The sequence below is a fragment of the Stegostoma tigrinum genome, chromosome 29, assembly GCF_030684315.1.
Source record: "Stegostoma tigrinum isolate sSteTig4 chromosome 29, sSteTig4.hap1, whole genome shotgun sequence".
Classification (NCBI taxonomy): Eukaryota; Metazoa; Chordata; class Chondrichthyes; order Orectolobiformes; family Stegostomatidae; genus Stegostoma; species Stegostoma tigrinum.
The window spans coordinates 10,079,307-10,223,485 of NC_081382.1; positions in this window are offsets into that span (position 1 = coordinate 10,079,307).

Consider the following 144,179-nt stretch of genomic DNA (forward strand, 5'->3'; position numbering starts at 1 on the left):
TCTTTAACATCTCTCCCTAACACCTTCCTTATAGTAAAATCAGTAACCAGAATGGAAAAGAACAGGAACAGTTTGGAGCCTTCCTGTGGTCCAATAACGATAGTGTGGCATATGTGATGTTGTGCTGGTTTGTAATGTTTTGAAGATGTTAACATGCCATTCTGAATTGTTGTTTTGTCTTGCAATGATGAATGCTGTTAAAAATCTTCTAGAAGTCAATGATGTTGATAACAAGAGCATTCTGATATTTGAGGCTTGGTTTTATGATGTTTATAAGTATAAAGAATTGTTCTCAGTATGATCTGCCACCTGGAAACATGCCTGCTCTTCACCAAGTTATGCAACGTATGTTGGTGTTGTACTGTTGCTGTGCAAACAAATGTGGTAAACATTTGGTTCAGAGCAATAGAATTGGGATGTAGATGTGCTTTTGTTTTGCTGATGGGAATGGGGAGCTATTTGGCCAGAACACTGGGAGAATTCTCACATCTTCAACATTAGGTTATCATCATTCACCCAGATATCAGCAGCTGCCATAGTCCTAGATTAACATTTTGTTTGAAGAATGGCATCTCCATTACTGGAACAGCCTAATTAAACTCCCAGAGACTATGAATGTAAGTTGCAATATAATAGGTCAGTTGTCATGTGTCCTGAATCATGTCATTTTTCAGATGACTAAAATATTATGTGCTGAAGTCTTGAACTTTTGGCAGAAGTAAAAAAGAAGAGAAAATATAAAAAGAAACAGATGAGATAATTCAGCATGATACAAATTTATATGGTTCAGAGCGGAGAATTTTTTTAACATGATAAATGAGCAGTAAGTGGAATAATTTATTTAATGAAAAACACAGCGTGAAAGAAATTGTGCTGGTGCATCCTAAAATTCTCAGCTAGTGCCACCATTAAAAAATAAGAGATCATCTAACTTCATGCCAAAATCCTGCTTCATCTATTTCCAACTGTCCAATGCACAGAGGTATCATTGCTCACAATTATGAGTGCCTGTAGTAACAGAAAGTTTATTCTTTGAGCACTTCTGTTACAATGCTGTTGAATAGCTATGACATAGGAAAAATTTTGTGATTACTGGGCATAATGTAGGGTTTATCACGCCATGTATTGGAATTAGCTGTGAGCAGAATCATAGCTTCAATTAAAAAAACAGCATGAAAAAAAAGGCACAACATTTTGATGGTCTTGATAAGAATCCATCATTAAAGAAAACATTTGATCTCTGAACAATGATGCTGAGTTGAAATAATAAAAATGAGTTAACCAAAATAATCCTGTTTTTGTTCAGCATTTACAAGCCTGTTTTTTTTCAAAATAAAATCTGGATGATTAAATTTCAATGCACTATGCTTTATAAGCTGTGACATGTCTTTTCTGACTGATATCTCAGCAATCAAACTAATTGATCATTGTTCTCATTCTGTGCCAACGTGCTTGTTTATTGTGTCACTGACCTTCACCTTCTGTCACACAGCTGCTGATTGCTGGTGACTAGTCATTCTGTAATGTTTCCATTGCGTTGTCACTATAAAACGTGTGCACTGATAAACCTCTTTTGCTTTTTCTCTCTTAAAAAAGTTAGTTAGGCATGGGTCTCACACACACTCAGCCTTCAGCATTTCTGGTACTTACTGTTTGACTTTGGTACAAAAGTGACATTTGCATTTACTTCTGAACTCTGTCTGCACACTGGCTAAACAACATCACAAAGCCAATACTTCAGCCTCACTTTCCAATAAGATTGGAAGATCAGGTATTAGCTGCAGGCTGGTGTTAAACTAAAGGCAGAGACTTATCCTCAATCAAGGTATTGCAATATCGCTGCTTGAATGTTGTTGAATAAAGAGGTGGTAAGTGTTTACTCAGCTTCTAGGATGTAAGGCATTGAAATAGGCCCCATTTTTTGGAGCAACTGATGATGAGAAACAAAAGAAAATCTCAAAATTACTGGAAATTAGAAGTTAAAACTGAAAGTGATGGAAATTACTGCATCTTAGTCAGCCTTAGAAAAGTGATCTGAATGGTGGACTCAATCCCAATGGTTGGCAAAATCAGTATTTTTGGTATATCTATACCAATCTGATCAGCCATGTTATGACGCATGCATCTGGAGCTGATGGGACTTGAACCCAGGATTTCCAGTTGAGGTCACTCCTACTCTACTCCTAATGTAAGAGTAGAGTGTGTTTTATTCAAGTCTGGTAGTTTGACCAATGAAATTGCATCTGGTACACAACGTATTACATTTTGTCTTAAAAAATAAGAAAAGGTTGGGATCTAGGCTATCTTCTCAATATATTTGGTGGGGGGGGGGGGGGGGGCGGGATTGGTCTGGTCCATAACAACAGGCCTTGCACCACCTGAAACATTCACTCCTTCCATCACCAAAGGAAGTTCAACTCCAAGCCACACACAATCTGAACTATATTGCTGTTTCTTCGCTATTGCAAGTTCAATATCATTGAACTCCCTTCCTACCAGTACTGACAGGAGAGAGATTGAAATGACTCATCATCACATTCTCAAGGGCAATTAGAGTTGAACACAAATTCTAGCCTTGCGAAAGATACTCAGATCCTTTAAGAAAATGAAACTTTTCATCAAAATGATACCATTTAATCTATGTTGCCTCGCTATGTTTCACTCAAAGCCCATCCTTTCACATGTATCTACATCAAGGTTCATTTACCCAATGTATCTGACATCCTCTGATAGCCTGTTCATGATTTATCACACAGGTTTTGTTTAGCATCTGCCAAATTCAAAAGCATTCTCATTTACTCAAGTCTGGGTCATTTATATCTAATTAGAAAAGTAATGATCTTAAGACTGACTCCAGGGGATCTCACGGTATCCTCCTCTGAAATCAGAAAAAGAAACATTCAATATCTATTGTTTCTGCCTTCTAGCTCTATGCCAGTTACATGGATAAGTTGCTGGCAACTATTTAATACAATATATATCTATTTTTCAATTAAATTTTGTGTGCAAAGCTTGAGCAAATGACTTCTGAAATTCCATATATACAACTTTTACTGCAATATCTTAATCAGCTTTATCTCTTACCTCAACAAAAACTAACTAGTAATATTTTATCATTATAAAATTCATGCTGGTAGTCCTCCATTAATCCATGAGTCTCTAAGGGACAAATAACTTTAACAATGGTCTCTAGTAGTTTTCCCACTATCAATTGTATATAGCTTAACTTGTAGTAAAACTGTTCAAACTCTCTCCTTTTACTGATCAGGGTTGTGGCCAGGGTTAGAGTTAGGGAACATTGACAATCATCCACTCCTCCATGATCATACCCAAGAAGACTTAACATATTGTGGTCAGAGCTTCAACTGAACATTATTTTTATCCTCACCATACGTATGGTCCATTTTCTCTATTGTAGCATCAATTGCAACTTCTTGGTTTGTGAAGTTGTAAGAAAAATATTTATTCAAAATTTTAATAATTTTCTCAGCTTCCTCAAGTATATTAGCAGTCCTATTCCTAATAAGATCACCATTCCTTAACTATAATGTTACTTTTACGTACTTACAATAATTTTGAGGTTCAATTTTATGTTCCTGGCTAATCTTTTATCTTTTCTGTTCTTCTAAAATCTATTACCAATATCCCCCTGCATTTGGTGCATGCTGACTTTTGAGTTATCATATTCTGAAAATAAAAATTTTCAACAAAAAGTTTTTGCTGAAATTATTTAAACAACCTGCCAACCTAGCGAGATTTAGATTTAGATGCTTCATCTTTCCTCCTTCCTGGAATTGTTTGGACAGTACCTGAACCTTTTCTCATTTGAAAAGCCAATCATTGCTCATTTGTCATTTCCATGGACTATCTTTATTCCCAGAGGACCTCCTGGGACAAAGCCCAGCGTATCCCTCAAATTAACGAATCGTGTAACTTCTATTTTAGTATTTTAAATCTTTGATTTTACTTTGTCCATTTCATTACTAACTGAAACATAATTATATTATGATCACCATTATCCAGATATTCTCCCATTGTAACATAATCCACTTTCCTGACTTCATCAACAGAACTCGATTTAACATTGCTTTGTTCCTCCATAGGGCAGAGTCATACTGTAAAGAGAAGCTTTCATTTGCAATCCTTCTAAAATTGCACACTGCTCCTTATTCTGTTTTCTCCCTGGTATATGTTGGGGTAACTAAAATAATTTAATCATATTTCATAAATATTTTTCCTTAATTTTCCTAGAGTTGACGTTGTATTTCCTTCTTGCAGTTAAGAGAACATTAGGTAACAACTAGTCAATGTAAGAGCTCATTTTCTGATCCTAAATTCTGACCAAATAAAGTTAGCCATTGAACCTTCCTTACTGCATCCATGAGCCATTTTTGAATCCATTCCATATTCCTCTTGGATATGTTTTATTACAGAATGTTTAGTTTCCATTCATGCTGATGGTTAAATAAAATCTTCAGCATTGACACACTATAGTTACTCCATGTGGCACACTGTACCTGAAGCTTGGAAACCTTATGGTAGATGAGGTGGTGGATGTGAGTACAATTAGAACATTTAAAAGATATCTGGATGGGTACAAGAGTTTAGAGGGATTTGGGCCAAATGCTGGCAAATGGGGCTTGGCTAATTTAGGATATCTGGTTGGCATGGACAAGTTGGACCGAAGGATCTGCATGGGACCAAACCATAATGACATCTCTATGACTCTATCACTTCTTGCAGTAGCACACAAACATTTCAAGTTTCTATTCGGCTGTGTTTGTTTATGCCGTTGAATTCCTGATGTTTCTATATGACACCCTATATTTTCCTCTCAATTTCTGATGTATTTTGTCTTTCCACTCGCCTCCTGAGTCCTATGCCCTTCCTATCAAATTACCTATGTTTTTCTTCACGTTATGCTTGACGAAAGGTGATGGGCAGGAACACTGTTCAGTGAAGACTATTCCTTTTAGATTGTCCAAGTCCTTCCTGCTTGAACTGTCCTCAATGTTAATGCTTGTACTATCATTAACCCCAAGCAAGGTAAATTCATTCAGGTGTCCTTACTATCAGTCTAAAAACAGCAAGGAGAATTTTAAATCATTACAGGTGCTTAGTCGGTATTCCTAATTATAGAAACAAATGCAGAGAATACTGGAGGAACTGTGCATGTTTGACAGCATCTGTTGAGAGAGAAAAAGAGCTAACATTTCAAGTCCAGTATAACTCTTCTGCAGAACCCAAATGATGCAGCCAGACCTACTGGCCTTCTCCAGTGTTTATTGTGTACAGTTCTGGTCACCACACTACCAGAAGGATGTGGATGTAACATAAAAGGTTTACCAAGATGTTGCCTGGTATGGGGGTTTTTTAGCTATGAAGAAAGGTTGGATAGACTGGATTTGTTCTCCCTGGCTTTATCCCAGTGTGAAGGGGCCACTTACTGGGGGCCACAGGTTCAAGGTGTTAGAGGGGAAATTTAAAAGAGATGCGCAAAGCACATTTTTCATACAAAGGATAGTGAGTGCCTGGAACACGCTGCCAGAGGAGATGGTGGAAGCTGACACAGTAGCACCATTCAAGAAGCACTGGACGAATACATGAATAAGAAGGGGATAGTGGGATATGGATCCTGTAAGTGAAGACAGTTTTGGTAGGGAACAGCAAAATGTGTTGGCGCAGGCTTGGAAGGCCGAAGGGCCTGTTCCTGTGTAGTTTTGGTCTTTGTTCTGACTTTGCTTTTATTGCTAGCTGGAGACAGGGACCTAAAATAAAATACCTTTCCCTAAGATTTCGGCCTACCACGTTTTCCTCAAGTTAAAATGTGCCAATACTGGCACATTATCACAGAAAAACAAAATTGACTAGAATTTACTTATTTCATAATTTTAGAATATTTATTTTATTTGTTTTGTGGCTGGATTTTGCAAGCATTAAATGTGAGGCTATAAATTTTTAAATTATTGCTTTCTAACATTGTATTGTTGGAACCAATCCTGCATTAAGTCGTAACAATGGCTGATATATTGTACAGTATAGGTAATTAAAACAGGCAATTAATCTAAAGATGAATGAGAACTGACTAAATAAGTCCAAATAACTATAAGAAAATCCTATTTAAATTGACTATATGATAATAAATTCACTTAAATTCAGCACATTCATGCCAATATATCATGAAAATTACAATTATAATTGAATATAAATTCTTTGGGTTTTTTTTATATCTTGTCCCTGACTCGTCGGGAAAAGTTCTCTTAATGAAAGATCTCAAATCTGATTTGAGTTCAACAGTTGCCAATGGACTTCTGACTCATTGGAATATCATAGAATCATAGAATCCCTTCAGTGTGGAAACAGGCCCTTCAGCCAAATAAGTCCACACCCAAACATCAAAACATCCCATCCAGAACCACCCCCCTATAACCCACTTAATCTACACATCACTGAACACTACGGGCAATTTAACATGGCCAATCCACCTAGCCTGCACATTTTTGAACTGTGGGAGGAAACCAGACCACCCGGAGGAAACCCACACAGGCACGGGGAGAATGTACAAACTCCACACAGAAATCGAGGCTGGAATCAAACCCAGTCCCTGGCGCTGTGAGGCAGCAGTGCTAACCACTGAGCCACTGAAGGATTGGGACTCTTCTTCAGTTTTCATGCTTCTGAAGAAATCTGAAGAAGGGTCCCGACCCGAAATGTCAGCTTTCCTGCTCCTCTGATGCTGCCTGGCCTGCTGTGTTCATCCAGCTCCACACTGTTTTATCTTTAATTTGGGTAAACTTTGCTGCTTATATCTTAGCTTGCTTTGTTAAATTCTTTGAGGGTCAATATGTTAATTTATCTGGAGATCTTGCCACTGTTTGGCTACTTGCATACATCTTAATGGTTTCCCAAACTTTTTTTGTGCTTTCTTGTTCATGAGCATTAGCTCAGGCAAAGGTTCAAATTTGAGTTCAGTGTTTTAAATTAGTAACTGCATGTTCTATTAATAAATTACATTCTTCATAAAATAAGATTGTTTCTTTAACATCAACAAATCAAGTCATGCTTCCCCATTATTCAATTCTTTCACAATTGAGTACAAAAATTAATACAAAAAATTGTTTGCTTTTATGAGTTTGCAAATTATTAGTTTGTGCCAGATCTTATGCTGTATCATCGCATGTACTGGTAACTAAACTCAAATCGGAATTAGCTTCCTGTGCTCCATCCCAGCATGAATTGAAAGCATTGGTTAACACTGCTGCCTCACAGCGCCAGGGACCTGAGTTCAATTCCGGCCTTGGGTGACTGTCTGTGTGGAGTTTGCACATTCTCCCTGTGTCTCTGTGGGTTTTCTTTGAGTTCTCTGGTTTCCTCCCACAATCCAAAGATGCGCAGGTTAGGTGGATTGGCCATGTTAAATTGTCCATAGTTTCCAGGGATGTCTAAGCTAGATGGATAAGCCATGATAAATATAGTGTTGGGGGCTAGGTCTGGGTGGGATGCTCTTTGGGGTTTGGTGCAGACCTGATGGGTTGAATGGTCTCTTTCCACACTGCAGGGATTTAATGATTCAATGACCCTTTCAACCTTAATGGACGGAAAATCATGTGCATTATGTTGGGAGCACAGAAGGGAAATTACTTCACTTCATGGCAAATGCTATTCATGGAAAATTAATTTTTAATTTATAAAAGCAAAGTTTGGTATGGGGATTTTATATTGAATTCAACAACTTATGAACTGTGCAATGCTATTGTTTTATTCATTTCTCTTTCTGTCAAGGCAAGTCCCAATCTTATTTGACTACCTTTTACAGTTTTCACTTGTCCAAATAATTTCTTCCCATCTTTTGAAATCAAATGTTATGTATTCACTCCTCTATTCTTCATTTGTTCCTTTTTTTTAGTTCTGTAACAATGCTGCTCAATTGATGCAACAGTGGAAAGAGGACAGGATCGGGGATACATAGTGACATGAATTTCTGATGAATTCCATGCAGAGTTATTAGGATTGCTTCGCTTGACGTAGAAAACTACATGGATTTTATAATTGAGTGCACATAACTTTCCACAGCGAAGACCAGAACAGACATACAGCCTGCATAAAAATAAAGCAAAAAGTGAAGTGTGACACCTTATTTCACCTTAAAATCAAAGGTACTATAAAATCAAAACAGAACATTGCTTGCTCAATTTGAAGAAATTATCACCTTTTTATATTATAATCTAATGAAGATTCAGGAAAATGATCCAGAAAATAAAGCTAAAGAATTAAAACAAAGGAATAATTCATTAGAAATATTGATTACATCAGGGTGTTGTCTAATTAATGCCACGTCTGTTTCTTGAGATGTACGTAACAAAAACATATCATATTTGTATTTGCTGCTTCCTTCAGCATGTATTTCTTGCATTTTGTGCTAAGCTTTATTTTTAATATATTGATCACTTAATGGAGCATTTTCAGAAGCTTAACAGCTTAGTTTTGAACCTTAGGTAAATTCATTATTCTTATAGAATCGTAGAATCATAGAACCCCTATGGTGAGAAATAAGCTATTTAGCCCGCTGGGGCTGCACCAACCCTCCAAACAGCATCCTATCCAGACTCAGACGCTTTCCCTATCCCCTTAACCCCTTATTTCCCATGGTAATCCACCTAGCCTGCTTATGCCTGGACACTACAGGGCAATTTAGCATGGCCAATACATCAAACCTGCACACCTTTGACTGAATAGGTTTAAACCTGATGGCAATAAATTTGCTTTCAAGCTGCAGCTAAACAAGCTCTCTCTAAATCCCTTGGTGGCAAAAATAATGGCTGACCAGTTTTGATTAGTCAGGCTTTATCTTCCTCAGTAGGAAGGTGATAAAGACTGACCCCACAATTTTCTTTCCTGGATCTGGTATGCAACAGTGGAAGAATTGCCAATACTTCCAATCTTTAGAAAAGACTCTTGCATATCGCATTGTCAGTATGGGGGATTGAGTTAGGGAAGAGGCCCAGCCAGGTGATCCAATAGGAGTTGAGGACATTGCAGTTGCTGATGCATGCTGGGCCAAACATCTACCTTGGAATCTAACATTATGGCCAAAATGTAAAAGAATGGCATATTAAATATATCATCAGCTCTTAACCCCATATTTTGTACTTCTCATGCCCCAGGTGACTCAGTGGTTAGGCTCTGCTGCTTCAGAAGAACACAAGAACATAATAACTAGAAGCAGGAGTTAGCCAAACAGCCCCTTGAGCCTGCCCCGCCATTCAAAAGATCATGGCTGATCTTTTTGAGACTCAACACCACTTACGCGCCCACTCACTATAACCCTTAATTCCTTTACTGTTCAAAAATTTATCTAGCCTTGCCTGAAAAACATTCAGCGAGGTAGCTTCAACCGCTTCACTAGGCAGGACATTCCACAGATTCACAACCCTTTGGGTGAAGAAGTGCCTCCTGATTTCAGTCCAACATTTGCTCCCCTTTAATTTGAGTCTATGCTCCCTCATCCTAGTTTCACCTGCTAACGGAAACAACGTCACTGCCACCACCTTATCTATTCCCTTCATAATCTTATTTGTTTCTACAAGATCTCCCCTCATTTTTCTGAATTCCAATGAGTATAATCCCAGTCTACTCAGTCTCTCCTCATAATCCAACCCTCTCAACTCTGAATCAAGCGAGTGAATCTCCTCTGTACCCCCTCCAGTGCTAATATACCCCTTCTCAAGTAAGGAGACCAAAACTGCACACAGTACTCCAGGTGTGGCCTCACCAGACCCCATACAGTGACAGTATAGCCTCCCTGTTTTTAAACTCCATCCCCCCAGCAAAGACAGACAAAATTCCATTTTCCTTTTTAATTACCTGCTGCACGTGCAACCCTACTTTTTGTGATTCATGGACAAGGGCAGCCAAGTCCCCCTGCATGGCAGCATGCTGCATTTTTTTTACCGTTTAAAATATAGTCCATTTTGCTGTTATTCCCACCAGAATGGATGGCCTCACACTTATCAATATTGTACTTCATCTGCCACACATTTGCCCACTCATTTAGACCATCTATATCCCTCTGCAGACTTTCAGTGTCTTCTGCACACTTTGCTCTACCACTCACCTTAGTGTCATTTGCAAATTTTGACACATCACACTTAGTCCCCGACTGCAAATCATCTATGTAAATTGTAAACAATTGCAGTCCCAACAGTGATCCCTGAGGCACACCACTAGCCACTGACCACCAACCAGAAAAACACCCATTTACCCCTATTCTTTGTATTCTACTTGTCAACCAATCCTTGATCCATTCCAACACATTACCTGTAATACTGTGCATCTTTATCTTATGTAGTAGACTTTGGTGTGGCATCTTATGAAATGCCTTCTGGAAATCCAGATACACTATACCCACAGGTTCCCCATGTCCACCATGCAAGTAATGTCCTCAAAGAATTCCACCAAATTAGTTAAACATGACCTACCCTTCAGGAACCCATGCTGGGTGTTCCCAATGGGACAATTTATATCCAGATGTCTTGCTACTTCTTCCTTAATGATAGATTCAAACATTTTCACCACGACTGAAGTTAAACTAACTGGCCTAAAGTTATCTGCTTCTTGCCTACTTCTTTTTTTAAACAGTAACGTCACATTGGCTGTTTTCTAATCTGCGAGAACCACCCCAGCGTCCAAAGAATTTTGGCAAATAATGACTAGCTTATTTGCTATTTGCCCCATCACCTCTTTTAGTACCCTAGGATGCATTTCATCAGGGCCAGGAGACTTGTCTACCTTTAGCCCCCATTAGCTTGCCCAGCACTGCCTCCTTAGTGATAGTTTCTGGGTCCTCACCCGCTAAAACCTTCTTGCCATCAGTTTTCGGCATGTTATTTGTGTCTTCCACTATGAAGACCGAGACAAAATAACTGTTTAATGTCTCAGCTATTTCCTCATTCCCAGTTATTAAATTGGCCTTCTCATACTCTAAAGGACCAATGTTTACCTTTGCCATTGTTTTACGATTTACATATTTATAGAAGTGTTTGCTGCCTGTTTTTGTATTCCAAGCTAGTTTACTGTCATAATCTATCTTACTTTTCTTTATAACTTTTTTTGTGGCTTTCTGTTGGCCTTCAAAGATTTCCCAGTCTACTAGTTTCCCACTACTCTTTGCTTTTTTAGATGTGTTCTTTTTCAATCTGATACTTTATTTCCTTAGATATCCATGGTTGGCTGTCTCTTTTACTGCAGTTCTTCCTTATCACTGGGATATACTTCTGCTGAGCACTGTGAAAAATCGTTTTGAAAGTCCTCCACTGTTCCTCAATTGACCCACCATAAAGTTTTGCTCCCATTCTACCTCAACTAACTCCTCCCTCATCCCATCATAGTCTCCTTTGTTTAGGCATAGGATGATGGTATTGGATTTAAACTTCTCACGCTCCATCTGTATTTTAAATTTACCCATCCTGTGATTGCTCCTTCTGAGAGGATTCTTAACTGTGAGATCATTAATTATTCCTCTCATTACACAGGACTAGATCTAGGATAGCTTGCTCCCTCGTAGGTTCCATTACATATTGTTCAAGGAAATTATCGCAGATGCATTCTATGAGTCCCTCCTCAAGGCTATCATGACCGATCTGGTTTTGGCCAATCGATACGTAGATTAAAATCCCCCATGATAATTGCTCTACCATTTTTACATGCATTAACTATTTCTATGTTTATTGCCTGCCCCACCACGATGTCATTATTCGGTGGCCGACATACTACACTTATCAGTGACTCCTTCTCCCTGTTACTCCTAATTTCCACTCAAATGGTTTCATCCTTTCATTCAGTAGAACCTATATCATCTCTCACTACCGCCCTGATATCATCGTTAAAAATCAGAGCAACACCATTTCCCTTACCTTCCTGCCTGTCCTTCCAAACAGTTTGATATCCCTAGATATTTACCTCCCAGTCATGACCATCCTGAAACCATGTCTCTGTAATAGCCACTAAATCATACCCATTTGCCATGATTTATACCATCAGCTCATCCATCTTGTTTTGAATGCTCCAAGCATTCAGATAAAGCACCCTTATGCCAGTTTTTGCAGCTTCTTTTTAAGTCCTATCACCTTCATTACTATCAGCTGTTGAGTCTCCTTCCCTTTAACTTTTTTCCTAATTTTCAATGGAGTTGAAGCTTCCTTGCCACCTGCTAACCTGCTGCTTTACCTTCCATTAATTGTTATCCTCCCTGTACGCTCACTCCTCCCTTCCCTGCTATTTACTCATTTAAAGTCATATTGACCACCCTATTTACCCTTTTCGCCAGAACACTGGGCCTGGCCCTGTTCAGGTCAGTCCATCCCAGCGGTATGGACACCTCCTGTCCCAGAACTGATGCCAGTGCCCCATGAAAAGGAAACCCTCTTTTCCACACCACTCTTTCAGCCATGTGTTTACTTCCCTGATCCTCGCCACCCTCTGCCAATCTGCACACGGCTCGGGCAGCAATCCAGAGATTATGACCCTTGAAGACCTGTTTTTCAATGTTGTTCCTAGCTTTTCATAATCTCCAAACAGGTCTTTTTTCCTAGTCCTGCCCATGTTGTTGGTACCTACGTGGACCACAACAACTAGATCCTCCCCCTCCCTCTTGAGTATCCTCTCAAGCCGTTCAGAGATGTCTCACACCCTGGCACCGGGCAGGCAACACACCATGTAGGACTCTCTATCCTGCTCACAAAGGATACTGTCTATCCCCCTGATGATGGAATCCCCTACAACTACAATCTGTCTTTTAGCTCTCACCCCTGGAATGACTTCCTGAACCATGGTGCCATGGTCAGTTGACTCATCCTTCCTGCAGCCCTGTTCCTCATACACGCAGGGAGCAAGTACCTCATACCTGTGGGACACTGTCAAGGGCTGCAGCTCCTGTGTTCCTGTCTGCAGGGTCCCTCTACGTGCCTCACTCTCAGCCACACACTGCTGTCTCTGCCAGCTGATCGAATTAACATTGGTTAATCTATGAGGTGTGGCTGCCTCCTGGAACACAACATCCAGGTATCCCTCCCTCTCCCGGATGTGCCGCAGTGTTTGGAGTGCAGATTCCAGCTCATCAGTTTTGAGCCGGAGCTCCTCAAGCAGCCAACACTTGCTGCAAATGTGGTCACTGCCTTTCTCAATGGGATCAGCTCACTCCCACATTATACAGCTGCAGCACATCACCTGCCTGCCATCTCTACATAGTTAGTTATTTAAAATTAATTAGTTTTTGTTAGTTTTACAGTGTTCTCTCTGTAAGCGCTCTCTGCACCAGTAAGTTTACTCCGTTGTATACTCAAACAGAGCCCGGTTTTCCCTTCTGAACCGCTCCCAAAGGATTTGGTGTCTAGGTGACCTCCCTGAAAGATAACAAAGAGATGAGAAAAACAAAAATAATGCAAATAGCTTACCTGCTGTGTAGTTTCTAGGGTATTAGTTACTTGCCAAATTTTTTGGGTGAAAGATAACTGTTACCCAGCTGACCACTCGCGCCCGCTCTGGGACCCCTCCTCCGCTGAAGAACTGAAGGTCGCTGCAGCACAAGGTAAGTGTTTATCCAGGGCAGATAACAACTCTACCTTCCCATCGGCACTCTGGCTTGTACTGCTGCTGCTGAAAACAAAGAACAACATAGCACCAGGGAACTGGGTTCGATTCTACCCTTGGGTGGTTTGTGTGTGTGGGGTTAGCACACTCTCCCCGGTTCTGTGTGGATTTCATCCCAAAGTCCAAGAGATGTGCAGGCTCGGTGGATTGGCCATGCTAAATTGCCCGTAGTGGCCAGGAATGTGCAAGCTCGATGCATTAGTTATTGGAAGTGCAGAGTTATGGGTTACAGGGGAAGGGGTTGGGTCTGGGTATGGGTATGATACGCTTCAGAGGGTGGATGGGCTGAATGGCATGCCTCTGCACTGCAGGGATTTGTTCCCCTTTATCCATGACTCCTCAGACTCTCCAACCACCCTGCCCCGAACCCCCAAGCTTCTCAATCAATCTCCTTGGCTCTTCAGAGTCACTATGCCAACTTAGTGCAACCATTAGTTTAAAATTTTCCTTTTCAATTACCATGCACACTTGCTGTATATTCACCAATACCCAAAAGTACAAAACAAATAATGTTCTATTGTTTAATTCTGTGTACTATAGACCAAATTCTATTTAGAAAAGAACTCTAATTTAGAAAAATAAGCATATTTTGAGACTCCTTGGCAAGTTGACCCTTGGAAATAGCTTGACAGTTCTCATTACATTTAATACTTACTCGAATGTTTTATAATTCAAGGGATTTATGTATCGTTTTGGCATAATCTCACCTGTTGTTAACAACCCACAAAGATAACTAATGCCTCAACAAGGTACCTGTGCCCTCTCAAATATACCAATTTGGATGAAGAGTTACTGGGCTCAAAATGTTAATTTTGTTTCCTCCCTACAGATTCTACCAGATCTCCTGAGTGTTCCCAGCAACTTCTGTTTTTGCTCTGCAAATTGCAGCCATGCTTTTGGTAGGTCTAATGTGTACACACCAGGTTCCATACTACAGGGATTCCAAAATTCCACTTTAGTTGATTACTCAAATGCCTCTATTAAAAGAACATGCACACCATACAGTCTCGGTCCATTATCATCCTTGGAAAAATGTGATTGGGTACAGGAACTGCAATTTTGAGCCACTTAGACAAGGATTGTCACCATTGTGCTGAAAACTCAGCTTTGAGGTACATATTATGGCCATCTGCAGATAAGTTGATTGTTTAAGATCAGTAATTTGTTGAAGATGGCAGTGACAATGGAATAGAGGTCTGTACCCTTATCTCTTTCAACTGATCATAATAAATATTTTTAATTTCTTTATGTCATGTAATTATCAAACGTCAGTTAAAACATAGAAACTAGAAAATGAAGGTGCGAAATCAAGTTATCGTAGATTGAAAGAACGCGGAATTTTATTGCCTACTAACACCACAAATTAATAATAAAAATATGACATCAAACACAGGTAGTAAAATTGAAAGTGTCTGGTACAGATTGCAAGAAATAAAGCCGCACAGTTTAGAAGTTCTTTGGATATTTGGGGTGTCAGGTTTTAAAATCAAGGATACTGTTGACTTTTTTTTTATTCATACTTAGGTATGGGCATCACTGGTTGGCGAGCATTTCTTGCCTATCCCCGTTAGCCTTGAAAATGTGGTGGAAAGCTGTCTCCTTGAATTGTTTCAGTCCATGTGCTGTACATAGATCCACAATGCCCTTAGGGAGAGAACTCCAGGGTCTTGACCCAGTGATAGTGAAGGAACAGCAATATGTTTTCAAGTTAAGAGAGTGAGTGGCTTGGAAGGGAAATTGAAGGTGGTTGTGTTCCCATATATTTGCTAGCTTATTCTTTGAGATGGAAGTGGTCGTAGGTTTGGAAGGTGCTGTCTGAGGATCTTAGGTGAATTTTTGCAGTGCATCTTGTAGATGGTACACATGACTGCTACTGAGCATTGGTGGTGGAGGGAGTGGGTGTTTGTAGATATGGTGCAAAACAGGCAGGCTGCTTTGTCTTGGATGGTGTCAAGCTTCTTGAGAGTTGTTGGGGCTGCACTCATCCAGGTAAGTGGGGACTATTCCATCACACTCCTGACTTGTGCCTTGTAGATGGTGGACAGGCTTTGGGGAATCAGGAGATGAGATATTCGCCACTGGATGGGCCTGGCATCTGACTTGTTCCTGTTGCCATTGTGTTTATATGGTGGGTCCAATTAATTTTCTCATTTATGGTAACCCCCGAATGTTCAAAGTTAGGAAATCGGTTCTCGTAATACCTGGCGATAAACAGGCAGAGATATTTGAACACAGCAGGACAAAATGATTAGGCTGTTGAAAAAATGTTTGAGATACATGGCTTTTTATAAAAGCATTAATATTGATTGAACAAGAAAAGAAGTCATTGGCAAATCTCTTGCTTGGCTCTGCTTGAAATATTATGTACAATTCTGGTATCAGTGATGGTTAAATTGTCTCTGATTGGAGAGTAATTGTTGACTTATAACAGCAGTATTGTTATTATCTGGAGACACCTTGAATTCTCTGTGAATGATTGTTTTCTAAAAATGGTTGTTTTCTCACTTTTCACATTTTTTCTGAGATGATGAATAAACCAGGCAGGAAAACAGAGAAACAGCAATTCTTTTCTATTCTGCTGTTATAAACCCATGTTATTGTGTCTGCTCTGCTACTCAAAATTGAACCTGGGTTCCTGGCGCAGTGAGGCAGCAGTGCTAACAATTGAGCCACATAGTACCAAATACCAATTGCCTGCACTGTTTCTATTACCTCGTGCTAAACTTTATCCCTTTCCACAGATCCCTGCACACCATTTGTTTACAAATAACCATCTAATACCCCCTTGTTGCCTCAAGTGAATTCTGTTGAAATACGGTTCAGTGTGTATTCTGGAGTCTAGTTCCATTGTCTTTCTAAGCTGGTTAACTGGCAAACAAGTTTTTCATCTCCTAATGTTTGAAATGATTTCACATATGCGAACAAACAGAACACGGAATTATTTGACGCTAATTTTGGTGCTTGGTTTCACTGTATGTACAATACTAATCTTAGTGCAGACAGTTTCTTCTACATGCATCTCATGAATTCAATTTTTGCTCGGATGACCAAGTCAACCATTTTGAGTCCATGTTTCTTGTTTTATAAAAATTGTTTTAGTCCATGGAAAACGTGGCACACAGTAATCTGTTGATGCAGGTTAATACTCAGTAATCTATTTTTACCACTTCACAACAAATTGCATGGTGTGATTGTTACTTAACTCTTGTCGTTCCAAGCTTAAATGTTGCCCAGGTTGTTCTGTACTTGGAGATGGACTGCTTCAGTACTTGATGAACTGAAAATGGCACTCAACATTGAGAAGGCCTCATGTAATGACCTCATGTTGATGCTGGGTGGAAAATAACTGTTGAAACAACCAATAGAGGTAGGGCCGAGGAGACTGTTGTGAGGAACTTATCCTATAATGCCCTGTGGCTGACTTACCTCCAACAATTATAATGTAAGAAAATGGTGCCCTGTGGATGAACAGGCAGAGATGTTTGAACACAGCAGGACAAAATGATAAGACTGTTGAGAAAATGTTTGAGATACATGGCTTTTCATAAAAGCTTTAGCATTGATTGAACAAGTAAAGAAGTCACCGGCAAATCTCTTACACAATAAAATGTGAGGCTGGATGAACACAGCAGGCCAAGCAGCATCTCAGGAGCACAAAAGCTGACATTTCGGGCCTGGACCCTTCATCAGAGAGGGGGATGGGGAGAGGGTTCTGGAATAAATAGGGAGAGAGGGGGAGGCGGACCGAAGATGGAGAGAAAAGAAGATAGGTGAAGAGGAGAGTATAGGTGGAGAGGTAGGGAGGGGATAGGTCAGTCCAGGGAAGACAGACCTGTCCGTCTTCCCTGGACTGACCTATCCCCTCCCTACCTCCCCACCTATACTCTCTCCACCTATCTTCTTTACTCTCCATCTTCGGTCCGCCTCCCCCTCTCTCCCTATTTATTCCAGTTCCCTCCCCCCATCCCCCTCTCTGATGAAGGGTCTAGGCCCGAAATGTCAGCTTTTGTGCTCCTGAGATGCTGCTGGGCCTGCTGTGTTCATCCAGCCTCACATTTTATTGTCTTGGATTCTCCAGCATCTGCAGTTCCCATTATCACATCGGCAAATCTCTTGCTTGGGTCTGCTTGAAGTAGTATGTACAATTCTGGGATCACTTATTAAGAATGATTAGCCTTGGAGAGAAGGTCAAGAAGATCATCAGTGATAGCAGGGGTGTTGAACTTGAATGCATATAACAGAGAATCTGGCATTGCTCTCCTTCAAGCTGAAGGGATTAAGAGCAAAGCTTATTTAGATACTCATTTTTTTAGGTTTTATGGATCAAATGGATCAGAAAACAAAGATCGTCACTTTAAAATAATTAACAAAGTAAATAAAGGAATAATTAAGATGATTTTCTTTTCACACAGTGAGACTAGAAAATCAGGGAGGACTTCACTTCCTGTGCCTTCCCGGAATAGCCCTGTTGGATCTTTCATACCCTTCCGGGAGAGCAGATAGGAGCTCGAGTTAACAGATCAGCTGAAAGTGGCATATCCAACAGTCCAGCAGATCCTCAGAACTGGTATGACAGTCTAGATCAAAAACAAAGTTGCTGGAAAAGCTCAGCAGGTCTGTCAGCATCTGTGGAGGAGAAAACAGAGTTAGTGTTTCGGGTCTGGTGACCCTCCCTCAGAACTGATGGTGGCTGGGAAACATCAGTTTATATGCAGAAAATAGGGAGTTGGGTGGGGCAGGGAGTAAACGATAGGATAGAGCCCAAAGAGAGAGAAAAACAGTTGAACAGTTTCGTCGCATATTACTCTGAAGAACTGACCTAAAACAGAAAACTGAACTTTCTGACCTGAGTGACTCAATCCTACAATTTTCCTGTTGAACAATCAGCACAGCCCATTTTAATAGATACATATGTTGAAGATGAAAATAAGGGCATTTGCAATATAATACAGGCATAATCATACTGAAATCAATCAAAACAAAAAAAAGTGAAGCAAAATCTACAGAATCCAGCTCAGGAAAATGGAAATGTAATTGGCACTTTAGATCTACAAGAAATACACTCTGTTTGATTCAGGAATAATCACTGAAAAGAAATGGATTATAACTCATCTAAATTGAATTGATATTAAGTACAAGTGCGATTTCTGACATATTTAAGTGAAACAAGACATTCAGTGCAGTAAGGAATCGAGTGATTGATTGGCATTCTTCTATTTAGCTAAACTGTTGTCTCCCTCCAATGTATGACAAGCCAATTTGGACAACTTGTGATGATGTTAGACTTTCCATGTGGAAGTGTAAATTAAGAAATATTTTGTTGCTGCTCTAAACACTGAGAAACACCTGGGAACTACTTAGAACTAAATTACTTGAACAATAAAGGCAGTTTAAAGATAATTATGACTTTAAAATGAAACAATGCAATAATTGTTTGAATTGGCAGTTATTTCGCTTTGTAATCAAATCTTACCAATAACAAAGTATTGTGCTCTTAGATGCAATGTAGAAAGATATTTAAAGTACACCACTGTTTATTATCCCCACATTCTCTTTCACTTTAATGCAGACAGTGAAGATATTTGTTGGAAGTTTCAGAGAACTGGGGTGGTTCGGTGGCTCAACGGTTGGCTACCTCACAGCACCAGGGACTTGGGCTTAATCCCACCCTCGGGTGACTGTCTGTGTGGGGTTTGTACATTCTCCCTGTCTGTGTAGGTTTCTCCTGGGTGCTCTGGTTTCATCCCACCATTCAAACATTCGCATAGTAGGTGGATTGGTCATGCTAAATTTCCCATAGAGTTCAGGCTAGGTGGGTTAGCCTTGGGAAATGTAGGGTTGATACAGGGTCTGGATGGAATGATCTTTGGTGGGTCAGTGTGGACAACTTGATGGGATGAATCGTCTGCTTCCATGCTGCAAGGATTCTATGAGAACATTATTGATCTTTGGTGTCACCTTTATTTTTTCTGGTCCCAACGGTGACAACCTACAAACTGTTTAATCACATGATCGAAGTGATCCTGATCTCAATAGTATGTGACCAAAATACCCATAAATGTTCCTGGAGAGGATCTGATGCTTTTCCATTAACCCCACTGTCCTGAACTCACCGCATTGTCATGATGGGCAACGATAATGTTATCTGTGTACAGAATAGTTAATTCAACATAGGCTACATGTTGAAACAAGGACATTAGTTTGGAAGGCAAGAACTATGCTACCAGACGACTATAGAGAGTGGGACAATTTATGGTTGCAAGTATGTGCATTGCCCCAAATGTTGGGATGATGGTGTTAGCTAGAGCAATAAATTTGAAAATGGTAGTGCTGGTAGCAAATCAACATTACATAGGTTTTTTTCTTGGGATGGGAGAGTTCCAAACTAAAGGAATAGGTTTAAGGTGAGAGGGGAAAAGATTTAAAAGGACCTGAGGGGTAACTTTTTCATGAAGGGAATGGTGTGTGTATGGAGGGGGCTACCAGAGGAAGTGATGAAGATCAGTACAATTATAACATTTTTAAAAAAAATCTGTATGGGTAGCTGAATAGGAAGAGTTTCGAAGGATATGGGCCAAATGTTGGCAAAGGAGACTAGATCAGATTGGGATATCAGGTCAGAGCAGACCATCTGGAACAAAAGGTCTGTTTCTGTGCTGTATGACTCTCTAACTCTATAACTCTCACTTTAAAGAATAGGAGCAAACAAGATCAACATGATTATATAGTCTTAAAGAAGAAATTTACATTTCACCCCACAAAATATCATAGAAACCTCCACAACAGGATCAAGTATCTTTCAAAATATAGCCGTTGTAGGGAGTATGGCAGTTAATTTATCCACTGCAGGATCCCACAAAGTCCAATGAAATTTTGAACCAGACCCTGTTTTAGTGGCATTTACTTAGGGATGAATGTTGGCCAAGACAGAAGACGAGCTCTTTCCCTCTTATTTGTGTGTTTTTACAGGATATTTTATCTCCACTAGTACAAGCATTGCTTTTTTGAGTGTGTGTGTGTATTCCAAACCAAAACAAATCTACCTGAGCACTGCACTCAATTGTAAACCTGGATTAAGTGCTCAGATCTCTACAGGAGGGTCTTGAACCAATAATCGTCTGAGTTTGACACAAGTCAGCAGTGTCGAGGAGTTAAGACTAACATCGGGACCCAATGAAGTATGCTGTAATTGATGAATGTCTGATGAAGAGTCGCCAGGCTCGATAAATTAACTCTGTTTTCTCTCCACAGTTGCTGCCAGACCTGCTGAGGTTCTCCAGCAATTTCTGTTCTTGTTTTAGATCTCCAGCATCTGCAGTTCTTTGTTTTATATTATTAGGTTGTCATTGATGCTAGTTGGAGCACCTCTAAACAGTTAAAATGGTTGCCGTTAATTTTGTTTTATAAGTAATTGTTTTATTCATTACCCATAACTTGTGGCTGGCTAACACGATTTTCCATCAGAGATAACTGATTGCATTTTGTGAGTTGAATGTATGCATTTTTGAAAAGCAGGGAATCCTAAAGCAACATATACTTTCAAAGAAAACTCTAAATAGTTCTAGTTTTATCATATTCCCACTGTTAAGTTCATTCAACACACTCTAATGGAAAAAGATTGTGTCTTTTAAAATGATTTTATTCAATGTGGCATTGATTTAGCAACTGACTATTGTTATTTTTCAGCAGTCAACCAGAAAGCGGCATTTTTTTTGTGTGAATGTTAAAAGAGTAGCCTGAGGCATTTTGGCTGAGTTGAAGCCATTTATAATGTTGATTTACAAGATTGACTATTCATTCTTTCGCTTAAAATGTGAGCCAAGTGAGCAAATAGGAAATTGCCCTCTATTTTGCTATCTTGTAAAGGCATACAGCATCTGGTAAAGCCTGTTAGAATTGATGTTATTAACATTATAAATATGGTGCAGACAATGATGTGCGACTGGCATACCAAGCAATTATCATTGGTTCAAATGAATTACAATTGAGGTTTGGCTGATGTTTTCTCCCAGCTTGTCCTCATGGTGTGGGCAATGTCGCAAAGACAAATTTATTGCCCTTTTCTAGTTGCCCTGAAAAGTATTTGCTGGCCTCGTTAATCAATTGCAACTTATTGACTTCCCCATGCCACTTCAAAGAACATTATTGGAGGAGGCAGAAAGAACCCAATCTAGAACTGAGTGTTGGTTTTCTGAAGAAGGGTCTAGGCCCAAAACGTCAGCTTTCCTGCTCCTCTGATACTGCGCTGCCTGCTGTGTTCATCCAGCTCTACACCTTGTTATCCCAGAACTGAGTGGCACAGTTTAGAAATAACGGGCCTCGTACTTAAGTCAGAGATGAAGAGAGATTTCTTCTCCCAAAGGGTTATTGTTCTTTGGAATTCTCTTCCACAGACGGCAGTAGATCCTGCCTGATTGAGTAGATTCAAGACAGATAATTATTTGAGTGATGATGGAATTAAAGGTTGTGAGAAGCAGGTAAAAAAGCAGAATTAAGCCACAATCAGATCAGCTATTATTTAAAAGGCAAAATTTCACTCATTGGGCCAAATAACCTACTCCTACTACATGTCGGCCAAATCCAATGAGAGTGGCAGCCTCCCTTACAAAAACCAGCTGAGTTCTTTCTGAAAATTGTCAGCTTTAAACTTTCATTTCTGGTATGAGTCTACCACTGACCAATCCATTACATTCGGTTTCAAAAATTTATCAGGACTGGATTATAAGTTCAATTTTATGGTAAGCACACAAACATGTCTTGATATATTTCCTCGTTGATGACATTGTAAAATCATTTGGATCAATGTGGAGGTACATTACAATTTTGAGGTTAGGTTATGAACTGACTTTGGAATTTAGAGAATCTGGGAAATTGATGATTAACAGAAAGGGGGCATTTCTTAACAGTTGTGCTTGAAGTTTAGTGGAGATTAACACTAGCCTAGCATTAACCCAAATCTCTGGCAGACATTTAACTAATTTGGATACTTGATCATCTTTCTATAAAACTTAGCACTTAGCACCTTTTGTTTGTAATGGGTATTTTTTGAGATAGTTTTGAGAGAACAAGCCGTTACCATTGGCCAACTATCTCAGAGAATACTCCAGAACATTCTCCTGATTGGCTGAGGGAAATAATTGCCACGATTACTCATGTCATACCGTCTGTGCTTTGTTAAATTAGTTCTCAGATGAGAAAATAGAGAAAACTAGCAGTTTAAACAAAAAAACTGCACAAAAGGCAGCAGTGAATTCACTGAGGGGCAAAACATTGGGCATTGAGTTGCTTCATGGAGCATGAGAAGAAGGCAATCACCTCCTCAGTTTGGAGATACATACATTGGTGTGAATTTAAAATACCCATACCACTGTGAATCTGTTTGAAACTATCACCTTTGATGCTTTCATACATTTAGACAGTTTTTTTTGTTTGCACTTCTGTAGTTTTTATGGGTTACAACATTCCTCTTTCAGAACTCATTTGATGAACTACCAGTGCTTACATAAAATCCCTACAGTGTGGAAACAGGCCCTTCAGCCCAACAAGCCCACACCAACCCTCAGAGCATCCCACCCAGACCCATTCCCTCCTATAACCCCCCCCATCTACACATCCCTGAACACTATGGCAATTTAGCATGGCTAATCTGCCTAGTCTGCACATCTTTGCATTGTGGGAGGAAACCAGAGCTCCCGGAGGAAACCTACACAGACACAGGGAGATTGTGCAAATTCCACACAGACAGTTGCCCGAGGGTGGAATTGAAATCGGATCCCTGGTGCTATGAGGCAGCAGTGCTAACTACTGAGCCACCGTGCCATCCATCTTTCATGAAGTCCACACTGTGGGTATTTGATTTTTCAGTCATTGTTATCTGCTATGGTTCTGTAGTGGGTACTAAATAATGGCCAGAAGGGAGAGAAGCCAACACTTTAATATTCACCCTCGTCCAAACACATGGTGTAGAACATATCTAATTATCATTTTCACTGATGAAAATTAAACATATTACAGCCATTTGAGAGCTAGTTCCTGACCTTTTAGTGAGCCACCCAAGGCTGAGGTACAGGCCTATGCTCAGTGGTCTGAGCTATGTTAATAGGGAGTGGAACCAGAAAATCTTTGGTGATAGTGGAAGAAGAAACTTTAGGAGAAATTGTTTACTTATGAATGGAAAATCCTTTGAGGAGAGGCGTGTTTCCTGGAGAGGAAGGTTTTGTCATATAGAACATAGAACATAGAACAGTACAGCACAGAACAGGCCCTTCAGCCCACAATGTTGTGCCGACCATTGATCCTCATGGATGCACCCTCAAATTTCTGTGACCATATGCATGTCCAGCAGTCTCTTAAATGACCCCAATGACCTTGCTTCCACAACTGCTGCTGGCAACGCATTCCATGCTCTCACAACTCTCTGCGTAAAGAACCTGCCTCTGACATCCCCTCTATACTTTCCACCAACCAGCTTAAAACTATGACCCCTCGTGCTAGCCATTTCTGCCCTGGGAAATAGTCTCTGGCTATCGACTCTATCTATGCCTCTCATTATCTTGTATACCTCAATTAGGTCCCCTCTCCTCCTCCTTTTCTCCAATGAAAAGAGACCGAGCTCAGTCAACCTCTCTTCATAAGATAAGCCCTCCAGTCCAGGCAGCATCCTGGTAAACCTCCTCTGAACCCTCTCCAAAGCATCCACATCTTTCCTATAATAGGGCGCCCAGAACTGGACGCAGTATTCCAAGTGCGGTCTAACCAAAGTTTTATAGAGCTGCAACAAGATCTCACGACTCTTAAACTCAATCCCCCTGTTAATGAAAGCCAAAACACCATATGCTTTCTTAACAACCCTGTCCACTTGGGTGGCCATTTTAAGGGATCTATGTATCTGCACACCAAGATCCCTCTGTTCCTCCACGCTGCCAAGAATCCTATCCTTAATCCTGTACTCAGCTTTCAAATTCGACCTTCCAAAATGCATCACCTCGCATTTATCCAGGTTGAACTCCATCTGCCACCTCTCAGCCCATCTCTGCATCCTGTCAATGTCCCGCTGCAGCCTACAACAGCCCTCTACACTGTCAACGACACCTCCGACCTTTGTGTCGTCTGCAAACTTGCTGACCCATCCTTCAATTCCCTCGTCCAAGTCATTAATAAAAATTACAAACAGTAGAGGCCCAAGGACAGAGCCCTGTGGAACCCCACTCACCACTGACTTCCAGGCAGAATATTTTCCTTCTACTACCACACGCTGTCTTCTGTTGGCCAGCCAATTCTGTATCCAAGCAGCTAAGTTCCCCTGTATCCCATTCCTCCTGACCTTCTGAATGAGCCTTCCATGGGGAACCTTATCAAATGCCTTACTGAAGTCCATATACACCACATCCACAGCTCGACCCTCATCAACCTTACTAGTCACATCCTCAAAAAACTCGATAAGGTTTGTAAGGCATGACCTACCCCTCACAAAGCCGTGTTGACTGTAAATATGAGCAGCATTTTTGAGGACTCTTGTTCTCTACTCAATGGAGCATAGAAAGAAGAGGCGGGGAATCTCATTTAAACTTACAGAATACTGAGAGCCATGGATAGTATGGGCATGGAGAAGATGTTTCCACGAGTAAGAGACACTAGGACCCAAGGGCACAGCCTGAGTGAAGGGATAACCCATTAGAATTGAGATGAAGAGGAATTCCTTCAGTCAGAGAGTGATCAATTTATGGAACTCATTGCCGCAGAAAGCTTTGGAGGCGCTGAGTGTATATGTAGGTGCTTGATTAGTAAGGAGATCAAAGGTTATGCATGGAAGGTAGGAGCATTGGGTTGAGAAACATAGCAACCATGAATGAATGGCAGAGCAAGCTCAAAGAGAAGAATGGCCTAATTCTGCACCTATATCTTACGGTTTTTACGGTATTTTTTTCCTGAGTCATTTGCGTATTGTTCATTGAAATTGAAAATGGGAAACTCTTCAGAGTTACTAAAATAGAACAAAATGCAATATGCTGAGGCATGTCAAAGTAAACAGAGGACCTTCTCTTTAGCGGATAACAAGTCCAATTAAAATTACTCTCTCAGAGTGCTATTTATATCAGTTACAACTTAAATTTGCACCTTTAATGACATAAAATGTCTGACGACATTTCCCAAGTGTGGTATGTAGCTTTCACACTGAAGGTTTAAGAAGATATTAGGACAAATGACAAATGCCTTGAAATGCGCGTACAACGTGGAACATTTTTGAAAGCGATTGCCAGAGTTTACGGCTTTGGCATCTAAAGGTAAGTCTGCCAATGGTGGAGTGATTAAAATCTGCAATGTGATAGATGAAAGGATGAGATTTGTTTATGTGTGTTATACTTGAATCTGGATCTGACTAATTGTGCAGCCTGTTTTTCTTTAATGCATCCAATGTATTTAGTTTCAGTGGTGAACGTTTCTGATCATTGCATTCTTTTCTTAAGGTCATTTCAAAAGTCATTCTGATACTGTGCTTAACTATTAAGGAATTGGGAAGATTTAAACCCAACCTTTTAGCTAGCTGCTGCTATTGCTTCTTGGAATCTTAAAATCTGCCATATTTGTGTATTCCAGTCCTGAACTATCTTTTCATTAATAAATATCTGGACCTACTCGACAAACACCAGCTCCATCTGACATGAATCCTTATTTTTATTGTTCAATTAGTGTAATTTTAAATCAAACATAAACTGTTTCAATTAGATTTGAATCCCTACAGTTTGGAAGCAGGCTATTCTGCCCATCGAGTCCATACTGATCCTCCAAACAGGATCCTACTCTGATCCATCCCGCATTTGTCATGGTTGATTCACCTAACATGCACATCTTTTGACTGGGGGAGGAAACCCACGGTGAAACAGGGAGAACGTGTAAACTCTACACAGGCAGTCACCCGAGGGTGGAATTGAACCCAGGTTCCTGGTGCTGTGAGGCAGCAGTGCTAACCACTGAGCCAGCATGCCACCCATAGTTTCAACTCAATGGGTTAATGTTGGTTCTACAGTAACAATTAATGTGACATCCAGGCACTTGATATTACTTGAAGCAAAGAGATGCCGACAAATGTTCATATTTAATAACAAACACTCTATGTCCTTCTATAATGCTTCTGTGATACATTGTCTAAAGTAGTGACATAGATTTGGTTTCGGACTAAAGCAAGAGACTTCTTTTCAAAATCATACTGCTTGCAGATTGTTCTCTGAAAGAGTTAATTAAAAATGTTCCATTAAAACGCCTTCAATATTGTTCATCCAGGCACATCACACATTCTCGTAAACTATCATTCAACAAGTGCTAGATAAAAATAAATGTTGATTGCTTAAATCAGAGTGAGACATTATCGTTTGCTTATCTGAGTAATGGCAATAAAGCCAGACACTAGTTCCACCTTCATCGTTTATCTAGTCACTGCAAAGCTAATTGGCTGTCATTGAAAGAGCAGGAGCAATTCAATGGCAAAGAAATGGGTTTGCTGAGTAGCTTGAGGAATGACCTTTCATGTTAAGAGATTGGCGTACTATTAGCAAATTGTTCAGCAAGAACATAAAAAAAGTAAACCTGTGAAGAATGAAGTACAATCTATGATTCTAAAAGTTGCAACCAAAGTCCAGTCTATTTTATTGCTGAATCGTGTGGCAAAATTAACCTGCAGATTATGTTGGGCACATTCCAGAGCCCTTCCTCTCATCAAGGGTTCTGGTGGCTTCATTTTAAACTATTTCAGAATTACGAGCAATGAATTAATTGCAAAATTTAAACTTTGCAACCCCTTTAATTGCTTAATTCCTGTGAGAGTGTCACATTGAAATGTGATAGTTAAAATTCCAGCAAAATTGCCAGTTTCAATATAGCGAAGGTTGATCTATCATTACTGAATGACTCATTGCAGCCTATAAGTATGTTTCATCCTTTGTTGCTTAACGTAATTGCTAATTAATCCAGGAACATTGTATTCTATCACAAAAAGTTAAAATATCAGGGGACTTGGGAAAGTTAAGAGGACATTAGAAGAAATTCTGAGGGGACTACATTCAGGGGATAACAGCATGGAAGTCCATCAAAACAAATCATATAAATGGGTTGAGGAGGCAATTAGATGTCTTGAGATAAATATTTAGCAATGCCAATTGAAGCCTTGTTCATAAATTATAATGCCAATTGGTGATTTTGTTCTTCTGTTCAGATAATAAATACACCATTAGAGTATTTTACTTATGGGCAGAGCTGGAGATTTTACATATGAATCATTGGTGAGCTGTAGAGTCACGGTAGGTTAAAAGACGATACCACTTTAGAATTGCTCAGTACTATGAAGATATGCCAGTTCAATCAATATTTACAAAAATCAAAGGGTTATTGGATAATGCTATAGAACAGAGGGACTGAGGCCTCAGGTATTTAATTCATGGAAATTTGTGAAATATGAAGACAGGATGGTTAAAAAATCATTTGGCTTGCTTGCCTTCATTGCTCAGTCCTTTGAGCACAGGAATTGGGAAGTCATGTTAAGGGTGTACAGGGCATTGGTGAGGTGTCTTCTGGAACACTGGGTCAAGTTCTGGTCGCCAAGTTATAAGAAGGATATTATCAAGCTGGAGGGGTTCAAAAAGATTTACCATGATGTTGCCAAGTATGGAATGTTTGAGTTGTAAAGAAAGGCTGGATAGGCTAGGACTTCTTCCACTGGCGCATGGGAGATTGAGAGGCAACCTCATAAAAGTTTATAAAATAACACGAAGTATGCATAGAGTTAGGGTGGAGTCTTTTCCTGAGGGTGGGGAAGTTTCAAGACTAGAGGGCTCATTTTTAAGGTGAGAAGGGAGAGATTTTAAAAAGACATGAGTGACAACTTTTCTGCACGTAGAGTGGTTTGCATGTGGAATGAACTTACTGAGGAAGTGGTGAATGTGGGTACAATTACAATGTTTAAAGGAAATTTGGATAAGTACAGAAATAGGAAAGGTTTGGAGGGATATAGGCCAGGATCAGGCAGCTGGGACGAGGTTAGTTTGGGGTTATGTTTGATATGGACTGGTTGGACTGAAGGATCTGTTTCTCTGCCGGATGACTCTATGACTCTATGTAAATTGAACATTTCATTCGAGTAAGTGGTAACCCCCCCATACGACTGGATTTTTCTGCTTTGATCACTGGTCATTAACGGGGGGCTTTGCCTGCGAACGAGGCAGAAATAAAGGCTCAGAAGGAGCAAGAGGAGGATTGTTGGTCTTTGCAATTGTATAACAACTTTGAGGTTCTTTCAATAGAGTGTGGAGTTGGAGGAACACAGCAGGTCAGGCAACATCAGAGGAGCAAGAAAGTTGATGTTTCGTGTTTACATGCTTCATCAGAACTGTTCTGTTGAAGGGTCGAGACCTAAAATATCAACTTTCCTTCTCCTCTGATGCTGCCAAACCTGCTGTATTTCTCCAGCACCACACTTTATTGACTCTGACTCCAGCATCTGCGGTTCTTGCTATCCCAAGGTTCTTTCATGCTGTATAAATGAAAGCAGTGGCCGCATAGTAGATTAACAAACTGATCATGGCACCATGGTAGAGAAATCCTTTCAAGCAGATGAGTAATAAGAAGCGAATGATAGTGCAGCATCTCTTGGACAAAATTTACATTTGGATTGCTAAGTGACAAGTAACTTTCAGGTCAAGCATTTACCAAGCAATGATAATCTCCAGCAAAAGAGAAAGTAACCATTGCCCATTTGCAAACAATGGTATTACCATTACTGAATCTTCCACTGTCCACATTCTATAAGTTACCCATGATCAGAAATTGAAATGAACTACAAGAATTACAACTGGCTACCAGAGCTCTGTGGAGCTGGAGGGACACAGCAGGACAGGCAGCATCAGGGGAGCTGGAAAGTTGTCATTTCGGGTCAGGACCCTTCTTCATTTTCTGAAGGGAATGTCCTGACCTGAAACATCAGCTTTCCTGCTCCCATGATGCTGCCTGGCCCATTGTGCTATAACAGCAGTTAAGATAGTAGGAATCCTGCAGTGAGTAACTCTCTTCCCGACTTCCCAAAACCTCTCTCCCAACCACAAGATAGAAGTAAGGATTGTGCTGGAATGCTCCCCACTTTCCTGGCTCAGTGTAGCTCTAACTTCATTCAAGGCATTTGATGCCATCCAAGATAAAGCAGCCCATTAAATAAACATCACAATTGTGAATATTCACTTCTCCAGCCACTAATGCTCAGTAGCAGCTTTATGTACAATCCACAAGATGAACTGCAGAAATTCACCAAGGGTCCTCAGGTGGCACCTTCCAAACACATGACACTGCAAACTGGAAAGACAAGAGCTATAGATAGAAAGAACCACCACCTCTTATGTGTCTCCTCCAAGCCACTCACCATCCTGACTTAAAATATGTTGCCTTCTGTGGAACTGGGCTATAATTCTGGAACACCCTACCTAACAACATTGTAGGAGTATGTGCACCAAGTGGACTATGGCAGTTCAAGTTGGCAGATCATCACCATCTTCTCAAGGGCAACTAGGGATGGGCAATAAACGTCCCGTGAATGAATAATGAAAACATGTAGGAAATCATGTCAAATTGGCAGAGTGTTTCTAGGATTAGGGAAATAAATATGTCAAAGATTGGTATGGGGAAATAATCTTCAATTCCTGGTGCACTGACACCATTACTGTGGTAACTGGAAGCTGTAATGTTGGGATAGTCTTCATTTGAGTTGCACTAGGGTCAGTGTTCTGGTGAGGCAAGGAATGAGGATGATGCAGGAGAAATTAAACAAAATAGCTGGCATGAGGGATCAAATTTTTGGAGATGTGATAAATAGAGAAGATAAAGAAAGACAGCAAGATAACATTGAGGGAAATGATGAAAAGAATATGAAAGGTTGAGACAGAGTATGCACATTTAAGAATATTCCAACAGAGTTACAAATGACAAAAGTAGCAAAAGAAGAGACTCAAAGGCTCTGTATTTGACACCACTCAGCATTCATGATAATACAAATAAACTTCCAGCACAAATAAAAAAAAGATTCAAATCATTATTTCAGAGACAAAGACTGAGCACTGAATATTCAACAGCCAATGTAGTGAAGCAATAAGAGAGGACAATGTTTATTTTAAAAAGTGAAAGCTTGGTTACCCTAGCTCAATCAGCCATGAATGCAGATGGACAAATAAACATCTAATATGGGGGGAAGGCTCCACTTATCTCCTTAACTCCAGTGTTGAATTCTTCAGGGCAGTATTCTAGAATCAACACGGTACAGCTTTACTTCTGCGATGTTCCTTCCATAATAAGTTCAGAAATGGGTTTATGGCCTCACACTTACACGGTTCTACTTCATTCAGAATCTTTCAGAAAATGACAGAAATGCAGCAAGACTTGGACAACATCTAGGTTTGGACTTGGCCATTGGAAGTAATGATTACACCATGCAATGACTACCTTGAAAAAGTGAAAGCATAACTATTTCCATTTGATTCTCATATACAAAGATATGATACCTTGCTCTTTGAACTAACTCTGATTATGTTGACATAAACCTACTACGGCTTTGTATCATGGTTTATACAGTGGCACTGAATTCTAATGACAGCTTATTGCAGAATGGAATTAATGGACTGAAATGACCGAGTTAGCCAATTTCTTGTAATGCACTGTGAGCAGCCTGCGTTGCCAATTCTAATAGTTGAAACTTTCTGAGGGAGGTGAATACACAAATAAACACATTGGAGTTGGTGTTGCCATCACATCAAGGGGTAATTGTAAGATAACAAAATGTGAGGCTGGATGAACACAGCAGGCCAAGCAGCATCTCAGGAGCACAAAAGCTGACGTTTCGGGCCTAGACCCTTCATCAGAGAGGGGGATGGGGGGAGGGAACTGGAATAAATAGGGAGAGAGGGGGAGGCGGACCGAAGATGGAGAGTAAAGAAGATAGGTGGAGAGGGTGTAGGTGGGGAGGTAGGGAGGGGATAGGTCAGTCCAGGGAAGACGGACAGGTCAAGGAGGTGGGATGAGGTTAGTAGGTAGCTGGGGGTGCGGCTTGGGGTGGGAGGAAGGGATGGGTGAGAGGAAGAACCGGTTAGGGAGGCAGAGACAGGTTGGACTGGTTTTGGGATGCAGTGGGTGGGGGGGAAGAGCTGGGCTGGTTGTGTGGTGCAGTGGGGGGAGGGGATGAACTGGGCTGGTTTAGGGATGCAGTGGGGGAAGGGGAGATTTTGAAACTGGTGAAGTCCACATTGATACCATATGGCTGCAGGGTTCCCAGGCGGAATATGAGTTGCTGTTCCTGCAACCTTCGGGTGGCATCATTGTGGCAGTGCAGGAGGCCCATGATGGACATGTCATCAAGAGAATGGGAGGGGGAGTGGAAATGGTTTGCGACTGGGAGGTGCAGTTGTTTGTTGCGAACTGAGCGGAGTTGTTCTGCAAAGCGGTCCCCAAGCCTCCGCTTGGTTTCCCCAATGTAGAGAAAGCCGCACCGGGTACAGTGGATACAGTATACCAGTATGCTCACCTTTGTCCCCCTACACAAGGGGCTCACCTTTGTCCCCCTACAACCACACATCAACGAACCTGAGCAAGGGGTAATTGTAAAATGGGTTGTCATGACAACCCATTTTACATGTCTCTCAGTTTTACACAATTGTACCAAGTCAAAATTTCACTAACATTGAATGTTTGGGCGGCATGATGACACAGTGGTTAGCACTGCTGCCTTGCTGCACCAGGGACCCAGGTCCAATTCCAGCTTTGGGTATCTGTCTGTGTGGAGCTTGCACATGCCCCCCATGTCTGTGTGGGTTTCCTCCAGGTCGTCTGGTTTCTTCCCGCAGTCCAAAGATGTGCAGGTAAGGCGGATTGGCTGTGCTGAATTGCCTGTCGTGCTCAGGATGTGTACCTTAGGTGGGTTATAGGGGGAGTGGGTCTGGGTGGGATGCACTGAGGTTCAGTGTGGACTTGTTAGGCGAAAGGGCCTGTTTCCACACTGTAAGGATTCTAGTTCTAAATAAAAACTCTTGAATAGCAGTGTCAGAAGTCAAACAATTGCTACTCATGTATTGCTACTCCCTGCACTCATGCATTCCTTTATTTGAGTGCATGTGATAATAAACTTATATCTAATTCTAATTTAATACTATCCTTCACCCCTTTCATAAGCCATGGATCATAGAACATAGAACATAGAACATTACAGCACAGTACAGGCCTTTCGGCCCTCGATGTTGTGCCGACCTGTCATACCGATCTGAAGCCCATCTTACCTACATTATTCCATGTATGTCCATGTGCTTATCAATATTTGTTTTTTGCTAAGTTTTTGTATCACATTGAAACTTCTGTTGAATATTTCAATTTTTTTAATGGTTTCCCATTGTTTATTTATCACCCTATGTTTGAGCTAATTGTCAGTTTTTTGGACCATTTCTCACTATAAGAGCTAGCAGAATCTCTTTTGGTATCTTATTAACTCACCTCTTTAACTTCCTGGTCCTCATCTATGGAGCTCCTCATCCAATTGTAACTCTATCTTGCTGTGCATTATTTGCAGAAGAGCTCATTACTCACCAGAAATATGCCAAAAAGACCAACATCCCTGGTGACCAGACAATATTTGAAAGATCACTGTGCACTAAGATGAGAACTAGTGTTCTGAAGCTTGGTGAGGAGCACTCATTCTGGATACTTTAACTATGCTATAGCTTTACAAGATTATTTGTCCTGGATTTTTTTAAAATCAGAGATCAAATGAGAGGTGCTAGGCTGTTTGTGAGAAAGAAAACAGCTTGTAAGTCCTTTTTAGAAAAAAATCAACAATAGAAGCAGCCTGAAGGGGTGTTGTCAAATTCCCACAAATCCAGGATCTTTGGTTTAGTTTTCAGCAGTTGTTGCTAGGGTCTCAAAAGAGTTGGAATGCAATGATTTTCCTTCTGAAATCCTACAAGAGTTGTATGTGAGCTAATTTGTGTTCTGAATTTGGCTTTTCCCAAGGGTGTGTTTATAAGATATTGCCATATTGGAAGTTAATTAGTAATAGCTATTGTATCTATTATTCTGTTGAGTTTACCAATTGACTCTCAGTGAAGCCTTTTTTTAAGAATTCTTTCTTTTTTGTATTTTAATTATAGTGTTTTAATAAATTATGTTTTACTTACTATTGAGTAGTTTGGCCAATCAAATCACATCTGGAATACTACACCTGTCATTTACCTTTAAAATAAGAAAAGTTAGGGTGTAGACTACATTGATAATGTAATTCCAGACAGTCTGGCCATGTCCATAACAACGCGCTAGAGAAAGAAAACTATGTAATTCTCTGGCAGGGGCCCAAAAGCTAGGGTGGACAGGATGGTGTATAGCAAGGTCATTTCCTTCTTGGAAGACCAGCAGAGGAGGTCATGTCATGGCCAGCAATCTGAGCTTGCTGCCTGGGTTAGTCAGTAACCAAAGTCTCGGCAAACAACCAATGGTACCGCAAGAAGGTCAATGACCTATGCTTCACCATGATAAAGGCACATCTTTCTGCTGCCTTAGACAAACTTTATTTCTATAATTGAACCCAGCTTCTTCTAAGACTCATGCTCTGCCATTCTCATATTAACCTGCAAAATTGTCTCTCATTCAACTCCCAATCTTTCAGACCACTTTGACTGAAAGGTTCCTAATTTATTCTCAGAGTTAATGGGAACTGCAGATGCTGGAGAATCCGAGATAACAAAGTGTGGAGCTGGATGAACACAGCAGGCCAAGCAGCATTTTAGGAGCACAAAAGCTGATGTTTCGGGCCTAGAACCTTCATCAGAGAGGGGGATGGGGAGAGGGTTCTGAAATAAATAGGGAGAGAGGGGGAGGCGGACCGAAGGTGAATAGAGGAGAAGATACGCAGAGACGAGAGTGTGGGTGGGGAGGTAGGGAGGGGATAGGTCAGTCTTGGGAGGACGGACAGGTCAAAGGGGCGGAATGAAATTAGTAGGTAGGAAATGGAGGTGCGGCTTGAGGTGCAACTCATATTCTGCTTTGGAAACCTGCAGCCCAATGGTATCAATGTGGATTTCACCAGCTTCAAGGTCTCCCCTCCCCCCAAAACCAGCCCAGCTCATCCCCACCTCCCTAACCTGTTCTTCCTCTCACCTATCCCCTCCTTCCACCTCAAGCCGCACCTCCATTTCCTACTCAGTAACCTCATCCTGCCCCCTTGACCTGTCCGCCCTCCCTGGACTGACCTACCCAGTCCCAACTCCCCACCCATACTCTCCTCTCCACTTATCTTCTCCTCTATCCATCTTTGATCCGCCTCCCCCTCTATCCCTATTTATTTCAGAATCCTCTCCCCATCCCCCTTTTCTGATGAAGGGTCTAGGCCTGAAACATCAGCTTTTGTGCCCCTAAGATGCTGCTTGTCCTCCTAATTTATTCTGCTTTCTTACACAATACAAGACCTCGCATTACCTTATCCCAACTGGTTACACAAGGTATTGCTGTAAGAAATTGTTGCCAAATTATTCTCCACTTGGGCATTCTTATTCATATTTTTTTTTGGATGGATAAAGGGAAAGCTGTCCTTTAGCTACAAATATGATAACTACTGTCAAAGTACTTGAACAGCTGAAGTACTGGCTGTTGTGGAGTGAACAGATAGAAGTTTTTATTGTTACACCCAGACCCTAAGTGAGTTTTCGCAATTTGTTACAATTTTGATGAGTTACCTCAAAACGTTAAACTCCTAAATTAGAAGGGATGAGCTTAACCCCTTCCTTTATACATCCATTCTCTGAACTGGTCACAATAAGGTTATTTTATTTTTAACAAAATGACTCTTCTCATTACGGATACAATTTTTCCAGACCCAAATTACTTTGTGTTTTAAGAAGCCAACTTAATAAGGCCTTGTAGAGTTACAAAGTGGGAGCTTATTTATTTCCTCACCATAAGAAGAATTAGTAATGCAACGTACATGCACATAAATTGAAAATAGGAGGTTAACCTAAAAAGATAAAAGTTAGAAGAAAATCAAGCAGATTTACAGATCAGTCTCTGAATTCCTCACAAAATATGGATAGTTGACATTTTAGCCAGGAGCATGAAGGTTTCTGCTACTATTAATGTTGATATTTAAATAATTGATTTCAAGATTCGTAGTTTTTAAAGTTGGTTAAGACTGCTCTGATTCCTTTTACCCATGATTGAATTCCAGCATTCAGAGTGAGAGAGAAAGTCTTTTTGTTGTCCTGTTTGGTTTGTCTATTTTAATAGCCAGCTAGCTGCAAGCACTCAGTAAGGAAGTCTCTTTACTCGAAACATAGGAATGACTGGGGAATAGTTCTACACCTGTGATCTTCACAGCCTGTTGAAGCTTGAACCCAAGTATTCACAAGAGATCATTGTCCGCTGTATTTTGATTTATCTTTTTGCATTGTTGTTTGAAAATTCCTTTGTATCTTTATGTAAAGCATTCCAGGGATCTTGATCTCTCTCTCTCTTTCTCTCTCTCTTTCTCTCTCTCTCTCTCTCTCTCTCTCTCTCTCCCTCTCTCTCTAGACATCCACTGAAACAGCTGTCTTTCAAACACAGATTTTGGAATTACCAACTAAAAGTGTCCACAGTACTTCAGGATTCTGACCTGTAGTCATAATGCTATTGGCCAAATACTTCAAATGAAATTCTGTGTAAAGGACACACTAAATTTGGTACACTTAAAGGATGTTTTACAGGAGAGCATTCATCGCAGAATGACACACACCCTACAAAATGTGGTTGAGAAATGTTGCTTGTTGAACTCGCTTTCTTGAAACAACTGCTGAAACTTATTCCTCCCAAGCAAATCTTTAAAATTAAGTTTGTGCGTGCAATTTGTCAATTGTTTGATTATTTTAGAAAACAAATGTGTGCACAAATGCAAATTTAGGTGAAAAAGGTAGCTGATTGATTCTTTTGTGCTTTTGTGCTCCTGAGATGCTGCTTGGCCTGCTGTGTTCATCCAGCCTCACATTTTATTATCTTGGAATCTCCAGCATCTGCAGTTCCCATTATCTCTGATTGATTCTTAGTCTGGTTCCAGTTATCATTGACGAAAGCCTCTTGCCTACCAACAATGATGCAATTGGCTGCCAGGCAGCTGCAAAAACATATGATTTATGAATATTTAAGGATGAAACCATCAGTACTCTAGAAGGGAAGGAGCTGATTCTGCTCTACAGCAAAATGTATCTCAGTTCTCATGAAGGCCTAGTGATATGATCACTAGACTGTTCATCTGGCAACCCAGATAATGCCACTGGGACCTGGATTCAAATCCCTCTACTGCAGAAGGGAGAATTTGAATTCAATAAAATACCTGGAATTCAAACTCTAATATTGATTGTGAAGGAAAACCCATCAGGTTCACTAATATATCTTAGGGAAGGAAAGTACTATCATTACCTGGTCTGGCCTACATGTCACTCCAGACCCATAGCAATGTGGTTGACTCTTAACTCCCTACTGGGTAATTAGGGATGGGCAGTAAATGCTGCCTGGCCAGTGACACCCTCATCCTGTGAAAGAAAACAACTGATATACTTTGCCTAATCATTTACTGTAGCTATAACTTTTAATTAATACGCCAGGGCCTTCATAATTGCTTACCAGTCGTCCTGTGCCTCCTGCAAACAAGCAAATGTGTCAAAAGTTGGAAAATGAAGAAATAATGTTCTGATCAAAAAATGATCATCTTGGCAAACCCTATAGACAGGGTCTATTGAACTGCTGTCCCAAACTTTCCTTCTACCCATAACACCTATTTTTTTTGCATCCATCTAAATGTGTGTGTGAAAGTGGAGTTTTTCATGAGTAAAGCGTTTTAATGAGGAGAATGACATGTTGACAATTCATAATTGTTCATCTGTAGTTAGAAACTATTCATTATCTATTACAATCTATTTGGGGCAGCACAGTGGTTAGCACTGCTGTCTTATAGCACCAGGGACCTGGGTTCAATCCCACCCTTAGGCAACTGTCTGTGTGGAGTTTGCACATTGTGCCCTTGTCTGCACAGATTTTCTCCAGGTGCCCCAGTTTCCTTCCACAGCATAAAGATGTGCAGGCTAGGTGGCTAGGCTGTACTAAATTGCCCCTAGTGTTCAGGAATGTGTAGATTAGGTCCGTTATAGGGGAATGGGGTTTCGCTGAGTGCTCTGATAGAAAGTGTGGACTTATTGCGCCAAAGGGCCTATGCCCACACTATAGGGATTCTATAATTAATTTATTTGTAAGAAATAGTAATATTTTGTCAGTATAAAAACCTGGCTTATGCTGTGTGTAAAGGACAGGTTAACTGACAAATTCTGCATACTTTATAAAATTATTAACTTGTGTGGCCATTTGGAATAGTGGGTCTTAATTTCCAGCATGCTGCCCCAGTGAGACATTATAAATTAATGAGTAACTTCAATTATTAAGATAGATTAGAGATATTGAAACAATTTTCACTCAGTGGAGAGAAGGCTGAAACATGATTGTACTGAAGTATTTAAAATCATTACAGGACTGGACAGATTAAATTGTTGTAAAAATGATTCTGCTTGAGAAAGAATCAAGAAAGTTTTTGTTCAGGTTAGCGTATTGAAAGATGAAAATATATAAGCATTTAAATTCTATCAGTATTTATCTTACATTGGAGAGAATGTGTTGGTTAAGTTTAAAATGCACCTAATAGGAATGTTCAGAAAATGACATTAAAATTGTTTTATCTTTTGATAGAAAATATATGACAGATACAACTGAAACAACATTGTGTTTAGCAAAGCAATATTCTCTTTCTGATGATTCAATTACACTCAAGTTTTCATCCAAGATGGGCACCAATATGTGACATTTGAAAATGAACTTCAATGAGACTAACATGGTAAGAGACAACTCACAAAATATTCTGACTGGAAGGCAATTCTAGAGGGGAAAAAAAAATCAATGACATTTTGGAATGTGATCAGAATTGAGCAATACTGCTTTAGCTGTATAAAAGGGCTGAAGAGATACGAGAGAGGCAAAAACCTTTTTTTTAGATTTAGATTTTATTGCGACATGTATTAAGTATAGGAATACATACGTGCAGTAAAAAGTGCACATAGTCATCATTTCCTGGCACCATCTGGTTACAAAACCAGAATTACATATTTAACAGAGTCAGAGGGAACACAAAAATGGTCCAGATGTAAAAATCCACAGTCCCATCTCCACAAATGTGCCAGCCCATGAGTCCTGCCTATAGGACCACCACTGACCAACACTGTCATTCTCAATGCCAGGGCAGTTGGTCACAACTGGTGTCCTAGAATGTAACAACCATCACCAGTATCAGCTAGCATTGAAAGAGAAATTTCTACATGTCCTTTTGAAGCAGTGTTGATCATCTTTTCCATCATTTCCCCAATTAGATGACTATAAAGGGATATAATTAAAGTTCAGAACATTTCATGTTTAAAGCATAATCCCATGAATATCATAAATGTTTCTGTTGCATAACATTTTCTTTATAAACCTTGAGGAGGATTTCCCGAAATTTGTTTTTAAAATGTGGAATTGACTGCCATTCTCTCTCTCAAACCATCTCTCCCCAGCTCCCACTGATATTTGATCTTGTTGTAGGATTAATATTCGATCTATTAAATAGGTAATAGATCTTGCGTGTTTATTATAATGATGTTGAAATTTGATTGTTTTGTCACATTGTTATATACCCAATCATATGTAAAATAAAGTAGATTTAAAGTAACATATAAGTATGGACATATTTACTTTTAAAACCCATCTAACTGGGTAGAGAAACCAAAGAGCTTTTGGATGTAGCTTATTAAATATAAAGAAGCAAACTCAATATTATTTTTAGTCATAGTCGAATATAAAAAGTCCTTTAAGCATTCATCTAGCTTTTTAATGCTTTCACCTTAAATTCCTGCTCATTCTCTCTCATTTTTGCCCTTCATCTACCTTCTATCCACCTTTGTGCAGACACAGCTGAATAAACAAGCCACAGTCAATACTTTGTCTAAAACAACCAAATAGAGGAGGAAGCAAGCAGATTGTATCAGTTTAAATCCATGACAACGGAGACAGATGTGGAAACTGCATTCACAGCAATTGATTCTGGGATCTGCAGCCTTTCAAATTTCACAGGAAATCTGCAGTTTTTTTGATGATTTTAAAATGCAGTTTTTAGTAACTAAAATGCTGGTTGATTGCTGATTTAAGTAATTCAACAGTGCAATGTGTGACAAGCTGCACAAGATGCATGTTGAAAACAAATAAAATGAAAATATGCATTTTGGCAAAAAAATGCCAGAGGGAGGATGATAAATTTTCTTTTACTCAGCAAGTTAACATAATCCAGAATGCATTATCCTGACGGAAACAGATTCAGTAATAAAATTCAAATAGAATTGGATATACAAAGATGGGAAAGAAATTAAAGCGATACACAGAAACAAGAAGGGAGTGAAACCAACTGAAACAGTTCTTTCAAAGATATGGAGCTATCAAGAGGAGAAAGGGGAGATGATGGCATTGTGACAATGCCACTGGACAAGTATTATGGCTTACTGGGGTAACGCTTTGAAAATAAATATCACTATTACCGGAGTCATTGCAAAAGTGAAAGGTTTAAAGATTGCACCAGTTCCTGATCTCTGTCACTATCTATCCTCACACTCTTTAAATACCTATTACCAATTGTGTCTTCAACATTTTAATATATTTTCCTAATTACTACTGGTTCTGATGTAGAGTCACTAGACTGAAAAAATTAACCCTGCTTTCTTTTTACGGTCGCTGCCAGCCCTGCTTACTTGCCCCAGTAATTTCTGTTTACATTCCCAACTTACCTGACTTCCAGACCAAGAATGATTGAAAGCACTGTTCATGTTTCTGTGCATGTTTCTGTTCACTAATGCCCTTTAGGGAAGGAAATTGTCATCCCTATCTGGTCTGGCCAACATGTGGCTCCTGACCCAGAGCAATGTGGTTGACTCTAAACCACTCTGGGCAATTAGGGATGAGCAAATATGGATGCCCAATCCGTGATGCCCTCATCCTGTGAATGGATAATGAAAAAATAGGATGGGATAAAGCTGACATTGCATAGGCTGGTTTGGTTTGGTGGCTTGGTTCTTAAACAGCCAGAGATATATGAATATGCGATGGAGAGTCAGCTTTGCCACCTATATGCCCTGAGAAGCATATGATTTTGTTTCTGTCTCACTATGTGCATGCTCAAGGGAAACTCCAGAATGCCAGCACTTGACTTGGCATAAGCTCAGGCTTTAGAGGTGGCACGGGGAATCACAGCCTGTTCTAGCAGAGGTGAGTACCTCTCTCTGTAGTAATGGGGAATCTGATGAGTAGGGCACCATAGTGATTGGTGCATAGGTAATGAGGTGAGTTTGGGAAGACAATGTGAGAGATCTCACTGGGCTGACAGAGTGAAATCCTCCATGAGATTCGATAAAATTGATACTTATCCGAATCCCAGTAAAACCCAATATTTTACATGGATTCTTAATTTTTAAAGAAGCCATAAAAGCCAGGGCAGACAAAAACTGACCTCTCAGAAGAAGGACCATTATAATTTTGAAATAGGGATGATTGCTGATTAAGGAATCAATAAGGATGGGTACTATGATCAATAATTACAGCTCAGCAGTCCCAACGCATCTCATTGCCAAGCTGTTTAAAACTACCTGAAAACAGATTGCATCATTTAAGAAAGAAATGGCTTTGGAACAGTATAGGTCAAAATGATAGTGTGGTAAATAAAGAAGAAGATTTGAATGCTGGGTAAAAGGGCAAACAGAAACTAACAGTGCTATGCAGATGTTTGTCAGCATCACAGCAATAATTATACGGCAGTGACTTCAGGGAGAATTATATCAGGAGTATATTCCTTGACTAATGATGAGCTTGAAACAGGAGTCTTACATCTCAGAAATAGACTTAAGTAACACTTTTTCAGGTGCTTTAAAGAGCAACACTGAGCATGATATAGGGTAAAATGTCTTGGAGAGGTGACCAAGTAAAATTACAGTAAAGGATTGAGGGCACTTTAAAATGTGACAAGAAAAGTGAATGAATGTGATGTGGTTTCAGGAAAGAAATACAAAGTAGAAAGGCTCCCCTGTAATTTGCTTTATTTTTCTGTATTCTTTCAAGGGATATGAATGCTATTGTCTCGATCAGCATATGCTGCACATCCTTAATTACCTTTGAATTGAGTGGCTGGAGTACTTAAGAGTCAACTACCTTGTTGAGAGACTGGAGTCACACAAAGGCAGGCCCATTAAAGATGGCAGATTTCCTTCCTTAAAGAAAATAATAAACAAGGTAAGATCATGCAGGGTTAGGGGTAATTTTTTAGCTGGGATAGAGGATTGGTTAACCGACAGAGAGCAGAGAGTTGAGTTGAATAGGTCTTTTTTCTACTTGGAAGATCTTTGATCCTTGGCCCTAACTATTTGCAATCTTTATTAATGAGTTGGATGCAGCAATAGAAAGTACAATAGTTAAATTTGTAAATTTGACAAATGAAGAAGAAATGAGAAATTTACAAATGAAATGGATAGAATAGATGACTGGACCAAAACCTGACAAATGAATTGTAATGTCGATGAGTGTAAGGTCATCCATTTTGGTTATAAGAATAGAAAGGCAACTTATTATCTGCATGGAAGGAAACTTCAGCAGAGGGATCTCAATGTCCTTATTCATGAATCATAGAAAACTAGTACAGCAGGTAATTAGGAAGGCAAATGGAATTTTGACATTTATAGCTCAAGGAACAGAGTTAAAGGTCAGTACATATTGCTGTAATTGTTCAAGACCTTACTGAGACTGCGGCTGGAAGATTGCATACAATTTTTGTCTTCATCCTTGAAAAGAGATGTGAGTCTTTTGGAGGCAGTTCAGGTGAGATTCATGAGGTTGATTCCAGAGATGAGGAGTTTGTCTTATGAAGCGAGATTAAGCAGTTTAGGCCCATATTCTCCAAAGTCTAGAAGAATATAAGGAGATCTAACTGCAATCTGTAAGATGCTAAAAGGGATGGGTAAGGTAGAAGTAGACAGTTTGTTATATCATGCAGGGAAATCTAGAAAAAGGAGGTCTTAGTTTTAGGATTAAAGAAAGCAAATTTAAAATGGAGACAACTAGAAACTACTTCTCTCAAACAGTTGTGTATCTGTGGAATTCACTGCCTTAGAGACCGAAGAGTGCTGGGACATCAAATAAGCTTAAGCAGAGGATAGATAGATTTTTAATTAGGAACAGGTTGAAGGATTATGGACAGTGGGCAGGAAAGTGGAGTTGAAACTGAGGTGAGCTATACTCATATTAAATGGTACAACAAGCTCGAGGAGCTGGCTTACTTATTCCTTCTCCTGATTTTTTTTTTGTTAATGACATTAGTAAACCAGACAGGTTTTGATGGTAGTCAGATCATAGTCACCATTCCTAAAACTCGTTTTCAAATCCCAGTTTTACTGGTTGGATTTAAACTCCTCCAATTTTGACAATGTGATTTGAAGTGCATCAGCTTGTGCCCTTACATTGCTAGTGCAGTGACAGTATTACCACTTCACCATCTCACTGTTGAAGCAGATTCTGGGATGAGATGGACTATCGCATTGTTGATCACAGCGAGGCAGAACGAGAGAAATGAGAAAATAAAGAAAGGAGATTTTTTTCTTCTTCATTTGTAAGATAAAGGAAAGAAATATGCACTTGTCTATTTTGTTGTTATAGGCGTCTGAGGTGTGAGGGATGGTTTAAACTTGAATTTAAAAAAATAAAACCTTAATATACATGAAGCATTGAATGCAAGATGAAATAACAGCAATTACATCGGTCAGAATATAAAACAATATGTTGAAATTGTGTCCCATTCACGTAAGGCCAGTAAGTTTCCTGATTTAAATCTTAATGATGGCTTGTTGTACATATATGGAAATCTTCATCTATGCAGCAAATCCTTTGAAAGTTGTGGCAAGGGAAACATGATATTTCACACCAGGATCACATATAGAACTTGCTGTTGTATTAATCTATATTCCAATATTCATCTCGGCATATTGATCCAATTCGATCAATTCTGCTTTCTTTGCAAAGCTAAGAAAAAGACAGCTAGCTGGCTATTTAATCAAGGATGCTTCACTTCCAAATCTGTTGTCAACCAATATGGAATAATGTGTGTAGGGAGGACAAGAGAGTTTTCAACCATAGTTGGAAACCGTAACCATAACTATAATCAAAAAGTTATAAACTATTTCACATTATACCTTCTCACAATAATTTTAAGAATGCTAACACACAGACAAATATTAAAATAAAGTTGTGGCAACAGCAAATTCTTAGTCTTAGCTTTTATGTCTGCTGTTAAAATTATAATTCTGGCTAGAGACAGATTACAACTCATTCTGACTGATCTCCACAATCACTAACAATCCAATAGTCAACTGCAATAAATAATATTCCATAAGGTTGTATTTCTGGCTCAAGCCAGTAAAATCCCTATCACATGGAAAGGGACACTTGGGTTCTTTTCTCCTTCCATCAAATCAGATGAAAGACGTGAATATTGATTGCCATTCTGTTGAGAAACAATTAGTGTTAAGATAATTGTCTGATATAAAGCAGATGTTTTGAACAAGGCCAGTGTTAGGGGGCTTTTACATTGGTGCTCCAGCACTTTTACCTTTACACTTATCCACATTTTCACATGACAAATAATAACTGCTTGAAGCTAAGAGTGTAAGACATTTATCATCCAAGCTTCAAGTAAGGATTCTTAGGAGTTTCATTTTGGTTTTGTTATAAGGTGCAAAGTACATCATAGAATCTGACTTTTACAGTACGGAAGGAGACCATTTGGCCCGTCTTGTCTGTACTGACTTACAAACAGCTCCCCAACTGGTCCCATTCTCCAGTACTATGTCTGAATTCATCACTTTCGTATGTATATTCAAATCTTTTTTGAAACCTCCTGTGGAATCTGCCTCCATCACTTTCCCAGGCAAAATATTCCAAATCCTAACAACCCTCAGAGTAAAGAATTTTCTCCTCATCTCACTCCTAGGTGTCTTGCACAATCTTGAAATTGTAATCCCTAGTTTCTGACATACTGACATAGAGGAAACAAAACATCTTTCATTGCCCTGTCATAATTTTCAACGGCTCTACCATGTCACCTCTTAATCTTATCTGTTCCAAGGGAAAAAAAGCACAGTCCCTCAAATCATTCCTTGTTTCCAAAATCCTTCATACAAGGTATCATTCTCATAAATTTCTTTTGAACTTTCTCCAGAGTTTTAAAATCCTTTTTTAAATAAGGTACATGAAACTGAACACAAAACTCCAAATGTGGTCTGACCAATGATTTATAGAGATATAACATCACTTCCTTGTTTTTATACTCTATGCCTCTATTTATAAAACCAAGGATCCCCAGAACCTTCTTAACAACCATTTCGATTTTGCTGGGCACCTTCAGAGAATTATACAATTGAATTCCGAAGTCCCTCTGTTCATTCATTCCCTTCAGAGTTGTACCGTTGAGTCTGTTTTGTTTCTCCATGTTTCTTCTACCGAAATGAGTTACCTCTCATTTGATTGCCTTGAAATTTATCTGCCAGATATCCGTCCATTTGACCAACTTGTCAGTGTCCCTCAGGGTTTGTTAAGTATCACCTTCACAATTCTCTATCCTCCCTAGCTCAGTGTCAACTGTATTAAAGATATTTTGCCTTCTCCAAATTTATTTAAATTAGAAAAACTGAGCATCCCAACACTGATCCCTGTGGAACATTACTTTCAACTCATCTCCAATGTGAGAAATGCCCAGCTGTACCTACCCTCTGTTTTCTATCTTTGAACTATGCTGCTGCGGACCCATCAATCCCAAACATTTGTAATTTACTAAGCAACCTGTCATGTGGCACCATATCAAATGCTTCCTGAAGGTTCAAACATACAACATTCAGAGCACAATCCTCATCCACTGCCTGTGTCACCTAGCTAAAGTACTCAATTAAATCTGTCAAACATGACCTGCCCTTGACAATACCTTGTTCACTGTCAAGTATTAACGCGTTTTTCTCGAAGTATATATTTATTTTATCCCCGATTATGGCCTCCATCAGTTTTCCCACAACTATTTCAAAGTGACAGGTCTGTAATTTGCTGGGTTGTCATTTGCCCCTTTCTTAAATAACAGCATCAGATTTGGAATTCTCCAGTCCCTGGGATTAATTTTATGTTCAGAAGGGCCAAGAAATTTTCTGTCAACAATCCTGCAATTTTCTCCCTGACGTCTCACAGCAATCTAGGATGCATCCCACCCAGGCTTGGTGACTTCACTACTTGGAATGCTGCTGGGCTTTCTTAGCATCTCTGCTTTATGCATCGTTATACTTCTCGGCTTCCCAACACCTACATTTTCAAATGAGCTATTGCTACCTTTTTCCGAATTAGTAAAGACAGAAACAAATTACACATTTAGTACCTCTGCCATAGCATTTGCTTCAGTGAGCAGCTCACCCTGCCTGTTCTTTCTGGGCCCCACTGTATCCTTCACTAATCTTTTCATGATTAATATATTTGAGAAACATTTTACTACATGTTGTTTTTTCAAAAAGATAATTTATTTGGAAGCAGTTCAGAGAGGTTTCACGAGGATGACCCTTGATATGGAGGGATCATCTTATAAGTGAAGATTAAACCTCTTGAAACACTAATCTCTGGGATTTCGAAGAATTAGAGGTGATAGGATAGGATTCACGAGGGACTGGAAAGGGTGAACCCTGAGACGATGTTTCTCCTCATGGGAAGCGTATGGGAACAAAGGGTACATTCTCAGTACAGAGAGGTGCCAATTTATGACCGACATAGGCAGGAATTTCTTCTCTCAAAGAGTCGTGTGTCTTTGGAAATCTTTGCCAAAGAGAGCTGTGGGGGCAGAGTCCTAGTGTGTATTTAAGGCTGAGAAAGATAGATTCTTGATCAGTAGGAGAATCAAGGGCTCTGGGGAAAATGCAGTAGAGTGATTGTCAGCCAGGTGGACAGCATAGAATATGGGTTCCCTAATTGGGGCTGTTAATAGGATCCAATCAGTGAACCCTGGCTGACATAAAACATTTCAGAGTCAGGAATACTGACAATATGGTGTTTGTGATGATACTGAGATAACAGGGTGTAGAGCTGGATGAACATAGCAGGCCAAGCAGCATCAGAGGAGCAGGAAGACTAATGTTTCGGGACTACACCCTTCTTCAGAAATGGGGGAGGGGAAGGGGGTTCTGAAATAAATAGGTAGAAAGGGAGATCGGGGGTGGCAGATAGAGCCTCTCCCTCTCTCTATCCGTGCCACCCGGCTTATTTATTTCAGAACCCTCTTCCCTCTACCATTTCTGAAGAAGGGTGCAGCCTTGAAACATTAGTCCTTCTGCTCCTCTGATGCTGCTTAACCTGCTGTGTTCATCTAGCTCCACACCTTGTTATCTCAGATTATCCAGCATCTGCAGTTCCTACTATCTCTGTGATGGTACTGTTCCTTTAAGAGATGTGTGTTCTGTGCTGTTTCTCTGGCAGGGAGGCATTGCCATATTGATGCCAGGATGTCTGCTTCAGGCAGGCTGTTACTAAACCACTTTGAGGTATCCCTTGGTGTTTTTGTTTTACACAGCAGTAACATGAGTGGGCTTTTTCTGGTGGGGTCAATGGCGGCTAGGGCTCACATAGATCCTGGAGGGTTTTTAGTTTTGCTTTCACTCAGTGAGAAGGTTTCTGCTGTTGCAGAGCTAATAGCTGGTGTTCTCTGCTGCTAGAGTCTTAGATGAGAGGCTTCCTCTGAGAAATAAAAAGAGGCAGACTACTCCTTTCAGGATTTCACTCTGCTGGACTGGAGAGCAGAAGTATGCGAGAACTGTTTTGCTAAATGACCTTCTCTCTCTCCCACACATGTGCGCTTCCCTCCCACACACACACTCTTTCTCTATCCCCACCGCCCACCCCCCGACACACACATGCAAATATGTGATTCTATGGGGTTAGTTTGTATAATTTCCTGCTTTAGAAATAAAACCAGTCTGACTCCAAACAAATTCTAAACAAGACCTCATGCCTAACATGCATTGTCTGACCTAAAACGTCACCTCTTGTCTCCACTAATAAAACCTTGAGCTTTCTCAGGACCATGACTTGAAAGAAATTTGGGGATTTAGATATACATATTAATCAATGAAAAACTTCTAACTGATCAAAGATTAAACAGCATCTTTGGCTTGTCTAGTACATCCTCATCAACAATGTGACCTTTTGACCTTTTACTTATAAATTCTGTGCCTGATACTACCTCTCTCACTGGCACCTGAAGATGGAGTGAGACTCTGAAAGCTTGTGCTTTCAAATAAATCTGTTGGACTTTAGCCTGGTGTGATTTCTGCCCTCGTCTACCCTAGCCCAACATCAGCATCTCCACATGTTGGTGACTGGTTATCGACCTCTGTGGGGTAATGCGAGGTGCATTTCAGGAGTTTCAGATCAGCCATGTTCCTGTTGAATGGTGGAGAAGGTTCGAATGGCTGAATGCCCTACTCATGTTCCTATTTCTTCAAGTCATATTCATGCACTGGGCTACGTAAGGGAAAGTTTCCCCAGTTTAGAAAATGGCCACTATTACTGTTGACAGTGGAGGATCAGCTCTTGTCTTCAAAACACCGACTGTGTGTATGTGAATATTAGACAGAGAGCACTGTGTACTTGTATACAGCCCATCCAATATTCTGCCTATTGATTTACATTATTGAAAATGGTTTACACTACAGGCCTCTGCAATGTTTATTAACTTAGAATACTTTATTATTAACCAGAAAATATATATCACTCATTTATTTTTATGGATGCTGGATCATAGTTGAAACAGAACAGACATGGCTGCAATGGTACAGAGGATCCCTGATTTATGAACATCTGACTCATAAACACTTATATGTATGAACTCAATCTCATACAGTGGTTTAACTTTGAACAGTGAACATGCAACTTTTCCTGTAGTTATGAATGGCTCTTTCAAATTGTCCAGCATTGTGGTCCTATTTACATATAATCCAATTTGCAAACAGACTCAAAAACGGAACCCGGTTACAGCGTGTGTGAACTGCCTCTACTGCTTATTTAAAGAGATCATTCTTGCTTTGGAAGCATCGGACAGTTTCAACAATTCAGATGTTAAAAAATGGTAAACTCTTGAAAAGAAGCTCGGGTCACCAATAAATTGTTTTCTTTTTCATCAGCCAACACTGGCAGAATATCCTTTGAGGATAAATTAAATCATTAAATATATACAACCCAGAGACATATTTATGTGAATAACAGAGGAGTCTCTCTTTTGTGCCTCTGTTTTCTCACTTTTGCCAGAAACAGAATCATCTGAAGCTGTGAGGTTCATGGCTTAGTTAGAGATTGAGACTTATTGTTAAGAGTAAGTATGTTGTACTTTCATTAGCATTCACATTTAAGCAGTGCAGAAAAGTCATTCATCTCACTTGAACAAAGATGCAATATTCATTGTCCAGTACATGTTGCAAGAGTTCCGTGTTGGAATCCACTGACATGTAACTAGGTAATGGGCAGTAAATGGTGCGCTCCTGATTATAAGGAGCAGAGATCCATTTGTGTTCGGCTCCAAAACAATTAAACACACTGTCAGTGACAACAGGCACTTTGCAAATATTCCATTTACTGCAAAGTGCTTTAGGGTGTTCCAGAGACACACAGGTGTATTGTTATATGTATCATTATCTCCCCTTCAATGAATATTGAGATAAGTGACTTTGGACTTGAGATAATACCTAGGGAAAAATCGGAAAAATTTTGAATGTGATGTAGGAGCTAATAGCTGGATTCAAGTTTACAGTTATTGTCCTTTTTTTCTGCTGTTATTCATTGAGGAGTTGAGTTATAACACTATAGGTTGATTCGCTCAGACTGTTCTTGATTTAATTATTTGACTGTTAAACACTGTCAGTTGTCAGTTCTTCTTCGTTCAACCCCATTACTAAGCATTTGTATTCATATGAAGCCCATTTTGTGCAGCAGTGTAGGTAAAACCTGTTCAAAATAATATGTGTTTGAGCCTATTAATTGAAGAATTATCATTTCAATACAGTTAAATGTCTGAAATGCAATATTTGATTCTCAATATTACATTTTAAAAATGCCAGAAGTGATCCATTTTATTGTTGTATATAGCTGAGTTAGTAATAAATATGGTGTTGTTAGAATGCTTGACGCTGCAGCTGTCATTCATAACAGTACTGCTGTAGATTACAAACATAATGTTCTGGTGGAATAAATCCAGCGATGTTTGGACATTTGGTTCGATTTCAACTGACCCGAGGCCACCAAAATTTAAGTTCAATCAGATGAAGTAGTTGTGCTTATTTTTACAGTTCAGTGAAAAACTGACAATTGGTGTCAAATTTTGACTATGAATTCCACTTTGGAGGCAAGTTTATCCAGCTTTGAAATGGGATAGGCTCATCTTTACCTCAGCCTAATTAAACTCAGATTAACTTGGTTTTGTCGTTTGGATCTGTGGCTTCAAGGGGATTAAAACTGTCACTCAGGAACTTATCTCTTCACAAAAGCACAAAACCACCATCATTCTCCAGACAATGGGAGGTGCTTTGCCTGTTTCAGCTTGATTTCTCCTGAACTTAACTTCCATTCTATTGTAAGTGCGAAAGCCATTTTATGGTGTTAAGTAAATCATTGTTTGAAGAAAAAAGACCAAACATAAATGATTCAAGATATTATGTGTATTGTTGCTATTTCTGTTCTGGCAGAATTCCAATAGAGGTGTGTCAAGTGATCTGTGTTATCAGTTAGGCTGAAGCAGTAACAAAGGCGTATAACTGCAGTTGAGTTTGACATTTCAACCTTCTTTGATACCCTATACCTATGACTACTGGGTTTTGGCAGTAGAGCTCTCGCCAATTTTTATTTTTTCCATTTTGTATTCCTTTCCTGAAGGCAATAATTTTGTGATGTACATCACAAGATCACAAAATACTGTAAATATGATAAGCTATTCAACCCACCTTAATTTATTCCTGCAGAAAGTCTCTTAAAGTCCCTCTGTTTCAGAATCTAATAATTTCTTTAAGCAAGTGAAAGGCTTTTGCCTCACTGGTCTCACTGTTACTTATTCAATATATGATCATTTTTTAGGAGAAGGAGAATATCCTGATGAGCCTTAATTTTACTTTTGCTCATTTGAGAGATTGGGAACTGCAGCTTTGAAAGAGCACAAGAGACAGATAGGACAACAACTTCATGAAGAGCAGGATTAGTAGCTTGTGAAATAGGGCAGCTGAGCACGGGGACAGCAGTTTCATAAAGAGTGGGCCTGCATGAGAAAGATAGCAGCAGTGAGAGATGAAAACCAGCAGCAGAGAGCCCCTTAAACCTGTTTCTGCTTGTCCGAGCTGAAATATAACATCACAGGAAAACAGATAGGTATTTTTCCTGAATCAATTTTGATTGAAAAGTGGCTTAAATCAAGAAATATTTTTACAGATGAAGAATACATTAAATAAATTCACTTTTAAAATATTAAGTATCCAAACTGATTTGTTAGATATTATAGTGATGACTAAGCAGGTGATATATTGCAGCTATAGTATGTGGGAGGTGTGGATGCCAGTGCAATCCACAGTGGCCATATCTGCAGAAAATGTTGGCAGGTCAAGGTAACAGTTTCCATTGTGAGGAATGAAATATATGAAATGATAACAGGAATAAAAGTAGACTAGTTGCTCTGACCTGAAGACTTGCATCCAAGAGTTTTAAAAAAAGTAACTGCAGAAATATAGGAGGTATTGGTCAAAATTTTCCAGAACTCACTGGGGTGAGTGCATTGGAAAGCTGGCATAGTTAATCAATAAGGGAGCATTCATTTAAAACCAATTTTCTTCTTTCAGGAGGTAGTGAATGTATAGAATTCCCTACTAATGAGGGATGTCAAACCTGGAAGTATTTATAGAAGACTTAGACAGACTTTTCAAATGTTGTGAAGTTAAGAACTATGAGGAACTGGCACGAGAGAGTAGTTGAGGCCTGAGGCAGATAAACCATGAACAGCAGGGCAGACTTGACAAGATGAATGTCTTGCTCCCATTTCTACTTCTTATGTTTTTATGAACCACATGCCTCTTGCTCTACATACTACTTAACTGGATACTCCTTTCTTTGTTTTCTTATTACTTAAGGTTCTCTAGAGCCTTGTATAGTATTGCTTTTCAGATATTGCCTCTGTTGACAGAAATACCCAAGTTGTTTCAGTAATTTGTCTTTTTCCCTGGTGGGGAATTTCAAGACTCAGGAGCATGTTTTTAAGGTGAGAGGAGCAAGATGTGCAAAGTAAATGAGGGGCAATTTTTTTAAACAAAGAGTGGTTCATGTATGGAATGAACTGCCAGACAAGGTGGTGAATAGGGGTACAGCTATAACTTTTAAATGGCATTTGGATAAGTACATGAATAAGAAAGGTTTGGAGGGCTATGGGACAAGTGCCAGCAGGTGGGACTAGTTTAGTTTGGGATTATGGTTGGCACAGACTGGTTGAACATCTAGCTGGGGTGCTGCAGGCAGATACGATAGGGACATTTGGGAGACTTTTTGATAAACACACAAGTATGCAAAGAATGGAGGGATATGAATCAAGGGCAGGGAGAGGCAGGCAAAAAATTAGCTTAACTTGGCATCGTGTTTGGTCCAACATTGTGGGCTGAAGGGCTCTTTCCTGTGCAATTCTGTTCTATGTTATCTATGTTCTATGTAACCCTCAATTGTCACAATGTGCTTGTGTGCCTTTTCATCCTGTCCTAAAATAAACCAAGCGCTGGAGACACTCAGCAGGTTTGGAAGAGATACTGAGTTAACACATCACATAAGAAATTAGTCTTCTTTGGAAACCGTATGGTCTGGCTGGATAGTGGTCCTCAGTAAAACTTTGTGGATTGCTGGGTTGAAATAACTCAGTGCTGGATTGTAACATGATTTTCCACAACAGCTACATTTGATGCCGAGATTAAGCAATTGCTTTTGACTCTTTTATCACGTGGCACATATTGAGCCTGATTTCAAGGCAAACTGGTTGAGATGAAGCTAAAGCTAAGAACTGTCTACATGTCAAAATAGCATTATTTATTGACTTTCATATTAAATACAGCTACACATGTAATCTCACATTTACCAGTTACATTAACCAAAAATGAATCTATCTTCTTCATGTATTCATGTCCATGTGCTCTGAAGACTATCTAGAGTTCTAATCTAGTGCAATCTAATTTTGTCTTGTCTATTCTAACTCTACCCATTCTGTGACATTTATGCTCAGCAATGTCCTTGAAGTCATCACAAGGTTATTCCAGAGACTGAAGCCCTTACATAGGAATACCTTGTGCAATAATTGTTATGTCAAAGTGAGATTTGATGATCCAACTGGTGACTTGGTTAATGCTTTTGTAAATGAGCAAGAACTCACATTTACTATTACCATAAAAGAATACATGTTCTTCATTCATAGACGAGCACAAATCTGGCAAAAATTGTTGCTGAGTGAAAGAAGGGGGCTCAGGACAGGTTTGCTCTGAGAAGGTTGTTTTGAGCAACATCTTAAAGAGGAACAAAGAAGTGGAGAAAAAAAGAGTTTTGAATGGAAATTTTAGATGTTAGGATCTCGGCAGCTAAAGGTACAGCTGGCAGTATTTCAGAAATGTTTTCTGGCTTATCTTTAATGATAAAATCAAAGTACATTGACAGAAATGCAGTATCTCAGTACAAAATTGAAAAAAAAGGTAAAAACAGAAAAAAGGAAAATGTCTTGAGGCCAAGCAGAAGTAAATGTAGCAAGCAAAAAAAACATTGAAGCTTAAAAGACTGCCATCAGTGGAACACAAATAAGATTAAAAAGATTACTTTGAACTTCTTAACGATGAAACACCACAGAAGTTCAGTAAGATTAATATAAAAAAGGTAGTTAAAAGTGAAAGTAACAAAAAATGTATTTGTATAATATAGATAAAATCTGTGGAATATTTGGAGGAATAAGTAAGTCCAGGTCTGGAAGGACTTCAAAAGCCAACTGCAGAAATATGTGGAATTGGGAATGCCTACAATGTTTTTTACACTGAGCAGGAATTTGCAATGGAGGTCTGCTCTGAATCCTGGTAAAGTACTCATGATACAAAGTGACTATTCAGTCATGATGTAATTCTCGTACTTCTTTATTCATTAAAAGGCATGTAAATACTTTCGTTGCAATCAATCTTCTTTGAACAATGGTATTCAATTGAGTCATTCTGAGTTTTTGTAGCAAATTATTAGCATAGATTTAAGTTAAACAAGAACAAGTGAAGTCCTTTCTGGAAGTACCTTTACACCCGGTGTAGTATTGGGGGACATCTTTCACAAAGTTATAATTCTGATTGAATTGGGGCGGAAAACTAGCATGAGGAACAAAACCAGATATTGTTGGAAAAGATCAGCCTGTCTGGCAGCATCTGAGAAGAGAAAAATCACAGTTGATTTTTGAGTCTGGTGACCCTTCCTCAGTTCAGACCTACTGAACTTTTCCAGCAACTTCTGTTTTTGCACCTGATTTACAGCATCTGCAGTTCTTGTGTTGCTGCATTATTTAGAAAAAATGACATTCTTGTCTTGGCCATCCTTCGTATGACATGCCTGTTCCCCCAGTTGGATGACTTTCAACTGACACCAGTTTTCCATTGGACCAAAGGTAAAAGTTATTTTCAGCATCCCGCAGAACAGTGCCACATGGTGTATAGCTAAACAATTTCTCTGTATATGTGCACGTAAGGTGCAGTAAATCGCACTGAAATTTCTACACAGCTATGATCTGTTCAGCTCAAACAACCTGCGACAGTACTTATCTCAACAAATGTAATAGTTCTTCAGCTATGTGCTCACTCTATTTCAACATCACTTTGTTGTTTTCTTAAGTATGTCCTCTTCAACTTTTTAAAAAAATTATATCACATTTGCCTCAATTACTAACTCTTGTAATAAATTGAACAGCATCTACATTTACTTGGGTTTCTTGGCTCTAAGTCCAATATTAAATCAGACATTTGTAGCAACTAATTCTATGTTCTTAATCACAACAAACATTTTTACTGACTCCCTTCATACTATCCAAGTGAAATGTTCAATCAGTTTCAATATCAAATTCTTTTGCTTTCTCACAATGTCTAGTCTCCTCTTCTTCAAATTAAATGTTTGCTTTAACTGAAATATCAAGCCCTGAATTCTATTCAGCTTCAAAAGAGGTGAAGTAGGAATGCCGTCCCTTGATAAGTCCATATTTGCCTGAGTGTGGCATCAAGGAACTCAGCAAAATTGGAGTCAATAGGAATCAAGGCAACGACTCTCCACTGTTAGAGCCATACCTGGCACATTGGAAGATGGTTGCGGCCACTGAAGGTCTTTCCTCAACCATAAGGTCAGGAATTGGGTCGTTCACTGATGATTGCACAATGTTCAGTGCCATTTGCAACTCCGTAGAGACTGAAGCAGTCCGTGTCCAAATGCAATAATATCCAGGTTTGGGCTGACCAGTGGCATGTAATATTCATGCCACACGTGTCAGGCAATGATCATCCCCAATATGGGAGAATCTAATTGGCATTCAATGGCTTCACCAACACTATTGACATCTTGGAAGTTACCATTGACTAGAAACTCAACTAGACCAGCCATATAAAAGCTATGAGTACACAGCAGGACAGCCACTAGAAATAAGCAGTGAATAACTCACATCATGCTGCTCTGAAACCAATACACAAGCCCAAGGAAAGGCACAGCTCAGGACTCTGATGGAATTCTCCTCACTTGCTTGGATGAGAACAGCTCCAACCACACTCAGGAATCTTGCTGCCATCAAAGACAAAGGAGCCCACATCACTCTCTCTACTATGACACTCAGTTGCGGCAGTGTGTGCCATCTACAAGATGCACTGCAGAACTTCACCAAAGCTCGTCAGATAGCACCTTGCAAATCTTGAAAACATAGAAACATAGGAAATAAAGGCTACAAGCACTACTATCTACAAGGACAAGGGTGTTAGATATATGGGAACACAACCACCTGCAATTTCCCCTTCAAGCCATCACCATCCTGATTTTGGAAATATATTGCCATTCCTTAACTGTCACAGGCCAGAATCCTGAACTGCCTTCCCAGTGGTACTGTTGGACTACCTGGAGCAATTCAAGTTGGCGGATTTCCGCTATCTTCTCAAGGACAACTAAGCAGCAAACTCTGGGCCAACCAACAATGTCTATAATCCCATGACAAAATATATTTGAAGAAAATTAGAATACAATCAGGCACTTTCAGCAGCTTAGCCTCTCTGGATTCCATCATTGAGTCAGATTGCTGGCCAATGCTCCTGAGTACTAGAAATCTACCTGATTTCAGGTGTTGGATTACTGAGTTGGTGACAAAAGAGTGATTTGGTTTTGAGTGTGAATCATCTCAGATTGACCTTGACTCCAATGGGTTACCCCCTTTCTAAAGAAGGGCTAGTACCATATTGATTAACATCTGACCCCAATGATCTGGATTTCAGTTCTACCTCAGGACTTGATAGACAAGGTTTTCACATTCATAACCCAATCAAATAAGTTGAGTACGAACCTGCAAGTCTTTCCATCCCACTTCAGCAGCAGGTCATAAAGGTGACAAAGATTCCCAATCATCTATGAGATGGAAAACAAATTAGACATTCTCAAATCATTATCTAAAGCTCACATCAATAATGTGAATGGAAAAGTGCACATTACCATGGAAACTCTGACCCCCTGCATGAATAACAGCACATTTTCCAATTCCTTTGCCCTGATAGCTCACCAGATTCCATGGCCATCAAATTCAAAACATCGATACAAAGAATGTCTGCAAGACAAATTCATGATAGAATACCTGTTCTTGTAATTAACAATGTGATTTTCCAACTGTTCAAGAAGCAAATTATTTCTGACAGGTTGATGAATGGCCATGTGGACAAAGGTATGACATATTTTCTTTGCTGCGAATTAAGTCTGTCAAAAACATTTACAATCCATTTTCGGAAAATGTTCAAGATTTCACAAGCAGTTCTCTCAGTCTTTTTTTAAGATTTTGCTTAATTTCAGTTGGCATTTTGCAGTTTAATTTTTTTCTTTTTGATCTTTGATGTTAATAGCTGGGCATTGAGTAATCTCACCTCTGTCAATGCTTAGGCTTTCAGGCAAAGGAGTGGTATATATCTTGGAATAATGCAACCCCGATAGAGGTCTGAACTAGAGAAAGTAGAAATGTGTTGGAAATATTAAGCACATCAAGCAGCGTGTGCCTGTAGAAGTGGAACTAACGACTTGGATTTTTTTGCCAAATCAGGCCAAATCAAGAGCAAACGGTAAGTGGGAACCAAGTCTGGAGTATCTCCCCCATTCTCAATTCTAGCACTTTACAGGGGCCAGCTCAAAATCATAGGTAAGTTTCCCATATGCAGCAACCCTGCTCTTGGCAGCTCCACTGTGGAAGGGAGCAGCTCAAACTCCTAGAATCTTTGCGATCTTGGGACTCTTTCATATGTATAAGAGGCTCAAGCCAAATGGGCTCCAGTCTGGCAGGTTGATTCAAAATCAGAAAGTGCTGGAGAAACTCAACAGGCAGCACCCGTAAAGAGGAAATCTGAGTTCATGGTTTGAGTCCAGTGACCCTTCATCAGAACTGAAAGCAGCTGGGAGCGGGGGATAAGAGGTAATGGTTTGGCTGGGAAGGCACGAGACGAGTAGAAGGAGACGGTGCCCAGAGAGAAAAAATAAAGAGAAAAAAAATAAAGAGTAAAAAAATGGAAAACAGACAAAGAGATTGCTAATAGTAAAGCCAGGAAAGAAGTTATTCCTGAATAGATGATAATATAATTTGTGAATACTTGCAAAACGTTCGATAGTGTTGGGAACAATTCAGACAGGACATCATGGTTGAGTGTTGGGGACAAAACAATATCTACACTGGGGAGTCTGGAATTGGGTAACTAACATGGAACAAGGTGTTCATATTCTGAAATTGTTAAATTCGGTGTTAAAACAGGAGGGCTGTCAGGTACACAGGTAGAAAATGAAGCATTGCTGTGCCAGATTGATTGTCCTCCGACTGAACTTTCCACTTCCTCCATGAAATTCTGAACCAATACTTCAAATCAGTGACCTGTCATCAGTACTTTAACAATTTTACGGATGCAGTGAAGTCCCATAATGCCTGAGCTGGCTCTGCGAAACAGTTTATTAATTGTGCTCAATTTTGTCTCTTTCTGTGTGAAATGATACACATTCAATCTTGCTTATCTTGATTAAGGAACAAAAGTTAGGCATGTGTTTATAATTAATGGCACTTAATTTCCAATTAACATCACTGACATAATCACACACCCTCATCTTGGAAATACCAAGGAGAATGCACAATGCTGGCATTGACTTTATTCAGAACTATCCCGGATCAGTGCCAGAGCCATTGATCTATTTTATCACAGTGATGTCCATCAAAAGTCCTTCCTGATTTACTCAGTTGATTTTAACATGAGCCATAAATTATTAATTTATATTTCTCAAAAACATTATGTGTCCTGTGCACAACCCAAAACAATTAATGAACTGCTTCAGAGATAGTAGGAACTGCAGATGCTGGAGATTCTGAGATAACAAGGTGTAGAGCTGCATGAACACAGCAGGCCAAGCAGCATCAGAGGTGCAGGAAAGCTGACGTTTAGGACCCAGACACTTCTTCAGAAATGGGGGAGAGGAAGGGGATTCTGAAATAAATAGGAAGAGAGGGGGAGATGGATAGAAGATGGATAAAGGAGAAGATAGGTGGAGAGGAGACAGACAGGTCAAAGAGGCGGGTGTGGAGCCAGTAAAGGTGAATGTAGGTGGGGAGTTGTGGGGGGGAATAGGTCGGTCCAGGGAGACGGCCAGGTCCAGGGTGTGGGATGCGGCTAGTAGGTAGGAGATAGGGGTGGGGCTTGAGGTGGGAGGAGGGGATAGGTGGATGGAAGGACAGGTGAGGTAGGTGGGGACAAGCTGGGCTAGTTTTGGGATGCAGTAGGAGAAGGGGAAATTTTAAAGCTTGTGAAGTCCACATTGATGTCACTGGGCTGCAGGGTTCCCAAGTGAAATATAGGGTGCTATTCCTGCAACCTTCAGGTGGCACTGTTGTGGCACTGCAGGAGGCCCAGGATGGACATGTCGTCTGAGGAATGGGACGGGTAGTTGAAATGGTTCACGACTGGGAGGTCAAGTTGTTTAGTAAGAACCGAGCATAGGTGTTCTGCAAAGTGAGCCCCAGGCCTCTGCGTGGTTTCCCCAATGTAGAGGAGGCCACGTCTGCAAGTGAACATCTGCTTGATGTGGAAGGTCTTCTTGGGGCCTGGGGTGGGGGTGAGACAGGAGGTATGGGGGCAGGTGTAGCACTTCCTGCGGTTGCAGGGAAAGATGCCGGGTGTGGTGGGGCTGGAGGGGAGTGTGGAGTGCACAAGGGAGTCATGGAGAGAGTGGCCCCTCCAGAAAGCAGATAAGAATGGGGAGGGAAAAATGTCTTTGGTGGTGGGATCGGATTGCAGATGGTGGAAGTGTCGGAGGATGATGCGTGGATCCGGAGGTTGGTGGGGTGGTACATGAGGACAAAGGTGATTCTGTTTGATTGTTATTGTGGGGAGGGGGTGTGAGGGATGAGTTGCGAGAAATGCAGGAGACACGGTCGAGGGTGTTCTCGACCACTGCAGGGGGAAGTTGCAGTCCTTGAAAAATGAGGACATCTGAGATGTTTGGGAGTGGAATGCCTCATCCTGGGAGCAGATGCGGTGGAGGTGAAGGATTTGGAAATAGGGGATGGCATTTTTGCGGGAAGGTGGGTGGGAGGAGGTGTCTTCTAGGTAGCTGAGGGAGTCGATGGGCTTGAAATGGATATCGGTTTCCAGGTGGTTGCCAGAGATGAAAACAGAAAGATCCAGGAAGGTGAGAGAGGTATCAGAGATGGTCCAGGTGAACTTAAGGTTGGGGTGGAAGGTGTTAGTGAAGTGGATGAACTGTTTGAGCTCCTCATGGGTGCATGAGGTGACGCCGATACAGTGGAAGAGGGATTGTTCTACATAACCTGCAAAGAGACAGGCATAGCTTGGGCCCATGCTGATACCCATGGCCATCCCCTTTGTCTGTAAGAAGTGGGAGGAATTGAAAGAGAAGCTGTTAAGTGTGAGGACGAGTTCAACTAAGCGGATGTACTAGTTTTTGAAACATGGTAACATGGGAGCCTGTATATTGCTGGTTCTCACAAACAGCAAGGAGATACATGGTCAGAAATCTGCATTAGTAATGTTAAAATTGGGCTAAAATAGGCCTGGAAACAAGAAAGTTCCTTGCTTTTTGCAGAGCACAATATACCTTTGAATCTAAGTGTTGGATGTACACACAATTTAACATCTCACCTAAAAATCTCATAACACATAAACTCTACTTGCACAGCGCTGCATGTAAGGTTCTACTGCCTTTACAATCCCAGTAATGTAAGTTTTTTGTTATTATTCAGTTACATTTATTCCTTGCTTCAAATCTTGACTCAAAATCATTTTAAATCATCATACAGGTATAGTCAGTATTGCTAGCCATGATCTTAGTCCTAAAATAAAATGTTTTTACTTCTGAGAGTATTTAGATAAAGTAAACATATTTCAGAATAATATATATTGACTTGTGTTCTTATAGTTGAGAAATGTCTTCTGAGCTAACCTTTGTTAGCACACAAGTCGGGTGTTAGCTGGATGGCTGGTTTGTGATGCTAAATACACTAACAGTGCGGGTTCAATTCTCACACCAGCTGAGGTCACCATGAAGGGAACTATCTTCTGAACATTGTCCCTTTCCTGAGGTGTGATGACCCTCAGGTTAAACCACCACCTGTCGACTATCACTCATGAGAGAGGAACAGAATGGCTCTCTGCGACTTTGGTGATTTTACCTGCTAGTACACAGAATTCCCATTTAGGGACTTGGACAGCGAAGGACAATGGGCAAAGAAGTGGCAGATGAAATACAGTGTGGGAAAGTGCAAGGTTATATACTTTGTTTGCTAAAATAGAGATGTAAACTATTTTCTAAAGGCTACGCTAGTCTGAATCACAAAGGGGCTTGGAAGTCCAAGTTCAGGATTCTTTTAAGGTTAACATGCAGATTCAGTTAGCAATTAGGATGGCAAATGCAATGTTAGCATTCATTTTGAGAAGGTTAGAATACAAGAAAAAGGATGTACTGCTGAGACTGCATAAGTTTCTAGTCAGACTGCATTTGAAATATTATGAGCAGTTTTGCACCCCTTGTCGAAGGTAAGATGTGCTGGCCTTGGGCAGGGTGCAGAAGAAGTTCACAAGAATGATCCCAGGATGAAGGGCTTGTCATACGAGAACCAGTTGAGGACTCTGGGTCTTAACTCGATGGACCTTAAAAGGATGAGGGATGCTCTCATTGAAACTTACAATATACTGAGTATGGGTAGAACAGACACGGAGAAGATGTTTTCACTCATTTGGACCCCAGAGCACAGAGTTCGGGTGAAAAGGAGAAGGAATTTTTTCAGTCAGTAGGTGGTAAACCCATGGAACTCATTGCTACAAAAGGCTGTGGATCTCAACTCATCAAGACAGTTTAACACAGAGACAGATTCTTGATTAGTAAGGGGATAAGGGTTATGGGGAGAAGGCAAGATGGGGTTGAGAAAATATCAACCATGATCAAATGGCAGAGCATGCTGAATGGGCTGAGTGATCTAATTCTGCTCCTAAATCTTTTGGTCTTATAGTCTTAAGAATGTTGGAAGATTATAGGCTCTGAGGTATAAAGTATGACTCTAAACATGAATAATGACTGCTTGATACTTTTTATCCATAAGAATAAATGCTTGATTACGTTATATTAAAGGTTCCAGTACGAGGGTCAATGGTTGAAATAGTCAATCCAACAAGAAAATGTTGTCTATACCAATCCATTCAGAAATATGTGTGAGGTATTTAAATATACCTAGAAAGAAGTGTCAGGAACAAATCTATTTCATAATTATGGATCATTTTACAAATAATACACTAAGCTTAGAACCAAGTTAGAAATCATAACGTTGGTCTTGTCTCAGTTTTTAGGAGATCTTATTGAAGACCTTGACCCTCTATTTGGCCATCAATGACCATGTCTGACCTCAATTATTACCGGGAGGCTATGTTTAAATAATGTCTCTTGCTTTGGGAACATTTCACCTTCATCCCTTCGAGTGTTCAAAAACAAAGTCATTAGAAAAGCTCAGCAGGCCTGGCAGCATCTGTGAAGGAAAAGAAACAGAGTTAAGGTTTCGGGCCAGGCGACCCATCCTCCTTCGAGTGTTTTGTTTTGATCAGGATCAAGACAGTTTCTGCCAGACTTGTGTCTTTTTTCAAGGTTCTTGGCTCCTCATATATAACACAGCACCACCCCTTCAGGGAAAATAGGAATAAGCATTTATTGCCAGTCTATGAACCAAGAAAGAATAATTACTTCTAATGGCCAAGTGCGCTCCTAAGATGCTGCTTGGCCTGCTGTGTTCATCAGCTCCACACCTTGTTATCTCGGATTCTCCAGCATCTGCAGTTCCCGTTATCTCTTAATCCTAATGGTTTGTGTTTATCTTTGTTTCCCCTGTTATTGGCAAAGATTGAAATTCTGCATCATTTGGGTTAATTATAAACATGTTTAGATGATGCACTCGTATCTCAAGACAGTAGCTGAACTCAACTTTCTGACCTTGAGACTAGAGTGTTGATACTAATTCTTTTTATTCAAGGATAGGCTGTACAAATCCATGTTGCAAGTTTCTGGGCACTCAAAGGCCATCTGTGTTGAAAGTATCTTTTTCTTTCATTCGGATTTTGGTTGAACATTGCGTTTAGCATTGTTGGAATGAATCTAAATTTGTGAGATATTTAGACTGCCATCACCATGCACACAAAAACCTTCATATTCCGCATTCTCTTTTCTAAAAATCAAGTATGAACAAACTTTCTATCTTGGTGGCTGGTACGAAATTGAAATTAGCTCTGTTTTCTGTTGTGATCTGCATTCAGTCATATGTATAAATTCCAAAACATGTAAATAAAATATGTTGATGCTCTAAGCTATCCCTTCAATATTCTTTCAAGAGAATGATCTAAGAGTTGAGAGACAACATTTTTCCCAAGCTATTTCAAATCAACTGCTTTGAGAACACTGTACCAGATAGGGCACTCTGTGTGAATACATTTCTTTGATGATTTTCTTTTTGCTTTCGTAGACCATTATTATGTGTACATTTCAACTCTATTACATTTCTGGCTTCTTTGATCTTTTTGGTCAATCTGTTGGCAACTGGATTGAAGGCACCAAAACTCTTTTCTCATGGTCTCAAACTGAGAGTAGTGGCACTCCCAAGGTATTCGCCTTGGAGGTGAGCAGAACACGAGTAAATATTCAGCTGAAGCGAAGATGATGATAATTCCCTCACTCTCTTTGATAACGGAGTAGACAGGTTAGATACAGGGAGGACGTTAACTGATGATGGGTGTGTCCAGAACCAGGGGTCACAATCTGAGGGTTCAGGGTAGGCGATTTAGGAAGGAGATAAGGAGAAATTTCTTCACCCAATGAGTGGTGAGCCTGTTGAATTCATTACCACAAGAAGTAGTTGATGCCAAAACATTGAATGTATTCGAGAGGCAGCGAGATATAGCACTTGGGGTGAATGGGATCAAAGGTTATGGGGAGAAAGCAGGATTCGGCCATTGAGTTGGACAATCAGCTATGATCATGATTAATGGCTCAAGCTTAAAGGGCCGAATGGCTACCTCCTGCTCCATTCTTCAATGTTTCTATGTTTCTTTCTTAAGGGGAAGAAAAAGACTCATTCCATACAGGATATCTTAAAAGAAGAAAGTTGCAATTCTATTAATAACAAGGTGTAGAGCTGGATGAGCACAGCAGGCCAAGCAGCATCAGAGGAGCAGGAAAGTTGATGTTTCAAGCCTAGAACCTTCTTCAGAAAGAGCCCAGACCAAAGCCACTGCAATTCTGTTGATTGGATGATCAAAGGTGCATGATAAACATTGGATTAGGTTAGGGCCTGGTGAACATATGCTAAAACTGTTATTAATCTTTATGATTTTAGAGATAATTAGGATCCATTGCCTCAATGCTATACTCATGTAAAAGTACTGTAGGCCAGAGATAGAAGAATATGTGTCTTTGCCTAGGCCCATGCCTCCAGTACTTCTTACCTTCTTTGCAGCTCTCTCTCCTTTTTAAAGATCACTTCATCCTCCTCATGTTTTCTACCAAAACATGATTTTGATCTAGCATTCTTTTGACGATTGCTATAAAACATACTGGATGATTTTTATTGTAAAGGATGTAATGTTAAAACTACTGTCATACTTTGGGCTTTTCAATGAGTTACAGCTACATAAAGCTCATAAATAGGCAGCACACTGAACATGTTGATTTGGGTAGCTCCTTGCTTATGAAATTTTAGATGATAATGAAATCTGTCAGTTTAGCTTTGTCCTGTTTAATTTCATGCATAATGCACTTTGTAATACAGAATTGTGAAAACTATGCTACGATACTCTTATTAGGCGAACTTCACTTTACAGAAGAGCAATATCTATGACACCACTAAGATTGGAGAAATCCGCACAGTGGTGGGTCATTCAGTACTTTGAACAAGCACCAGCATTCAATATGATAATGGTTGATCTGATTTTGGTTTTCACACCACTTTTCGGACCACCCCAAGCCTTTGAATGCTTTGTGGAGCAGAAATCTGTCAAACACAACCATGAATGTGTTCAATGACACCGCCTTCACTGCTCTCTGAAAAAGATAAATCCAAAAACAAAAATTGATGAGCAAAAAAGTTCCTCCTCTTCTCAGTCTTAAATGGGAGTCCCATATTTTTAAACTTTACAACTGGTTCTAGATTTCTTCAGGAGTAGAAATGTCCTCTTACAATCTAGCAATGACAAGCCCCTTCAAAATCTTAAATCTTTCAACAAGATAATCATTAAGTTATCTACACTAAACTAAATATAAAGCAATTGGTTCAATCTTTTCTCATTAGGCCATCCCTTCATCACAAAAATTAAGCTAATAAAACTTCTCTGGACTGAAAATATATCCCTTCTTATGTAAGGAGGCCAAAACACAGTACACAGTACTGAGCTTCTTTAAAAATGACATTTCCCCACACCGTAATTGTTTTGCACCTCCACATTTCTACAAATATGTAAATAATTTTCGCTTTAACTGGGTAGAAAGCTTAAAGCTCAATCATTAAACTCTGTTCTAGCTTACTGCCCATGGCTGGCTAGTTGAAGTGATAATCAAAAATGCCCCTTTCAATCAGAAACCTTTCTCTGAAACCAACATAGTGTCTTCATCTGACATGCCATACTGTTCTCCAATTTAGACCAAACCTTTCTTCTGGAAGTTTTTTGACAAACCTGTTTGCCTTAAGCTAATTTTTAGCTCCCAAGACAATGATAAAGTAGGACTCCCGAGCCAGAGCTGCTCCAACCATTTCTTTTCTCGTTTTCATGTCTTTTTTTACCTCCTCTCTTCGTATCTCTCATCCCCAGGAAGCATCAGTCGTGTCCAGGGTGAAAGTAACGTGGACTCCTGGCCTTCCAAACTCAAGGTGAAGCCAGCGCGGCCTCCCAAACTCGAGAGCCTCAAGAGGAAGCCAGGCACAAACAGGAAGTGAGGGCCATGTAGGCTGGAAGTGAGGCCTGGTGCAGTTTGGAGGACAGAGCAGACTCATTTTCCCCATCTTCTCTGCTTGCAAAGGATCATAATTCTGAATATTTTATATTTTTATTTTCCTAATTTATTCGTAAAATTTGATATCTAGAGACCTTTTGTACCTAAGATGATGCAAAGGTCTGTATTGCTGGATTTTTCATTTCTTTATTTTTCTAATTTATTCCTAAGAATTTGTACCCGGGTACATTGTATCTGAGATAGTGCTGTAAATGATGACTTCGTAAATTTTTCACTGTACTCATGTGAGTATATGTGAAAACAAACCTAATTCTAATTTCTAAATTCAACACAATAAAACTAAATTTAAATTTGGACATGGAACAAATTTACAATTCCAATTATATGTTCCGCACATTGAGTTTCTTGTGGTGTGAATTTATCATAACAACATCACAGTATAAATTCTTCCAAAAGAGTCACAAATACCAAAACTTGGCAATTTCAATTAAATTAGTTTATCTAACTTGCAGTGCTGGGAATTATTTACACATGACTTCATAGTATTACATAAAACCATGTTTAATTCAGAGATTAAAGAAAAAGTCACAAATAATGCAATAAATCTGAAATAATACCATAAAAGCAAGTTATGCACGAGTTGATTGAAATTTGAGAGAGCCCAACACTTTGAAAGTGACAGGACAATGTGTAATCAAGGCCCTTAAAAGAAAATTTCTTATCAACAGTAAATCAGGTCTTTATGTTTACATTCGAGACCTGACAACTGTACATCTTTAAGAAGGAATGCTAACATTCAACTCCAACTCTATCAATCTCCGAGACTCACCCTTCAGGAGAGGAATCATCGTTTTTAATAGGTTTATTATGACTGTTTTTCCCTTCCGACAATAACTAGCAATCATACACTGTCCTCTTTAATTGTATTTCTTCTCAAATGTGAATGAGGGAGAGCTGAATGATTGATATGGGTTAAAGATGTGAATTAATCATCCTCTTGAGTTCAGTCTATAAAAACTTGCCACTAGAATAAAACTAACAACACATTCAGGAGTTGAGAAACATACATACATTTCATTTCCAACAAGGGAAAAGGTACAAGTATCTCAGTTTTATCCTTTCCTATTCGGAGCAGATATAAAAAGGATTATTGAGTCATGCAGCACGAAGACACCCAGTACACCCAATCCCTGCTGACTATAACCCCAAACTAAACTAGTCCCACTTGTCTGCACTTGTTCCACATCCTGCCAAATATTTCTCATTGATGAACTTAAACAAATATCTTTCAAATGTTGTAAGAGTACCCATATTCACCACTTCCTCTGGAAGTCCATTCCACATACAAACCACTCTCTGTATAAAAACATTGCCCCTTATGTCCTTTTTTAATCTTTCTCCTCTCACCTTAAAAATATGCCACATTAGAAGCCATCAATCACTGTTTATGGAAGGCAGTTACCAATATACCACCGTCATCTCCGAATTTTAGTATTGGAATTGCTTCCTCATTTCACTCCTGAAAGGTCATTCCCTTCCATGCGCTGCACTCCCCCAACACCTCTCCCCGTCCCTCCTCCCACACATCTGCCCTATCTCATTCCAGATTCTATAAAACAGAGGAGATAGTAAGAACTGCTGATGCTGGAGTCAGAGACAATACAATGTGGGCCTAGAGGAACACAGCAGGCCAGGCAGTGTCAGAGAAGCAGGAAAGTTGACATTTCAGGTTGGGACCCTTCTTCTGAAATGAAAGAACCATAGGATGTGCTATACCTGCCCCTACACCTCCCCCATCATCTCCATTCAAGGGACCAAACAACCCTTCCACATCAGACAGAGGTTCACCTGCGCATCTGTCAACGTGGTCTATTGCGTTCACTGCTCCCAATGTGGCCTCTTCTACATTGGTGACCAAGCAGAGGCTCGAAAACTGCTTTATAGAGCACCTGCGCTCTGTTTGTGACAAACAACAACACCCTCTGTTCACGAACTATTTCAACTAACCCTCCCCAACCCCCATCCCTCCACCACCTCCCTGGAGAAAAAGCATTTTTGAAGAAGGGCCCTGACCCAAAACATCAACATTCCAGCTCCTCTGATGCTGCCTGGCCTGCTGTGATCATCCAGCTCCACACTGTGTTATCTGTAAAACAGAGGAGACTATTTCACTCCATTGACACTGCCTGTTCCCCACAAACTTAAGTTCTGGCTCATATTTCTCTTTTCCCTGTCTTGACACAAGACACACATTAACACAACAGTTAAGAAAAAAGAGCATAATGAACGTTTGAAAATGTTTTAGGTAAATGTTGTTCTCCAAGTCCAAAGCCACGTGGTTTCCATGTATGGAAATAGCATTTTTGAAGAGCATGCTGCAGTTCATCTGGACAAATTAAATAACTTAATTTACAAACGTTTCAAGTGAAGACTTTTAGATGTATGCAGAATAATCTAATAATCACAAAACACAATATACACCAAGTCACTTGATTACTCAGCAATGAATATTGGTGTTAACAGGAATTTTGCTAATTGAGCAGATAACTCAAATTTTGCAGGAAATGTGTGTCATTGGAATGCACAAAGAGATTGCCCTCTTAATGCCATGGGGACAACAGCTAAAGAAGATGCATTCACCAGATCTGTACATCCCTGCAGGAGGGTAGTCTATCGACCTCTGAGAGTTTTATTTTGTTAATTCATGGGATGAGAGTGTCACTGGCCAAGCCAGCATTTATTGCCCTTTGCAGAGGGCAGTTAAGAGTCAGCCTCAATGCTGTGGGTCAGGAGTCCCATGTAAGATGGACCAGGTAAGGATGGCAGTTTCCTTCTCAAAAAAACATGAGTGAACCGGATGGGTTTTTCTGACAATCGACAATAGATTCATTTGAATCTTAATTCCAGATTCACTTTATTGAATTAAAATTCAACCATTAGCCATGGTGGGATTCCAACCCGTTCCCCAGAACATTACCTGGGTTTCTGGATTAACAGTTCAGCAATAATGCTGTTAAACTGAGACCACTCCCTTCATAATCCCAACAACAGCCTCGTGGCCATTGCTGTGCTGAGCAGGATACCAGAAAAAAGGTAGGAAAGAATTTGATGTTAAAATTTCTATTGCTGGGTAGTGATGGGGAAACCATTCTGAGGACATTGTTCTGAATGTCAAGGCTGACTTACCTACTCATTATTCTTTATCTGGCTAAGAATATCCTTCTTGTGCACCTGAATCAGCACTATTGCTAACTGGGGGTCTCCTTATGATCCATAATTGGCACAATGACTTCTGAAATGACCTTTGGAGAGATTTTGCATATTTAAATTGGATGCCCAGCTCCTCAGCAGAGCTTTGAAGGGGGCTGGGAAGGTTTTTTTTGCTTTATTCATTCACGGGATGAGGGCCTCACTGATCAGGCAGCATTTATTACCCATCCCTAATCGCACAGAGGGCAGCTTAGAGTCAACCACATTGGAGTCACATGTAGGCCAGACCAGGTGAGGATGACAGTTTCCTTCCCTAAATGACATTAGGGTACATAGTGAATCAGATGGGTTTTTCCGACAGTCGGCAATGGATTCATGGTTATCATTAGATTCGTAATCCCAGGTATTTCTATTGAATTCAAATTCCACCATGGCAGGATTCGAACCTGGGTCCCCAGAGCATTATCCAGGTCTCTGGATTAACAGTCCAGCGATGCAATCGCCTTATTCAAACTCCCCCTTAATTTAGTTCCACACTGATGGAAGCCAAATTGCAAGGTCTCACTTTCATTTTACTTGTACCCCATTCTCCATTCTTGTCTGCTGGGGTCCAATAAACTTCTGCCCTAAATATAGAAAGCGAGTTATCCATCCCTAATCCGACAGTAAACACATCTGCCATGCTACAAATTATAAATCACACCAAGTGCATAAGAATTTTAAACAACGTAAAACTAATTGAACCATCTTTCAAACATCAAGCTAGGCTTCATATCTTCTTATTAATTACCAGAAATTACTTTCCACTATCTCTTCAGGTCTTAAATGCATTCAGTTTTATCTCCCTTTCACTGAAAATGTTTTGCCTTGCTTATAATTCGTACTACTTATTGTTATTCCCACATGAAAATTATTTCAAAAAGAAATTTCAGTCATGATATTTCTATTTACAGGTTCTCCACTATGTGATCAATGAGTATGGGTAAGAATCTGATTTGTCAAGCACGGAATATGAGTGAAATCAGCTGAAATATTAATGGATGCTATGTTTGCGTGCTATGCTTTAGAATGAAGATACTGCCTCAAGTGAGGGTCAAATAGTGCTGTCCGAAAGTCTAGGTTAAGCTAAGCAGAGAGCATTTAAACTCACGAAAACAAACCTAGCCATAGAAACATGCACATTATGCTTTAACATTAACTAGACTTTTATTTACAACAGATTTGTAAGAAAAATAATGGTGCTGTCATCCTACTGACTCAGGCTCCAGATCTATGATAGTTACACAATTACTTCCTATGTGCTTCTCAGCTCCTTGTCAAAAAGATAATGTTCATGCTGTAAGAGATCTCCATCTATAACATGGACTTGCTTCTTGAAAGTCTTCTTCAAACTCAAACAAAGACTTTGTACTTTTTTCTCCCAAGATAACTTTTTTGAATTGTTTAATAAATCACCCCTTAATTGGGGTGAAAGTTTTCCTCAGTTAATAGTTCCTGGTAATCTTGGAAATCTAAACATTTCAGAGTAAGAGAGACTTTTTTAAACATAAATATGTCTCTTTGTTGTGTCAATTGTGAAAGAATGGTAGCTGTCTCTATGGAGAGAATTTATCAGATCCAGAGAGTTAAATAACTCAGAAACAGACCCTTCAGCCCAACCCATCCATGCCAAATAGATTTCCTAAACTGGACTAGTCCCATTTCCCTGCATTTGGCCCATTTCCATGCATTTGGCCCATATCCCTCTAAACCTTTCCTACACATGTGTCTATTTGTGGATAACAGCTGTAAACCTATCTATTTCACTTACTGAGGCTCAATTTTGCTGTAAGGCCTCTCTCTTTGCACTCACAACTGTCTTTATAACTGAGTGGGCTAGGTTCCTACCATTTGGCTTCCTTCATGCACATGACCACACCACATTTCTGAGCAAACTTGCCCTTCGTAGTTTTTCTCAGTGCTCATTATTTCTCCAATCCTGTAAGTACTCTCAATTTTCTGTAATTTTTGGGCCATTATGGCCAATTGTCTCTTCTATCTCAGTTGTCATTTGCTGTGATCTCTACTGTGGGTCTAGTTGCTTTTTTTTCAGTTTGTGCCTGGCCTTTCCCTTTTATACACTGCAGTGCTTAGATGGGTTTAAACGTCCAGGGAAACAAAGGACGGTTCTCTGTGGGGCACAGCTTTTGAGAGGTTTCCAAGTTCTGAGCTCTGAGGCTGCTTCAAGGACCAAAGCATCTTCTTAAAGACTGTATCGAAAACCAATTTATGCACCACTAGCATTCTTACAATAGTAAGGAAGTTGTTAGCCAAATGAAGGGAATCATGTATCTCGGCAGTGGGGTTGGAGGTACAGCCTGAGGGCCTGTGCCCACAGCCACTATGATTCTTCGTGAGACGTTCCCCGACGAACCTCAGCCGCCTGAGCTTTTAATTTTGAAGCCTGATAGGGCAACAGTTTGCAGGCATCCCTGATTGCCTGCCTACCCAATAGTGCTCACCTTGCCTGATTGAGAGGACAGTATCAAATGACCACCGTCCAACTTTAATCGAACAGTGAGCAGTCATCAAGGTAGTAAGGTTTCTGACCTGTTTCCGCTGCCAGCAATGGCACGCTGGAGATCGCTTTTTACCCAAAATTCAAAATCTCAAAACCTCCACTAAGACTCAGAAATAGGTTTCTCAAAGGAGACTTGATTAGACAGCCTCTCGTTGTGCCTGAGGAATGTTTAATTCCAATCAGGAATAGAAAAGTGATAGGAAAGAGACCTACTAAGCCCTGTCCTCAGCTCCACAGCTCTTTCCAGGGATTGTCTATTCTTCTCTTGATTGTCAATTCCTAAATCATTGCCTGGACCTTCTGTAAAGCTGGGCTCAGCATTAAACTGAGCCTGGAAGAACTTTCAAGAGGCTCATGAATCACCTTTTTCACTATGTGGGTCGGGCTTATATTAATGATGAGACCAGTTCCAGGTCATCATTTGGATCAAGGGATCTGCACAATTCCAGAGGCACACCAAAAGTCAATTTGATAGTACAGTTCTCATTGAATTTCCCTTTCATCAATGTACAGTGTTAGCAGTCTGCGCCGAAGCACTGCCTAACAGAGCACTTAAACTCTCTTATATATCAGACTCAGATTGCTGCCTTCTCAGGCATTTTTGAAAAACACAGTTACGTTAGTTATCTAATTGCCTGGTCTCACTTGTTCTTCTGCAGAAATCTTGTGAGTCATAGAGTCATGGTGTCATAGAACACAGAAACAGCCCTTTGGTCCAAACAGTCCATGCTGAACATAAGCTCAAACTAAATTAGTCCCTGCTCCTGGCCCATATCCCTCTAAACCTTTCTTATTCATGTACTCATGTATGTGTCTTTTAAACATTGTGGCTGTCCCTGCATCCATCACATCCTCAGGAAGTTCTTTCAACATATGAATCACCCTCTGGTAAATCTCTTCGGAACCCTTTGTAGCTTAATAATGTCATTTCTATAATGGGGTGACCAGAACTCCAGAAGAGATCTCACTAATGCCCTGTACATCTTCAACATGACTGCCCAACTCCTAGATTCAAAGACAACAAAATGTAAAGCTGGATGAACACAGCAGGCCAAGCAAACTCCCCCTCCCCCATTTCCGATGGAGGGTCTAGGCCCGAAACAGCAACTTTTGTGCTCCTCAGATGCTGCTCGGCCTGTTGTGTTCATCCAGCTCCACACTTTGTTTTCTCAGATTCACCAGCATCCGCAGTTCCCATTATTTCTCTTAGACTCAAAGGTCTGAACAATGAAGACAACTGTACTAAATGCCTTTTTTAACCATCCTATTGACATGTGATGCAAACTTCTAAGAATTATGTACCTGTACCCCGAGTTCCCACTGTTCTAATACATGCCCCTTCCCCAAGCCCAAGAATGTTTATACTTAAAAAGGTAACTTTCAGTAAAACACTCATCTTACCTCCTCATCCACCAAATTTTCAGAGTTACCACTCTGCACCAGAGGACTTCTGCATTTCATTGTGTCTGTCTGGTAACTGATCAATGCTCACTGTGCTTGATTGTTTAGGTCTGGGTACTGACTCAAAGCGGTCATCATTGCAGAACTCTGAGATGCAAAACACACGAGAAGTCAGTGAACACAACAATGAGGGTATTGCAGGTTTGAGGTTGGTTTCTTGAACCAAATGTATTGGCGTTTACTAGAATGTGCTGGCTCAGGCAAGAGATTTACATCATGATAATAACAAACACTGATCCACTGAGAAGACATCATGTACCTCTCACAAGCTGAATCCAAAGAGAAATATTTTCCAAGCTTTCATTTTACCTTGCAAGCGAAACCAGTTGCATGTTATTTTAACCATATACATATAGTCAAAATACATTACATAGATATAAAGAAGCAATGATACAGTGATAGTAGAATGGAATACATTTATGTTTTGAGTCTACCAAACATCTTCCTTTTCACAAAGACATGTACTCCTGTTGCCAAGTAGAATGTGATCTGTATTATTGGTGGGGCACTAAGTGATTTGATCAGATATTAGCTCTTCTGAAGTAATACATTGAAAATTAAATAATGAACCAACAGAGAGGGCTGTTTTCAAGTAAGGTAATGTAGTGAATGCAGATTAGGTATTGATTGAAATTTCAATTCTCTTTTTGGCATCAGCTCTGTGTACAAACTGCAGTATGTTTGATCAGTTCAGGGCATGTGCAAACCTCCTTGACAAATATTGTGCAGATCTAGATTAAACTGCCTGGATTGTCCAAGGAGCAGTGTGAAGATAACGTCGATGAAAACACTTTGAAGCAACACTAATCCTGAACAACCATTCTTGCCAGAAACCCCATCCCTTGCAAAAATCTGAGATTGGATTGTAACAAACTGTTGACAAACATGGTGTCACATTTAATCTCAAAATGAGCATCCGATCTTCTATTTACACACTATCACAAAACCAGTCTCCCTCCAGCTCCCTAACAGCACCCAACGTTACCCTGTCCTAGTGCGTCTGCTGATATCCCCCCAGTTATGCCTTCATTATACCATAACAGAGTAGAATAGCAATTAATTGTCACATGTACCTTTATATGAAAAATATAGTGAAAAGTTTTATAAGTTGCCCCAACACAATGCCTCCATCAATGACAGAATGTATAGATAACAATAAGGAAAAATGTAAAATTAAGTTCATCACAGTTCAGATAATGGCTCCTGGGCTGAGGGAAAGCCATTAAAGGAACGATTGAATACCCTGAAGACAGGGAAGACAGCCAGGATGAGAACACCATTTTGGGACAAAACCGCCATACTAAGCTGCTGGAAGACTGGGCTAGAAACCTTTGTCAAATAAGATGACTGTGCTGGACCATGACCACCAGTCCAGGACCAAACCACTTGCTAGGCCAGTGGAATACCTGGAAAACAGAAATGAAGAAGATCACCACACGGGCGTGAGATTTCAATTTCGGGACAAGACCACTATGCTGAACAAGACCACCGCGTTGGGACAAGACAACCAGACTGGGAGACCACCTCACTATGCCAAGACTGCCACTTCTCCTCCTTTGGGATTTTGGGCCTAGCCATGGACCTGGAACCTCGGCCTAGCCTATGAGTCTGGCCTCCCTCGCCAGGGGACCCTGGGCTGTTGTGGAGCTGTGTTATGCTCGTTCCAGCGAGGCTGCTGCTGCAGGAGGCCTCCTCCTTCACCTACCACTCTCTGGACATAAAAGGAAAAAGAAGAACAGGGAAAAGAAACAATAAGAGCTGAAGAAAATAATGAAGAAAAGAAAGAAAAACCTGATGGTATCCGACAAGCCCCAGGCTCACTCCTCCTACTCCGCCACCATCTTGGATACATTAATTCTTGACTTGATCATTCCAATATTCTTCTGGCTGGTCTCGCACTTCCTTCCTTCTGTAAACTTGAGTTTATTCAAGATTCTGCTGCCCATGTCTTAGCTTCCTCCAAGTGCCAGTCACCAATCACTCTTCTGCTTGCTGATCTATATTGGCTCCCAGTCAAGCAACAACTGGATTTTAAAATTCCCATCCATATTTTCAAATATGACCATGGCTGCTCCCTCACGCTCTCTGTGACCTCCTTTTGTCCCACAATCTTTGGAAATATCTGTGCTACTTCTAACCTCTTAACATCCTTGATTTTAATCACTCTACCATTGGTGACTATACCTTCAGTTTCCTAGGCCCTCGGCCTGGAATTTCCTCCTTATACTCATGTGTCTCTCATTGGCTCAGTTTAGGACTACTTAAAATCTACCTCTATGAGCAAAATTTTGGTCATCTGACTGAAAATCCCTTTATGTGGCTCATGATTATAGTTTATTTTCTATTTTCTGTAGTGCTTGGGGGTTTACATGAAAGATACTACATAAATTTAAGTTGTTTTTGCTGTGTGGTTTGTTTTTCACTGCGTCAAGATCACCAATCTCACGCCACGATGAGAATAGTTGTAGGTTCTGTTTATTACAGATCTATTCCAGGATTGCTTAGCAAGCAAAACTGCTACAGAAACTCTTATCACAGAGATACACCTCTGCATTATATACCACATATTAGACTGACAGTGTCAGCTGATCACATATTGTTCACCCTAGGCACCAGTTCGTTTGCAGGTTTTCCATTAAAGTGGGATCAGAACACTGACAGGATGGGAAAGTCTGAACTCGTTCCATAGCTAAGATGAATGACATTGTCTCAAATGACTTTTGATCTGTGTTAGGAGAGGCAATGGCCTAGTGGTATGATCACTGGACAGTTAATCCAGACACCCAGGTAATGTCCTAGGGACCTGAGTTTGAATCCCACCATGGCAATAAATATCTGGATTTTAAAAAAAAGCTAATGATGACTGTGAATCCATTGCCAATTGTCAGAAAAACCCATCTCGTTCACTAAGATAACACGGTGTAGAGCTGGATGAACACGGCAGGCCAAGCAGCATCAGAGGAGCAGGGAGGCTGACGTTTCAGGCCTAGGCCCTTCTTCAGAAATCTGAAGATACACAGCAATGTGGTTGACTTGGGGCAATTAGGGATTGACAATAAATGCTGTCTGGTCAGTGACACCCTCATCCTCTGAATGAATAAAGAAAAAAAAAATATATCTCATGTTATAATTCTACATTCAGACAGTATTTATGTTTTATCTTGTGCAAATCAGTTGCTGTCGTTGAAAGTAGCCCTCCCCCGACCTTGTACTAGATATTTACCTGGACTATGTTCATAAACCTTAAAGCCGAAGGACTTGCGTAAATGTTTCATAAGCCCAGTTGACTATCCATCATTTTATTTAATTTTGGAACTGCTGATCAATTTGCAGAAGATAGATTTCCAAAGTGTTGTTTGAAAAGTATTCACACAGGCCTATAAGCCCAGTAAACTCTTGTCAAATTTAAACCCCCCAGTTAAGCACTGGTACTCTACCAGGCAAAACTTTAAATAGATCACAATTTCCAGCCCTGATTCACTCTCCAGCCTGTTTTATTGGCATTTGTTGTTGATGTTGAAGTTCATTCTTAGGTTTAAAGTGATTTCTGATCAACGAACATAGATTTGTGTCGGGTTGATTTGCATCTAGAATCCAATAGAAGGAGCTTCAGTTGGTCTGATGTGCCAGTGTTAGATGAGTGGATAGAACTGATTCAGGGCTGTGCTGAGTGTAGACACTTGCTTTAGTGCAGATTATCAAAGGACCTTCAGTTCAAAGTGGAAATCCAAAATGGATAATATAAATCAATGAATATATATAAAGAATTGTAAGTTTACAGAAGAGGGCTAATCCTGTTCTTTTAAGTTATTATTTTTTAAATCTCCCTTTAACCGATTCTGGTTTAGAATTAAAATTCAAATCATTTATTTTGCAATGTGTATTTCACACTGTAGTTCATAAACCCCTCTGAAGCTGCTTTTGTGTTGATGTTGTTCATTTGGATTTGGGATTTGTGAGGTAAATTCTGACAGTGTCAATTCAGTAGATGACATCAGACCATGACAAATTACTCCACCTTCTCTAGTCTGGAGCCAAACTGGAACCAGAGGACATGGATTACATTTCCAGCTGGTGGGAGAGTGTAATTCAAAAAAAAGACATTCATGGACTGAGGGTGATAATGACTAGACCAGCATGTATGCTTGACCTGATTGACTTGCTAAGCCACTTCAGAGGGCAATTAATAGTCAAATACATTACTGTGGAGATGGAGTTACTTGTGGGTTAGACCAGCTAATGATGGCAGATTTCATTCCCTAAGGAACATTTGTGAACCATTTGGATATTTGCAACTATCGACAATGGTTGCACGATAGCCATTCATCTAGCTTTTAATTCCAATTTTTTATTAAGTTAAAATTTCACCATCTGCCATGGTGGGATTCAAACCCACACCCCCAAAAATAATTCACCTGGGCCTATGAAGTACTACTTCAGTGACCTTACTCCAATGTCACCACAATACAGTCATATGTAATTTGATCAAATAGTAGGTAGAATTTTCTAAACAAGGTGAGGCAGGTTTTGTTGTAAGTATTCGCCTACAAGTGATTTCAGTGAAATCACAAGTGAAAACGCCTTTTCTGATGAAAGGTCTAGGCCCAAAACATCAGTTTTTATGCTCCTAAGATGCTGCTTGACCTGCTGTGTTCATCCAGCTCCACACTTTGTTATCTCAGATTCTCTAGCATCTGCAGTTCCTATTATCTCTAACTCCCATCTCCCTTGGTGTGACTGCCAAGAGGATATTCTGCAAAGCCATGCCCGATATCTAAAGGAGGATGGGGGGTGCTATAGCCAACACATCCATCTGCAGTCTCATGTATCTCAAGCATTCTTGCCGCCAAACAGTCTCCTGAAAGAAAAAGGAGGCTGACTCTAGGATAATAAAGTGTGAGGTTGGATGAGCACAGCAGGCCAAGCAGCATCTCAGGAGCACAAAAGCTGACATTTCGGGCCTAGACCCTTCATCAGAGAGGGGGATGGGGTGAGGGTTCTGGAATAAAGAGGGAGAGAGGGGGAGGCAGACCGAAGGTGGAGAGGAGAGTATAGGTGGGGAGGTAGGGAGGGGATATGTCAGTCCAGGGAAGACGGACAGATCAAGGAGGTGGAATGAGGTTAGTAGGTAGGAAATGGAGGTGCGGCTTGCGGTGGGAGGAAGGGATGGGTGAGAGGAAGAACAGGTTAGGGGGGCAGAAACAGGCTGGGCTGGTTTTGGGATGCAGTGGGGGGAGGGGAAGAGCAGGGCTGGTTGTGTGGTGCAGTGGGGGGAGGGGACGAACTGGGCTGGTTTTGGGATGCGGTGGGGGAAGGGGAGATTTTGAAGCTGGTGAAGTCCACATTGATACCATTGGGCTTCAGGGTTCCCAAGCGGAAGGTGAGTTGCTGTTCCTGCAACCTTCGGGTGGCATCATTGTGGCACTGCAGGAGGCCCATGATGGACATGTCATCTAAAGAATGGGAGGGGGAGTTGAAATGGTTCACGACTGGGAGGTGCAGTTGTTTGTTGCGAACCGAGCGGAGGTGTTCTGCAAAGTGGTCCCCAAGCCTCCGCTTGGTTTCCCCAATGTAGAGGAAGCCACACTGGGTACAGTGGATGCAGTATACCACATTGGCAGATGTGCAGGTGAACCTCTGCTTAATGTGGAAAGTCATCTTGGGCCCTGGGTTAGGGGTGAGGGAGGAGGTGTGGGGGCAAGTGTAGCATTTCCTGCAGTTGCAGGGGAATGTACTGGGTGTGGTGGGGTTGGAGGGCAGTGTGGAGCGAACAAGGGAGTCACGGAGAGCGTGGTCTCTCCGGAAAGTAGACAAGGGTGGAGATGGAAAAATATCTTGGGTGGTGGGGTCGGATTGGAGATGGCGGAAGTGTCGGAGGATGATGTGTTGTATCCGAAGGTTGGTGGGGTGGTGTGTGAGAATGAGGGTGTTCCTCTTTGGGCGGTAGTGGCGCCAATGGGCTACAATCCAACCCCACCACCCAAGACATTTTTCCATCCTCACCCTTGTCTGCTTTCCAGAGAGACCACTCTCTCCATGACTCCCTTGATCGCTCCGAGGGATTTTGGTGTCCATGGCCATAGACCCTTCAAAATTGCTACCCAAGTTGATAGGGTTGTAATGAAGGCATATGGTGTGTTGGCTTTCATTGGCAGGGAAATTGAGTTTAAGAGCCGTGAGGTTATGCTGCAGCTCTATAAAGCTCTACTTAGACCATACTTGGTACATTGTGTTCAGTTCTGGTTGCTTCATTACATTAAGGATGTGGAAGCTTTGGAGAGGGTGCAGAGGAGATTTACCAGGATGCTGCTTGGACTGGAGAGCAAGTCTTGTGAGGAAAGTTTGAGGGAGCTAGGGCTTTTTTCATTGGAGCGAAGAAGGATGAGAGGTGACTTAAAAGAGGTTGATAGGATGATGAATGGCATAGATAGAGTGGATAGTCAGAGACATTTTACCAGGGTGGAAATGACTGTTACGAGGGGGCATAATTTTAAGGTGATTGGAGGACAGTATAGGGGAGATGTCAGAGGTAGGTTGTTTACACAGAGAGTGGTGGGCGTGTAGAATGCACTGCTGGCAGTGGGAGTGGAGTCAGATAGTTTAGAGACTTTTAAGCGACTCTTGGATAGGCACATGGAGAATAGTAAAATGTAGGGTGTTCAGGGTAGATTAATAATAAGTCGACACAACGTTGTGGGCCAAAGGGCATGCACTTTGCTGTACTGTTCTATGTTCTATGTTTATGTATCACATTAGCAGCAACAAATCTTTTCGATCCTGTTATATCATTCTTCTGAAAGTGTAGATTTCTCCTTTTCGTATTCTTGGTAAGTGGACATGTTGTCAGCATGTTGGTTGTTCCCCTGGTATTCCATAAACACTGCCATCATCTGGAAGTCTTCCTGTGCATTCACAATTAGCACTTGATAGACTTCCCTTGGTTAGCTGTATCACATGTACGAAGTTACAAAGTGATAGCCTAGTGGTATTGCCATTAGACTGCTAGCCCAGAGACTCTTGTAATATTTTGGGGACCTGGTTTCAAATCCTGCCATGGTTTTCTCTGAGATCACATAGAACCAAGAGAAGAAAATCAGACAGTTTATAATGTGGTGCATAACATTGCCAGCAGAATGAAAACGCTTATGACAGACCAACTGCATGCTTTAAAACTCCCACAATGACTCAGAGTCTCTTGTATAATTCAAATATTGGTTCCTTTGCTGTTTTAGTGGAGTAACTATTTAATTTGCTGATCTATTAGCAGATTAATTTTTGTTAAGCCCCTCAATGACATCTTCAATCTCAGCCTAAAAGGGCTTTTGGGAATGTAGCTGTTCATTGACATTGACTCGGTACATGCAGAAGTGCTCTCTTCAGGAATTTTTCACAGGTATTTAACTCGTCTTCCAGAGCAAGGAGTCAACCCCAACCAAATGTTACGGACTGGCATGAGCCAAGGTCCAGGGCTATGCACTAAGGGGCACACTAAAGATTGGGGCAGCTGCTGCCAAGTTGCAGTGGAGAAAAACCACCATCCAAGGTCTTTTAGGGGAAGTGAAATGGGGGTCCGGCCAGTTATTGGACCCTCCCAAAGCCTCAAATATATGTGAGTGTAATCTTGTACAAGTAAAAAAATGCCTTCAGTCTTTTTGCTGGATAAAGTCAAACTCCAGTGTTTATTTGTACATCTGCTACTAAAGAGAACTGAACTGCTTTCATGACTATGTTTGTACATAAGGATTTTTTAGGAACAAAGTATTCTTTTGAAATAAAAAATGTTACACAATATTTTTTCTTCCTATTTCTACAGAACAAAGACAATGTTCACGTGGAAGGAACTGAGGTGAATAGTTTCCCTGGTCCTATGGTTTCAATCTCGATATCAATAATCCCAAAATAAAACAATGGTCTGCAGATGCTGGAGATATGAAGCAAAAACAGAAATTGATGGACAAACTCAGCAGGTTTGGCAATATCTGTGGGATGAAAGCAGAGTTAATGTATTTAGCCCAGTGACTATTCATCAGAACTGTTTCAATAACCCGAGCCAGCTCTAACAACGGAATGCGCCAAATTTTCTTTATTAGACCAAAGTGCAGCACAAAAATGCTGCAAAAGTTTTACGCGTACAATGTTTAAAATCTCAAGTCAACCTCTTCCCCTGGACTTGTGTGAAGATCAGAACACATGATCCGACGTCACACTCCCAGCTTCAAACTGACCTTCCCTGAGCTTGCTAAATGTGCTGTGAAGCAAGCTTTCTTTTTACTCTTTTTGTACGAAGAAAGTATGTATTCAAACTTTTACACTGCGCAGTCTCTGAAAATGATGATTTTGACCACTGGCAAATACCACAAACATGTTATGTTTTTCACACTGGATTGATCAATTCACTATTGTCTCCTTGAAAAGAGGGTTCTCTCTCGGTTATAACAAACATTGATGTCAACTTTAACTTACTCATGCCTATGTCAGCCAATCAATGGTATATCTACACAGGGCACACTATGATTGTCACAAATTTAGTTGAAAAATAACCCACATTATTGCATCTGATTCAATGTCTCTGTTATAGCAAAAACCTCTGATTTTGCAAACTTAATGGCAATTCAGTTCACCATTGTTGAGTTATAATGCTTCATGTAAACACATGCTCTCCTTCAGCAAAACCCCAGTGGCATTGCTGACCATGAATTCATCACCAAGCTTCATATGTTTTCTTCTTCATTTTATTAAATTTAATTTAACTTCATTTCAGCGAACCCAGCAAATTTTAGATTAATATCTATGGGCAGATCAGGAACGATTGCTAATCAAGTCTGCAAGCCTTACCTCAGACTCACCCTGTCTTTAATGAGTACCTTAGAGAATTCTGACATCTGTTGAAATATGGATCTCTGTATTACATTTGATATTCTCCATGATACATGAATACACACAAGCGCACACACTCCTTTTATTCCATACTCCTTGAGACCTATTTGTACACTGGACTGGGCGAGGGAAGTGAAAGCCCAGGCAGAAAAACAATCTGATTCCAAATCCCATTTCTGTTTTGAAGTCTGCAAAGCCAAACAATATCGGTAAGAAACAGTCAATGCTTCAGGTTCATAATCTGCATCTGTTGTGTTGAAGAGTCACTGACCTTTGTTTTTCTCTCTCTAAAGAGCTCCAGGTAACCAGCTGGGCACTCCTAACACATTTCTTTTCTACTGCAGTAAAGTAACACCTATGGCTATCTCTCAAAACAGGAATCAGACTTTTTTTGAATCTTCCATTCCATTGGAGCAAAGGTGAATGCAAATGAAACCCAACTCCTGTCCCTCGCTCTGAATTCCTTCTTTCTCTCTTCGGCTTAGGGCCTAGTCTTCAGCTTGACTTCTGAAGCAAAAGTGCAAAACAAGTTTTTATTAGTTACAAAGACAGTAAGAACTGCCGATGCTGAAGAATCTGAGATGTCAAGGTGTAGAGCTGAATGAACACAGCAGGCCAAGCAGCACCAGAGGAGCAGGAAATCTAACGTTTCGGGTCGAGACCCTTCTTCAGAAAAAATAGTTATCAGTTACAGTTATAAATTTAGATTTAGATTTATAAATCTATAAATTTATAATTAAATTTATAGTTAAATTTATTAGTTAGCTCTGTTGTTTAGTACTTTTTAATTATTTTGCTAATTAATTTTATTAGTTAATATTATTTTTTTTCATTACCAATTTCTTGACTTGACATTGGATTTTGCTTTCTTAAGCAGTTTTTCTTTTTTAAAACTGTCTAATGCATACCTAAACTATATTTTCCTTCGTGTGTAATGCTGTACCAAACTAAATCTCAGATAGCTGAGTTTTCTTGTTGAAGAGAATGGAAGATTCAAAAGAAATCTGATTCCTGTTTTGAGAGATAGCCATAGGTGTTACTTTACTCCAGTAGTAAAGGAAATGTGATAGGAGTGTCCAGCTGGTTAACTGGAGCTCTTTAGAGAGAGAAGAACAAAGGTCAGTGACTCTTCAACACAACAGATGCAGATTATGGACGTGAAGCATTGACTTTCTTACTGTAAAGATATTGTTTGGTTTGCTGTGTACATCCAACATTTTCAGAGAATAGAATCCCTTCAGTGTGGAAACAGGCCATTTGGCCCATTTAAGATCATCCATCCAATCACACCCTACCCTTGTGACCTTGCATTCCTCATGGCTCATCCATCTAGCTTACACATCTCTGGGCACTATGGGCAATTTAGCATGGCCAATCCACAAAACCTGCATATTTTTGGACTGTGGGAGAAAACTTCAACAGACATGGAAAGAATGTGCAAACTCCACACAGACAGTTGCCTGAGGGTGGATAAAATTTGGGCCCCTGACGCTGTGAGGCACCACCCCACCCTGTTTCTGTCTATATTTCAGATTTACAGAATCTCAGTATTTATATCTGTTGTTACGTACCTGGGCACGAGTAAATGCTGTGATTTAAAAGGAGAAAATATTTAATATTCAAAAATATGTAAGGAAATGCAAAGACTGCTTTATTTTTCTCTGTTAACAGCATCTTTTGGATACTGCCATATGGACATCGAACAAAGCTATGTTCAAAGAAGTGGAGCTTGCTGCATTATATGAGCAATCAAGTCATGTATTCTTGTTCAGCAAAGCAACCATTGTGAACTGTATCGTCCCGAATTCTGAGCTTGCAATAGGCTTTGTAAGAAAAAGAAATAGAGTACTAAAATCAATTTGATTTGATTTTCACATGTATCTACGCACAGTGAAAAGTTTTCTTTCAGATGCAGTACAACCAGATCATGCCATACAAATTGTATTAGGTTAATAGAACAGAGCAAAGAAGACAAAGTTATAGCTATAGAGAAGGAGCACAAAGAATGAAATTAACATTACATTTGAAATTTGAGTGGTCCATTCAGAAATCAAATAACAAGGGCGAACAAGCTGTTCTTGAATCTGTTGATGCATGCGTTTAAGCTTTTGTATCTTCTGCCCAACAGAAAAGAATGGAAGAGATTACAACCGGGGTAGGAGATATTATTGATTATGTTAGCTGCCTTCCTGAGGCAGCAGGAGGTGTAGATGGAGTCAGTGAGTGGAAGGTTGGCTCTCATGACGGACTGGAGTGTGTTTACAACTCTCTGTAGATTCTTATGGTCCTGGACACGGTAATTTCCATACCAAGCAATTCTGCATCCAGACAGAATGCTTTCTCCTGTTCATCTATAAACATTGTGCAGAGTCTTTACAGATATGATGAATTTCCTTCGCCTCCTGAGAAATTAAAAGCATTGTTGTGCTTTAATATTGATCATGGTATTAACGTGGTAGGACCAGGACAGAGTGTTGGTGATCTTCACTGCCAGGAATTTCACAATCTCGACAATTTCCACCTCAACACCATTGATGTAGGCAGGGTTGTATTGAGAAGTTTTGCTAAATCAATGTATATCAATTCAAAATCCACAATAAAAATGGATCCCCATTTGGGTAGATGAAGGATGGGTCACAGGGAGTAAAGAGCCCACAGCAGGAGAAACACCAGGGTCCATTTGTGTCCCTGACCCTGCCTGAGGAAGAACAAGTCTGGACAAACTAGTCAAAATGCAAAGCTTCATACCAAAGCACATTCTCACTGATCAACTTCACATACATGCATTCCCTTCAGTCGCTAACTGAATTGTTGCAATAGAACCTCCAAGCCCTCCTCCCTACCAGTACTCCAACATGCACTGCTGCAACCCATTTGTAAAAAAATGCCTCCGCCCGAAATGTCAGTTTTCCTGCTCCTCTGATGCTGCTTGGCCTGCTGTGTTCATGCAGCTCGACACTTGTTATTTCTATGCTATGTGCTGCTGTAGTTCTCTAGGAGAGTCCCTAACAGAGTGGATGATCCCGAGCAGCAAATTATATTTCAACTGCTCTCCCTACTGTCACCTTCCTTCAAAAATAGAATTGGACACAATACAGGAATGTGGAGTCACATGAATCTGCTGAAACTAATTAATGATAATTGGAATTGGATTAATGTCAGTGCCTCATGACTTGTCACCTTCAGCTGGTTGTATAGAATAGACAGGATATGTAAATCTGAAAGGTAAACCATTATCACTAAAATACAAAACAAGCATATACATATCCTGTATTGAGTGATGCCAGCCATATTTGCCAAGAGGTATTAACCTACAGGCCAGCTAACTGATGATTAAACTAGGCAGGTAAGCACTTGAAATTCATGTCAATCCCAAGCTAATGGAAGCTTATTCTTTGCAAAGCCCTAAACTGGAAAGGTTAAGTTGGAAAAATAGTGTGGATTTTTCAGTAGGATCTCTGGGGAGTGATCAGAATCTTAAACTGCTTTGGATACAGTTCATCTTGGATTAATGTCAGGACCACTCTGAGCCTGCAATGTTCTCATTATCATATTCATAACCCTGCACTGAAGTTTTTTTTTCTCCCCTGCAGTGGTGACAGATGAGAAAAAGAAGAAGCTTTAAACACTGGTAGAAAAATGTCTGTACCTTTCTTATTCTGTCTGTACTGCATCAATGTTTCTGAAAGCTGCAAATTTACTTTACATACAATACGGACAGATGAGAGATGGCAGGGCAGTTATCTCCTTTCTTCATCTCTTGAGAGACTGAAGACTGATGTGTTTCATACAACATGGATGCAAGCCCTTCAGTCCAAATTTAGAAGGAAAAGAAATGAGTTTAATGTTCCCTTCCATGCAATCCCCACCCCGACTTCATCATTCCACTATCGACAACTAACAGGTTATGTGGAACTGTCCCTCTTCCTCACCTACACTGGCCCTAAACCCCACCTCTTCCTCCATTACATTGATGACTGAATCGACACTGCCTCGTGCTCCCACGAGGGGCTCGAACAGTTTATCCACTTCACCAGCACCTTCCACGCCAACATTAAGTTCACCTGGATTATCTCTAACACCTCCCTCACCTTCCTGGGCCTCTCTGTCTCCATCTCAGGCAACCACCTAGAAACTGATATCCATTTCAAGCCCACCGACTCCCACAGCTACTAGAATACACCTCCTCACACCCACCTTCCTGCAAAAATGCCATCCCCTATTCCCAATTCCTTCGCCTCCACCGCACCTGCTCCCAGGATGAGGCATTCCACTCCCGTACATCTCAGATGTCCTCGTATTTCAAGGGCCGCAACTTGCCCCCCGCGGTGATCAAGAACACCCTCGACCGTGTCTCCCGCATCTCATCCCTCACACCCCGTCCCCACAAAATAACCACCAAAAGAGAATCCCCCTCGTCCTCACATACGACCCCACCAACCTCCAGATACAACGCATCATCCTCCGACACATCCGGCATCTGCAATCCGATCCCACCAGAAAAGACATTTTTCCCTCCCCACCCTTGTCTGCTTTCCCCTACAACTGCAGGAATTGCTACACCTGCCCCCACACCTCCTCCCTCACCCGCATCCCAGGCCCCAAAAAGGCTTTCCACATCAAGCAGATGTTCACCTGCACATCTGCTAATGTCGTATACTGCATCCGCTGTTCCCGGTGTGGCTTCCGCTACATTAGGGAAACCAAGCGGAGGCTTGGGGATTGCTTTGCAGAACACCTATGCTCGGTTCGCAATAAACAACTGCACCTCTCAGTCATGAGCCATTTCAACTCCCTCTCCCATTCCTTAGACAATATGTCCATCCTCAGTCTCTTGCAGTGCCACAATGATGCCACCTAAAGGTTTCAGGAACAGCAACTCATATTCCACTTGGGAACCCTGCAGCTTAATGGTATCAATGTGGATTTCACAAGCTTCAAAATCTTCCCTCCCCCACTGCATCCCAAAACCAGCCCAGCTCGTCCCCACCTCCCTAACCTGTTCTTCCTCTCACCCATCCCCTCCTCCCACCTCAAACCACACCTCCATTTCCTACCTACTAACCTCACCCCGCCCCCTTGACCTGGCTTCCTCCCCGGACTGACCTATCCCCTCCTTCCCTCCCTCCCCACCTACACTGAACGTCTGCTTGTTCCATCCCCGTCTCTTTAACTTGGCTGTCTCCTCTCCACCTGTCTTCTCCCTTATCCATCTTCGATCCACCTCCCCCCTCTGCGTATTTATTTCAGAACCGTCTCTCTCTCTCCCCCATTTCTGATTAAGGGTCTGGGTCCAAAATGTTAGCTTTTGTGCTCCTAAGATGCTGCGTGGCCTGCTGTGTGCATCCAGCTCCACACTTTGTTATCTCAGATTCTCCAGCATCTGCAGTTCCTATTATCCCTAACAGGTTTTCCTGTAAGGTTTTGAAAATAAGTTTATTATCCAGGCACACTCGCAATCATAGACATATGACAAAAATTGTGATTAGGAAAAGGCGGTATACACACTTTCTTCCATGGAGAGTGGATGCTTCTGCTCCAACCCTAGTTGCCCTTGAACTGAATGGCTTGCAAGGGAAATTAGGAACAACCCCATTCTCGTGAGGTCGGAAATAAAATGTGGCTAAACCAGGTCAGAGTGGCAGATTTCCTTCTTTGATGATCATTCAGCCCGGGCTGAAAGTTATCCAATTCTGGCTGCATAGGGACACAGACTGCTTCAGTATCTGAGCAGGTGCAGACGATACTGAACATTTTTAGTCGTTAGAGAGATCCCCACTTCTGACCTCATGATAGGGGTAAGGTCATTGACAAAGCAGCTAAAGATGACTGGGCCTAGGACACTACCCTGAGAAACTCCTGCAGAGATATCCTCAAGCTGGGATAACTGACCTTCAGATGAAGGGTAGAGGCCCAAAACGTCAGCTTTTCTGCTCCTAAGATGCTGCTTGATCTGCTATGTTTATCCAGCTCTACACTTTGTTATCTTGGACTCTCTAGCATGTGCAGTTCCTATTATCTCTGATACAACTCGTGATCATGTTTCTTTGTTTTAGCTATGATTGCAACCAGTAAAAAGCTTTACTTCTGATTCCTACTGACTCTACATTTGCTTAGGAGCCATGATGCCACACTCAGTCAAATGCAGCCTTGAAGTCAGGAAAATCAATCCGACCCCAACTCTTTAGTTCAGCTCTTTAACCATGTTTGTACAAAGGCTGTACAGAGATCAGGAACTGAATATCCTTGGTGAATCCAAACTGAATGTAAATGGGCAGATTATACGTTTGAAAGCATTGCTTGATCATACCATATGACAACCCTGTCCATCACTTTGTTGATGGTCGAGAGTAGACCGATAAGGTCAGTAATTGACCTTTTCAGATTGGTCCTGTTTTCTATGCACAGGACAGACCTGGGTAATTTTCCATATTTTTGAGTAGATACCAGTGTTATTGCTGGACTGGAACATCTTGTTTTTTTTTGTTTTATTCACTTACAGGATATGGGAGTCTCTACTAGGCCAGCATTTATTGCCCATCCCTAATTGCCCAAAGGGCAGTTAAGAGTCAATCATATTGCTATAGATCTGGAATCACATGTAGGTCAGACCAGGTAAGGATGGCAGATTTCCTTCCTCAAACGACATGAGTGAACCCAACAGGCTTTTCTGACAATCAATGGTTTCATAGTCATCATAATTCAGAGGCACGGGGAGCACAGGAGGTTCTGAAGAACATTTCTTCTGTACTGTTGCTGGGATTTTGTCAGAGCTAATTTACAGGACCCAATGTCCAGTCATGTCATATCTAGATACGTATGGTTTCCATGCATTTTCCATTTCTAGGTACCATGAGGAGTGAATTAAGTTGACCAAGATTGACAAATGTGTTGCTGAGGACCACTAGAGGAGATTGAGATCAATCATTGACTCAGTACTTCTGCCTGAAGATTATTGCAAATGCTTCAACCATATCTTTTGTTGTGCTGAGGTCCTCCATCATTGAGCATGGGGATATTTGTGGAGAAGCCACCTTCCAGCTGTTTAGTTGTCTATGATGATTGATGACATGATGTGGCACCACTGCAGTATTTAGATCTGATCCGTTGATTGTGATATCCCATATTCTTGATTCTGACACTCTTGTGTACTGCGTGACCCTTCCATTGTCTGGCATACGAGTAGCCCTGTTTTATAACTTCACTAGTCTGCCACAACATTTTTAGGTACGCTTATTATTATTTATGGGGACAAAGCTGGGAAAGGCAGCTAATTTTATCCCATGACACAATTTGGTCATTTCACATTTTAATGACACAAAATCAAGGTGAAGAATGTAACATGGAAGATGTAAGTGCTTTTCTGGCAGGGTTTGTGATCAAGGAGTAGCAAGCCCACTTCCTAACAGCATCCCTCAAAAACTAACCCAGCTCCCTCCACCAATAAGCTTCCAATGCCATTTGATCTCCCTCTATGATCAGAGCCAATGCCCTAACCCCCATGATGACCATATTGCCATACGTTACTGCCCCCCGAAACAATAATTGAACGTCATAGTTGTTGCTCACCTCTATCCCACTCAATCAGTAACTACCCAGCATATTTAGATCCTTCAAGGGACTCAGCACCCAAAGCTCCCTGTCTCCGTACCTTCCCCATGGACCTTCCCAACACCATATTTCAAATGCACAAGTATACACATGCTCCTGAGTATCCTATCTTGAAGCGTACTCTGCCTGACAAAGAGGTATCTATCAGGACAGCTTGACTGTAAAGGTAATACAATGTGAGGCTGGATGAACACAGCAGGCCAAGCAGCATCTCAGGAGCACAAAAGCTGCTTGGCCTGCTGTGTTCATCCAGCCTCACATTGTATTATCTTGGAATTCTCCAGCATCTGCAGTTCCCATTATCTCTTGACTGTAAAGGTTTTGTTTTATTTAACCCTGGCGTAAGGGTGTGGCTGACTGGACAGCATTTATTGCCCATCTCTAGTTGCCATCTCTTGTGAAGGTGGTGGCGTGCTGCCACCTTGAACTGCTGAAGTCTATGTACTGCAGGAAGACCCACACTGCCCTTAGGGAGGGAATTCTAGGATTTTGACCCAGTGACAATGAAGGAATGGCAATATCTTTACAAGTCAGGATGGTGAGTGGCTTGGAGGAGATTTTGCAGATGGTAATGATCCCATGTAACTGCTGCCCTTGTCTTTTAGGTGGCATTGACACTGGGTTTGGACTGCACTGTACAAGGATATTTGATAAATTTCTGCAGTGCATCTTGTAGACAGTACACACTGCTGCTACTGAGGCTCTATGGTGGAGGGAGTGGATTCTTGTTGCTGTGGTGCCAATCAAAGGATCTGTTGTGTTCTAGATGGTGATAAGTTTCTTGAGTGTTGTTGGAATTGAAGCTATCCATGCAAGTGGAGAGTATTCCATCACACTCCAGACTTGTGCCTTGTAGATGGAGGACAGGCACTGGGGAGCCAGGAGGTGAGTTACCCACTGCAATATGGAAGTGATGAAAGGTCTTAAGTTGAGAAGGCTTTTAAATATCTGGAGGTTGTGCAAGGGGCTAGATAAATGCAAGTCTTTCTTTCCATCATTATGTGAGCTTACTATCAGGCGGTGGGGGGGGGGTGGTGGGTGGTGGTGGGGGGGTGGGTACGTGGTCGCAGCTGCTACTAACGAAAGTACAGATTTGACAATCTCAAGTTGCCGTTATACTACATTACCAACCTGAGTATAAAGCCACACGTGGGATATGGCAGGTTGTAACTTGTACTCTGTTGCCTTTGAGAGAGCTTTGTATTTGAAGAACTCCATTTCCCAGGTGCTTGTTTATTCATATTAGGGCAGAACAGCTGCTGGCATCTGCCTTGTTATAAAATTAAAAATGTTCCTTTAATCCCTACAAACCCAGTTTCAGGTCTCCTGATGCACCTAAACAATCATGCAGCAATCAATACCAATGTCATGAGATAGCTTCCTTGAGGGGGTTCTGCTGTGCTTCACCTTAGCAAGCTTGAGTTTGCTCAGTATTTCATAGGTTCAACCATTCCATGGTTTTATTTAAACTTACCTTGAATGGGGAATGGTTGAAACAGATAAACTGAAAGGGCTGTGTTTATTTTAGGTTTTATGTCTTAAAAAGTGTTTGATTTATAGTTAGTCATTGTTGGCCAAAGGGATGAGTACAATAATATACAGTGACTGATAATGAAGACATGAGTTTGAGTTTCACCATAATACCTGGGGAAATTAGAAACCAATCTGCTTCACGAGTGTCCTTTAGGGAAGGAATTGACAACAATGCACTTAACTATAAACGGCCTCTGAACAGGTCTATAACCAATCCGAAGGACAGAAGTGCACTAAATATTAGCCTTGTCAACAATGTCAATATCCTATGAAGCAAGAAGAAAATACAAGTTGTATTATTTGCAAAACACTGGTTAGGCTTGACTCAGATGGAGTGCTGTGATTGATTCCTGGCACTACACTGTGGGGAGGAAGTCAAGGTCTTAGAGAGGGTGCAGAAAAGCTTCACTCAAAGCTATCAGGAAACATCCATTATATGGAGAGACCAGGCAACTGGAGTTCTTCCCTGTAGAGTAACTCATAGGAAGATTTGATTTGTGATTAGATAAATCTCAAAAAGCTTTGACAATAATAAATAGTTTCTTTTGAAGGCAGAAGGACAAACAATCAGATGACACATATTTAATAAGATTGATAAAAGAACCATTGGGAGCATGTCATTCACCTCCAATTATCATTTCAGTCTCTGCAATTCCTGTCTCCATCACAGTTATACTGAAGGAGATCCAAATGACATTGCTGACCTCTCATGTTTATTCAGATGCATCAAGAGACTTGAAGCCAAAGGCAGGCTTGGAGACTGTAGTTAGCAGACATCTGCCTTGACAGTTATCTGCTGATCCTGCTGCTTATAATTAGTACAATCCCTGTAGGGAGAGGCACCATTCCTCCAATTGCTACTGTGTAAAAGCATTTTATGGAGCTCCAGTATAATGTGGCATAGCAGATTAAAGCTGACATTACGGGCCCTACTTGTTTGCTCTGAAGCAGCCTCTGCTTTGATAAGCTTTAAATCTGTCTAGGTTTCAACATATTGTGCAGGGACTCACAGTGAGGCAAGCAGGAGACATTGTAATTGAGTTGTCAGCATGTGTCTGGTGTGCAGTAACTCCTAAAACAATGACAGCCACAACATATCTGATCGACCAATATAGTTTATATCAAAATAAGGAACCTATTGGGATCACAGCAAGGCTGGATGTACAGCTTTGTATTTTTGATCTCATTGTGAATTCTGACAACAAAGCTCCAGAGAACTCATTGAATTAGATGCTTGGAACCTCAAGTTTGTTTGCTCGTTCCCATTATTTGATTGTGGGATGCTGCTTTGTACTGTCAAGCAAGGCAAGCAAAAGCTATGGACCAAGTAGAACTGACTTATTGCTTCCACCTATTTAAAGCAGTCTTCCCAGTGGTCATTTAAACTTCTTATGGCCTCCTCTCAAAGCAAGCTCACTTATTCCAGTTCTTTTTATCATTCATTCCTGGGATGTGGGCATTGCTGGCTTGGGAAGCATTTATTACCCACCCTGACTCAACATCTCCAGCAAATGTTTGTTAGATTTGCTTGAATAGAATGAGAATTTCCCTCATATGTTTCAGGAGCTCATCTCAACAGCACAGGCTTTGCATGTGCACATTCAAATTGGAAGACCATCACTATTCATTGTGGAGTCAATGAGCTGTTTGGGGTTCAGCAGGGGGAGATGCTCAAGAGACTGCCTGAATTCACAGGATACGCTCTTCATGATACATAGTTCAACTTCCTTGGAAATAGTCATTGTGGTATTGATCAAATCCGCCTTGTTTCCATAGGCCAAGGATATCATTTAAGGTGGTGTCAGACTCATGCATCTTCCAACGTGAGAACTTGGTCCCTGCTGAAACTGGGTCTCATGCCCATGTATTTCCAGTGACTGTGAAAGTGTCCAGGGCCCTCAATTCCCTTGTCGCCAGATACTTCTACAGTTCCAACGGCAAAATATCCACTGCAGCTGCTCATCGGCTGTTCAGAATTCTTGAAAGCACCTTATGTATTGCTTGCCCTTCAACATTTCTGCAAGCTTTCACTACGAGGATCACCTTTAGAATATATGGCCTTCTACCTTTGTCTCTCCTGCTAGATTTCCATCAGGTACCAGGTGTCAATCATTGCAGGTACCGGGCGTGGTGGGCAGCCACACAACGCTGCCGCTTTCTAAGCCACAAGGGAGGTGAGCAGGCATATTCACAAGTAAACCATTAGAATGGTGGAGATGTGCTGTAAATCTTCTTTGGCTGTTCCTCCACATGATGTAGGTGTTGCTGGCTGGGCCAGCATTTATTGGCCGTCCTTAATTGTTAAGAGTCAAGCACATTGCTGTGGGTCTGGAGTCACATGTAGGTCAGACCAGGTAGGGATGGCAGTTACCCTTTCTGAAGACATGGATTGGCCATACTAAATTGCCCGTAGTGTTCAGGGGTGTGTGGATTATAAGGGGATGGGTCTGGGTGCGATGCTTTAAGGGCAGTGTGGACTTGTTGGGCCGAAGGGCCTGTTTCCACACTAGATAATCTAATCTAATACTCCTGACCATTGACAATGAATTCATGGTCAACATTAGACTCCTAATTCCAGTTATTTTTTTCTTGAATTCAAATCTGAAAGCATGATATAATACTGATTGATGAGGATATTCTCAATAACACTGTGACCTGTCCTATGTTGTCTGGAAGAATGAATTGCAGGGTAAAGGAAGTTGAAGGGGCTTAACCCTCATCCTCAGAAGCGGTTAATTGGAAGGAAGAAGACCGTTACCAGATTGGCCACTTCCTTGGTTGCAAGGGAATGTCAATTCCTGTGAAGCACAACAGTTTTAATCCCACAATCTGGTCCCAGTGGCAGGGCCACCGAGCACATACCCACTTGTCCTTACTCTCAACAGACCTACAACTACTCATCAGACGATAGATCCTGTTATGCATTGCCAGACAACACAAGATAAGGGAAAGGAAAAATTGACACTTGGTGTGCAATCGTGGGAATAGTGCTAAACAATTTATAATTGCCATTCTAAACAAAGGGTATTTAAAAGCATAAAAATGAGTAAAACCCCAATGTGCATACTCTTGGTGAAGTGCAATTTCTTCAACCTGTACTTCCTACCGCTTCCACATCAAGCATCTCTTGTGGCTTTGATGGAGGTAGACACAAACCTTTCAGATCCTCACTCTATTGAAAGAACTTGAAGACCTTGATGGCACCCTTGTCGATAGTATACACTGCTGCTACTGAGCATCGGTGGTGGAGGGAGTGGATGCTTGTGGACACAGTGCCAATCAAGTGGGCTGCTTTGTCCTGGATGGTGTCCAGCTTCTTTTGTGTTTTTGAGATTGTATCTTCAAATCAAAATGATGCTGTTATTCTCTGTCCATTGTATGCATCCTGAAAACCTCCAATTTCCATTGATGCACTGTTTCCTTAACTAGTGCTGAGGTGGTGTCACATCGATATCTGCCCATTGTGCAGTATGGATGCATGGAAATTGAAAATTAAAATTAATTGGTGCTGTTTAATTGCTCTCACAGACATTAACCTGAGAAGTTAACTTCCGAGCCTGTCTCACAAAATTACAACCCTTTTCCAACCTAATGTTACCATTCATGTTAACACTGGGCCTTGGCTCCATGATAACAATGCGCAGAGGGCCTGTTATTATGTTGTAAGAAGAACAATGTCAATTTGGCCAAACTAACAAAGGCAAGTATTTGAGAACTGCAGAACAAGAATCAATGCTGCCTCATCTCTGATGTTCAATGAAAACATAGAACATGAGAATGGAATTCTAAAAGTAGATTGTCCCTCAATGAGGTTGACCCATTTTTTAACTCAATGCATCTTCAGGAAAGTTCTGGGACTGAGTTCCAACACTTTCTTTCGAGTCATACAGTAATGGAGGTCGACAGCACAAAATTGGTCCTTCAGCCCATTGAGTCTTCACTAATCAAAATCAACCGCCTATCTATGGTGACCCCATTTTCAAACAATTAGACTATAGCGTTATGTGCCTTGCTATCTCAAGTGCACATCTAAATGCTTCTTATGAGGCTTTATGTCTCTACTAACCATACAGGCCATGAATTCCAGGTTCAACCATGGTCTGGACGAAAATATTTCTCTGCCTTCATTTACTGAGGAGAGAAACTAATTGAACATTTTACTAATATTACTAACATGAGACTAATTTAGAGGTGAATGTGTAGCAAATGGACTTCTAACCTCATAAGAAAACCAAAATTTTGATTTGCAGCTTGTAAATTAGGATCTTTCATTTTTATTCATTTGTGGGATGTGGGTGTCGCTGGCAGGTCAGCATTTCTTGCCCATTCCTAGTTGCCCTTCAGAAGGTGGTGGTGAGCTGTCTTCTTGAGCCGCTGCAGTCATCCTGCTATGGGTTGACCCACAATGTCGTTAGGATGGGAATTCCGGGATTAGATTTGGCGACAGTGAAGGAACAACAATACATTTCCAAGTCAGGATGATGAGTGGCTTGGATGGGAACTTGGAGGTGGTGGTGTTGACATATCTGTTGCCCTTGTCCTTTTAGATGGAAGTGGTCTTGGGTTTGAAAGGTGTTGCCTGAGGATTTTTAGTGAAATTCTGTAGTTCATCTTGTAGATAGTACACACTGCTGCTACGAGCGTCATAGTGCAGGGAGTGGATGCTTGTGGATGTGGTGCCAATCAAGTGGACTGCTTTGTCCTGGATGCTTTCAAGCTTTTTAAGTGTTGTTGGGGCTTCACCCATCCAGGCGAGTGGTAGGTATTCCATCACACTCCTGACTTTTTCCTTGTAGATAGTGGACAGGCTTTGGGGAGTCAGGAATTGTGTTACACGTCACAGAATTCCTAGCCTCTGACCTGCTCCTGTAGCCACTGCATTTACATGGTGAGTCCAGTTGAATTTCTGACCAATGATAACTCCCAGGATGTTGATAGTGGGGGATTCAGTGATGGTAACACCATTGAACTTTGAGTGGCAGTGGTTAGACTCTCTCAGTGGCGATGTTCATAGCCTGGCATTTGTGTGGCACAAATGTTACTTGCCACTTTCAGCCCAAGCCTAGATATTGTCCAGATCTTGTTGCATGTGAACATGGGCTGCTTCATTATCTGAGGAGTCACAAATGGTGCAGAACATTGTGCAATCATCAGTGATTATCCCCAGTTCTGACCTTATGATGGAAGGAAGGTCATTGATGATGCAGCTGAAGGTGTTTGGACCTAGGACACTACCCTGAGGAACTCCTGCAGAGATGCCCTGGAGCTGAGGTGGCTGGCCTCCAACAATCACATCATCTTCCTATGTGTTACATATGACTCCAACCACCAAAGAGTTTGCCCCCGATACACATTGATTCCAGTTTTGCTAGGGCTCCTTGAAGCCACACTTGGTCGAATACAGCCATGATGTCAAGGGCTGTCGCTCTCACCTCACCTCTAGAATTTAGCTCTTTTGTCCATGTTTAAACCAAGGCTGTAATGAGGTCTGGAGATGAGTGGCCCTGGCAGAACCCAAACTGAGCGTCACTGAGCAAATGATTTCTGAACAGGTGCTGTTTGATAGTACTGTCATTGACACCTTCCATCACTTGATTGACAGTATATCGATGGGTGTTAATTGGCTGGGTTGAATTTGTCCTGCTTTTTATGTATGGACATATTTGGGCAATTTTCTACGTTGTCAGGTAAATGCCAGTATTATAACTCTGCTGGAATAGCCTGGAAAGGGGAGCAGCAAGTTCTAGAGCAAAAGTTTTCCATACTATTGCTAGAATGTTGTCAGGGCCTGTAGCCTTTGCATTATTCTGTGTCTCGAACCATTTCTTGATATCACATGGAGTGAATCGAATAGGCTGAAGACTGGTATCTGTGATGTCAGGGACCACCGGAGGAGGCCAAGATGGATCATCCACTCGGCGCTTATGTCTGAAGATTGTTGCGATAGCTTCAGTCTTATCTTTTGCACTGAATGTGCCAGGTTCTTCCATCATTGAGGTTGGGGATATTTGTGGGGCATCCTCCTCCATTGAGTTGTTTAATTGTCCACCACTATTTATGACTGGATATGGTAGGACTGCAGAGCTTAGATCTGATCTATTGGTTGTGTGTTTGCTTAGCACTGTCTATCACTTGCTGCTTATACTCTTTGGAGTGCAAGTAGTCCTGTTTAGTGGCTTCACCAGGTTGACACCTCATTTTCAGGTATGGCTGGTGTTGTTCCTGGCATGCTCTCCTGTACTCTTTATTGAACCAGGGTTGATCCCATGGCTTGATGGTAATGGATGAGTGGGGGATATGCTGGGCCATGAGGTTACAGATTGTACTGGAGTACAATTCTGCTTCTGTTGATGGCCCAGAGTGCTTCATGGATGCCCAGTTTTGAGTTGCTAGGTCTATTTAATGTCTGTCCCATTTAGCACGGCGATAGTGCCGCATAACACGAATTCCTCTCTGCAAGGACTGTGCAGTGATCCCACTTACTGATACTGCCATGGGCTGTAAAGATGAGGTCAAGTCTGCTTCTCCTTCTGTTGGTTCCCTCACCACCTGCCACAGACCCAGTCTACCAGCTATATCCTTTTGGACACTACCTGCCCCATCAATAGCACTACTGCCAAGCCACTCTTGGTGATTGACAGTGAAATCCCCTACCCAAAATATATTCAATGTTCTCAGCACCTGACTGAGAAATTACATTTCCCGTCACTGGAATTTAATAGGTATCAAATTACCTGCTTTAGGAAAGTAGTCAATTCAAGAGTTCTGTGGGACAAACACCTTGTAAGATTATTAAAACAAGTTAATGGCAAGAGACACACTGCACAATTGAACTTCATTAAAAGATTGCTTGAATAATTTGTCCTTAATTCATCAGGGTCAATCTGACTTTAAAAAAACTTTAAAACAAAATCACTGTTTTTTCTAGCATCACCAATGAGCTATTTTGTGATCTGAATTTCTATAACCTGAACAATTAAGACTACAATATCTTAAAACTCTCTAGTGTCATTAATGCCTGATTTCTGTTGGTAGAAAGCTTTCCAATTATTGTTTTTTTACAGTAAATTGATCTCAGTTGCATGTTAAGTCTTTTTATCAAAGCTTGGTGACTGTAATTAATTCAATAAAACCTCAAATTGATTACTTGAGATTTTGCATGTTTTACTGATGTTTTGAGTAACACAGACTGTTATTCCAATTTCCTCTCTGATGATAAAAATCCAAGAGTTCTTGCTTATAGTCTCTTTAAATGTGTTGACTGTCTTGTAAGTATTATATATTTTGATCTTTCAATATATTGTCATAACCAACAAAAATAAATGCTGGAGTTTTTGCAAATCAGATAATGTGAGGGCAGAAATATAATACAAGTGTAATGCCCATGGCTAACAGGAGTTGAAAGCCATGACATTTTCTGTCAATTTATCATTCAAAGTGGGCCTGTGGCAAATAACATGGAAATGAAAAAAAAATGAAGACTGATTATGCAAGGCAAGCGCATGCATAGCTTGAGGGGAAGCAACTGATTTACGTTTAATTCAGGGTATTTTAAAGGGAATTTGTCCACAGCAAATTTACACTGGCTTCGCGGTTAGTTGTAACTTTTCACTTGTCAGTCCCACATAAACGACTTGATCGAGTTTCTGGTTGAAAATTGAACTTGGCCAGTGGCAATTAAAGAGTGGCCTCATGTCTGCGACCTGTTTAGGCTGCATCTGCTATTTAATTCCATTGCAACTGCATGTTCTGCACAGTACATGGAAAAGAAAGCCTGTGTGATACAGTTTGTGAATTATTCCTGGTCAATGTTTACCTCCCTCCCACCATATTGGGTGGAACATGACAGTCACCTCGCTTACAGCTTTGTGGGTAAGAGCTTATATTTCTCACCCTCTGGGACACAGTCAAGACAATAATGTCTCCTCTCACCCCTCAGGCTGGACAGGGGATTTGTTTCTTTCCCAATGGTAAAACTGTGTTTGCCTGAAGTTTGGGAATTTTCACAGCAGCTGTATATTTAACCATTTAAATATCCTTCTGAAGCTCTGGTGCTGCCTTCAAAAAAGTAATACTTTAAAATAAGCCTGGGCCTGGGGTGTGAGCTGTTTTTATTCATACATCCACCATTTTGCATAATAAAGTTAACATCTGAACAGCAGTGCTCGAAGAAAAAAAACTCCCAAAAAAAAGTGTAATTTTGAATCATTAGATTTGAATATAAATAGTCATTGACTGGTGTATGCTTCCCTTTAAATAGAAGTACATTGGAATCGGTTTGTTTTTGTCGAGACAGAATTAAAGTAATGGAACCAGCATAACCAGCAGGACAACAAAGTGTGGAGCTGGATAACACAGCAGGCCAAGCAGCATCTGAGGAGCACAAAAGCTGACATTTCGGGCCTAGACCCTTCATCAGAGAGGAGGATGGGGAGAAGAATCTGAAATAAATATGGAGAGACGGGGAGGTGGACCAAAGATGGATAGAGGAGAAGATAGCTGGAGAGGAGAGTATAGGTGGGGAGGTGGGGAGGGGAGAGTTCAGTCCGGGGTGGACGGACAGGTCAAGGGGGTGGGATGAGGTTAGTAGGTAGGAAATGGAGGTGTGGCTTGATGTGGGAGGAGGGGGTAGGTGAGAGGAAGAACAGGTTAGGGAGGCGGGGACGGCCTAAGCTGGTTTTGGGATGCAGTGGGGGGAGGGGACGAGCTGGGCTGGTTTTGGGATGCAGTGGGGGAAGGGGAGATTTTGAAGCTTATGAAGTCCACATTGATACTATTGGGCTGCAGGGTTCCCAAGCAGAATATGAGTTGCTGTCCCTGCAACCTTCAGGTGGCATCATTATGGCACTGCAGGATGCTCTGGATGGACATGTCATCTAAGGAATTGGAAGGGGAGTTAAAATGGTTTGCGACTGGGAGGTGCAGTTGCTTATTGCGAACCGAGCGTAGGTGTTCTGCAGAGCGATCCCCAAGCCTCCGCTTGGTTTCCCCAATGTAGATTTGGCCACAACAGGTACAGTGGATGCAGTATACCACATTGGCGGATGTGCAGGTGAACATCTGCTTGATGTGGAAAGTCATATAGGGGACTGGGACGGGGGTGAGGGAGGAGGTGAGCTTCATTTGTGACTGGTATTCGTTGATGTGTGGGTGGAGGGGGACAAAGGTGAACCCCTTGCTGAGGACTGACTGTTGGTCTTCCATCAGGGGGAGGTCTGGGGGAATGGTGAAAATTATTGTCTAGAATATTTCAAATGTTAGTTTCTTTTGATATGTCTTTTGTTATAGCCACAAGCTCGAAATATTGACAAAAATGACATGTCTTGAACAAAGCAATATCAATGCTTTGCTTATCATTTTTTGCTGCCCTTTATTTAGAGCATCAGAAGTTTTGTGTACTGATCCAGATATTTGTTTAGCTGGTTGTAAACCTCTGTTGTCAATGAGATCTGAAATGTTTGTTCGGTCGGAGAATTGACAATCACCTCAGAATAATTAGGATTCAGATTCAATTATTTCACATGACGAAAGAAGCGCTGAGTTTCCTGCCACTCTGCAATGGAAGAAAGGAAACAACTTATTAGAATCAATAAAATGTTCAAATTGCTGTATAAATCAATATGCCTTGAATGATCTAATTATTTAGACTGAATGTTGCTAATATTTTGTTTTTTTTTGTTGTTTGGAAATTTTGTTATTTTGTTAAGCTTGCAGAAGATACTGACAAAACCACAGTTATCCATCCATAGTTATCCTGAGTAGATGGTGTAGATTAGGGGGATGTGATGGCAGAGTAGCATTATCGTTGGGCTGTTAATCCAGAGACCAGACAACATTCTGGGGACCCACATTCAAATCCCACCATGCAGATGGTGGAGTTTCACTTCAATGAATATCCAGAATTGTGAATCTAATTAGTTGATGGGAGGGAGTGAAATCCCATCTGGTTCGCTAATGCCTTTTAGGGAAGAAAACTGACATCCTTACCTACATATGATTCTCGAACCACAGCAATATGGTTGACTCTGAACTGCCCTCTAAGTGATTAGGGGTGGTCAATATATGCTGCCTAGCCTTCTGAGGAAGGGTCACTGGACCTGAAACATTAAGTTTCCTTGTTGCTGCTTCCACAGCTTTGCAATCAATTAAGGCAAAGTTCCTTGTTCCGCATTGTCTGACAGCAACGTACTCAGATCTTTCAGCCTTGGAAGAGTGTCTTGCAGTCAGCTCTTGTTGAAAAATACAGGTGCTATTGCACTAAATCTATTAGTTCATTGGCAAATGTTGCATTTTTGGAGGGTTACCTGAGGCAGTGGGACCAGAGAGGGAACAGCATGGAGTGGGAGGAGATAAATCACAGCTGACGGTCAAGACCTGCCTGAGGCTTTTGAGAGGTAGATGGAACCTGCAAGGGAGAACCTCGTGCTGAGTTTGAAGCGCATTGAGAAAAAGGCAGAGTGCTATCACAGGAAAACTGCTCCCTCATTGATTGGACAGAAACTGCTGTTAGGCATTGTCCATAAATGCTGTAAATTAGAAAAGTGTATTTATTTTTAAACAAGTAGCTGCATTTGCATTTAACTGCGAACATGAGTTCAAATGTGATTAGGCAATAAACTTAACTCCAAGGATGTAATGACTTCAAGTAAGTTCTTCAAAGACTCGAGACATGGTTTTGTATTGCAGTGGGATTGTTTGGCATGAATGAGGTTCCTAGCATATAGAGTGAAAAACTAACAAGATTAATCAAAAGAGAAGTGGGGCTCAAATCTGTGATAGGCTCCTTTTGCACTATATGGGAACTCATGGACCTTTCCAATGTCCCTAGTGACCATGTGTGCAGGAAGTGTGTCCAGCTACTGGCTGACCTCTTTTCAGAGCTGGAGCAGTGATTGGCTAATTGTGGAGTAAGTGCAATGCTGAGATTGTCATGGACAACATATTTAGTGAAGCAGTCACCCCACAGTCATAGTCATACAGCTGTACAGCATGGAAACCAACCCCTCAGTCCAATTCGCCTTTGCTGACCAGATGGTCTAAATGAACCTGGTCCCATTTGCCAGCATCTGGCCCATATCCCTCTAAACATTTCCTTCTTCATTTACGCATCCAGATGCCTTTTAGATGTTGTAATTATACCTGCCTCCACCACTTTCTCTGGCAGCTCATTTTATATACACACCATCCTTTGCTTGAAAAAGTTGCCCCTGACATACCTTTTATATCTTTCCCCTTTCACCTTAAACCTCTGCCCTCTAGGTTTGGACTCCCTAACCTGGGGAAAAGACCTTGACTACTCACCCTATCCAACACTCCACCCCCCTCATGATTTCATAAGCCCCTATAAGATTACCCATCAACATCTGATTCTTCATGGAAAGTAACCCCACCCTGTCCCTATAGCTCAAACTGCCCACTCCGAGCAACATCTTTGTGAGGTAAAGACTGAACAGGCAGAAAGGGGATGGGTGACTACCAGGCGGAGTGGAGGAAGGCAGGTAGTGCATGAGTCCCACTGTGGACAACCCTCTCTCCACCAGATGCACTGACTTGGGGGATAGCGGTAGAAGCCAAGTCAGTGGCGCCATGGATGGTTCTGGTGCACAAGAAGAGAGGAAGGGGAGTGGCAGGATTTTGGTGAAAGGGGATTTGTCAGTCAGGGAAAAATGCACTGGTTTCTGAAAAGAAAGATCCCACGATGGTAGGTTGCCTCCCTGGTGCCAGGGATGTCTTGGGGCAGCTTCAAGGCATTTTTTTAGGGGCGAGATGAACAGCTTGCGATCAGTACCAAAGACATTAGTTTAAAATAATTAGTTTTAAAAAATATGGAGAGTAGGCTGCAAAATAAAATGTAGGATATCAAAACGAGTAATCTCAGGATTACATGTGCCACATGCTATCAGGAGAAAAATACCAGGATGTATCAGATGAATATGTGGCAGGAGAAATGGAGTGGATGGAAGGGATTCAGATTCTTGGGACATTCTTGGGCCAGTTTTGTGGAAGGTAGGGCCCATAGAAACAGGATGGCTTTCATCTTGGCAAAACTGGGACCAGTGTCCTCAGGGGGTTGGGAGAGAAAGTTTGTTTAGTACTGTCAGGGAAGGTTTAAGCTAGAATGGCAGTAGGACGGGAACCTGAAGCGAAAACAGAGAATGGAGCTAATGTGAAGAAAGAAATGGTTGAAGAATTGAATACATACTTTATAAAAACCTGAAAGAACTGTAGACACTGTAAATCAGGGACAAAAACAAAGTTGCTGGAGAAACTCAGCAGGTTTGGCAGCATCTGTGAAGGGAAAAACAGAGTTAATGTTTCAGGTCCAGTGACCCTTCCTCAAAACAGGAAGGGTCTTCTGAGGCAAGGTTACTGGGCCTGAAACATTAACTTTTTTTTTGCCTTCACAGACGCTGCCAGAACCTGAGCTTCTCCAGCAATTTTGTTTTTGTTCTTGAATACATATTTTGGTGGATTCATCACAAAAGAGGGCAGAAATAATCCTCAAGAAATGCTGGAGGAACTAACAGTCTCTGGAGAAAGTGGATTTGAAAGAAATCAATATTGTAAGGAAAGGGTGCAGAGGAAATTAATGGGGTTAAAGTCTGACAAATCACCAGGGCCTGATCATCTAAGTCAGAGAATACTAACATAAATAACTCTGGCAATATTAGATTTAGTGGTAATCTTCCAAAAACTGGAGCAGCAGTTCCTGCAGATTAGGGGATGACAAATGTAGCCTCACTATTTAATGAGAGTGGGAGAGAATTACATTGAAGGTAGCCCAACATCAGTCGTGGGAAAATTGTTAGAGACTGTTATGAAAGACATGATAAGTGAGCATTGAGAAATCATTAATGGGATTGACAAAGCCAGCATGGGGTTTTGAAATACAATTCAGACTTAACAAGTCTACTGATTTTTGTTTTGAAGATTTACCTCATAGAATAACTATGGCAGAAGTAGCGGGTGTGATACTTTCGGATTTTCAGAAGGCTTTTAATAAGGCCTTTCCTAGGTTGTAAGCAGGCAAAGTACATGAGACAGAATGTGATATGTTATGTGGATCTATAATTGGTGAACAGACAGGAAGGAAAGAGTAGTAATCAATGGGTCATTTTCTGAGTGGCAGGGAACGACTATTGGAGCACCACAAGGATCATGCTCAGGCCCTGGTTTGGACTCGAAAACTCAGTTGGCTGGATGAATGGTTTGCAAAGCAAAGTGCGAGCCCAATTCCCAAACCAGCTGAGGTTACCATGAAGGGTATTCCTTCTCAATCTCTCTCCTCACTTGAGGCATGGTAACCCTTAGGTTAAGCTAGCACCAATCATCTCCCCTTAATGAAAGAGCAATCATCTAGCCTGGCAAGACCATGGGGACTTGACCGTTATTTATGATATATGTAAATGATGTGTATGAGGGAACCAGGTGCAGCATTTCCAAGTATGGTGACAACAGGACTCTGCGTTATGAAGAAACTAGAAGGAGGCTTCAAGGTGATGTAGACAAGTTGAGTGAGTGGGCAAACACATGGTCGATGCAGTACAACATGACGAGATGTGAAGTTAGACACTTAGGTGTGAAAAACAGGTGAAGACTACTATTTAAAAGGGGAAATTTTTGGAGGTGTGCGATATTAGCTTGTTTATTTACACTTGTCATTATAAGTAGGCAGGCAGGTGCGACAAGCAATTAGGAAGGGAAATGGTATATTGGCCTTTATTTCAAGAGGATTGGAGTTCAGACGTAGAGAGAAAATCTGTTCAGAGGCATTTCTAGCTTGGTCGAGAAGCTGTCTGCCAAAAGTTGAGTTCTACCTTTAAATAAATGCTGGAATATGTTTTCTAGAGTCCAGAGGCATCCAGGTTGTAAAGTTGAAATACAGAATATGAGTAGTCATTGAATCAGCCTCTAACCTTTGGCTTTTGAGGACATTTCAAAGCAGTGAAGAATTGGAATCTTGGCAAAGTTTTAATGAGCTTCAGTGACCCACAGTGTCACAAACATCAGAGTTTGCTGAGAAATCCAAGGTGTCTGTCTTGGTTTTATTTACCAGTTGATATGCTCTAATGAAAATGTTTTTATCCCAAACCCTGGAACCTTGTGGTTTTATTTTCTTAGAAAATTTCTAGGATCTTATACTTAGGGCTGAATCTTCTGACGTTTTGGCAACGAGTCAGTTTTGCTGAGTTTTATGGAGGGTTTCTCTTTGCAAGGCCTAGTGTGTTTTCACACTTGACCACCCCAAACTTGCCTCATCAGTGATTTACCACAACCATCTAGTGCCCACCTTGAATGATTATAGCCTGGTTATGCCACTCACCATGGGCAGCGAATTCCAAATTGCTGGGATATCCCTGGATCTTCCAGCATTGCTAGTGTTGACACTGTATTTAAAAGGCTATTGCACGTCTCACCAAGTGCTGGCAGTTCAGAGATTCCCTGTCAATTGCAGGTATTCACATTAGACATGGCAGACAACAGAGAAATTGTTGCCTCATACTGCCGGCAGGGACCTGGGACTCCTGGAAGGCAGGATGATACAGAAGTGGGACATCCTATTCCATTACAGTTTGCACATTAGGCCACCACCCCAGATTCGGACACTCTGGTCTGAGGTTGCCAGCTGGGTCAGTGCAGTCTTTGTGGTTCGCATATCTCCTCCACATCACCATGCAGGCAGGAGAGGAGCCCGTGGTGTCGCCAGCTCTGGGCTTCATACTGATGCACAAACAGATACAGGAGCAGCAGGCAGATTTGTTCAAGGGCCTGTGCATATTTGTACATTGTACCACCATGTACACTCAGAGCCCTAGCAACTAATCATTTCCATGGCCTTTAACTGTAGGCCTTCAATCTTTTGCAAGAAACAAATAGAAAGAATTCCATTCCAGGTGAAGAATAAAGTTCCAACATTGATGGTTGTGAGGAAGCTGTGCTGGAATCTGGTTCAGTTTAAAAAAAAACTAATGATGCTCTGCTCACAGTGAAGGCTCCACTGTGTTTGGGGTCTGCTGCTTGTTCAGACCCTTGAACTCCCCTCACGAACTGCTCACAGCCCGGCGAGCACAGAGCCCACCTCAGAACACACGCCTAGTTGGAATTGGAGGCGGGTTGCTGGTATCACAGTCCTAACTGCTGGAATCAGTGTCCTCAGTTGTACCTAACTGCAGCCCCCTTATCTCCTGCCAAATCTGCTTTCAGCTGCTGAGCTATTATGCTTCCTCTTGGACTGAATGAGCTTCCTGATCACTGGATGCCACTATCATCTCTTTGGTGCATCACATTCACTCTGCCCCTGCAACTGCACCCACCTTCCACCAAATCTCACATTCTATCACTCTCACCACCCGCGTGCAACATCATGTCTCAGTTGCTGTCAGCATTCAACCCCTTACATCACTAACACTGCATGGTATCTTCCAAGTAGACAATGCTCACCCGAGACACCACACTACACTTCTTTCACCTGCACCAGCACAAAACATCTTTGTCATCCATGTTCGCCTCCCCCATTCATTTGTCGCTCTTAATTCCGGGGAAAACTGGCTACAAGAGAACCGATGGAGTAGGATGGGTTGTGGGATGCCTAGCATTTTCCTCCTCGCCCTCTGCGAGAAACAGGGAAAACCCACCATTGCTCCCCTTAACCTCACTGTCAATTTATTGTTAACATACCACAACTCTACCCCTTGGTCACAACACTGTCTCCCTCTTTCTTTTATCTCCTGCAGACAACAGCAAACTGTTCACGGGGGCTGAGATTAAGAGGGCAGCCCCACAAGGCATTGCCTCCTCCAGCCCTGAGGCAGAGAGCCCAGATGACTAAGAGGAAGCAGCAGCAAAGGTTGCCTCCTGCAACCCCCACCGGCTCAGATGCTGGTACATCATCTGAGGTGGGTACATTATTGAGATGACAGATGGTAGCACCAGCTGCTGAACACTTCACTGCCTCATTTCTGCAGCTTGCCAAGGAAGAAATGCCCTAGGCCACTGGCACTTAGAGAACTGCGAGAACCCGGGCAACTGCTCAGCTGCAGGCAGGAGAGGAGCCCGTGGTCTCACCAGCTCTGGGCTTCATACTGATGCACAAACAGATACAGGAGCAGCAGGCAGATTTGTTCAAGGGCCTGTGCATATTTGTACATTGTACTACCATGTACACTCAGAGCCCTAGCAACTAATCATTTCCATGGTCTTTAACAGTAGGCCCTCAATCTTTTTCAAGAAAAAAAATAGAAAGAATTCCATTCCAGGTGCAGAATAAAGTTCCAACACTGATGGTTTTGAGGAAGTCGTGCTGGAATCTGGTTCAGTTTAAAAAAACTAATGAGGCTCTGCTCACAGTGAAGACTCCTCTATGTGTGGTGCCTGCTGCTTGTTCAGACGCTCGAACTCCCCTCACAAACCACTCACACTCCGGTGCGCACCGAACCCCCCCCCCCACCTTAGAGCACATACCTAATTGGAATCGGAGCACGTTGCCGGTATCACTGTCCCAACGGCAGGAATCGGGAGCCTCAGTTGTACTTAACTGCAGCCCCCTTATCTCCTGCCAAATATGCTTTCAGTTGCTGAACTATTATTCCTCCTCTCGACTGAATGAGCTTCCTGATCACTGGAAGAGGTATGAATGGCTTTTCAATTAGGGTGAATGGTTTTGATGGTTTGGAATGTCCATTATTTCCCTTGGACGGGTGTTTGCTAAGTTTTGAGTAGTAAACTGGATGTTCTTACAACCAAAAATGAAACAGGTTCACATTTTGCACAATGGTGTGGAATGTTCAGTATTTCTGAGATAACAAAGTATAGACACGGATGAACACAGCAGGACAGGCAGCATCAGGGGAGCAGGAAGGCTGACATCTCGGGTCTGGACCCTTATTCAGAAAAAATGGGTCCAGACCCGAAACGTCAGCTTTCCTGCTCCTCTGATGCTGCTTGGCCTGCTGTGTTCATCCAGCTCCACACCTTGTTTTCTCAGATTCTTCAGCATCGGCAGTTCCCAGAATCTCAGTATTTCTGTGCCTGAGCACTGATTGAAAATTGGAAATTGGTTGGGAAATTTGGAAACTCTGAGAAAAGATCCTGACCTGAAACATCAACTTTTCCACTCTTCTGATGCTGCCTGCCCTGTTGTGTGCCTCCAGCTCCGCACTGTGTTATCTCTGGCTCCAACATCAGCAGCTCTGACTATCCTGTTTGCAAACTGAATGGCTTTGTACCTCTGTAGGCTTCAGAAGGTCTGAAGTTGTTTGTTTCCTGCAGTGTGGCTTCCATTGTTTTGAACTGGGGCATGAATGAGGGTCTTCCACTAGGTTTGCAGGCTAAACTCTGTTCTGGACATCTGCCCCTGGGCTTGCATATTACCCAGTCTGCCCCAACCAGCCTTTTCCTGGTTCAGTTGAGACCCATGGTTTCTTGAGTCCAAAAATTCAGTGAATTTTAGTCCAATGTAATTTTTACAACCTTATGTCTTCAGAGGGTTTTAGTCCAGGGTATATCCCTAAGGTGATGGGGATTTTTGCCCCAACTAACAGATTTTGTATCCAATCAGCAAGCCCTCCCTGAATCTCATGTGATGTAACTTTGCTAATTAATCCACCATGCGGAACCTTGTCAAAGCCTTTACTGAAGCCCATCAAGACAATTTCTACCGCTCTGATGTCATCTACCTCTTTGGCTATATCCTCAAAAAACTCAATCAAGTTTGTGACACACAATTTCCCACGTACAAAACCGTGTTGGCTATCTCTAATCAGTTCTAACCTCTCCAAATGCACGTAAATCCTGTCAAACCCCCCCCCCCAACAACTTGCCCACCACTGATATCAGACTATCAGATCTATAGTTCTCATGCTTCTCCTTACAGTCTTTCTAAAATAAAGGTACATTAACCATCCCTCCATATAGTCGACAATAGAGTTTCCTTTCTTTTCACTTTCCAGCATTCATATTCAATGGTTTGTATCCAAACACATCTTTAACCTTCCTCTTTCAGAATTCTGAACAGAGTTTCCCTTTTACAACATCTTTGTTCACATCACAGCTGCCTTCAACACCCTATCTCCTCCCAGGGCACCTTTCTAAATAAATATAACACCTGCCCTTTTGCCTGCCCTTTCCTCACTGTCCAAGGCCCTGAATAATCCTTCATAGTGAAATATCAATATATGTACCATTCTTACAATCCAGTCTTCTGTATTTTCTACTCTCAATGTGGTCTGCTGTAGACTGTGGAGGACAAATGTAAATTGGTGCCCACTTTGCAGACCACATCCAGAGCACTACTGTATCCCAAGTTCTCAGTTACTTGTCAGTTTATTTCTCCTCCTTGCTCTCACAATAACTTCTCTGACTTTGGCCACATGTTGTGTCTCAATGAAGCTCAAGGAACATCTCCACCTCTTTCATTTAGGTACTTAGCAGCCTCATTCTGTCTCAACATTCAATTTAAAAAAAGCTCAAACTGTAATCTCTGCTTTGTTTCCTCTCCTCTGCGTATTTTCTTCTGCTTACTCTTGTCTGTGCTTTCACAAGGCAGCTGTACGTCATCCCCATCACTCACACCTCCCCAAGACATATCTGTTATTCACTGTCCCGTTAACCATTTTTTAATTTGTGTAAGGCAAATTTTAAAGGTATGAGACAAGAATTTTGAAAAATTGGAGTAGACTGTTCACAGAATGTCTGATAAGTGGGAGGCTGTTAAATGTGTGACGGCAAGAGTTCTGAGTCATTATGTTCCTGTTAGGGTGAAAGGTAAGGCTGGTATTAGAGAATGAATAAAGTTATTGAGGTTTTAGTCAAGAATAAAAAACATATATTAGACATAAACAGATCGATTCAAGTGAATCTCAAACAGTATAAAGAGTGTAGGGGCATTTCTAAGAAGGAGATAAAGAAGAAAAAGAGTCAATATGAGATAGCCATGGCAAATAAAGCTAAGAATAAATCAAAGAGATTCTACAAGTATATTAAGACTAAGAAAGCAACTAAAGAGAGGGTAGGGCCCCTTAAAGATCACAGAGGTTGTGTTTATGTTGAACCTCATGAGATGGGAGAGATTAAATGAATATTCGCATCAGTTTTTACTGTGGAGAAGAAATGGAGGCTGGAGAACTCAATGAAATAAACGGAACAATAACAAAGTTGCTGGAAAAGCTCAGCAGATCTGGTAGCATCTGCGGAGGAGAAAACAGAGTTAACGTTTCGTGCCTGATGACCCTCTCTCAGAACTGAGGAAAGGTCACCAGACCCTAAACGTTAACTCTGTTTTCTCCTCCACAGATGCTGCCAGACCTGCTGAGCTTTTCCAGCAACTTTGTTTTTATTTCTGATTTACAGCATCCGCAGTTCTTTTGTTTTTTTTTTCAATGAAATAAATGTTGACGTTTTGAAAGTAGGTCACATTACAAAAGAGGAAGTACTGGAGGTCTTAAGAAAATATAAAGGGGGATAAATCTCCACGACCTGAAAAATCATATCATAAGACTTTGTGGGAACTTAGGGAAGAAATGGCAGCGCCTCTTGAAAAAATGTGTGTATAATATATAAGTAAAGGTAAGGTACAGAATGTCTGCAGAGTGGTTAATGTTGTGTCTTTGCTTAGGAAGGGATGTAAGGAGAAACCTGGGAACTATAGACTTATGGGTCTGAGTTTGGAGGGGGTAAATTGTCAAAAGTGATTCTGAAAGGTAGAATTTATATGCATTTAGAGAGGCAAAGACTGATTAGGGATAGTTAACCTGGTTTAGTGCGAGGGAAATTGTATCTCACAAACTTGATTGAGTTTTTTTGAGTAAGTAACCATGAAGGTTGTTGAAGGCAGAACGATAAACTTGGACTTTAGCAATGGCTTTGACAAGGTACCATATTGTAGGTCAATTAGAAAAGTTAGATCACATGGGATTCGGAGTGAGCTTGCCAATTTGATATAAAATTAGCTTAACGTTGTGACCAGCAGTGTTAGCCAGGGATTGGCGCTGGGTTCACCGTTGTTTATCATTTATAGAAACAACTTGGATGAGAATTTAGACAGTATGGTTAGTAAATTTGCATGCGACACCAAAATTAGTGATATCGTGGACAGTGAAAAGGTGACTTGACAGTATGAAGATCACAAACTCAGTCTTAATGTGGGCCATTTGAAGCATGCCATGCTGATAGAAACTAATTTCCATTTGCATCCAAATAGCCTCATACTTTCCCAGATACAAACTGTGAGTCTATCACTTGTATGGAACAGTGGGTTGTAGTAAATACTCTGTCAATCTTGCAATACCATGTTACCTACATCTCACTCTTAGATTACAGGAAATAACATAAATGTTGTCTCAGCAGATACAAAACCACTCTGGAAGGCAAAGTACGCAGCATTCATTGCAGATTTTATATTTGTGTTCATACAAATGGTTTGAGCATGATTTGAAGGAAAAATAACACTTGTCAAAAGTGACACAAAATTGGTGCCCAAAACAGAATCTCATGGCTCATATTTCCATGGGTATGTCATATATTTTCATGACCAAATAAATTTGAGTTATAGATTTTGTTAGACAAGACACATAATGCCCTTTCTATTTAATAGTAAAATATGGTTAAATGCTCTTCATAAGGCTTACAGAACAGAGTAATCTTTTTGAAATTACCATTTCTTTCAGAAGTTCAATTTTTTTCTGGCTTATGTTAAAGTTTCCACCTTTTATTCATGTTCTTTTTTGAATTGTGACTGCTATTAATTGAATTGAACCTGCAAATATCAGGATGTAGGTTTTTTCCACACTGTAGGTAATCTAATCAGGAAGCAGTCATTTCCTGTTTTATCAAAAACGTGGGATGGTGTGTGATGAGATGGGAATGATATTTCACACACTGAATAAAATGTTGCTATTTGGAAATCCTTTGTCACAATACAGCTCTAACATCTCCAAAAATAATTTGAGAGTGAATTTGCATGAAGTTAGACAAAGTCTGTGACTTTTCATCCCAAGGCAAGAATGAACACATTGGAGCTTTCACAAGCGAATCGAAAAGGCACCTGAATCAAAGTTCAAAAGGAATGATTACAGAAAGGTTTTGGCGAAAATTACACTCTAACTAACTTTCCAAATGAGACAAGGTCAGTGCAATGCCCGACTCTGATACCAGACATCTCGGTCTTCAAATTCCAGCAGAAACATGAGCTGCAGAGTCTGAAGGTGCATGTTGCTCCAGGGAACAGGCAGCTCTTAACAGGGCTCAGAACAATGTTGAGGTCTCATTAACGCTAATACATTCAGTTTTTCATGTAAATGAGCTGCTGGCGTTTGTCACAGAGCTCAGCAGGGTCTTAGCTTTGTCTGTTTTCCTTGAAAAGAAATCACATAATTTTGTTTTCAATCATTCACCAAATTGTAGGTTTTGCTGGCTAGGCCAGTGATTCTTTTGGCATTCACTCACAGGATGTGAGCGATACTGACCAGGCCAGTATTTATTGCCTGGCCCTAATTGCACAGAGGCCAGTTGAGTCTCAGTCACATTGTTGTGGGTCTGGAGTCATGTGTCGGCCAGTTTCTTTCCCTAAAGGACATGAGTTCCTGACTGAGATAGTAAGAACTGCCGATGCTGGAGTCTAAGATAACACAGTGTGAAGCTAGATGAACACAGCATGACAGGCAGCATCAGAGGAGCAGCAAAGCTGATGTTTCAGGTTCGGACCCTTCTTCAGAAATGGCGGAGGGAAAGGAAATAAATAGAGGTGGGTGCGGTGATAGCAGGTAGATAGGTGGAGAGAAGATGTACAGGTCAGGGAGGCGGGGATGAGGCTAGTAAAGGAGAGTGTATGTAGAAATTGGGGGTGGGGATGGTCAGTGAGGTCAGAGGGGCGGATAGGTGGGAGAGAAGACAGACAGGTCAGCGAGGTAGGGATGGGGGTTTCTCCTGCCTCCAACACACTCCATCCTTCTGGACACCACCCCGAGGCCTCCTACCCTCCCTCGACCTCTTAATCACCAACTGCCATTGTGACATCGATCTCCTCAATCTCTCCACTCCTATCACTCACTCCAATCTCTCCCCAAGAACATGCAGCCCTCTGCTCCCTCCGCTCCAACCCTAACCTCACTATCAAACCCACAGATAAGGGAGGCACAGTTCTGGTATGGCACACTGACCTTTAAGTTGCCGAGGTCAGGCACCAACTCTCTGACAACACCTCCTACTGCCCCCTTGATCATGACCCCACTCTTGACCACCAAAACTTCATCTCCCAGACCATCCACAACTTCATCACCTCAGGTGACCTCCCACCCACAGTCTCTTTGTTCCCCAGCTACAAACCGCCCATTTCTATCTCCTTCCCAAAATCCATAAAGCCGACTGCCCTGGCTGACCCATTGTCTCTGCCTGCTCCTGCCCCACCGAACTTATCTCCACTTACCTTGACTCTACTTTCTCCCCCCGGTCCAGGAACTCTCCACCTATGCCAGGGACAGTATCCACGCTATTCTCCTCCTCCAAAACTTCCGATTCTGTGGCCCTCAACACCTCATCCTCATGATGGACATCCAACCCCTGTATGCTTGTATCCTCCATGCTGATGGCCTAAAAGCCCTCCACTTCTTCCACTCCCACAGGTCCAACCAGTCCCCCGCACCGACACCCCTATCCACCAAACTGAACTCGTCCTCACCCTTAACATCTTCTCCTTCAACTTCTCCCACTTCCTGCAGACTAAGGGACCGCATGGGCCTAAGCTATGCCAACCTCTTTGTAGGATATGTGAAACAATCCCTCTTCCGTACCTACACTGGTACTATATCCCACCTCTTCCTCCGCTGCATAGATGACTGTATCGGCGCCACCTCGTGCTCCCACGAGGAGCACGAACAGTTCATCCACTTTACTAACACCTTCCATCCCAACCTCAAGTTCACCTGGATCATCTCTGAAACCTCTCTCTCCTTCCTGGATCTCTCTGTCTCCACCTCTGGTGACCATTTTGAAACTGACATCTATTTCAAGCCCACTGACTCCCACAGCTACCTGGAACAAGCTTTATCTCACCCACCTTCCTGCAATCCCCTACTCCAAATTCCTTCGCCTCCACCGCATCTGCTCCCACGATGAGGTGTTCCATTCCCAGACATCCCAGATGTCCTCGTTTTTCAAGGACGGCTACTTACCCCACTCAGTGATCGAAAACACTCTCGACCACATCTCTTGTGTTTCCCGCACCTCGCACCCCATCCCCATAATACAAACAAAGACATAATTCCCCTTGTCCTCACATACCACCCCACTAACCTCTGAATTCATTGCATCATTCTCCGCTACTTCCGCCACCTGCAATCTAACCCCACTACCAAGGATATATTTCCCTTCCCACCCTTGTCTGCCTTCCGGAGGGACCGGTGTCTCTGAGACTCCCTTGTCCGCTCCACACTCCCCACTAGCCCCACCACCCCCGGCACCTTTCCCTGCAACGGCAGAAGTGCTACACCTGCCCCTACACCTCTCCCCATCGTCTCCATCCCAGGCCCCAAAATTTCTTCCACATCAAACAGACATCCTGACCTTGGGGTGCACTGCACTCTCACCAACCCACCTTCCCCTGCTTGCAGGATAGGATAGAGAGTTTGGGTCTTAAGGAAGTAGGCTCATCAATAAACATGATTTTGAAATACATCCCACTTGCCAAAGCATGTTCTTCGCTGAAGACTTCGGACGGTGTAGGCCTTCAGCCGAGTTTGAGAACTTGGGTTTCCTTACTTTGTGGTGGGTTTTATCAGCTGGTTTTCGCCTCAAGATATGACTGAGGCCTTGTCAGCCGTGTTGATGGTTTTTGGAGGTCATCGGCCTTCAGATCTGCTTGTCATGACCAGTTGCTGTTTGTTCCCCTGAAATGGAACAACCCTGTGTCGGTAGGTTTCAGGGAAATAGCTGGGCAGATAGTTCTCAGGGACAGTAGCTGCCTGGGATCCCTCCTCTGTTGTAGCTGCAAGGATGGCTGTCTCTCTCTCTCTCTCTCCCAGATCAGGTCTAACAGTTATGCAGACAACAGAGATAACACAGTGTGGAGTTGGAGGAAGACAGCAGGCCAGGCAGCATCAGAGAAGCAGGAAAGTTGATGTTTCAGGTCCGGACCCTTCTTCAGAAATGGGGGAGGAGGAAGAGAGCACTGAAATAAATAGAGAGAGGAGGGATAGGATTGGGGAAGGTGGGTGGAATGGTGATAGCTGAATGCAAGTAGGCAGTGCTGGGGATTGGTCAATGAGGTGGGAGGGCCGGATAGGTGGGAGGGAAGATGGACAGGTTGTGTCAGGTCAAAGAGGTGGGGATGGGAGGGAGGGTTGGACATGGGATGAGGCCGGTTGGGGGGAGATTTTAAAACTAGTGAATTCTATGTTTCGGCCATTGAGCTGTAGGCTCCCCAGGCGGAATATGAGGTGCTGCTCCTCCAGTTTGTGGTGGTGTCATTGTGGCACTGGAGGAGTGCCAGGATGGACATGTCACCCAGGGAGTGGGAAGGGGAGTTAAAATGGTTGGTGACCGGAAGGTATTGTCGTTTGCCGCGAACAGAACACAGATTCTCTACAAAACATTCTCCAAGTTTCCATTTGGTCTCACCAGGATAAAGGAGGCCACATCGGGAGCAGTGGATACAGTCGACCAAGGTGGCAGATGTGCAGGTGAATCACCTGTCTGATACGAAAAGTTAGTTTTGGGCCTTGAATGGAGGGTAGTGGGGAGGTGTAGGGGCAGGTGTAGCATTTCCTGCAGTTGCAGGGAAAGGTGCTGGAGATGGTGGGGCTAGTGGGGAGTGTGGAGCGGATGAGGGACTCATGGAGAGAGTGGTCCCTATGAATGACAGATAGGGATGGAGAGGGAAATATTTCATTGGTTGTGGGGTCAGACTTCAGGCGGCAGAAGTGGCAGAGAATAATACTTTGGATGCAGAGGTTGGCAGGGTGATATGTTAAGACAAGAGAGATTCTGTCTCTATTTTTGTTGAGGGGAGGTGTTGTCAGGGCAGAGGTGCAGGAAACTCAAGAGATGCAGTTAAGTTCATTTTTGATCTCCGAAGGGGGGCGGTGTGGCAATCCTTGAAATAGGAGGACATCTGGGATGGTTGGGAGTGGAATGCCCAATCTTGGGAGTAGATGCAGCAGAAGAATTGGGAGTAGGGGATCGCATTCTTGGAGGTGGGTGGGTAAGAGGAGGTTAGTCCAGGTAGCTGTGGAAGTTGGTGGGTTTCAAGGATGTCAGTTGCAAGGCGGTTACCAGAGATGGAAACGGAGAGGTTCAAGAGGTACCAGAGATGGTCCAGGTGAACCTGAGGTTGGGGTGAAAGGTGTTTGTAAAGTTGATGAACCGTTCAAGACCCTTGTGGGAGTACGAGGCAGTCATCGATGTAGCGTAGGGAGAGGCCGGGCATGGGGCCAGTGTAGCTGCAGATAAAGGACTGTTGCTTCGTTGTCAACTGTCAAATCTGTATTATCCATTGTGTTTCTGTTGCCCACTTTGTGGTGAATTGGCTTTCTGATAGGTTAGAGTAGGTGAAAATGTGTTTTGATTGAGTGAAATGTTCAGTATTTCTGAAAATGAACATTGATTGAAGTTAAATGCCTTAGTACCTCTGAAAAGTCCAAGCTATCTGAAGTTGTTGCCTTAGGTCTGGTTCATTGTTCCCTTAGGGCTGAGGCATGAATGGGATTTCTAACTGAACTATTGTTCCAGATAGCTAGCCCGTGATTATGTATTCCAGAGCATAGCCCAGCTGCCTTTCTTTTTGGTTTAGAAGTTCTGTTAAAAACCCAGGAGGTTTTGGTCCAGTAGTCTAAATGGTGGGGATTTTTGCTCACTCTGATAAGCATGAATCAATGACACAATTCTGTAGCTATGCCAAGTATAGTATGAGCAGAGAGATGATTGCAGGACCCTGGAATTACAGCACTGAATATGGTCATATATGAGGCTCCTGCGTAACCGTTCACTTAACCCTCAGTGGGAATATTGAATTTCATGAAAAACTTGTCAATTTGTGAACAGTGTAAATCAATAATTTCGTCAGATTTTAACTTTGGATCAATTTCTGCTATCATCTTAATGAACATAGTAGCACATATGGTGAGAGTAAAACATGTGAAATTAAACATAATGTCACCCCAGTCCTATTGGACTATTGGGGTGTTCTCTCATCAAAGAGTGATGACTGGTGGTGGTTTCACCCAACGACCACCACAAATCAAACGAGGGGAAAGGCTGAGAAAGAGGGTCCTTTGTAGTAACTTAGTTCTTAATGTCCATAATTTTATTGTGAACGGTTTGCTTCGGAGATATATTGTTCAAGTGCTGATTTGTTTTCATTGAAACTTACTCGGCTATCAATGCTAAAAGGCAAATATAGGCCTGGATTTTGAGAACTCATAAAGCTCACAAAACAACTGGAGCTTCAGGAATGGCATTGAGCTGGATTTGCATTACAAACACACAGTCATAGAGTCATAGAGATACACAGCACAGAAACAGGCCCTTCGGGCCAATTCATCCATGCCGACCAGATATCCTGAAACATTCTCATCCTATTTGCCAGCATTTGACCCATATCCCTCTAAACTCTTCCTCTTCATATAGCCAGCTAACATGCTTTTTAAATATTGTCATTGTACTAGCCTCCACCACTTCCTCTGGCAGTTAATTCCATACACACACCACCCTCTGCGTGAAAAAGTTGCCCCTTAGGTTCCTTTTGAATCTTTCCCCTCTCACATTAAATCTATACCCTCTAGGAAGAAGACTGAAAGAAAAGCAAACTGCAAGAAATGTTGTTCAGTTAGATTTGAATGGCATTCAATGCCTTAAGCCTCTGTTATCTGGGAGAGTGCAAATGCACTACCAGTACAGTTATTAGATCATTGGCCTTTAGTTTTCTGTGAAAATGTTATCTTCAGCTTTCTCTCTCATTTTTAACAGCTTACCAGATCAGTACAGAAAACAACAAGTATAAGTCATTGAGGGATCACAAAGTCAAAATGCATAAATGTTGGCTGAGCAGCATTCAGACTTTTGAACAGTTCACAGGACTTCCACTGAGTTAGGTAGGTCAAGCAAAAAGACCCTTTGAACAGCCAGTCAGATAACTCAGATAAACAATATGAGTTGTGTTCATTTAATGCCAGTGCAGTATGCATATGAACCTTGAAATCACAGTTGGCATTAATGGTAACATTTACACTATGTTGCAATTTCCGAAAAAGTGCATTCTAACCTCACAGAACGATGCCTTTTTAGGATAAACTGTGAAATTGCTTTGTTGAAGAAATAGCGTCCTTTAGGAACATAAAAACATCGGACTTAAGAGAAGATCATTTGGTCCTTCAACCCTACTCCTGCATTTAATAAGATCAGGGCTAAGATCGGATTGTGGGCTCAATTCTACTCTCCCATCTGTACATCATAACCCTTGACTTCCTTCTCTACCAAATACCTGCATAAACTTCATTGCAAATTTATCTATTTAAACTTATTAGCGCTAATATTCCACGTGATCAAGTGAAAAATGCGCCATATTCAAAAATTCAGCAAATATACCTGAAGTGGCTTACTAATGTTCATACAGATGTTTCAATGTTCACTATTGTTTGCCACAAAGATTGCATTCTGTTTGATGGCTCTGACAGATAAGCAGTTACATACATGAACAAAAGCTTGCACTTTGTCTCGACTGGATACTTTATTCAGTGATCGCTGGCAATTAATTATCAAATGAGCAAAAAGAGCAAAAGAGGAGATTTCTGCAGTAGATTGCACTTAGGGTATCCTATTCAGAAACAAGTGAGTGAGAACTACTTGGATGTAGTAGAACAGGAATCTTTAAGACTGTAGAGATTCAGAAGACAGGATATGCTATCTCCTTTTGGATACAGCATCATTACCATCTGTATGGTCACTGAGCTACAATTTCATCTGGGCCCCAGGATTTATGCATACAGTTTGTTCCAACCTATCATTGTTTTTCATTTGCAGTGTCTGTTTTCATTTGATGTCCACAAATATATCAAATAATTTAGAGGTCAGTTAATTAGAAGAACAAGTGTGATCGGTACAAAAAATAACAGAACTGCTCCAAACAGACAGTTTTTCTAAAGTGCATGAGTGATTGATTTCCTGAGAATCAAAGTTCCTAACCCTGTATAAACTTTTGTGCTCAATGTGAACCATTGATGATTTCTTCCTAGAAGCAGATAAAAGTACAATGCAGAAGAAATTATTCAGCACATAACATTTATGCCAGATCTTGCAGAGTATGATGCCTGAGAATGTAATACTTGTGTGTCTGATCGAGTTGTAATAAATGTATGTTAGATATTTCAATACCAATCTCGTGTTACATGGGTAAACATAAATGTTTCCAAAGCAGGTGAGAATTCCCTGCTGGACGCAAAATGTATCTCATTTTAAAAATTGCACTATTCTGCATGTGCTTTCCCTCTCTACCTTCCTACAAAAATTTATCACCTCGCAATTTTCTGCATTGAATTTTGTCTGCAATGTGCCTACCCTTGATACCAGCCTGCACCTGTCGACCTGAAGTCTACTATAATTTGTACTTCTGTGCCATCTACAAATTTTGGAATTGTACCCTATTTTCCAGAGTCTAAGTCATCATTGTACATTAAAAAAGTAAAGCTTCTAGCACTGAAACTTGAACCCTTGACTATATGTATTTCCCTGCTCCAAACAAAGCGAAAAGTTATGTGTCCAGTTGATACAGCACAGAACAATACATATAAGTGCCTGAGCCACTGCAAACTTTTGTGATAGCATCATTTTGAAAATGGCTGGTGTAAGATCATAAGGCACAGGAGCAGAAGTCAGCCACTTTTGAACATTGAGTCTGTTTTGCCATCATCATGGCTAATCTGTTAACTCTACTTTCCTGCCTCATCCCTGATATCCTTCAATTCCCCAACTGATTAAAATCGTCCAACTTCAGACTTATTTATCCTCCTCCACAGTGCTCTGAACGATTATCACCTTGACAACTTCAGTTAGCAACGGCCGTAGAGCTGGAAAAGGCACAGTGATGTGAATCAACGGAAAGGGCAACATCATTGTGTCGCACAAACAGCAGTGCAACCCAAGTGACTGATTGATACAAACAGAAATTCCAGAATGGCCCCCTTTTGAAATGTGCAGCCTACACCTGCGAGTTAACCTTGTCTCAAAATACTTATCTTTCTTGCATACATCTTTGTGTTATTCCTTTGGCTCACGTTAACTCAGTGCCATAGCTTCAGTGATTGGGTACCATGTGACCGTATTTAGGACTTTTCCATAGAGGTGGTGTTTCTTCTTTGTTTTGATAGTTTGTATGTAATATTTATTGGAGATTCCCACATGGATTTCAGTGAGGATCTACTGGAGTCTTGGTGGTGCCTGATAGCTTTGAGCTGTGCATTATGCAGACTATTGTCTTGTAACAGCCTCAGGCTGCCCTCTTTTAGATAACTCCTCTGACAACTGCTCAGGAACATTTGATGCTGGCAGCATGAGAGGCAGTTGTCTGATCAGTAACTATTGCAGTCATACTTTAAATATGCTCACATTTTTAACTTTAGGCAGCTATGTCACAGTTCCAGAATGTCTCTGTGCTAATTACTATCATTTGGCAGCTGCCAATAGTTCATTTGCTTCAATCTGATATCACCAGCCTCAGGGTTTTTATCTACTTACTCCGACCATAACTGTGACACTGAGGGCTCTGCTGAGGATGCTACGAGAATTTTAGACCCTCTATTAGCTTTCCTGCGAAGTTCAGGTAAAATAATTGAGGACTGTGCATGATCTCTTCAATAATATGCAAACATGGATGTCAGTTTGCTCGCTGAGCTGGAAGGTTAGTTTTCAGATGTTTCGTCACCATTCTAGGTAACGTCATCAGTGAGCCTCCGACGAAGCACTGGTGTTATGTCCCACTTTATAATTATCTGTTAACCTAAACAGATAAATAGAAAGCGGGACATAACACCAGCGCTTCGTCGGAGGCTCACTGATGATGTTACCTAGAATGGTGATGAAACGTCTGAAAACTAACCTTCCAGCTCAGTGAGCAAACTCACATCCAGAACCTCAACCTGAGCTACAAATCTTCTCAAAACTCGCTAATATGCAAACATGCCATATGAGCTTTAATTCCCTTGTTACCACATCAGACATGTTAGCTGTGTTTAGTCACTGGCCAATAGTTCTCTGTCTTGAACAGCCAACAAAGCATGCTCTCTTTGTTGTTCACTAGGTCTCTTCCTTCAGCCACTGTTACCTTTTTGTAGGATATGGAATAAAATGCTGTGAAATTATTAGCAGTACTGCATTCTTTCATTTCTCAAAGCAGTGGGGTGTATCCGAGTGACTTGATAAACAATTGCAGAAATGTAACTTTTTTAAGAGAAGCAGAGGAGAAGAAAACATCTCTGCATTCCTCCGATTCAGATCATATCAGAAACCTTGGTTTTAGTTATTCTGCAATTATGAGTAATTCCCTGAATTACCAAGACTCAGGCTGTGAAATCACCTCTGCAAACCTCACTACGTTTTCATTCTTCTCCACAATGGCATCCCTTGAAATCTATTTCTTTGACTGAACCTTCTGCCAGTTCTCCAAACACTTCCTTACATCTCCCAAGACTCAAAATTTCCTCGAGTTGAATATATGCAGTGAGAAAATGTATCACCATCACTGATTAGCTTAAGAGCAACTGCCCAGCGTTGTGTTGGCAGTGTGGAGGGAGGTGTTGGAAGGGTTTGCAAACTGGAATCTAGCTCACTGTCCATGGAGGCATTGTGGAGGCTGTCCCAAAGGCTGCCAAATTGGACAACAGGCCATTTAAAAGGCACACATTGGTCCGCTGGGACTTTATCACAGCTTTACTAATCACAGTCCAGTGATTTTGGACTCTCTTACCTTGGAAAAAAAGTCGCTTTTTTCCTTAAGGGAACAATATGCCCTATTAAATAATTGATTGAACAATGTATCTTACAGGCCGATGGAGAGGAATGATAGCACATGCATTTTAAACCAAAGTCTCAGGTTAATGCTCTGATGGTATGTGTTCAAATTCAACTTGAGTACAAATGAAAATTAAATATAATTGATCATTCTGAAACATAAAGCTAGTCTCAGTAACAGAAACGGAGAGTGGAATCTTCCTGGCCCCTGAATGATGTGGGCAATGGTGTGTCAGTTGGGAAAACATGACAAGAAGGGAAAAATGAAATAACCAGTATTGAGAAGAATCTGCTTGTCTACCAGTTTCATTGATGAAATGTGAACGTCACTGGTGAGCAATGAGTTACCTAACTGCCGCTAACATGTCACCATTACCATTTCTTACCTTATTCATTTACAATATGCTGTTCTTCCATGTGGCAGAGAGAAATTTGCATTAATTCCCAACAGTCCAAAGATGTGCAGGTTAGGTCGATTAGCCATGCCAAATTATCTATACCACCTTCAGGGATACATTGGTTAGGTGCATTAGCCATTGGAAATACAGCATTACAGGGATAGAGTAGGGATAGGCCTGGTGGGATGCTGTTTGGAGAGTTGGTATGGATTGATTAAGCTGAATGATCTGTCTCCACAGTGTGGGCATTCTATAAAAGAAAGTGAAGGCTGAAAGGAGAGCTGGCAGCTCTAGTTCACTGCCTTTTGTGACCAAAGATGGACTCCCAGGTCAAGGAGAAAATAGGATCATGGGAATCCTGTGCCTGAGGAAAGAAGATGCCACCGTTGTCATTCCTTCACACAGAGGGTGGTGATTATATGGAACTATTTGCCAGAGGAAGCAGTAAACGTGAAAACAATTACAACCATTAAAAGACATTTGGACAGATACATGAATAGGAAAGATTTAGAGAGACATGGGCCATTCTTGACTTACTGCGGCCAGAAGAGAACAGAGAGGTAGCACAGCTACATCAAGCAGGACACGTGGCTGGAAGGGGAGGAATCGCTAGATTGAGAGTATTCCAATGAGGGAAAACTGGGTTGGCCTGGAGTTACACATCTGGGAAGAAATGGATTGCAGTGGTGGCAGTATCTCAAACAGGACCATTGTCATAAACAGTGCACAATAAGGATGAACTGGTCTGGAGAAGACAGGCGGACTAGCTGGACATGGCACCTCACCAATGCAAGGATGTCCCCCTCAGAACACTGAGCCAGTGCACATGGGACCAGTGGTCTCCACCAAGTCATGTGTCTCCAAGCCAGGTTTGTCCATACCCAGGTAAGAGACAACAGCAGTGTCACAGGGCAACCACAGACCAACAAAGAGGGACGTATCATCAGAACAACAGGAACTTCCCAGGAGACTACACTCGAAAGGTCCCTGAGACAAGGAGACAATCTTCTAGGATTTGCCACCCTCCCCCCAGCAACTCTTGAGAGACTGATATGGCAGTATCGACTACAGAAGGGTATTTCTCTTTTTCCATGTTTTTACTTTGTAAATATTCATGATGATGTGCATACGATAGCTAAAATGTCTATATAATAGTTACACTCGCTGTCTATATTGGTAAGAGGAGGATTGAAATCAAGGGGATGAAGTGTTTGTATGTTCTGCAGTCAGGTGATCTAGAGGCAGGGGCTAGGGAGGCAGTCTAAAAACTGAACATGGACCTGAGACACCTGCAATGAAGTACTCATTCAGAGATAGTAGGAATTGCCAATGCTGGAGAATCTGAGGTAACAAGGTGTAGAGCTGGATGAACACAGCAGGCCAAGCAGCATCAAAGGAGCAGGGAAACTGACGTTTCGAGCCGAGACCGTTTCTGAGGAAGGGCCCAGAACTGAAACGTCAGCTTTCCTGCTGCTCTGATGCTGCTTGGCCTGCTGTGTTCATCCAGCTCTACACCCTGTTCAACTTTATCCTGCGTCTACCTCAAGTTAACCACAAATGTACTAACTAGCTTTTGGAGTAGGACACCACCCATTAAAATCCCAATAGGGGTCCTATGTCCCTCTCTGATTAGCTGTTGTAGCCCTGTGATGCATCTATGATTTACCAATACATCAAAGAGTTTATGAATTTATACTTATACGTAGGTACTTGATATTGCTAATAGGCTTACACCATGTCTTCAAGGCTGATGACCTGAACTTCTAATCCTGTGGGATTATAGTTTCATCCTTGAATGTGCTTCTTTGGGTAAATGATCTCTGCCTTTATGCCTTCTTCATTTCTTTCATATCTTATTGTGTTAGGCCATGACTGAACAGTGTAAAACGATAGGACAATGAGTTACCAGGATTCTTCCACAGGCTTGGATGAAGCATTATAGCCCCTGCTGTGACACAGGTTTCCTCTGACAATCTAATGGATACAATCACGGCTTTTTTATTTGTTTTGTGCATCTTCACATAGACATTCATCACACAAGAGGTGAGTGCATTTCACAATGACAGACTTAAAAATCACCTTTATAAAGAAAAAATGGAAAGATAAATCATAGGAAAAAATTCCAAATATACATAAAGAATCCTGCACCCCAGTTACACTTCATTTGAGAACATCATCTGAGAACATTTACTAGATACAGGTTAGGTGAGCAGAATGTTCCTTTTCCTTGGTGAATTTGCTTTTGTTTGTGTCCTTCCTCCATCAGTTAACATTTCATTGACAAAAAAACCCAGCTTGCAGATTGCTCAATTCAATAGCATGGGACCAACATCCATTGTTTTAACACTGGACTAAGTTGGTGTATTTGGAGATCCCTTAAAGGATCAGAGGTTTGATGCACTACAATGTATCGATTACATCAGGAAATCTGATGAAGGAAGGATCAAAAGACATGATATGAATTTGCAATATTCAGTATTTCATATCGAATTTCCTGTGATGCTTCTCCTTAATCAGCTTTTATCTCTTACCTCTATTTGGATATTTTTTTTGCTTTGGGGAGCTTTACAAGGTTTGTTGACTTGATACACTGTTGTGACTCAAGCTTCCTTGCAGCTACCTTTCATTGACAGAACCAAATGTATTTGTGACTGTTCAACTGTTTAATGAAAGCATTACAAACTTCTAGGGAAACTACTCTACTTTGCATCGCAGTCTCCTTTCCCTGTCCCTTACTGCTACCATCATAAAACAATTCATTCAACAGCCCAATTCAATGATCTTATTCCAGGCAAGGTATGAATAATTTAAAGTCTAATTGCATAACATCTTGTAACTGACAATATACTACATTCTGTGTGTTGGTATTTGAAACATTTCTGCCTGAACTTCCAAGTGCACTTATTGCCTCATAAGATGCGATTTGGGGCCAAATGGCTGAAGTAGCCCACTGATGTACATTGTAAGCTCAAACGCTGTCGTGTTCTTCAGCTTGCCTCAGCCTGAAAGTAATTAACTTGAAGTTAGCCGCTGAGGTGAATGCTCAGCCTGACGAAGAGCTATCGGTGATAATAATGATGTGATTTAACATAAACATGTTGGAGCAGTTGTCCTCCGCAGTCAATTCTGACACTACCTCACAGTTGTGTTCTTCTGTCATCTGTATGATTGACAGTGGATTGATACCTTTGGCAACAAGTAGAAATGTCAGTGGTGCCAGATTCAGTGTAATCCTTGCATGAATTCAGAGATTGCTTTGTTACTGAAGGTAATTCACTTTTTTCTAACATTCAGTCTTTGAAAATGGACCTCACTGATGAAGCCACCTTTTATAGCTTACTATAGGTGCCTTTCAGAAGATGGTGGTGAACTGTTTTAATCACTACAGTATATATGAGAAAGGTGCTCCCATCTTACTGTTAGATAGGAAGTTCTCAGATTTTGACTCAGCAACTACAAAGAAATGGAGATTTATTTCAGGTTTAGACATAATGCAGAGGGGATTTTGAGAGTAAACAAGGTATAGAGCTGGATGAACACAGCAGGCCAAGCAGCATCAGAAGAGTAGGAAGGCTGATGTTTCGGGCCTAGACCCTTCTTCAGAAAATGTGTTTTGGTTTGCCATTTTCTGAAGAAGGGTCTAGGCCTGAAACATCAGCCTTCCTGCTCTTCTGATGCTGCTTGGCCTGTTGTGTTCATCCAGCTCTACACCTTGTTATCTCAGATTCTCCAGCATCTGCAGTTTCTACTGTCTCTGAAGGGATTTTGAGAGTGATGGCTTTGACAAGTTTGTGTTATGTTTATCCTCCTGGGTGGTAGAGGTCAGGGACTAGGGAGATGCAGTGAAAATGCTTGGTTAGGTCAGAGCTTATTTGCTCTTCAGATTGGAGGTTGACAATTCTGGCTTTGTCGATTTAAGGGTAATGTGTTTGGACATTTAGCAGTAATGTTATTTTGGTGGAAATGATGGCATTTTAGAGCATAAGAAACTGGGAGAGGAGTAAGCTATTTTGTCTGTCAAACCTGCTGTGCCAGTTGATTGCGGCTTTAGCTTCACTTTTCCTTCAGTAGTTCAAACTCTCTCTTTGACTGGCTCTGATGTGGACTATAGCTATTGAGTTGTGGGACTCATCTGACTTTTTGGGACAGGAAACAGGTGCATAACAGGTCATTTCTATTATAATGCTGCTAATTGCAATACTTGAGGCACCTATAGTTCAAGTAAATGAGATTTCTGTGTTCATAAACAAACATTCATGCAGCAAAAAATGAATCATGACAAAATCTCCTTCCCTGTTCCTACAGCAGATGGTTCCATACTGTGCATTGTAAAATAATGAGTTGAAATTAAGGGGGGTGGGGTGGGGGGGGGTGCGGGGGTGGGAGAAGAAAGCAAATCAGCTTACAGCAAGGAAAAAATGCTCTGTGAATATCTTCTAATCACAATTTAAAATTACAGGGCATTGATCTGTGTACAAAACAAATCCTCCCAAGTTGCTGTTTACGCCACACAAAGCATCTTGGCATCGATCCAGTTCTTGACTCACTGAGCACTGAATGGCAGCAAAAATCGACACACAAAACTCTGATGGAAAAGGAAAAATGTAGACTGTTCTGGAGAACTGTTGATGAATAAAATTATAATTGCTCAGAAAAAATATCTTCAGCAGCCCAAGGCAACTGTGCCTGTTTAAGGTCTGGTTGCAAATTCACTTTCATCTAGGTTTAACAATACTGTATAACTTGCATTCTGAGTGCAATGTTTTTGCACTGCTGTGGCCCACAGAGATTAACAGTTGAAATGCCACTGCCAAGTGACATGGGAACTCACCTAGCTCACTGAAGTTAAATGCCCAGCCAGACAGGGATCTGATCTATACGGAACAAAAAGCTGAATGATAGAATTCTTACACTGTTCCTGCTAAACAGTTCCAAGTTGAGGAGTGGCTGTTGAATGGAGTAATGTGGCTTGACCTTAAAATTAGGTTGTCTGATGGAAGCCTCAGAGAGCATTTTTTTTTCCACAAGAAGGGTTGTGCAGAACAAGAATCCATTTTCCACCCCTGCCTCCTATCCACTGATAAAAGCTATTGAAGCTAAATCAATGGAATACTTCAAAATTGGAATTGATAAGACTTTTGCTCAGGATGAACGCTGAGGGGCATGGAACCAAGGTAGATAAATAGAGAACATCCATGGAGCTAATTTGTTGCCTAAATAATCCACGGAGCTGAATGGCCTAATCAATTTCTTAAGTTTCTATATTTGGAGATGCGCTAAGTGTTATGAGCAACAGCCGTAAGATTTGTAAGCACACTGTGGGCAACGGACATGAAATGGCCTCGATCCAATTGGTTGGCTGTGATGAGACTTGGTCTTCCACCTTAGCTAACTGATCCCAAGCTGAAAGCCATGTTGTTTATCAGATTGAATGTATAATGATCATTGTTGATAAGGCAGAAAATCAGGATTCAGTCACTGGTCCATTGTTTTGCCTTTATTTTGTTTTATGATCAACTTTAGGTCTTAGGCGAGGTGATGCATTTTGGAAGGTCAAATTTGAAAGCTGAGTACAGGATTAAGGATAGGATTCTTGGCAGTGTGGAGGAACAGAGGGATCTTGGCGTGCTGATTCATAGATCCCTTAAAATGGCCACCCAAGTGGACAGGGTTGTTAAGAAAGCATATGGTGTTTTGGCTTTCATTAACAGGGGGATTGAGTTTAAGAGTCGTGAGATCTTGTTGCAGCTCTATAAAACTTTGGCTAGACCGCACTTGCAATACTGCGTCCAGTTCTGGTCGCCCTATTATAGGAAAGATGTGGATGCTTTGGAGAGGGTTCAGAGGAGGTTTACCAGGATGCTGCCTGGACTGGAGGGCTTATCTTATGAAGAGAGGTTGACTGAGCTCGGTCTCTTTTCATTGGAGAAAAGGAGGAGGAGAGGGGACCTAATTGAGGTATACAAGATAATGAGAGGCATAGATAGAGTTGATAGCCAGAGACTATTTCCCAGGGCAGAAATGGCTAACACGAGGGGTCATAGTTTTAAGCTGGTTGGTGAAAAGTATAGAGGGGATATCAGAGGCGGGTTCTTTACACAGAGAGTTGTGAGAGCATGGAATGCTTTGCCAGCAGCAGTTGTGGAAGCAAGGTCATTGGGGTCATTTAAGAGACTGCTGGACATGCATATGGTCACAGAAATTTGAGGGTGCATACATGGATCAATGGTCGGCACAACATTGTGGGCTGAAGGGCCTGTTCTGTGCTGTACTGTTCTATGTTCTATGTTCTAGGCTAAGGGCTAGGTGTCAACTCTGATGTTTTCTGCTATGATATAATGTGAATGAATCTGTTAGTGATGATGATGTGGAGGAAATGTGACCCTGATGTTTAAAGTTACACACTATCGAAGCTGGAGAGGAGACAATGGAAGACCTGCACTGGAGATCTGTAACCAGTATTCTGTATATTAGAATGTAAACAAGTGAGTTTATTTGAATAGCTGAGAGTCAGGTAGTAATCATGGTTTGATGAGGCAAAGGCATGCAGCAGAGTCAAAGTGGGAACAAGGTAGGAAATTCGGGTGAAAGAATGTAACTTCAGGAGTGCAGTGCAAGTGCCCTGAATGATTAACAGTGGATTGATGCCTTTAACAACAAGTTAAAGCCTTAAATTCATGGTCAGCAGAATCCATGAGGACAGAACAAGAGTAGTGAACCTATGCAAGCAGAGCAAGCTATTTACTATTTACAATATTTTATTATTACAATAAATGGAAATACAAAATAAAAATCAAAAAAACTGTGCATGCTGGAAATCAGAAAAAAAGCAGGAATTGCTAAAAAAGCTCAGCAGATCTGGCAACAACTGCAGAGCGAAATCAAAGTTAATATTTTGAGCCCAGTACTTTCTTCAGAAAGGGAAAATGCGCTTTCTTTTTAAAGATGCTATAGAGTTTATACTTCATATCACTCAAAACGCTGTCCAGGCAATTGGTCTTTAATTCCTGAATAATTCTGACTGGTTGACAAATCTTACATTGTTGACTACAATATACAATATGAACAGAAAGTGCTGGAGAAAACCAGAACACCTGGCAACATCTGTAGTGAGGTAAACAGAGAGTAACATTTCAAGTCTAGTATGACTCTTTTTTGGCAGGAATGCTACCAGACCTGCTGAGCTTCTCCAACACTTTCAGTAGCTTTTATTTCAGATTTCCAGCATCCACAATAATTTGTTTTTGTCTCATGTTGTCTATGTTGAATCCACAAATACTTGATTCCTAATTGTAGCTATCTTATTGTCATCCTTCTCGAATGGGACAGAGGGAAGATTGTTAAGCCTATGAAAAGCTATAATTAATATGATACCGAAACTCCCTGATTACTTGATGTGTAAGCGTGGTGATTTGAGGCTCATACTGAATGTGTGAGGTATGTCCTGTGAAGTATTTCAGAAAGCCAATCAAATGTGAAACTATTGCAATAGTTTCATATCCTGAGAACAAAATGAAAAAAAAATGCTGAAAAGAAGGATCTGAAAATACTGCAGGTGAACAAATATATCTATACAGACTCTGTAAAAAGCCAGTTTGAGGTAGATGCTGGAATGTTTTGTCCCCCCCCGCCACCCACTCTGGTAAATGTTTAGAATCTCCTTGCCTCATCATCTTAACCAGAAAGCCGTAACACACTCTCTCTTCTACCTAATTTGATGTAGCTTTTTCTAGAATTTTTCTCCTCATGAATAATCTGTATGGAACATTCACTGGCTGATTATCAAACAGTGGCATTGGAAATGGACTTCATGAGACAATGTAGTGACCAGACCTCAAAATATTGATATTTATGCTGGTTAGTATTTCAATATGTGGAGCAAGATGGTTTAAGCACTATGAATTTGTGTTGTGGAATCGCGACACAAAATTAGAGCTGCTAGTGTTCAGACATGTCTTGTAGTGCAGTAATCCGTTGGAAATCCTGTTAAAATGTTACAGAATTGGTCTAATTTTGAGTGGGTTATGAAAGGATCAAGTCATGTTAATATTATAGAAATTTTGCAAATAGGGCTGCCTAAAGAGAAAATTTTCAGCACTGTCAAGCTTTACAGTAATTACAAGAAAGACAATAAGACAAAATGTCCTTTTATCTCATGATTCCAAGGACTCATTGCACAGGGAAGGAGAATATTTCTTGACCTGACCAATGTCTCCATGTGTTTATAAATTGCGAACTTATCACTGTTCCCTGTAGCTACGCCTGAGGTGGGTCTGCAGCTCCAACTGGGCATGGAATAAATCTACTCATTGTTCTCCTGATAGAATTTCAACGGCTGTAATTCTATTCATCTAAGATGGGAACCTCAAAATGGATATTTTTCAATGTCAGAATATATATGCAGCTCTGTATGTTTATTAACCTGCAATAATTTTGGACTCTCCTTTTGGTTCTTTGCAGTTTGTCTTTTTCTTTTCAGGGTGTCTACAATGATTATAACAAAGTCAGCAAGTTGGACCTCATAAAATATGACATCCCTGATTGCGGCTATTAATCTGGTCCAATCAGGCTGACGGATATAAACAGGAATGTGAGAGGTTCTGCTCACTCTGAGAAAACCAAACCAGTGTCAAGTACTTTCCACAGATGAATAAAGGGTGACTTGGTGACAGCATGCCAGCCTCTGTGGAGTTATTTCACTGCCCACACCTTTGTTATCCATCCTAAATTGAACCGTAATCATTTCACATTTCTGGGCTACTTCAGAGGACATATCTCATACATTTATTAAATACACCTTCACCTCAATCCCCTTTCTGTTTTCCCATAGAGATCGATTTTATCTGAATCAAACTGTTCAGAGATGCTATTACACATTTCTAGAGCAGGTGTGACTTGAACCCTGGCCTCCTGGCTCAGAGGTAGGTGTGCTACCACCATGTCACAAGTGCCCTGTCCTCTCATGGGGCTAAGCAATTCAATAAAAATCACGTTGGCTAAAAGCACAAATGGCTATTTTTTGAATGCAGTCCATGAACGCTCCTAAGGTAGGTGACTGATCCATTATCGCCCATAGTTTGTTAGCACCCAAGAGGAGTTTGTAACCCAATGGTAACTCAGCAGCAGGAGATGGGCATGCAAAGTTGCAACTAAACAGTTATTCATTGTGTATGTCTTCTTAACAGTGAATGTTGGCAAGCATTTTGGCTGCCAGAACATTACAGCTGATCTTCACTCTGTGACATCCATTGTATCCAGATGCACATTCCCTGGCACAGCATGCTGGCAAATTACCAGCAAAAGAGCCTCTAAGGATTTTATCTGACTGAGGTCAGCTGAACTGGAACATAGTTGAGATAAAACCCTGTAATCTTTAAGACCAGTACTCTTCAGCCTTACAGCAGCGCAATTCATTTACCTGCAGAGAAGGGAATTTAAATTATAAATCACTTTGTTTGCCTAATTAAGGAGGATTACCTACTTTCCAATATTTTAAAAGTATCTTAATGATGTGTAAATTAAGCAAAGAGTTTCATTAGAGCATTTGGTTTTGCTTATAAATTTGTCTGCTCTCAACTATGTGTCAATTAACCTTATTTTAAACTTGGGGTTGATTTTAACTCTCAGTAGTTGAGGAAAATGGGCTTCAGTGGATATGTTGCCTAGACCTTTCATTCTGTTATTTTCTGACTTCTGTCATATGCTCTCGAACAAACCACACTACTAGCCAAGTATTCCAGTACAGCTACAGAAGTACCCATATCTGAATAACCTATAAAATAGAATGCAACTATTTACTACCCCATTACTCTCTCTTGGCAAGGACGACAGCCACTACTTACTCAACAATAACCTGCTCACTGCGGCTTTTTTTATGCATTTATAGGATGAGGGTATCACTGCCTGAGCAGCATTTATTGCTCATCCCCAATTGCCCAGAAGGCAGTTAAGAGTTAACCACATCACTGTGGGTCTGGAGTCACATGTAAGCCAGACCAGGTAAAGATAGCAGTCCCCTGACTGACACTAGTGAACCAGATGGGTTTTCCCCAACAATCGGCAATGAATTATGGTCTTCATCAAACTCTTAATTCCAGATATTCATTGCATTCAAATTCCACCATCTGCCATGGTGCGCCCAGAATGTTATCTGGGTCTCCCAAATTACAGTCCAGTGATAGTACCACTAGTACATTGCCTCCCCTTATTTTGGGTTCCATCGGAACTGCTCAACTATTGGCCTATCTTTAGTCTAAACATTGCCAAAGGAGCAGATTGCCAGTGATAAGACTGACTACCCTTGATATGGCCTTGCTACCAAGGCAGCATTTGACTGATTGTGGTATCAAGGAGATCCAGCAAGAGCAGCATTTATTGTTCATCCTTCAGTATGTTCTGGAAGGTCCTCCTGAGCTACTTTCCTAAACTGCTACAGGTTACCTGGTGTAGGTGGACCCGCTATATGCGAAGGAGGAAGTTCCCAAATTTTTGCTCCAATAACTGAGAAAAAGTATCAACATAGTTCAAAATCAGGATGTCCTGTAGCTTGTGAAGGAAATTTGGAAAATGGTGATGTCCCTATTCATCAGTTGTCTTTGCCCTTCTAGGTAATAGAAGTCACATGTTTGGAAGGCAATGTTGAATGTGCCTTGGCAAAATGTGCCAGTGTGCCTTGAGGATGGTACACATTAGTGCATCAGTGGTGGAGTGAGGGAATGGTGATGGTGATTGAAATGATGTCAGTCAAGATTGCTGCTTTATCCTGGATGGTGTGGAACTTTTTGGTTGTTGGAGCTGCGACCAATTAAGGCAATTGTAAATTATTCTCATCCTGTGCTTCATAGATGATGAACAGGCTTGAGGAGTCAGGAGGTGAGCTACCCATCATAGACCTCCCAGCCTCTGGCCTGCTTTTACGCACTGTATTAATATGGTTGGTGCAATTCATTTTCTAATTAATGGTAACTCCTAGTTTGATAGTTGGGGAAGGGGCAAGTGATTTCAATCCCATTCAATGGCATGGGAGACAGTTAGATTCTCCGCTGATGGAAATGGTCATTGTCATGTGTTGTTTACCGTCCCAAGCTTGAATATTTGAACAGATATTGCTGCAGTGGATATGGATTATGTCAGTAACTAAGGGGCTAAAAGTGATACTGAAGTCTCCCAGTAAATATCCCCACTTCCATCCTTATGTTGAGAAAAAGGTTATTAACAAAACAACTGAAGAAACTTGGACCAAGGAGTCAACTCTAAACTCCTGCAATAGTGCCTTGTTAAAGTGATTAGTCTCCAAAACAATTCATCTTTGGGACAGGATTTTAGCCAATGCAAAACACGAGTACCCCCAAAAATAACACTGCATCATACTCATGCAAGCCATTTCAGCATTTCTGTACTTTTCGCTATCATTCTTCTTGCCTTCATGACAAGGACAATTGCTCTCACCTCACCTCTGAAATTCACCTTTTTCTCCATGATTGTACCAAGGCTAGAATGAGGTTTGGATCTGAGTGTTCCAAACAGAATTCAAACTGAGCATCAGTGAACATGTTGTTTTTTTAATTAGTGCGTTTTTGCAAAGTGCTTTTGTCTGCATCTTCCATGACCTTTCTTAAAATTGAGAACTGGCAGATGGGAACCTAATTGATCAGGCTGAACTTGTCCTACTGTTTGAGGACAGTCTGTGGCTAGATTCCAATTGTTAACTTTGCTTTCTCTCCACAGATACTGCCAGACCTGCTGTTTATTTTTCCAACAATTTTTGTCTTTGTTTCCAAATGACACAAGCCCAGCCTGTTTCGCCTTTCCAGTCTGCTCATTCCAGGTATTTGTCTGGTAGATCTTCTCTGAAGATTCTACTTCCTACATGTTAACAGCCTTCTGTAAGCACAATAACCAGTGCTGCATGCAGTACTCCAGACACAGGCTCACCAATGCTCTTTATAAGCATGGTGCTGTAGTTTAGCTAGTTAACACACCTGTCAAGTAAACAGGAAATCCTAGGTTCAACTCCCAGCAGCGCCTGTATTTTATAGTGGTGGCTCAGTAGTTAGCACTGGTACCTCACAGTGCCAGGAACCCAGGGTTCAATTCCACCCTTGAGCAACTGTCCTGGAGTTTGCACTTTCTTCGTGTGTCTGTGGGATTCCTGCTGGTGCTCCAATGTCCTCCATAGTCCAATGATGTGCAGGCCAGGTGGATTGTCCATGCTAAATTGTCCATAGTGTTCAGGGATGTGTAGATTAGGTGGGTTTGGGGAATGGGTCTGGGTGGGATTCTCTAAGGGTCATTGTGGACTTGATCACTATCCTGATGTATTTATGGGGGTATAAATGAGAGATTCCACACAGATCATGTGTCATTCACTGGGAGGAGCAAGTGTATGGAAGTTTAAAGTGCCCGTCATCTTCTGAACCACTGGGAGAGAACAGGCTCTCATTCCTGCAGCATCAAGTCTCGCTCAAGCAATGTTCTGTTATATTGTCCTGGGATATACTGAGCCTGCACCGGCTCTGTGCCTCGCTCATCCCCAGGGAATTGAGTCAGGGCTGAAAAGCTCCTGAGAAGCCTTCTGGCAGCAAACCTTCCTTCAGCTGGGTGCCCTTCATCCTCCATTGTGAACTGCTGCTGCTCCTACACTTGCTGTCAGCCCTTGTTCTCCATTCAATACAGGCCACTGTTAAACTTCTGTGCGAGATGAAAAGCAATGGTCTCCACCTCACCCAACACCCTTGTGATGTTGCATGAGTAATGGTTCACTTTGGTCAGCACGGGATCTATTTATGTCATTGCTTCTGTGTCCAACGTAATTGGCATCTCAATATTCTATTTACAAACATGGTGCAATTCGCTTTTGACTAGCACCTGATCCCCAAATACCATCACTCTGCATGCAAAGCTAATGGTGATCAAATGGTTGCAAATTGAATCTGACCGGGGTCTGCAAATGTATCTACGCATTAACAGTAATTATTCATGTATTTAAGACCATAAAGTCATAACATGTAGGAGCAGAAGTAGGCTATTCTGCCCATCGGATCTGCTCTGCCATTCAACGAGACCATGGGTGATCTGATAATCCTCCGCTCCTCTTTCTCCACAGCCCAGACTACCTTACTGATTAAATCCTGTCTCTCAGCCATGAACATAACTAACAACCCTGCCTCAGCAGACCTGTGTGGCAAAGAATTCCACAGATTCATTCCCCACAAAGAGCAGAAATTCCTCTTCATTTTAGGCTTAAATGGGGAACTCCTTACACTGAGATTATGTCCTCAGGTCTGAGGGACCCCCATGACAGGAAACAATCTTTCTGCACCCAACCTGCCAAGCTTGTATTTTTCAATAACATTGCCTCTCATTCTACTAAACTCTGATGAGTACAGGCCCAACCTACTCACCTCTCCCCAGAAGTCCCTTGTTTCCTGGGATCAGCCTTTCAGCCTTCTCTGGGTTGCTTCTCATGTCAGTTTAGTATCCCTTAGAAAAGTTGACCACATTTCAACTGGGGTCTGAAGATGGCCTTGTATATTTTTAGCGATACTCTCTGCTTTTGTACTTCATTCCCTTCAACATAAAGGTTAACATTCCATTTGCCTTCTCTAGTACTTGCCGAACTCGTTTAATAACGTTTTTACGATTCATGCATGAGGACTTCCAAATCCCTCGGTGTTGTAGTTTTCTGCAGTATGTCTCCATTTATATATTATTCAGCTACTCCATTCTTCCTGCCAAAGCACATAACCTCATGTTTTCCCATGTTGCGTTCCATCAGCTAAGTTATTGTCCATTTGCTTAAAGTGCCTATATCTCTCTTACAGACTGTACTGTGTCATCCTCACCACTTGATTTCCTGGATATTTTTGTGTCATTCACAAACCTGGCTATAGCATATTCACTTCCCTCACACAATGCAATCCCTTCAGAGTCCAATCGTAAAACAAATGTGGATTCCACATATTCAACCCAAAAATTTTCAGTGACTCCACCCACCCTGGCAGTTGCCCCTGCCATTTTCTCATAGTATTTGGCTTCTAGAGAATGGAAAGGGATGACAGGTAACACAGCCCACAGTGGAATCCTTCAGTGGTAAGCCTCTCATGGTCACCAGGTACCGCCTCCAAAGTCTCCATCTCTGTTTACCTCACACAGACCATTTCAAACTATTTCCCCCTCACCAATGTGGAGACATACCACAGTGGAATTTTCTCCCAAATGACCTCCCTGCCACCTGATCCGTAACATTGCGCCATGATGATTCCCATCTTGCCTCTCTATACCTTTCCTGTGGAGTTTATTGAAGTGGTTTCTGTTAATAACATCCCCTATAGTCTACCATCCCCTTCTACGCCAATCTATACACAATCTATCCTCACAAACCGAAGAATATCCCCACTTTGAAAGTTTTCCTTTATTCTCTCCCCTGCAACCTGGGATCCCCCATTCCTTTTGACAACATAAACATCTTCCCAAAACCCCCACAGCATTTTGCAGTCTCCTGAACTATCAACCCAGGAGTTATTCACCCCAGATCCCTGATTAACTTGAATGAGCAGCCCCTAGACAAGACTGACCAGACCCCTGACTGCCATGTTTGTAACTCCCCGACTAACAATATGCCATACCACCACTCCACCAACTGCTGCTGGTGGCCCTTCAGGCTTGACTATTTCCCACTATTTCAAATCGTATGGGTCAGATTTCTCATTGCTAGCAGTGTTTGGTAAGGCAGAAGGCTAAGTATCAGTGTGTTTTTAGTAAAACATCTAACAAGCAATGATCCTTCTTTATTGACAGCTCACTGCTTCCCAGCGAGAAACGCGTCACATCACTCAGCAAAAAGCATAAATGATGGTGTGATATAGTCCTAATGTCAAGATACGTCTCAGCAGAATCTAGTTTGAATTTGCCCCAGATTTCACCAAAGCCTGCTTTGTGCAGATTCCTCCTTTAGTGTTTCTGATTTGGAACAATTGAACTGAAACAACAGGATCTACTCAGAACATCTGGGACAGTCTGGTATCTGCCTTCATTCTTGATCTCTGACTATGGTAATACAAGATGGACTGGGCGAAAGATACAGGAGCAGCTATCCTCAAATGCATACTTGCAAAACTGTTGATCTTTGCTTTGTTCTCAAACACTCTTGTCTCCTCTCTCTTTCACAAAGTTTAAAGAGGTTAACATTTTTCACCAAATAAACTCCTTTTGGGATGAAATGAAATACTTCCTGCATTTTTCCCTGACTTTCACAAGAAGTGACTATTTAAAATAACAGGATTAACCAAAGGCCAACTTGTCTTTAACCTGCTCGTAAAAATAAATGAAGCATTTGTTCAGGATTGAGTAATTGAGAGGAACATGCAGGACGGTTTCACTATTATCTAACAGAACACATTTGAAGTTTGCCTTCAATACTCAGAAGCAGTATCTCAAGTCCTACAATTAAGGCACAAGCTTTTTGAATTTAATTATTTCCAGAAAACAACTATACACAAGGCCAGTACCCAGCAAACTTCTGTTAAAGCAAAATAATTTCCTGAGTTTAAGGAGCACAGAAAATATAAGCACCTTTTAGAAGCGCTTTCCTGTACAGTTCAGAGTACTACCCCAATCCTAATTCTGTTCACAACTTCTTGATATGCTATTATTCTATAGCATGGCTTAATTACAAGGAAAAAGAGAAGGGTGGGAAGTATTCCCCACCACCCTTGCACCATTCTGATATTCCTGGGATAACATTATAGTTAGTAAGACAATACAGTGAATATCGAACAGTTTGGTGTTATGTTTAAAGAGTGACAATCTTACTTCATAGTCAACCTCAAGCTCCGGGGTTGTAATGGAATTTAAATGGGGGCTAGTAGAATTTAAATTGAATTCTTCAATGCATCTGAAATTGAAAGCTAGTCTTGGATGAGTCAGCATACAAGAAGGAGATAGAGGCAATACAGTGTGGAGCTAGAGGAGCACAGCTGGTCAGGCAGCGTCAGAGGAGCAGAGAAGTTGATGTTTCAGGATTGTGCCCTTCATCAGGACTATCAAGGAGATTGGGGGCTTGGTGTTGCAATGCAAAGATAACAATCTCTCTTTCAAATTTGGCGAAACAAAAGAGCTGAGCATCAGAAAGAAAGAAGTAGGGCATGTCCCTATCTACATCAACGGAACTGACATGAAAAGGGGCAACAACATGAAGTTCCTTGGATTGACAATAACCTACAATTTATGCTGGACCTCCCAGGCAGATGCAACTGTCAAGATGGCACAACAATACCTCTTAGGAAATTTAGCATTCTGTAAGGACCCTCACCAACTTTCATAAATGCGCCATTGAAATCGTAATGTACAGGTGCATAACAGCCTGGTATGGCAACTGCTCTGCCCAGGAAATGAGAAACTGCAGAAGGTTGTGTGCACAGCCCAGACCATCACAGAAACCAACCTTCCATCCATAGATGCCACTTGTATGTCTCATGACCATAGAAAGGCTATCAACATAACCAAATATCCCTCCCTTTCCAGTAATGCTCTCTTCCAACCTCTTCCATCAAGCAGAAGATACAGAAGCTTGAACACACACACCAACAGGTTCGAGAACAGCTAACTTCAAATAACATTGATCTTGCTAATATTGATCTTGCTTTGTGCACCTCCTGTGCAGCCATAACTTTGTGTGCCTCTCTCTGTCTAAGCACTCGATGATCTGTATGTCCTTGTTTGCTACAATCTGCCTGTACTGCTCGCAAAACAAAACTTTTCACTGTAATTAGCTATATGTGATGACAGTAAATCAAATGAAATCGAAATCAAGCAATGGCAACCATGAAAAAAATGGTTAATTGTTGTAAAAAAATGATTTGGTTGATCAATGTCCTTTAACAGCAGTAGCCTGCCATCTTCCCCTGGTCTGGTCTACATGTAATTCCAACAATGAATCGCAGTATCCCTACAGTATGGAAGCAGGCCATTCAGCCCATCAAATCCACACTGAACCTCCAAAGAGCATCCCATCTAGACCCACCATTCCTGTAACCTTGCATTTCCCTTGGCTAATGCACCCATCCTGCACATCCCTGAAATCTAGCATGGCCAATCCACCTAAACTGCACATCTTTGGACCATGGAAGGAAACTCACACAGACAAGAGGGGACCAAGCAAACAGCACATCTGGAATCAAGCCAGGGTCCCTAGTGCTGTGAGGCAGCAGTACGAACCACGGAGCCGCATATTCTTGTGTTCTAAGTGTTCTTTGAATTGATCCAGCAAGACTGTCATCTGATAGCAATTTGAGATGGGAAACCAAGGCTGGCCTGACAAATGACACCCATAACCCAAAAGGAAAAATACAGGTCAAAAATGTTGTGAGTTCACATTCCAGTGCAGAGGTCTGACTGCAATATCTAGGTTAACACTCCAGTGCAATATTGAAGCTACGTAGTACAGCTGGCAATGCCAGCTTTTAGAGGAAGCAGTAAGTCACAAGCCTGGCTATCTCCTTCAATAATAAATCTCACGGCACTAAATGTAATGAAGGGTAAGACAGCTCTCCAAAGCATCATGGTGTGTATTTATCCCATAACCAACATCCCTCAATACTTTCTTCAGTACTGGCTGTGGCTTCCTGTTTGTTAAACTCACCGCACATACGTCAACTTGGCAGACAGCAAGACTGAGTTACAACATTTCTCTTTTGGTTGATCATATCCATCAGCACCTTCTCCAGGGCTTTTAGGGACGGCCAGTAAATGCTAGTCCAGCCAGCTATGCCCAGATTCTAGAAGAAAATTAAAAATGGGATGGATGAAGCAATTTTCAGAAAATAATTTCTATCACCAAATTAATGGCGTCCTATCCCTGTATCAGAGGTGGCTACCAGTATTCAGAATTCACTGTCTCATTATCCTACCTTAATTTTTCACATGCTGTGGGAAGGAACTGGTTTTGACCCAATCGCTGTCAATCAGCTGGATTTTTTTTATTTCTGTACCTATTGGAGCATCAAATAAGACACCATGCCTTTAAGCGAACAAATTATACTTTCAAACGCTTTTACAAGATAAACGCTGATAAAGAAGATCTTTCGACGCATCTTATCTCATCAATCCGTAAAAAAACCTACAGCAGCGACTTTAAGCTTCAATTGCATTCATCCGGCTTGCCTTCTTTGTGAAAGAACATTTTCCAATATCAAAGGATAGGTTTGAGGGATGAAAGAGTAGTTAAGAAGAAAGCCTACAGTAAATGCTTTTCATCGAGTGTTTTTTCAAATGAATGAAAGATTTTGTGCAGGTTACTAGTGAAAGAATCATTTAGGTTTAAAGCTGAGGGGTATGTGTCCACTCACAGACCTTCCTGAATGTTCAAGTCCATAGGTGTGAGGTTGGAAAAGCACAGCAGATCAGACAGCATCTGAGGAAGAGGTAAGTCAATGTTTTGGGCCAAAACCTTTCGTCAGGACACGGGAGTGGGTGTGCGCACTGGAGCGGTCATGGGGGCGGAAGCTGAAGTAACGTGATTGTCACTTCAAGATGCCAGAAAGTCTGATTGATACTTCTCCTCTTGTCTGTGTGAGTTTCCTTCCATGGTCCAACCTTAGACTGGCTGTAACTGGTTTCCCCTGAATTTTTACGACCTCTTTGATCTTGACTTCCAAGACTTAGATTTTAAATTTGTAATGTATTGCAGGTCGTAACAGGGGCCAGGGTCCATTGCTAATGAAGATGCAGAAAGCTTGAAGTTCATCTAGTGTATCTGCTTTCCACATTCATATCTGTGCCACAAGTGTTCTTGACCAAATAATCTTTGTCTATTTCATCAATGACCCTTCCTCCTTCAGAAGCTCAGGAATGTGGATGTTGACTGATGACAACACAATGTTTGTTTAGCACCATTCTCAATTCCTCAGATACTGAAGCAGTCCACTTCCAAATGCAGGAAGTCCAAGAGACAATCCAGGCTGGCCAGTATCAAGTGTCGTCAAGCGACTGCACGCCTAAAACTGGGAACAGCCTGAATTGACTCAAGGTCAGAGAAATGTGGCCTGATAGGAAATAGGCCGAAGTAAATTAAATAGCACCTATCAACTACAGAGAATAGTGAAAACCAAAGTCAAAAAAGGGTGAGCCTATTGGATGCTTTTGAACCCCACTCATGATGCCATTGGCCAGAGGCCATAGAACATTCTGGAAAGTGTGGGTGGAAAGGGTAAAACACACACCTAGAAGGCACCCTGTCAATGAAGACTGGCAGCAAAACTCATGAAGGAACACCGCGCAGCAATACAAGTAGTCACGGGAGGAGATCTGCCCTAACCTCTGAGACTCACCTTTGTGGAAGAGAGCCAGCTCTATGTCAGAGAGGAAAGAGATTCCAAAGGCCCAGCACAAGCACATGGATTCTTGTGGATAATATCCTTCCTCAGGCAGATAGAACTAGATAGAGTAAGTATTTTAGAAATTTGGGAAAAATTCACATCTTTTTTAAATAAGGATTATTTTGTTTATAAACTCTAATTGAGCCACAAACCGAGTTCTGAGTCATTTTGACTGCCTCAATGATCAGAGTGCTTGGGAAAAGTGTTTTTTTAATCCATAAACTGGTCAAAATGCTCAGAGCATGGATAACATAAGTAACATTCGCATCACACAAGTATCAAACAATGACTGTCTCAAACAATAAAGAATTTAATCGCTGTTCCTTTGCATTCAATGGTATCACAATCACTGAATCCTCCAAAATACATAGTCTGGTGGCCACTAATACTGTGACCACAATTTGCAGCATAGAAGCTAGGAATCTTGCAGTGAGTAACTCACTTCCTGACTCTCCAAAGCCTCATCCATCTCATCTACAAGAGACAAGGCAGGAGTAAGATGGAAAATTTCCCACTTGGCCTGAATGAGTGCAGTTCCAACAACTCTCAAGAAACTTGACAGCATCCAGGACAAGGCAGCTGTTTGACTAGTAGCACACCTGAAAACACTCACTCTCTCCATCACCAACATTCAGGAGCAACAGCATATACCATCTACAAGATGGACAGCAGAAATCCACCAAGATTCCTTAGACAACACTTCCAAACTCACATTTGGAAGGACGGAGACAGCAGATACTCATGGGAGCACCATGACCTGCAAGCCCCCCTCCAAGTCAGACACTATGCTGACTCGGAAATATACTGTCATTCCTTCACTGTCACTGGGTCAAACTCCTCGAACAGATGACCACATTGCAGAAGACACTTGTTCAGGTTCACTTGATGTCAGTGGCTAGAGAGATGTCATTGAGCGCAAAGGAATCAATTTAAATGCTCTTAGCCGGACCAATCTAATCCATGCTTTTGATTTCCTATAGCCTCTTCAAACTTCCCACAGTAAATGGTGCAGGATGCATACATCAAGGGCAAGAGGCTATCAATCTCATTGAATGTGCACTGTTGCTCAACTCTGTACAGATCATCATTCGCACATCTAAAGAACTGATAATACAGATGTTGGGTAGATGTGTTACTCACACATTGCAAGTAAACAGAAGCAGATGGTGGAGAAAGGGAAGAGCACTGGAAAGCCTGGAGATAGGCAGGAGTGATCAGAGCAGTCACGATTTTCATTGAGTAGCAAAGCGAATTTGAATGGTCTGAATTTGTATGTTTGTTCTTAATGCAGGGTATAATGCTCACTATACATAGATCTTCAATCTCAGAACAAATCGATGGAGGGGATATTCTTCAGTAGCAGAGGTGAATGTGGGATGTGTTGACAAGCTTTCCAGCATGTTTGCAGAGACTCTATCTCAAGCACAACTACCATGATGTTACAGGCCTTCCCAATGACGTTTTTGTTCGTGGAAAGAGTGAACATTCGATTAGAACATTAAATAAATGCAAACAGACCTACACTCATGGTACTCTCACCTTGAAAGCCACCTTAAATAAGATGTCTTCACCAGTCAGAATCCACCCCATTTTTCAAACAGTGGATTAGAAGATGATTTCCATGCCATATTGGAATAAGAACAAATAATATCAATTTGAATAAGATAAGACAAATTATAAAATGAATCAGCTTTATCACCTGTTCATTCCAAGTGACATGAAGAATGCACTGGGTAGGCAGGTCAGTTATAAATCTCCCTGCTTTTAGAATGAACTGGTAAGATATAGGAAAAGAGCCCAGAACCAATGTTTTGTATTGGAAAATGCAACGAAATTCCAACCAGTAGGTAAAAGATTTCACCACTTTGAAACCCAACTTACACACCAACCATTACACTAGGGGTGAATGGTTCATTGTTTCCAGCACCTTACCACACACAAGCCAGTGTAATCCCCTGTCATTTTTAAATGGGAAATATGCATTGAAGATAACAATTAAAACTAAAATTTCATCGAACACTCAAATGTCAGTGATCACTGCAGCATCGGTCAAATTCTAATGATCGTCATATCAGTCAGGGAATGAGGAGATTGGCTGACTGCATTTGTTTTTTTTTCGCTGACTGCGGCAATATTTTTTCTATAAATGTACTCAAACACAAATTGTAGCGTAATACATCTTGCAATCATTCTGTTCCCATATTTGGAATCATTTAACTAATGAGGATATTGAGCAGTAGAACCCTGAAGCTCAAGAAGTTTATTAGCATGTAATATACCCTCCTCGTTTCCAGCTCCAGAATTAATTGTAACACTATACAATGTGTATCCAGGTCTGACTAAAGGACAAATAAGGCACATTTTAAAGGGCTCAAGATAATTCTTTCATAGCTAATGATGTAAAATACATTTGTTTATGACACAGTCCACAGTTACAATTCGGAAGTCCGTGACATATGAATAAACAGGATAGTATTATTTTACCTGTTTAGTCATAGAGTCACTGAGAAATACACCGTGGAATCAAGCCTTTCGATCCAACTTGTCCATGCTGACCAGATATCCTAAATTAAA